This window comes from Aedes aegypti, chromosome 2, assembly GCF_002204515.2.
Source record: "Aedes aegypti strain LVP_AGWG chromosome 2, AaegL5.0 Primary Assembly, whole genome shotgun sequence".
Lineage (NCBI taxonomy): Eukaryota > Metazoa > Arthropoda > Insecta > Diptera > Culicidae > Aedes > Aedes aegypti.
The window spans coordinates 447,878,488-448,000,549 of record NC_035108.1 but is presented as its reverse complement, the minus strand read 5'-3'; the positions used below and the strand labels follow the sequence as shown (position 1 = coordinate 448,000,549).

The following is a 122,062-nucleotide window of genomic DNA, read 5'->3' as shown; positions in this document are numbered from 1 at the left end:
TTACTTACTTACTTATGGGTCCTGGGCACCCATTCTGGTGCATAGGGCCGAAGTGAAAGATTTCCATCCTGGGCGATTACCAGCTATCGCCTTGACCTGCAGCCAGGTCAAATTGCCGTCGACTTCTTTTATTTCTTTGTTGAGGCTGCGCCGCCATGATCCTCTGGGTCTGCCTCTGCTGCGATGTCCTGCTGGATTCCATTCAAGCGCTTGTTTGCAGATTTCGTTTCCGCCCCGACGTAGAGTGTGGCCGACCCACCCCCACTTTCGTTGTCGAATTTCGGTTTGTATCGGTTGCTGGTGGCACCGACGATGGAGGTCAGCATTAGAAATCCAGTTGTGTGGCCACCATGTCCGAATTATATACCGCAGGCATCTGTTGATGAACACCTGCAGCCGTTGAGTGTTCTCCGCTGATACACACCACGTTTCACAGGCGTATAGCAGCACAGATTTGACATTGGAATTGAATATTCGAATTTTGGTGCGTTGACTAATCTGACTGTTCTTCCAAATATTTCTTAAGCTCGCAAAAGCAGCCCTCGCCTTCTTGATCCGTGCACCTATGTCGATCTTGGTACCGCCGTCAGACGCCAGTTGGCTACCAAGATATTGGAAGTTTTCGACGTTCTCCACTGTTTGCCCGGCTACTGTGAAGCTGGAAGGGCCGGCCGTGTTTACATCCAACGATTTGGTCTTGTTGACATTGATGTTGAGACCTGCCGCTGAAGAGCGTTCGGCAAGATCGTCTAGCTTACTCTGCATATCAGAGCGCCGTTGAGCTAGTATAGCAATATCATCAGCCAAATCGAGATCATTTAAGTGCTCCATAGTAATAGGCTGCCACAGCAGCCCACGGTTTTGTTCACGGTCAATGGCGCCTATCAGGATCTCGTCAATTACGATGAGGAACAGTAGTGGTGATAGTATACATCCTTGCCTCACTCCAGCTACAACCCGGATGGGTTCAGACAAGACCCCGTTGTGCAATACTCTGCACGTAAAGGCCTCGTTCTGCGCTTCGATGAGGCCGATGATTTTCTCAGGAACACCCTTGCGTCTCAGGGCACCCCACATATTTTCGTGATTGAGTCGGTCGAAAGCTTTTTCGTAGTCAATGAATACCATATACAGGGACTCTTGGAATTCATTGACTTGCTCCAGGATGATACGGAGCGTGACAATATGGTCCACACAGGATCGTCCGGCACGGAATCCCGCTTGCTGTCAACGGAGAGTCGCATCGATCTTCTCCTGGATCCGGTTTAGGATCACTTTGCATAGAACTTTGAGAACAATACATAGCAACATGATGCCCCGCCAATTATCGCATACAGTGAGGTCACCCTTTTTGGGTACCTTCACTAACACGCCTTGCATCCAGTCGGCCGGAAAAGTCGCGGTGTCCCAGATATTGCGGAATAGTTGATGCAACAGTTGTGCTGATATTGCGGGGTCTGCTTTGAGCATCTCGGCTGATATGCGATCGACCCCAGGGGCTTTGTTGGATTTCATACTTTGGATGGCTGTTTCTATCTCATGCAGTGATGGAGCTTCGGTGTTAACGCGACTAATACGCCGAACCCTAGGCGGATCATGCTGAGGTGTTGGTGGCCGGGTTGACACTTGGAAAAGTTGTTCGAAGTGCTCAAACCAGCGTTTTAGCTGGTCAGTGGGGTCGGTTAACAGTCGTCGTATTCATCTTTGCCCCGCTAAGGCGTCGTGAGATATCGTAGAGAAGACGAATGTCGCCGGTTGCTGCGGCTTTCTCACCTTCGTCAGCAAGGGAGTCCGCCCACGCTCGTTTGTCCCGCCTACATGAGCGCTTAACTTCCCTTTCTAGAGCCGAATATCGTTGACGGGAAAGTGCCTTGGCTCCTCTGGTTTTCGCCCGCTCTATCGCGGCTTTGGCTTCTCTCCGCTCCTCTATCTTCCTCCAGGTTTCATCGGTAATCCACTGTTTTCTCCGAGTGCGTAGCTCACCCAGATTATTTTCGCTGGTAGTGATGAAGGCATTCTTGATGGCGGTCCATTGCTCTTCTACGCTGCCACCTTCCGAAATATTATCAGCAAGAGTCTCCAGTTCTTCGACGAAGGACCTTTTCACTGTGGCATCTTCCAGTCGGCGTGTGTTAAATCGACGTCCGACTCTTTCCTCCTGTCGACGAATCCGCGCAATGCGCAGACGCACCTCGCCGATGAGGAGGTGATGGTCGGATGCGATGTCAGCGCTACGTTTATTCCGCACATCAAGAAGGCTCCGTTTCCACTTTCGGCTGATACAGATGTGGTCAATTTGATTTTCGGTAAAGCCGTCACGGGAGACCCACGTGACCTTGTGAACCGGACGATGGGGGAAGAGCGATCTCCCGATCACCATGTCGTTATTGCCACAAAACTCTGCCAACAGTTCTCCGTTTTCGCTCATTTCTCCGAGACCATGGCGTCCCATGACAGGCTCATAGCTCGAGTTGTCGGATCCGATCTTCGCATTGAAGTCGCCCATGTAGATCTTGATATCACCCTTCGGAATCTTATCCACGACAGCATTGAGTTGACTGTAAAAGTTCTCTTTGTCCTGCAATTCGGCAGCATCGGTTGGCGCATAACATTGGACTATGGTAAGGTTTCGGACCCGTGTTCTAAATCTGGCGACGATTATTCTCTCATTTATAGGCTCCCACTTCATAAGCGCGGCGTAAGCTTGGGCGCTGAGCAAAAAGCCAACCCCACGGTGCCGAGGAGCGTGTTCACCTCGCAGGCCAGAATATAGCAGAATCTGTCCCGATGGTATTCTGTGTTCTCCAAAGTTTGGCCAACGGACTTCGCTCAGTCCTAGGATCTCCAGCTTCATGCGACACGCCTCGTTGGCGAGTTGTGCCAGTTTACCCTGCTGGGCTAGGGTTAGTACGTTCCATGTTCCAATTCGTGTCCGTTGTTTCGCGCTAAAAGTCGTTGCCGTTAAATCAGTTCGTAATCTTTCTCTATCGGTTTCTTGAACATTTTTTGATGTTTCGGGGACAGTAGGTTGTTAGCCTAAGGTTCCCTATCCGCCGTGATGGGGCTGCCATCTTAGGTGTAGCTTCCGGGGAAGAGCATTTCTTATTCAGCCGCTGGATGCCAGACAGACGCTGTTTGAGCCGCACCTCCTTGGTGAACAGACGCTCGGTGGACGTACCTCCTCAATCTAGCTGAAGTCAGAAGGACTACAGGACCCAGGCTGCACTACCAGCTAAGCACGCAACTCTTAGCTGGCGGTCATTTGTCATCCGTCGACCCGTGGAAGCATGAGGTAGGAACTTGTGAGGACTCCGTCGACTCACCATTTTGCAGCCCGGAGCTTACCACTATAAGAGCCGAATTCCAATACGCTGCGATCAGGTCCGTCACACTCGGGCTCAGATTGGGTACCACTTCTAGTACTGCATTTGGTCCCTCGGTAGAGCAAAAGGTACCCAAGTTTGACAGATCGCAGTACACTTTTCACAGCATTCTAGATTACCTTATGAGCCATAAAATTTTGGACAACTGCAAGGGACATGGAGGTCTTTAATTTGTCTTTGCTGCGATGGAACACCGAGATAAGGTATCCGGGAAGTGCTCTGTATAAGGTGATTATAAAACGAAGCCAAAGATTGAATTTTCAGAAGCACAAGACTGGCGAATCTGTCAACAATTCGCGTTGAAAGTCAATCAAATTGCTTGCTTGCTGGTGGTAACCAATGGGATAAATTTTTAACGCGAAGCGCTGTTTGGTTCTCAAGTCTTGTGCTCTTGAAAATTTGAGGTGTGGCTTCGTTTTATAATCACCATAATGGACTGATAGTGGTACCGTGATTACCCTCCAATGTTTGACATCCAGTGGTAAATTTATACAATTCGTTGGAGCATCTACGAACAGGATTTTAAAATTAAAAATAATATATGTAAACTGTGACGATAATTTATGACCCTAAGACTGAACATAAGAAATAACTATTGTTTCATTTATATCATTCTTTTTTTGCAACTTAGTTTTGTAAACGTCTCAATCTGAATCCAGAGCGAAATCTAGAAAAAAGCGAGGCTTTTTTACCCATTTTTTCCATACCAACCAAGAGTTAAAAATACCCATGCCAAATACTCTTTAATGAGTAAATCGGCTTGACCCATTTGATGAGTTAAGCCACTTTAGTTGGAAATGGGTACGAAAGTACCCATTAAAGGGTATTTCCGAGTTAGCGTGTGCAGCCCAGATTCCCCTCTCACGAAACGTCAAATGCAGCCCACCGTTTTTATGGCTGAATAAGTGAAAAGTATTGTGTTCAAAGTAAACTGTTATTAAAAACCTCAGTCGGCGGAGCAGTTTTTTTTCCCAAAGTTGCTGATAAATCTATGCAGAAGATTAATTATTTCTAATGTCTGCTACGTTTGCTGGCATGAAATTTCATTCAAACGGCTATTTATGATTCAATGTGATGCAAACTCAATCATTTTTTGCTGAGAGGTTCATGTGAGGATTTGAACAGCATGCGCTTAATTGGTACAAACCAGTGAATCAAATTATCATCAAAATAGACGAAAAACAAACAACAAAGCAAGCTCGCTCACAACCGTTTGTCACAACTGTTGCGGATAAGGACACAATTAAAAGCAGAATCGATTAATCAGTAATTTTAAACACAAAACCAAATTTGTTTATGGATGCTGTTTGATAATGTGTCAATGTGTACCAACACGGAGAAAGTTCTCGAAAATTGCAATGCGAAGCCCAGAAAATTGCCGCGCACGTGGTGATCGATCTTTGTCATATTCTGTTCAGGTAATGACAAACTCATGTTGCGGAATAAAATTGTTGCAACAAGAACAGGAGGTGACATGTCTTTGTTGCTGCGTGTTGGGTGACAATTTATTCACTGGTACAAACACAAAGTGGAATAAGAAAAAAACTCAGCAATCACAGAAAAAGACGACCGTCTTCGCGAGTCTCGTCTCAGGTCAAAAGCGCTCTCGAACCCTCTAGGTATATCTAGGTAAAGTTAATTGAATTTTTTTTCTGCTGATAGTGTTTTCTAACACACAGATATAAGAAATGAATGTAATGTTTAAAAAGATTAGAAAAAATAATTTTCTTCTGCTTGGGTATTCATGATCATGTGTCACATTACCACGCGCAATGTGTTAATTAATTTTAAAACCATGCGGAATGGATTGCCGACCAGCTCATTATAAGCATCAATGTAACAACTTTTGGCCAGCTACGTTAAACTACCCCACAGTGCGTCGCCGTTGTCGCCATCAGGCAGTAACTCGCGCATTCGCGCTTTGATGACTACTGCAAAAGCAGTTTAGCGCGGTGGCGGCGGCGTCGGCGCATATTCTTTGCTCGTATCTCTCGTATCATTGGTACGTGTGGAGAACGTTATCGGCAACCGGCAGCGACGGCGGCGTGTTCTGCGACAGTGGGCCCAAATCGAACTAAACGCACATCTAGACGCCTCAGCGAGAGTACGGGCTGGGCATCAATATAGCGAGGTGACGGCAGACGAGGCTGTCGATGATGGGTTTGTGTTGCTTGCGTTCGATCGCAACCGCGATTACGATAGGACATAGTTTCCCAAACTGTCGATGGCGAACCCCTAGTTTCAAATTGCGCTAGAAGCTAGTTAAACTTAAAGAAAAGAAGCATAAGTTTTGAGGTCCTGTCATAATTGTTTTTAGAAATTCTATTGTAGTCTTTTTACTGTAGAGCTAAATATGCTGTTCCGATCAAGAAAAGTATTTTTTGTTTCAAAAGAAATGGTCAAGAAATTTTCCAAAGCAAGTCTGTTGGACGGAAAAGTACCCCAAAATACAGTTGGAAACCGTTTGACAACCATAGATTTTTTTAGAAAACTCAATTACAAACTGATAAAAATTAAATCTTATCCCTTTGCATTAAGGCCCCTCAATTTAAATGGTGCTGTGGAAGATGTCTTCTATATAAATAAAAATGGAATGGTGTTTGTATGTCACGAAATAACTTACGAACGGGTCTACAGATTTGGATGATTCTTTCTCCGCTTCATTCGACAAGGGTTCCGACGTGTTTGTGTGTATTGTCTGTTTCATGGCCAACAAAACGCGCCGCCAACTTTCAAACAGATCGACAAAATCGTCGCCAGCAAACGAATCAAAGGAGGTGATTCGCCGTTGTGTTGGTAAGACTGGTGAAATGTCAAGTTTGCAGCGGCTGTTTGGCTGGCGACGATTTTGGCGACGGTTTCACCAGCGACGATTACAAATCATCGCGTTCGATAAGGTGCAAAATTTACAATATAAAAATCCAAGGATATTCACCAGGAAAGTCGCAAAACGAGAATGAACAGAACTGCCATTTTGTACGGGTTGATTCAAATCGTTTTCCAACAGCCTACTTGATGGCAAGACGAAGTTTGCTGGGACCACTAGTATATAATAAAAAATAAACTCGACAAAATTAAGACAAGTTCGAAGTTAATTGAAATATTCTGCGTATCCATCGCTGCTCCAAATAATATTTGAAAAATTTCCAACAAATTTTTTTTAATATTTTTGAAAATTGATATATTCACTAGCCTGGGAAACGGTTATATGAAAAATTTAGATTCTCGCTCCAGTCCACAAGTGTCGGATTGTTTCGCGGTCTTCGGCAATATTCTAAAAATACCTATCGAGGTCTTTGTTCAGAATTTTTATAGAGGATAATGGGCGACCTCTGGCGATTTTTCTTTTCAAAAGTAATTTTTCCCATAGTAAATCCTATACAAATTTTGAAGGGCTGGCGCTAAAATATAGTTTCACTGATCGAGCTGAAATTTTGCACAGTTGTTATGGGACCTAAATGCAATCCAAAAAGTGGACTGGAGCTAGAATCTAAATTTTTTCCCACACTTATACTCAGGCCCGGATTTGAGGGGGAGGGATAAAGGGGGAAATTCCCTCGGGCCCCCGATTAAAGAGGCCTCCGAGAATTGAAAAATATAATTTAAAAACAAATTCAAATATCTATAGTAGTTTTTTACTTAACAAATTATTTATTGATTGATTACTCTCTATTATGGGGAAATTTGACCTCTATTATGGAAGATTCTTCCTCACAAAAAAATATTGCTAATTTAAAAGACTATATATTAAGGTGCAACTTTATTTTTCGAAAGTTCTTAAAATCAAAAAATTTATGCACTATTCTGAACCCAAATCACATTTTATTTTTTTAAGTTAAGGTGAAGATGAATCGAAGTCACAGTTCAAATTTTCAAGAGCACGGATCTGGTGAACCAAACACCCGTTTAAGCTGAAAACTTAATCGATTGATCACTAGCTGGTGGTGACCAATCGATTAGGTTTTCAGCTTAAACGGATGTTTGGTTCTCCAGATCCGTGCTCTTGAAAATTTTAACTTTGGCTTCGATTCACCTTCACCTTAAAAGGAACCTTTGCGAACGTTGCGGGTGTTCTTGACATGTTATCAATTTTTAATTTGAACTTATTTTACTAAAAGTAATTTAAAGATGCATAATTGTTTTGAAAAATTCAAAATACTTAAGTTTTTGAGAAAAACTAAACAGAGTCATGGAATTTTTGTTCAAAATATTACAAAACCCTGTCAAAAACTCGTGAAACATCCTAAAATCTTAAAAATCTTTTTTATTTAAAAAAAATCTGTGATCTGTGATGTGTATGTGGCATCACTGTTCCAGACTCGACTGGACTGCTTCAGCCCGTATAGCGCCTCGTTAAGGCGACACATCTGGAATGGTTTTCGCTGATCGACGAACAGTGAAGGCTGCTCCATGAAAATTTCTTTCGTCAGTTTACTTTGGAGAAAACTGTTGAACCTCCAAATTGTGTTTCACCGCCATGGCGAACAGATACCGCAGCGAATTGTGACGGAAGGAAGTAAGTTTCATCATAGTCTACCAGCTTTCGCTGTGAAACCCCTTTGATCACAAGTCGCGCCTTGTGTCTATCAAGCTTTTCATCGGCATCCAACTTCGTTTTGTGCAACGGATCGCCTTCCTACCCTCAGGAAGTTCCGTCAAGGGACACGTTTCGTTCGCCACCAGACGGATGGTCTGAATCGTCTCGACTCATGCTGCTGAGAAGTTACACCAATGTATTGACTCGAGTATTCAGGACTCAGGGATGCATCGCTTGCTTCGCCACTTACCACGTCAGAACTCAATGGGCAGCAATCCAAGCAAGCCTTTGCTCGAAATAGCAATACAGTCGCCTCTCCACATCTCTATATCGAAGGGACCATCGAGATAGGGAGAGATCGAGACAAAGAACAAATTTTTAATGAAAACTAGATTGAAAAACTCTCCGTGACCAAGAAAAAAAAACAATCAGACATGAAGAGAAAAATTGTATGCAGAATGAAGGGACCTTAGAAATCATCGACATAGGGAGAGATATCGAGATGTAGAACATCGAGATGTGGAGAGTATCTCAATGCTTGCCTGGAAGTTTGTGCCCCGAGTACTGCGCCTCAACACCTGTGACGAAGGTGGATTTGAAGTTTGTCAGTCACGATATCTGTATAAGAACTACTGATATTGCTTGCTGCTTCTTTGAATTCTTCTACGTCCCAATCGCTTTCGTGGGTGTCGGATATACGCTGGTAGCTTCTTCTGATTTTGGAAACAATACTGCCTCTTCTACTTTCACTGTGACTCACTGTACGTCTAGCTTGATGATCAATGGTTTGCTGTTCTTGCTCGTTACCGCCGGGGTAATGGCGTCACTTTCATTGGTGAACGTTACATCTCGACTTCTTGATATAATCTTCGTCGCCGGGTCGTATAGCCTTTCGTGTCTTCATAATCTAACTAGACGACATTCATGGGCCTTCGCATCTCACATACGTAGATCTGAATGTTCGAAAAATCCGACTTCTCTCCACTCTTTGGGTGTCATCCCATGTCCGCGGGTCGGTGATCGATTGATAAGGTACACCGCCGTGTAAGCCCCTTCTGCCCAAAATGAGTTTTGCAGGTTTGCTTCAAATAGCATGCACCTAGCACGCTCGATGATTGTCCGGTTTGCCCTCTCAGCCATACCGTCATTCGTTCGATGGAACCGGATGCCAAACTTCTCCAAGTAACTCTGGAATTTCTTGTTGGTATACTCCAGCCCGTTGTCGATTCGGATAGTTTTGACTTTCAAACCAGTCTGCCGCTCAGCCATCACTTGAAACGCCCTCAAAACTTCATCTTCGCATTTCGTTCGTAGGAAGTATAGGGACATGCGGCGTGATTTGTCGTCCATTAACAAGATGTAGTACCTGCTACCCTCTAGCGGCGAGGGTATAATAATATCCGAGTGAATGACCACCAGCAATTCCTTTGCTCAGGAACCCTTTTTGCCAAAAGGTATTAGGGACTTTTTTGCACACACGCTGCAATCACTGAAGCTATTTCAATTTAATTTCATGCCACTCACCAGACCGCTCGCTAGATTTTTCAGATTCGCCTTGATGAGGTGCCCCATGTGCTGATGCCATACTACCATGGAATCATTCGACGGACAAGCCAACGCATTGCCAGCTTCGCTTCGCACGTGCTGTTTCAGCTTGAACAGTCCGTTTTCGTGGCACCCAGTAGCTACCAGCGATTTCGTTGACGGAGAGGACATTCACAGACAGCTTTTGAATGTAGTGGACATCGCTTACGGGAATTTCGCTTCCTTGATTCTTGCAGACAGGCTTTAATGCAGCGGTTCCTGCTCCCTCAATCTTCATAGCAGCCTTGTTCGCTGCCAGCACAATGCCAATGGACGGCCTTACATTCTGCAACAGAGCCTTGCTTCGTGTCATGTGAGTCGTGGTTCCAGAATCGCAGCTGACTGGTAGCATCACTGATGGCTTCGAACGTAGACGAACGGTGCAGAAAGCGTCTCCATTTTTTGTGCTTCTGCAGTCCTTCGCAATATGCCCGTAGTTTGTGACACTTCCTGGGTTTCGGCCCTTTCGATAATGAGGATTGTTTCGATTGATTTCCACGGTAGTGATTGCTGTCGTCGTCGAGGCTGGGGTTACTAAGGTTACGTTTACCTTTCGACAACAATGCCGCATTTGCGATGGAAATTGCACCTCTTGAAGCGACGTTTTTATCACATCGTCGGTGATTCTGATTCTAGAAATTTCCAGGGCCTTCCCTTTTCCAGGGATCATCGTCCTGTATTCCTTCAGTAGACCGCAAAGCAGCAGGACACCAATCCATTCCTCTGAAATGTTGAATCCGATTCCGTTGAGTTGACGGGAAATTATCCGATTCACGTATTCGGACATCAACGATCGTCTTTCACCAGCTTGTGAAGGAGACTGGCGGATCCAAATTGGGTTGGAATCGTCAAACGCCCGCTTCAGGTTTCCCCACACTTCCTGTGCCGTTTCTGCCTCCTCGACGTGAACATAATTTCCCGTTTCAAGGAGGAGAACAACCTTGGGTCTCGCTTTCCGGTACTTCGCTGGTTCCACGGCTTCATACGCTCCGTTACCTTTCAACGCCGGCTTGACGGCTCCCCAGAGATCTTCCAGCTCGAGGTGCGTTTGCACGGCAAACTTCCACTTAGCACAGTTCTCTCGTCCAGATAACCGCTCGAATCCTGGCAGACTTGAAATTGCTTGCACGGAACTGCCGTTTGATCCTGCTTGACTTCCGGAATTCATCTTGAATTTTCAGAGTTTCGGCTTGAAAACGATAGACCCATAACCTATTGTATCCCCAGATAAGAAAGAAAACGACTTGTTCGTTTAATGTGTAAACAGAAAGTGAAATAAATATTTAAACTTATATCTAACAATATATATTTTTTTAAATTTCAAATATATTTTTTTATTAGGGGAACCTGGTCCAATTCGGACCCTGTTCTAATTCGGACCATCAAGCATTTCTCAATGCTAGCGTAACTGTAGAGGTCGTGAGTACCGTTGTTCTACCCATCGTCTGGCTTGGATCTAACACAATAAATTTGACGCCTTTCAGTTAATTCGTTTGACTTTTATAATAGTTTGTTGTTATGAGGTGCTCTGGTGTGCTGTCGGTTAGCATTTTTCCCAAGCTACTGTAAGTGACAATAAATCTTCAATGGTTCTGTGTTATTTTATAATCGAATCCTCCAAGCCTAAATTTTCATCTGATCATATGGCTTTGATATATCTATGCACTGTTTGTGTTCAACTAGTTTGAAAATCAGAAAATGTGTGTTGGTCCAATCCGGACCTTTTGATATGGTCCAAAAGGGACCTCTTGGTTTTCAATGAGCACTCAGTCTATTCTAAGAGCTCCACCCCGTGAAAGTCTTCTCGGCTTGATAGAAAATCACAAAAGTTGTAATATTGATCGATGATGTCTTTGTTTCTGGTGCGGTCAAGAAAAAGTCTTCGAAAAAATCTAAGAAATACGGTAGACCACCAAAAAATAAAGGAATCAATAATCCAGCTACTTGAAAAGCATCTCCAGCCTATTTTGGATACGGCTTCCCAAAATAGCTTGACAATACGACACAAAAAGACGTTTACGATTGCTGAGAACCTTTATAGTTCACCTTTTTAACCCGATATTTTCATGCAAAGTTTAAATGTGTTGAAATTTTACTATATTCAAGACTTTTTTGAATGCATTTTGTCAAAATAACAAAAAGCTCCAATATAAAAAAAATGTTTGTTTTCTTTATCTCGATATCTGGTCCGTTTGAAATCAAGTTAGGGAGAGTAAACTGTACTTAGATTTGAACCAGTTTTGGATTTCACCCTCGTTTATTATATTTATTTTTTTTTTTTGAGAAATTCACATTTTACTTGAGCTGTCAGATTTAGCTCAAGTAAAATGTGAATTTCTCGAATTAAATCATTTTTTTTTTAGAAATCGGGTTTATTTTTTATGCTTGAGCTTACAGAAGAAGTTCAATAAGCTTTGATAGCAAACAAATCGGAGTTATATTTTATAACTACCATAGCAAAAACGATAAAACTTAGGGTGGTCCGAATTAGAACATGGCGGGTCCGAATTGGAACAGGGTTGGTCCAATTCGGACCTTCTGGAGCATTTTGTTCAAACATGTCTAGTCATGTCCCGGTAGGAGATATCCCAAAAATCTCTGAGAGAAAAATGTGCGCGCTGAATCAGGCGTTTACGTTAACATCATATTTTTCATATCGTTCATCATACTGAAAAGATATGACCAAAAAACTGTTACTAGGTCCGAATTGGACCATGTTCCCCTATATTTATGAGAAATTGTTGCTGGAGTAGTGTAAAAGCAGCCGTTAAAAATAGAGCGAAAGGTGCCATTGCGTTCGTGGAAGGAAATCTACGTAACGGTTGGTTCGACGAGGAGTGTCAGACAGCTTTGGACGAGAAGAATGCAGCGCGGGCAATTATGCTGCAGCAAGCACCCGTCAAAACCGTGGAACGATATAAACAGACGCAAAGACAGCAAAAAGTCGGAGTCGGATAAATTCTTGGCACTTTTGAATCACTTCGGCAGTGGGGATTTTTTTTAACATATCGAGCACATATTTGGCCCCAATATGCGTCGTACTGGAGCGCTTCTTATTGCAAAGTTTCAGACAATTCGGCCGAGAAAAAACCCCATGCCAAAGTGAATCATGAAAGTACTCAAGTGATTCTGCACCCTTTTCCGGGATAAAAAGTGCCGCCTGCAAATGTTGAAGTGCGAAGAGATGGAGCAGCTGCATCGTTTTCAAAAAACGCGTAAGTTCTACAAGAAACTTAATGCATCCCACAAAGGCCTTTTGCCGCGAGCCGAAATGTGCCGGAATAAGGATGGATGTATCTTGACGGATGAACGTGAGGTGATTGAAAGGTGGAAGCAGCACTATGATGAACATATGAAGGATGAAAACCAAGGAAGAGAAGGAATAGCTGCATCAGTACGGTGGGTGAGTTCGAGGTGGTGGTCGAATTTGTCTTCCTCGGATCATTGGTAACGTCGGATAACAACTGTAGCAGAGAAATTCTAAGACGTATCATTGCCGGGAGTCGTGCTTACTATGGACTCCACAAGACCTTGCGGTCTGGTAAACTTCACCTCCGTACTAAGTGTACCATGTACAAGACGCTGATAAGACCGGTAGCCCTCTATGGACATGGAACGTATACAATGCTGGAAGAGGACGTGCAAGAGCTATTAGTTTTTGAGCAACGTGTGCTTAGGATAATCTTTGGCCGATTATGTGGGGACGGCATAACGAGCTAGGTGGTTTGACCAAGTGGAGCAGGATCTTGGAAGTGCGGGCGATCGAGAAACGGGTGGCTAGCAGCCATGAACCGAGTTTGTTGACATGACATTGCACAGTGGTTCCATTTGTTCTACGATGCGGTCATATATCATTTTACTCAATATCCGGTGGCAAATACCATGAGAAATCGCCAAATTAATTATGTTTGACTGTTAAAACTCCGTCGAGGTTGATGTCGTAATTCATATCACTTCAAAAATTCTGATTAGGATGCGGAGATCATAATGCGAAGGCTCTGTTATATGAATGTGCATAAAACCGACTTTGCAATTATATCTCCTTCCGTGTCCAAAATTAACTAAAGTATTTAATATCTTGAAAAGGACCATGAAATCTCTACATTGAAAACAATATATCAGGACTATTTTTTCCCAATTTGAGAAGATTCCCTGCTCAGAGTTGCTTCACGAGCTCAAAAGCTTAGTTTGTAGTATGTGGATATAAAAAGCTATTGATCACTTTTCTTAGTGCCGGAGATGTATATACCAAATAAATACTTGAAATATTTGTTAATTGAAAAAGCCAATTTCACATCAAATCTCTACCAAAACCAAATAACAAACCTAATGTAATTAACCTTATGTTTAAAATACTTAAAACTAAGAAATAATTAATGAATTATTTGTTAATACATTGTTGCTTCTTAATATATTTTTTATTTTCACAGTTTTATTTTTTTAGCGTTGGATCTATAGATACTGGAATTTTGTTGAAGATCTTTTTTTTGATGTACAAAATAAGTAACGTTTTCATTTTGTTCCTCCCACACTTTGGGAAGTCGTGTCAAATATATTAGAATGGCTGTTGTACCATTACTAATATATAAGGATTTTATTGTCTCAGCGCTCACTAAAACTACTCATTAAATCAAAGTACAATGTTGCAAGTGTATTCATAGTGAACTGTAGTATAAGTAGTGAAAATTTTATTATTTTGTCCGTTCATTCCAGTTACTGGTATGTAATAAATTCTTGAATATTTATATCATTGCCATTATTGGTAAAATTAACAACTTTGAAGGCACGCTGCTAACATATTTGCAAATATTTGCAGCTAGAACATTCACAGGTTCATTTTCGTAATCAAACATGATCATGAGATGGCAGAAGTTTGATTAAATGTGATTAAGAACATATTCAAAAACGAACTTCAAAAAAAGTGATGTAGTTACCAAGTAAGTATATTTCTATCCTCATTACTCACATCAATACTGACTCCTAGATGTCACATAATACTCTAAAATGTATTGGAAGTGATAGATATACACCTTTACTCAGTTTCTGTGATCTAAACTGATTTAAAAATCGATTGATTTTGGTTTGCGAAGACAATGAATAAAGTGCTAAAATCGCTCAATTTTCAACGTATTTTTAACACATGAAAAATACACTCCATCATTTATAGCCCTACTATGAATATTATACAGGAACGCCATCAATGTAAATGTTTTTACAATCTTAAGATCATAAATGATCCATGAAAAGGTAGAGGAGTGACAAACAAGACATTTTGTTTTTTGATTTATGACCTATGAGCGGTATCACTGTGCATTGTTGCACTTGTCATGTTTTGAATAACGTAGCGCCATTATAAGTAAAGTAAATATGAGAAACTGTTGCTAAGATTTTTTAGATTCAACAAATGAGAAAAACCAGTTTCAGGTCAAGTCTTGAATTACTACTGGCAAACATTTGAAAATTTTTGTTGAAAATTCATGTTTTTGGATAGTTTTTATTAAATAACTAATCTAAACTGTTATTAATGAAATGTGTTTTATACACAGTTTGAAGCCCCAAAAGCATATAAAACTAGATGGAATTGATTAAGTATTCATGAAGTTATGGTCAAACAAATACGAAATATGTGGGCTTCGTCAGGAATGTTTCGCGGCTATGCCACTGGAGCATGCTTATTCGTTGTCTAGCCTAGTTAAGATGCAGACTGTACAGCTAAATGACTAAAGACGGTGTCCGGGTCTTTTAAAAAGACGAAAATAATTAAGAAAACTACTCTTAATAAGGTCAAGTTTTGATTTTAGACTAAATTGACGAACTACAAACTTTCTTTTGATGTAATTTGGAAGGGATTGATTATAAGAGCTTCAAAATTGATTAGAAAAAAACAAAGGTATGATACTTCACTTCAGGTCATATCTTATAACTTGAATATTAACCTTCAAGTCATTTACGCCACCTTTACATCTTTAACTATTTTTTTTTCAAATTTTGAGGTTTTCCATTTTATGTGATTCAAATTCAGAAGAGCATAAGATATTTTTGGTTTTGAGAGCTTTTGAAAAATATGTCGCATCCTACAACATATTATAGGGATGGAAAAATCAGTTGAGAAGTTTTTTTCTATTATTTTATCTTGGTATCTTATGATTGAAGTGGTATTACGTTATAGAACATAAAACTAGTGCAAATACGATCCAAGAGACCATCGAACTAGCCATGAAATCCTACTTTTACTATGGTTCTGTAACTCGATATCGAAATACCTAATAACGAGTACTGTACTTCTCTCTGGTGGGTCGCGAAAAACTAGCCTGACGCTTGAGTGGGTCGTGCATCACAAAAGTTTGGGAACCCGCGCGATAGGCGAAGGCGGGTACGCAACACGATTTAGAATGAGAATCCCGCGTCGCCTCGACAAGGGAACAACATTCTATAAAAGGCACCCGAGCGGGCGGCTTCGAAGACAGTCGGCTTCGGTTTTGCGCCAGTCAGAGAGTAGATCGTAGAGGAATTTCCTGGATTCGCAAGTTCCTATGGTAGTCCCACAGAAGAGGAACATAGGATCCTTTGTGTGTTAGTTTCGCTGTGATTCTTCGAGTTAAGCTTCCGGTGAAGAGTTCTGCTCAAGGATAACCAGTGAAAGTGAGAAAGAGAGATAGAGATTTCGTTCGCACAAGGAAGCACTAGGCGAGTGCTTGAATCGGTGCAACGAACAAAGGAGCAAGATCCCAAGTTCATGGACTCTAGACAAGTGCTGTGAAAGTGGTGACTGAATTGAAAACATAAAATAAATCGAAGAAGTTGGTGTGAATTTCATAACATAGGAAAATGAAAGCAGTCAGCGTGTTTTTACTAATCGGAGTCGTTCTGAGGATAGAATCCATTCATGGAGCCATACGTAAGTGTCATTTTGCATCGTCTGTGCTAAGTGTGATGGGATCGGTGATAAACTGCAATTTTCAGAGATTCGGCGAGCAGGCTTCAAACCAAATTGATGCAATCATGCAAAGCTGCTTAGTTCACATGAACATGCGAATCATTGCTAGCGGGACTATGATTGAATGCGGAAACTTGTAGATATTATTTAATTTGACATATTTTGGGACAATTTGCTATGAGATTGCAGTTAAAAATAAGTTGGTGGAATTTTCCTTCAGCATTTTGATCGAAGTTATATTATAAACGATGATTTGATATCTTAGTTGTGAGTTTTGGTTATAATTAATGATCATGGCAAGTAATGTTACAGGTTAACAAAGTTTTGGATCCAGGAGAAAAGTGAATGAGTTTTTCAGTACTTTTGCCAGTGTTGAGGTTTTTACTCTCTTCTTGATGTGTTGATCTAATTTAGAAAATATATTTTTTCTGGACCTAAACTTAATGTATACTGTCTTGCAGTTAGGACTGTTGTATGAGTCACAAGGATTCAATCGTCATTGAATTGGTAGTTATTTAAAAAATATAAAGTAGTTCAAAAGTTGATTCAAAAGTTTTTGAATATGTCAACGATCAAATGAAGTGCCAAAAATTCAAAAATGTAAATATAAACGATAATTCAAAATCTAAGGAAAGTATGTTTTTGTAGATAAATATTTTCTTATTTGAATGCAAATAAAAGTTGTTGCCGGTTGAAATATTTATACATTAATTGGAGAGGAAAACCCCTATGAGTGATTTCCAATATAAAACTTTCTCCAAGAGATACAATATCTCTTAGGCTTTTCAAAACCGTTACAATGTAAATATTAAATATAAAGACACTAACGGAAATTAACCATTATAAATCCGGGAACTTAAAATTGTATGGTAATGACAAAATAAGAACAAAGGAGGGTAATCAAAAAATTTTGGTTTAATCTGAAAATAAAATGTAAAAAAAACAATTGTCAAGCAATGAATGGAGTATCATTCAAAAAGTTTTATAATAATTTCAAAAAAGAGGGACATTTGCTACCAAGTATATGACGAACATGTCCAGTAATAAAACCGATAAATTTTTCTAAACTACTCATAAATTTCATTCTATGATACAATATGATTAATGTCTTCATTAAAATCCCCACAATCACATAAATTGGCAACTTTTAAATAAGGTATGAATAAAGAACTTCTTCTTTTTGGCATTACGTTCTCACTGGAACAGAGTCTGCTTCTCAGCTTAGTGCTTAATGAGCACTTCCACAGTTATTAACTGAGAGCTTTCTTTGCCAAACTTGCAATTTTCACATTCTTATATCATGTGATATGGACGAAGACACTCTATGTCCAGGGAAGTTAAAAAAAATCATTACGAAACGATCCTGGACCGACCGGGAATCGAACCCAGATACTCTCTGCATGGCTTTGTAATGTAGCCGCGAACTCTAACCACTCGACTAAGGTAGGTCTAAAAGAAGGTTATACGGTATAAATGACTGTTACAAAGATATTGCTATGAAATTAGTCTTGAAACATAACACATGGAATATCTACTGAAATTTATGTTCGTGAACAGTTTACTACAGCAAGAATATGAAATATGACCCCTATGAACTTTGTTACTTAAATTCGAAGAGTTTTTACATTCATCCTAACAACATTTTAATTGTTAATAGAATTCTGAAGCAAAAATAACAATTTTATGTTATCCCAAGTAGCACCTAAAACATAAATCTAGATTCAAAACTATACAGTTTGTCCTACAAAAGTTGCTACAAAGTTTTAAGAACATGTCATGCATCAAGTAAGTCGTTTTCTTGTTTTGTTAAACTTCCTAATATTGAACCTGAATGAAGATGTTCTAATGATGCTTATTATTTGTTTTGCAATACAAATCTACCATTTTCCTGGAAATATTTCAATTATGTTTACTATGTTACAAAATGTTTCCCGTGTTAATCCAAACATATGAAAACATATATTTGATTATGTGCCATATTTCGGTTGTTTCATGTCATATTCACGTCCCTTATATATAACAATACATACTCTTTTCAAACATGTTTCAAACACAATTTGTTTCACTATGTTTATTTCCAGTCAAATATTAGTTTTTTTTAGCATTCTATAAAACAAATGCAACAAAATTGAAATTTAATACTTTCGATAGCATGGATGATACATTACCGACCAAGAAATTTTAGATATTTAATACTTTTAAGCAATATTTCAAGAAAATTATCATTTTAAAACTACCCACATATAAGTGTATATTAATGAATATAGAATGGTGATTTTGAAAGAGTATCAACTGAGTTATGTTATTCTTCCACAGATGTATTCGTGCGTTTTTTAGCTTAGCTTAGACTGACTACACATATCAATGGTTGCTATTCCGTGATTGACCGAAGTCAGTGAAAATGCACAAAGAATCAACTAGAAGTTCGGCTGGGATTGGCCAAAATCTTCTTCAGTGTGCATAATTCAGTGCCTCTATTTAAATAGGGTCAATAACGGCGCCGGCCACGTCCTTGCAGTCAGGTGGGATTGGGGGAAGGAATGCTTTTTGGAGACCGTGTTACCCTCTGCATCTCCACAAAGGTTACTGGGAGGGATGTTTGTTAAAGGGAAGGATCTTTGGGTCACAGGATTCATTGATAAGCGATTAGACTATGATTAATAATCATTTGTGAGATAAAAACATGCTTATATGTAAATTTAATATTTTCATTTGATATGAACAATTTCTATGTAGAGGAAAATTATGCCGACACTTGAGGAGACGAACCATTCAAATGTAACATTCCTACAGCTATCAGGACGAAAGCATGTGTTATTATATTTTACTCATTTGAAAAGAAACAAAAAACTCGATTGGTTGGGACATCATAGAACACTCTTATTCTTATGCCGACACTTACAGTGGCGAACCATCCAAAGTTTGTTGAATAAAGTGAACCTTTCGCAAGTCTACACTTGTAGTGTCGAACCATTGAAAATGTTAAACATAAATAAATCATGAATCAGAGTTTGTGTCGACACTTACAGTGACGAACCATCCATAGTTTGTTGAAAAATCATATTTACATCCCACCATTGTAACGATTAAATGTGCAGTCATATATATTTTATAGATTAGAAATAGTAGCATGAAACGAGCTCACCAATTGATCCGTTATCCTTGACTGAGCAGCCACAATCCACTTTCGGCTTCACTCGTTTGCTCGGCTATAAAAAAGCACTCAGGAAAAAAAATAAGCGCGCGACCCAAAAAGAATAAAAAAAAACTGTTCGGGCTTTCTTGACGCACTGCCCAGGAGCAAGCGTCAAGGTCGAAGGATCAAACAGAACTCACCGATCACGCCACTTTTTCACTAACGCGCGACATGTTTGATCCTGCCCTCGTCGCTCGCCCCGGCAAAAGCAAGTGTCAAGGTCGAAAGATCAAACAGAACACTGTATTCGTGCGTTTTTTTGTGAAAAAAGTAGTGAAATATTTCAAATTTTTGAAAAACACTTTGTATTTACTTAGTAAAGGAGTTTTTCGTTAACATAATGTAACACAAAGTTTTCCGGAAAAGTTTTGAACAATCATCTTGTTTTTTTTTTACTTTTTTGGTACTCTCAATATCTGATTAAAATGAACAACGATTCTTTAGATTTAAGAAGCTTCATCCATGCATTGAAAATGTTTCCACATAATATTTATTTAAACTCTTGACGGGAAGTATTGTACCGATCAATGATACCGTAATTTCGGGTGAAATTGATCATTTCTCACGGTTTTTATAGTCTGTTTTCTATAATGTTAACAATGCCAAACAACTATATGCAGGAAAACAAGTACGAAGCTGAGCCTCATCGACTTATGTACCGAAATTTTCTAACAAATGTCATTTTAGTGTTAACAAATTCCTCTAAAATAAAAAATCAGAAAATCTCATTTTGGGGTGAAATTGATCACTGGTCAATGCCATTATTGTTAGTTTCCAAAACAACTCTATATGATAAATTTGAGCTCCCTGAATCCGAATATGCTTGTAAAATTCTTAACAATGCAATATTTATTTAAATAACGAATACAGGTATGTTCCGTTTTTATCACGTTCCGATTTTGTCACGCTCCGATTTTGTCACGTTCCGATTCCGTCAACAAATTATTCCGTTTTTATCAACAAACAAAAATTGATTTTTTTTTATTTCAAAAAGTTTAGAATATAAACTAGATACTAATTTTCAAGCAATTCAAATGCTTTTCAATAGCCTCAAAGTTGAATTTTTGGCATTATGTTAATGTTGAGCACCTACAATACATGGTAGGTGCCAAGACATGTATGACTCAATAAAGTTTGACTCCTTCTTATCCACTAATCAATTGAAGTTTCCATACTGAACATGGTCTGTTGGACAAGATTGACCCATCCTTCAACAATTGAGAGTTGCTCTGGCCACGTCCAAGACACAACTGGATTTTTTGTTTAGTTGAATACGTACTTTAGAGAGTTGCAGAGACTTCTGCTTTTTCTTATATAACATGTCATCAAAGATTTTTTTATGTTAATCTGATTGACATAGGAACTGTCCATTAATTACGTAAGACAATTTTGGTGTTTTATGACCCCCTGTTCCTAAGGTATGATTTTTTGTATGAAAATAATAAATAATTTGTATGGCCCGTAAGATATCTCAAGAGACGATCCCATATGAGTTCGGTTCTTTTTTATAAGGGATGCACTCAAGAATGTTGGGCAATGGCAAGAAACATGATCGAGTTTATTTTATTTTTGATAAGACTGTCGACCCCGTCATATTTTGGACATTATCTTCTATGGCTCAAACTAGATAACATTGCACAAATTATAGCAAACAGCCATTGATTAGATCCTGTTCCAAGGGGTAGGGGAACAGGTCCAGCAAAACTAAGCAATCTATAGAAAATTTTGGAATATCCATACAATACGTTTGCATCGAGGAAGAGAGTAAAGTGCTGAAATGGCTGACAATGCGAGAAACTGTTACTGGGCGTTTCCACGTCACGCACTTTGTAATCCCAAATTTGCTGGGATCTTGATCTAGAGCAGACATGAACCCCTTCCCCACATGAAGACTAAAAGGTTAATTAGGAGTCTTATACCAACAGCCATACGGTTATTCATAAAACTTTACAAAATAATTTCTTAACAAAAAGTTCTAATTTTGTGATGCTTGTTCTTGAATTTGTACACTTTTGTGTTCTTGATGATCTTCTATATCAATAAAAATGAAATAATGTATGTATGTCACGAAATGGCTTAAGAATGGGCTAATAGACTTATATAATTATTTCACTGTTGCATTGGTCAAGTGTTCCGACATGGCTAAGTGAAAGAAACGATTTGGAAAATTCACTGGAAATCAACTGCACACTAATCTGTCGTTTTGTATGGGAGATTACATGCAGCCTACTTGATGACAAAACAAAGTTTGACGGGGCTGGGATATTAACTTAACAAAAAACTAGAACTTTAGGTGAGTTTATTGTCAGTCTATTCGTGATCTAACGTAAAGTTAAAGGTGATAGTACCACTGTTCTAGGTTGGCGATTAGTGCATCCCTGTCTAAGTTTGTAGTAATAACTTTAGAAGAAAGATCACCATAATCATTTTACTGTAAACATTTTGGTAATTGAAAGCACAGGAGACCGTAAATATTAATTTCAATTTGCAAAACTTCCGCAGCATAACTCTACATTTTATCGCCAATCGGGTGTGGTCAAAAATGCAAAAAGTGTACCTTGGCAAAAAAAGCTCTCAGTTGCTAACTGCGGAAGTGTTTAAGCTGAGAAGAAGGCTCTTTCTCAGTTGGGATGTAATGCTATAAAGAAGAAGACGCAGAAGGATGAGAAAGAACACTAGAAAAAAATTTGTTTCTTGTTTAATCTTCCTTAAAAAAAAACAAAGCTCAGCTGATCCCCTTCCTTGTTGTTATTTTTACAAATATGACGCACGTTATGGTGCAAATGATATTTATGTGATTATCGTTTTAATATTCTATATAACATTTATTGAAATGTTTTCTACGAAAACTAAAACTATTAATGATTTTTTTACCAAATCATATTGATTAATAGGAGTCTGTAAACAACTTTTATTACGAACCTATAAGAATGAACAATCTTAATGCTCCTCACAGCTCCTAAACATCAATACTGTGCATTTAAATGATGAAAATGTGTTTTATTGCAATTTTCTTTTAAAACTTGTAAAATATTTTGTCTAAGAAAATTATTCCGTTTTTGTCACGGTTCCGTTTTTGTCAACTGAAAATTAACGATCGTGTTGATAAAAACGGAACATACCTGTAGTTAAATTTCAAGAATTATGCCGAAAACGCCTAAATGTATGCAATTTCCTAAGGAATTCAATGATATCTAACAGAAATTCAATTATTTCAACCATATGAGCTAAGTATTCAAACCGAAGGTTTTAAAAGCAATCGAATTATCTAAGCAAAATGTATTGTATTCTTGACAATATGTCTGTAGGTGTACGTAAGTCGTCCCGCAAGCAAAAAAAAAATATATTTGTTAAATTGCATTGAACTAACGCGTAAGTCTCCTTTGAATTTAATCTTCACTATCTTTACTCACTGCGATGGCACGTCATACCATGATTCTTATAAATATTGCTTTCAATACCTTTATTGCTACCACAGTCAATATTCTTATATGCTGTCATAGTCAAGCGGTTCAACAAACTATATATTTATAGAACACACAAGTTGTCCAGGAAAACTTTGCACTCTCTTCAATAAAACTATGACAAATGATTAGCAACGCAATTTTTGTCTTATCCCAAAACATTCTTCATGCAGTGTTTCTAAATAAGTGACCATCTTTATTTTTTGAATTTTATTATGGATATTCACTGAAACGATAAGTTTCATGTATTCTAGATTTGAAAATATTAATAATAGTTCAATAAAATGGATTTGTTCAGGCACAAAACGAAATAAATTAATTTATTTGTATGATGTAATTTTCGCTACTCCAAAATGTTAACTTACTTTGATGTCACACAATAAATCAAACGATTCATGAAGGCGAGCTTATTTTCACAAAGCAAAATTGCGTGTTTCACCATAACTTTTGATTCGCACAAGAATTTACTGTTAAACAACAGTTCACTTCAGTCGTAATACTGCATTTAAAAATGAAGGTTTGTCAATATTTGCACTTTAACATTTTTCTTGCTGACATTCCAATTCATCAGCATTATGTTGCGTTTATGGTTTGTTGAACAAAGTATAATACATATGTATGTATACCTAAACTCATATGATGCATAATTTTGACATCAAAATTATGTTGCACAAGCTCCACCTTCTGCGCTTTTCCGATCATATATAAATATAAATTGCAGTTTATTCGCCATGAAACAGAACATTTAAACAAGTCATATTGGAGTCATTGTGATTTGTATGAGACAAGTTGTGTTACTTGGGATCCCTCGTGCCAAATTAATCAACTCAAACATAGATTTAGTATTTTAAAAAAAATGACTTAACGGGGTAGTAAGCTGTTTTGCCTCCAATTCCAAACGTGACTCATATTCCGAACTCTTCAAAAAATTATAGCGATTTTTCAAGAAATCTACCCGTATTTCTTCACAGGATGATCCATTGTTCTATAATTCATGTCATCTACGGCTAAAAATTTTAAAAGTTATAATAATCACCATTGAAATCGCCACTGTTCGGAATATGAGCCATTTTTGGCTTTTGAGATAAAACGAAATCTGAAACATTTTGAATAACAGAACCATCTGTTAATTAAAATTGACTATGATCAATGCCTTCAAATTTCCTTTCAAATAACAAATAATCAAAACGAGAATATTATTGTTTAAGACTTTGTTTCAACTCTAAAATTTGCAATTTAATTTGTTTAAACAGATTTTAAGAGGTTGAACTCAGTTTTGAAAAATTCATTAGCAGCAAAATCGAAATTTTTCAAGTTTAAAAAAATGATGTTGAATAGCACTGCTAAGTATAATAGTTGCATTAGTGGAATGAACGAATAATTGTTTTATAAATGGCTTTCTTTCCAGAAGTATGAGCTCCCGGCCAAGTGTCAGTAAAAGCACAGAGAAAATTTATTTTTTCGAAGTATGTCCGAAATCTGAATTTATGATATTTGATTCTAATATTTAATTTTGAATTAAAACATTCCCTAGTGAATCAATTCCCAGACACTTAAGCATGCACAAATGTTCAAACCATGTTTTTAACGAGTATTCATAAAAGTCTTTTTAGCAATTGACTTGTTTTATGTCAAACCTTACTAAAGATGATGAACTGTTCTGATAATTGGGATTATACCATTAAAGTTGTCAAAACAATGGGTATTGTCTTTTTTTTTTTTAAATTCGTTGTACCGATGAAAATTTTGTCTATAATCCCGGACTCTTTCGAATCAAAATCCGGACAGCTACATTTTACTTAAAATTATGAAAAGCTATTACTTATAAGATTTGAAATTGACTGAATCTAATACATCTTCAATAGCTTGTGGAATGCATATTTGCTGTTATAGTTTAAACATTGAAATGTTATAAAATATTATGATTTGGTTAACTGAACTGGCTTGAACTGCAACCATTAGTGATTGTTTGTTCAATTTTACTACACTAAACGATGCGTTGAATTGTTTTTAACATTCATGTATGGTATATTTTGATTTTTATTGCAAAAAGCCATAAAAATATAAGATTTCTCTTCCATGGCCAGATTTAAAACCACTTGGATCCAAAAATGGACAGACACTTCTCTGAACTTAAAAAAATATATTTACTGCTTATTTCTAGAACATGATACCCGTTAACTCCTAAACTACCGCCTCGTGAACAATTAGTAAGTAAACACTACATCAAAAGTAATATTTTGATACATTATATTCAACTTAAGCAAAGTATGCTATTTCGTTCAAAAAAGTAGAAACATTTCTTGTCCGAATAGGTCAAGAAATTTTCTACAGAGTGCTCCCTTTGAAATGACTTTTTTTTTCAACTGTGTACTTCAATCAAAGAAACATGTTTTTCTTGAGCACTTCTGATAAGTATTGAATATTTCATGTACAACAGAACGCACCGTCAACCTTTAAACAGATCGACAAAATCGTTGCCAGCCAACGAATCAAAACAGGTATTTGCCGTATACACAGCGAATTGGACTATCGAAATTCATACATTTTGTTTCATCGTGGCGTCGGTTGGCATGTAGTGTACGCTCGAGCCTATCGATTATAATGTTTTTGGTTTGATTCCAGGTTTGCACGGTAAACATTTTATATTTTCTAATTCTGGTTCCATAAGGCAAATTTTTAAAGTCGAGTCTAGTACACGACACTGAAGACGGCCTTACAGTTGAGGTCGAAATACGCGTATCTGTCAAAGGATACAAACTCTAGCGGAATTAAATGGTATAGTACTAAATTCGATTTTTTCATCTACTTAAATTTTTAAATTTCAACCCGATTTATTGTGACGAATTTTCATAAGGGATTGCTATGTAGTCCATTTGTCTCATTGTTGATTTGGTAAGACTATTCATACGTCAAATACACAGCACCTGCTAGGTTTGCTTTTCCCTCTGCAAACCTGGAGCGACTGTACTCCATGTTAGGAGCGGCTCACAACAGCGTCTGTTCCCCATGTCAGGGGATCATCGTCCGAGTGCCAGAGAAGGACTCTAAGCTAAACTGCGCACTATGGCCCTCCGAACATTTGGGGGGAATGGTCCTCCGGAAATCTAGGGGGTTGGTGTCAGGCCCTGCAAGCCAACCGTGAAAACACATCAGCACAGAAACGTCAACGAGAGAATACGGACCGGAACAATCGGCAAAGAACACAGCCACGAAAAAGGACTAGCGATTGGAAACTCGGTACGTGGAACTGCAAATCTCTCAACTTCATTGGAAGTACAAGCATACTCTCCGATGTACTGAAGACCCGCGGTTTCGACATCGTAGCGCTGCAGGAGGTGTGTTGGACAAGAGCATTGGTGCGAACGTTTAGAGGTAATCATACCATCTACCAGAGCTGCGTCAACACACGCGAGCTGGAAACAGCTTTCATAGTGATGGGTGATATGCAAAGGCGCGTGATCGGGTGGTGGCCGATCAATGAACGAATGTGCAAGTTAAGAATCAAAGGCCGATTCTTTAACTTCAGCATAATCAACGTGCATAGCCCACACTCCGGAAGCACTGATGATGACAAGGACGCATTTTACGCGCAGCTCGAACGCGAGTACGACCGCTGCCCAAGCCACGACGTCAAGATCATCATAGGAGACTTAAACGCTCAGGTTGGCCAGGAGGAGGAGTTCAGACCGACGATTGGAAAGTTCAGCGCCCACCGGCTGACGAACGAGAACGGCCTGCGACTGATAGATTTTGCCACCTCCAAGAATATGGCCATTCGTAGCACCTATTTCCAGCACAGCCTCCCGTATCGGTACACCTGGAGATCACCTCAGCAGACAGAATCGCAAATCGACCACGTTTTGATCGATGGACGGCACTTCTCCGACATAACCGACGTCAGAACCTATCGTGGCGCTAACATTGACTCCGACCACTACCTGGTGATGGTGAAACTGCGCCCAAAACTATCCGTCATCAATGATGTACGGTACCGACGCCCGCCCCGGTACAATCTCGAGCGGCTGAAACAACCGGATGTCGCCAATGCGTACGCGCAGCATCTTGAGGCAGCGTTGCCGGATGAGGGCGAGCTAGATAGGGACTAGCTAGATGAGGACTGCTGGAGGACAGTCAAAGCAGCCATTAACGACGCTGCCAAAAGCATTGTCGGATATGTGGAACGGAGCTCAAGAAACGATTGGTTCGACGAGGAGTGCTAGGAGGTTTTAGAGGAGAATAATGCAGCGCGGGCTGCAATGCGGCAGCATGGTACGCGGCAAAACGTGGAACGATACAGACTGAAGCGGAAACAGCAAACCCGCCTATTCCGGGACAAAAAGCGCCGCCTTGAAGAGGTGGAATGCCAAGAGATGGAGTTGCTGTACCGTTCTCAAGAAACGCGGAAGTTCTATCAGAAGCTCAACACATCCCGCAAAGGCTTCGTGCCACGAGCTGAGATGTGCCGGGATAAGGGTGGGAGCATCTTGACGGACGGACGCGAGGTGATCAAAAGGTGGAAGCAGCACTACGATGAACACATGAATGGCGCAGAGAACAGAGGCATAGAAGGTCAGAACAGCGAAGGCGATGGTTACGCTAGCACAGCGGACAGTGGACACCAACCAGCTCCCACGATGGGGGAAGTTAAGGATGCCATTCAACAGCTCAAGAACAAAGAACAACAAGGCCGCTGGCAAGGATGGTATCGAAGCCGAACTAATCAAGATGGGCCCGGACAGGTTGACCGCCCTTCTGCATCGGCTGATAGTCAGAATCTGGGAAACGGAACAACTACCGGAGGAGTTGAAGCAAGGCGTTATATGCCCTATCTACAAAAAGGGCGACAAACTGGAGTGTGAAAATTATCGTGCAACCACCATCCTAAACGCCGCCTACAAAGTGCTATCCCAGATTCTCTTCCGTCGTCTATCACCTATAGCAAACGAGTTCGTGGGAAGTTACCAAGCAGGTTTCATCGACGGCTGCTCGAACACGGAACAGATCGTTTCCGTTGGGCAAATCCTCCAGAAATGCCATGAGTACCAGGTCCCTACGCACCATTTGTTCATCGATTTCAAGGCGGCATACGATAGTATCAACCGCGTAGAGCTATGGAAAATCATGGACGAGAACAGCTTTCCCGGGAAGCTCACAAGATTGATCAGAGCAACGATGGACGGTGTGCAAAACTGCGTGAAGATCTCGGGCGAACACTCCAGTTCGTTCGAGTCTCGGCGGGGACTACGACAGGGCGACGGACTTTCGTGCCTGTTGTTGAATATTGCGCTTGAAGGTGTCATGCGGAGAGCCGGACTTAACAGTCGAGGCACGATTTTCACGAGATCCGGACAATTTGTTTGCTTCGCGGACGACATGGATATTATTGGGAGAAAATTTGAAACGGTGGCAGATTTGTTCACCCGCCTGAAACGCGAAGCAACAAGAGTCGGGCTAATGGTGAATGCGTCGAAAACAAAGTACATGCTGGTTGGCGGAACTGAGCGCGACAGGGCCCGCCTAGGAAGCAGTGTTACGATAGACGGGGATACCTTCGAGGTGGTGGACGAGTTCGTCTACCTCGGATCCTTGTTGACGGCTGACAACAATGTTAGTCGGGAAATACGAAGGCGCATCATCAGTGGAAGTCGTGCCTACTATGGGCTCCAGAAGAAACTGCGGTCAAGAAAGATTCAACCCCGCACCGAATGCACGATGTACAAAACGCTCATAAGACCAGTAGTCCTCTATGGACATGAGACGTGGACTATGCTCGAAGAGGACTTGCAAGCTCTTGGGGTTTTCGAACGCCGAGTGCTAAGGACGATCTTCGGCGGCGTACATGAAAACGGCGTGTGGCGGCGAAGGATGAACCACGAGCTCGCTCAACTCTACAGCGAGCCCAGTATCGTGAAGGTAGCTAAAGTTTGAAGGATACGCTGGGCAGGGCATGTGGCAAGAATGCCGGACAACAACCCTGTAAAGATGGTGTTCGCTACGAATCCGGTCGGTACAAGAAGGCGTGGGGCGCAGCGAGCTAGGTGGATTGACCAGGTGCATCAGGACCTGGAGAGCGTGGGTCACAGTCGAGGATGGAGAGAAGCGGCCATGAACCGAGGGAATTGGCGAATTATTGTTGGCGAGGCTTTATCAAGATAATTGATGTAAAGCCAAATGAGTAAGTACACAGTAGACTGGCCCTTAAACAAAAAAGTTTGAAAACTCAACGGGGCACCCCCTAGATATATGCTTCAGGGTAAGAAAAAAGCTCTCTCAAAATTTCAACTCATCTGGTTGCTCCCCCAGCTGGCGCATTCATTTCGAAGTTTGTACGGAATATTCGTTTCAATTATACTGAAAATTGACCCTATGTCACTGTTTCGTGCCGTATACTAGTTAATCGCGTTCAATTGAGCCCAGAATGACAAATTCACTAGTTGATACCCTAATGAACATGGTTGCAGAAGGTTGTGTCTGGATTTAAGCCCAATTTCATTCACCTTCCAGTTGTGTAGAAGAAATACAAAGCAGTATTGCAAATCTACTTCAAATAGTAAAAACACCACCTTTCTCAATTTTAATCATGATACAACCTTCTACACATTGTTCGCTATGGTACCAAGTAGTGTTTTTGACATTCTGGGTTCAATTGAACGCGATCAACAATTTCCTGACCCAAGCAGAAGATGGTGTGCTGTTTCCCATATGTTTGAGCTGAAAATCCCATATTAACTTCAATTCAGTAGCGCCAGCTCATAGAACGACCAAATGAGCTGAAATTTTCAGGAAGTCCTTCTCTAACCCTAAGGAGTAATCCTGGGGGGTGCCCCGTGGAATTATTCAACTTTATTTTTCTCCCATACTGAACTGGGCCAGTCTAGTACACAGCACCTGAAGGAACTGAAAATCGACAGAGAGTCGACTGTAGTATTCTTATCAACTGTGTACTACACAATTTTTTTCCAAAAATTTATGAAAAATAAAAAACTGGAAATTTGTTTCTACAGCATTCCCAGCTACATGAACATTTATATATCATTATGCTGTAAAGCATGCAACACCAACTACACCCGATTCTGTTTTTGCACGGATTTTTTTACACGGCCGTGCAAAAAAAGTTTTCATACACAATTTTATGCCAAAACCTTATTTTTACATGAAACGTCGAGAAATGGTGTTACTTTTTTTACACGGTTTTTGAATTTTTGAACTGAAAACTTTTTTGCACGGTACGCATCCCCCAAAAACAAAATCGGGTGTATACGTTTGATGACACTTATTGTTAAACAGTTTCCTGATGTAACTCCCTCATATGATTGGTTGTATTGACAACAATCGGACATTAAGTAACAGAATTTAGCTTCTAGAATGTCATCGTTCCCGTATCACTAACATTATCATAATTTGAATATTCTTTGGATTAAGAGAATACATTAACCCAGTGTTGCTCATTCACCACTCAATCCATTTTCTTTATGTTTTGGAAATCCCATCCCAACCACCACACGGTGTGCTGGAACACACATATTATCGGACTTGCATGAACCTCCGATCTTTTTTCACTAATTGTTAGCCTTGGTAGTCAAAAAAAGCGTGCTGAATATTAAAAAATCTTTCATCGGCAAAAAATTGAAAAAAGACGATTTTTGTATTTTTACCCTTTTTCCATAAATGAGTTCATAGGAGAATATTAGAGATACACTAATATGATGACTTTTAACGACCTAATGACCAATTTGACATGACATATCTTTAACATGAATGAATTCTTAGATTTAAGCATCATTTCCTACATACACTGACATAATATGACCAGCCCATGGTGGTATGCCGTATTTTATATAATGGAAATTTCACTTTTCACTTCAGAAAAGCTCATACGAACGCTTTGTATTCTTCTTTCTGAATCAAATCAGTAATATTTTACGTATGTGGTATAGTTTTCTAATCAGAATAGGAATTCCCAGAAATTGATACACATGGCAGTATAAGCTGTATTCATGTGCTTATACGCGCAAACTTCTTGAAAGCGGGTTCACTATAACATGATTAACAGTGAATGGCTTATATGGTCTCAAGCTCATCGTGATTCAAGTTTTGTGCAGTCACTAATCTACTCATATGCAATGCGCACATTATATTTGGGGTTTGAAGAGCCTGATTTTGAGTAAAAGGGCTGGATTACTTTGGATAAATGTGGCAACGGTAACAAATCGATCCAACGTAATCCAGCCATTTTATTCACGACTTCGCACTTATGGAGGGCACATTTTGCGAAATAGACACAACAATTTCAATAACCAACGTACACTAAACAAAATAACCAAAATTATGTTATTCAGTTAAGCAAAACGAATACGAAACTAAGGAGTATCAGAGTGACACTTCACCTCTGAGCTGTTTTCGTGCCAATCAAGAGTATGTGAGGCTTTATATTCGAATATTAAAAAATGATGAGATTTTGGTACTTTCAAAACGCTTACAAACGATCTGTTTTACTAGCACTATTTCATGAAACTATAATGAATTCGGTTTTATATCCTGCAAATAAAGAATAAAATGATATGTTAATAAATCCACAGTCCGGGAAGTCTCTCCCTTCTGCGCATACAGCAGTCAGTATTTATAGCTCAGAAATCCACAAGGTACGAACAAGCAAAAGGTACCATAGTCATAGGGTAGTATAATGACTATCACTTGATGTAGGTAGACATGACATTCGGTACGTATGCTAGATGGCCTAGGTATAGTAGAACATGAATCCGGTATCAAACCTCATAGCGAAAAACAGTTTTACAATTTGGAATCTTTTTGTAATCAAAGTCACAAATTCCCATATAACATTAAAAACCTAGAGGTATGCAACGCCTCATGTACTTTACGGGATTCAGTCGATTTATACTCATTCATGTTCCAAAAACGATTGATTTATGGTGAATTCAATGTCGAAACATGATTATCGATCAACTTATAATGGTGTTTATTATGTTTGTTTTGACTGAAAACCCTTTTAAAGATGTTTTTTATTCAATAAATTCTGTACTTTAGTTGATAAAATCTAATCCAGTTTCTCTATTAACATTCTTCAATCCAATTCAAACTGTGATGATGTCAAACAATAGTTTGTTTTGGATTTTCATGTGCTTATCTACTCATTATCAATGTTACCCCATTACCAAAAACTGACTTTCGATTATATGAAAAACTATAGATTCATTAAGATCGAACCGTTATGCAATCTTTCATGTACAATCGATAACTAACAAACCAGTGTTTGTTTTACAAATAAAAAAAAATCGATTTTCTCTCAAAAAACTATCAAAGTTACCCCGTTTTATGGTATGTATTTAGTTATTGAGGTTTTAGCAAACGCACCCAACCAGCGGCTGCAAGATTTCAATATAAATCGGCATGACAACTTTTCAAATATATATTATATAATATTTGAAAAGTTACTCATACAAGGAATATCTTTCAATCAAAACAAATGTGAATAACAAGATCAGCTAGAGTGAACATACCATACAAAATTGAAACAGTACATTGCCCTATATAATTGTATGGCGGTTTATTTAATGGTTGCATGTAATTATACAATTGTCTGTTATCTTAAAAAAGCTTCATGTTCAATAACGAACTCCAATAATTTCAATTATTCAGTAGAATAGGAAACATTGATTGAAACTTGATAAGTTGTAGTATGTTTACCTTAATAAATTTATGTAAAAATGCGATGTCGTTAATAAACGGCATACCACAATGGGCTGGTCACATTGTGTGAATGTAGGTAGAAATTATGCTCAATTTGAAACGTCTTGTAATCGATTCGTGATCTAGGTATATCAAATAAGTCTGCAATGCATCAAAATTATTATAACTCTAATATTCTCCTATGAACTCATATATGGGAGAAGGGTAAAAATACAAAAATCGACTTTTTTCAATTTTTTGCCGATGAAAGATTTTTTAATATTCCGCAAGCTTTTCTTGACTATCAAGGCTAACTTTTAGTGAAAAAAGATCGGAGGTTCATGCAAGTTCGATAATATGTGTGTTCCAGCACACCGTGCACCAGTAATGATCAATCAGTCCAGAATTCCTTCGACCCACACCGGTTAGAACACTTCGTAGAACATGATCAAGATGGCATATCACAGCCCATTACGAACACCACGTTTCGCACGGCTATGACATTCACAGCAGTGTCGACGCATTGGGCGGAGGAAACCGTTCTGACTCAATTTGCCAAGTTATACGATCGAACCGACTGCGTCCTGCATATTGATTCGGGCCGCTAATGGTTCAAAGACGAGCCTGAGCCCGGTGTTCAATGGACGGCACGTGGCTAAAATAATCGATCAGCGCCATTTGTAACGTACCTCAGTCACATCAAGGAAATCGATCGCGAGCTCTTATGTCACATTCTAGATATGAAGGTCCCCGGCACCTTACTTGGGCTTGTGCTACGGAAGCATTTGCTGGAAGAGGCGTTCTCCTGGGCTGGTGCTAGTTCCACAAACAATAATTAGAGCTCACTAGTTTTATTGAATGCCATCAAGAATAACGGCTGCCAGGTACACCTATAGGTGAGATCTCCAGGTTAGAATCTAACGATAATGGCTTATCGGTGGCATCCAATTTAGTGGGACAAAGATCGTGAATATTCATTTGCGATCAAATGAAATAACAACCCAATAGTACCCATGACGATATTATTTCATTAACCCGATCAGTCTTACACCTGTATGTGCCATAAAATCATTCGAAGATGTAATTATAAATTCATCGCATGTGAAGATACATGTGACCGGGACACTTTTTATCATTCTGCGAAAGAATAACCTAAATTTTTGGTCTAGTGTACTAGGCAGGAAACAACTATCTCATGCTTGAGGTCGCATTCCATCCTCGAGACATTCACTCATAAATTGAAAGGAAACTTTAAGGATAACTTAGAAAGAAGCCAGATCTTGTTTGTTTTTTGGACGCACAAGAGCACTTCCACACATATTAACTGAGAGTTTTCCCAGTTTTCAAAGTTTCCTTTTTTGCATTCGTATATCGTGTGTCAGGCACAGTGATACAGGGAAGGAGAGAAGAATTCCATTACGAATCGAGCCCGGTCAAGCATAGCTTTGCTTTGAAGCCATGGAATTTATCACTAGGCTAAGCAAGGACTCGATTCATCATTACCTTAAAGCAGAGCTGACTGAAGTGTAACCCAATAGGAGTTTAAAGCCTTTTCTTCAATATTTGGCTTGTTAACTGTTTCTATAAACATTAAGTAAGAACAATTCAAAACTTATTTAAACAACTTTCGATTGCTTCCAGCTTTAGCTTGAGCTTGAGCTTGATTGGCCGCCCGTGGTTGCTACTCTAGTATCGCCAGACCAGCTGCACTTTACACAAGGAACCAATCAGATGACTGTTTGGGATTAACAGACACCCTCAGTATATACACACTTAAATTATTTTACGGATTCCTGTGAAATCTCAAAAGCTGAACAGTTCGGAAAAATAAATTAACGGAGTACGGTAAATTTGTTCAGTATTCGGTAAAAAATCACCGGAATCCGTTAAATTCCGACAAAGTTACGGTGTTTTTTTTTTCACCGAACTGTTCAGCTGTTGAGATTACGGTGAAATTCACCGTAAGAGCTTAGTGTGTAAGTGTTGATGATCTTCTATTCTTAGGCAACAATTTCAGAATCCAGGCCAATGATGATGCATTAAACTGGCTCCCACTGTAGACCGTATATACCACTGCGTCTATACCAGTCCATACGGGAAGGTATAATTTTTATGGCAGAGAGGCTTGTTGGTTCAGACCGCCTATGTATCAGTCGTAAAGAATGGCGTGCTTTAATGATGGAAGCAGGGAATGTCTGAAAACTCAGTGCAGTGCCAAAAACAAGCATGCCACTCAGAAATTGATTATGCGTCTCCCATTCTTTGCGAGTAAACTCAAAGCAAGGCGCATGAGACAATTTGTTTTTGTGCGAAACAAAGCAAAGCACAATCTCTACTTTTTCAGTCTCTTTCGTGAAAGCACAAAATCCACTCTAGAATATTTTCAGCAAAGTATGCTTTGAAAGCGGACAAGCTTAATAAGTGCTTTGCAAAATCGTATTGTTGTGGATCTTGACATATTTGGTAAAGTCAGCAACATAAAGTGGTGACGAATTATGTTCAACGTGTTTAAGAATTTTGACAGTCACATATTAATAAAATGAATTCAAGTGAATTTGTTTGCGCGTGTACGAAACGCAAAGAGTGAAAATGAGATACCATGCATCCCATTGCGAGACAGCACAGCCAGGGTGCAGTCCAGAGACAAATACCGTAAAACGGGGTAACTTTGATAATGCGGGTAACTTTGATAGTGCGTAACCCACCACATACTAAACGAAATATCATGATTTCTGTTTTTCAGTTAAGCAAAACGAATGCAAAACTAAAGAATATTAGTATGACACTTCATGTAAGAGCGATTTTCATTTGAATCAAGAACATATTAGGCTTTTTATACAAATTTAAAAAAAAATCACAATTTTAGCATACCCGAAACGCTTACAAACAATCTGTTCTACGATCACTATTTGATGTAGTTTTGAATAAATGGTCACTTATCTTTGACAGCCTAATTATCATAGAACTTGAATATGGGCTCAAATCTCTTAGCGAAAAGCAATTTCACAAACTGGGACCATTTTTGTAATTTAAGTCAAAAATTTCCATATAACATTAAACGCCTAGCGGTATGCAATGCCCTACAAATGTTCGTTATTCATTCAATTTTGTTCGAATCATACTCCATTATCAAAGTTACCCCAAATCAGAATACCAACTTTCGATTATATGAAAAATTATACATCAATTCATACTAAATCTTTTGCCAATCTATCGACTGCAATCGATAGCTAGGATGCCAGTACTTGTTTTAAAAATATAAATTGTACATCTTTGTAACAGCATGCATAAATATTCAAGTTTTCTTCGAAAAAACTATCAAAGTTACCCCGTTTTACGGTACTCCTGCACGTCTCTTTCGAATTTTGGGTGCTATCTCGCAGCAGCGCGTGTAGCACCGAAAGAGATTTGAGTCACACCCCATTCCTGGTCTCGGGTTCTATCAAATGCTATGAACTGTGATATATTAAGAGGGGAAGATAGAAGCAAGTGAAAGATACAACTATAAAGTACGAGGAAAGGGACGGGCCTGGGATTGACCGCATGACCTTCTGTTTATCTTTGCGGTAGTCATTGTACCACCAATCCCGTCTATTAAAACAACTTTTGATTGATTTCAAGCTAAAATTTCAAAGCAGATGGAGTACCGTGTATTTTTTAATTCCGCTCCTACATGCTTATCTTTGACAGATACGCGTATTTTGACTACCACTTGCAGTTTTCTTCAGTGTCAGTTACTCGTATCCACTGAAGAAATCGTCGCATCTCTCTACCTTAAATACTAACACCAGATAAGTACCTACACAATCAATCTACCTAGGAAAAATATTGACAGGAGTATACCTGTCATGTCTTGGACAAAAATTGAAAAGGGGGATAATAATAACTATACAAATCCCTAACTATCTACCTATGTATTCAAGCTCGTTTATATTTCTTAGGTACAAACTTAAACAGCCTTGACTGTCAGTTTCCTTGATCCCTATTAAGAAGTAGTGAAGGCTCTTGTTTGTAAATTTCTAAACTTTCAGCGAAACTTTATATACTCTTGCTCTATTCAGTTTATTAATTTTATCCTTTGTTGATCCTAATCTAGATTTAAGCTGACTACTTGGAAACTAGACGTCGCTGAAAGTTTAGAAGTTTACAAACAAGAGCCTTCACTACTTCTTAATAGGGATCAAGGAAACGGACAGTCAAGGCTGTTTAAGTTTGTACCTAAGAAATATAAACGAGCTTGAATACATAGGTAGATAGTTAGGGATTTGTATAGTTATTATTATCCCCCTTTTCAATTTTTGACCAAGACATGACAGGCATACTCGTGTGAAAATTTTTCCTAGATAGATTGATTGTGTAGGTACTTATCTGGTGTTAGTATTTAAGGTAGAGAGATGCGACGATTTCTTCAGTGGATACGAGTAACTGACACTGAAGAAAACTGCAAGTGGTAGTCGAAATACGCGTATCTGTCAAAGATAAGCATGTAGGAGTGGAATTAAAAGGTACACGGTACTCCATCTACTTTTAAGTTTCTCTTTTTGAGATTCTGCTCAGAGGTTTCGAACATTCTTTAAAGAGCTAAAATTTCAGTTTGCCATTCAACAATTGTATATATGGAAAATGCAAACGAACCGAACATTTTATTCAATTTTTGTATAATTTAGTCTGTTTAGGCTCTGTTTTAAGATTTGGACATGACTTATATATGTTATTTGTTGACTGCAACACTGTTGGCTTTTAGAACAAACGGCTAATTCTGGAGAGCCGTGGTTGAACCTTCATATGAGTGTGAAAAGCGGCTCTGTTTTGCTAAAAAAAACTATAAACTAGTAGGTATTGATCTGATTTGATTGTTACTAACCAAATGATCGAACTTTTTCCTCAAAAAACCTTTTAAAGACATCTAAATCCCATAATTTTAGGTCTGTGCTATCGTAAGGAATAACATACATTCATAATACACGACCCGAGACTGGACACAACACTTCCCAACAAACATTTTTACTGAATAAGAGCTGAATAAAACACTCTTAAGCTCATTTCAGCTTAATAAACGATTGTTCAGCTACTAATGTTACTTGGGTTATTGTTCTTACAGGCATAAAAAGGATTTGAAATTTATCTTTTTTGTCCACCGGTATCGGGGTCGATGTTGCCCATCTGGAGCACGATGTCCAACTGCCCGAGCAGAGGCGGATAACTGGATGATATCAAAATGATAACATCTTTCATTATCACTGTTATCAATTTGACATTCTGTTATCAATGATAACCGAATGATAACAAAATTGGTTATTATTGATAACATCATATGTTATCACACATCGTTTCCATAACATTTTTACAAAGTGTGTGTTGATAAACAAAATTGACTTTTCGTCTTACAAAATTTCGTAAAATTATTTGATGCGTAAATTTAATCCAAAACACCCATTTCTACAATTTTCTGTAGTACACGTCAAAAAGAGAAAGCATCAACGAATTTTTATCTCGTTAAGTGGGATAGTGGCGAAATTTTTGGAGCATCGTCATCACTCAGCGTTTCACGCTATGTCCAAACTACAGTGATCCCTCCATGAGTCGATGTTCCATGACTCGATATCGACTCATGGAACCATACTGGAAACAAAATTTCATGGTTACTATGATGATCCCTTCAAACAGCTTTCCAAAGGATTGCTGTTCCATGACTCGATGTTTCCATGAGTCGATGGTCCCTTCAATATCGACTCATGGAGGTTTCACTGTAGCAGATAATGAAGATCGAATGTATCTCGGATTTTTTTTCCGCTAGAGATCAGTATTTGGTCTATAATTTCATAATCGATAGGTTTTAAAATGTTCTATCGATGAAATTTTTTCCATACATTTAGTATGGGATGAAATGCGTAAGAAAACGTGATTTTCATGGGCTGTGTATGGAAAAATTGCCAAAAAGTGGAAAAGAATAAAAATTCGTCTACTGAAAACTTATCTTTGAGGGCACATATATATTCCTTCAACGTGTTGTTTGAGAACATCTTGAATTGAGTTTGTAATTTTCGGATAGAACGATTAGCTTATCCGAACAGTATTCTCTTTTTGTGGTTGCGTTTTGGCGATGCTTTTTCGGTTCATGTTTTCAGAGGATTCTTCTTACGAATTCTACACTGTAACCATTCAACGTCGCGGCTTCGTGAATTTTTTGCCACTACGGTGTATTATATTGAGTAGGTGATATATTCCGAAAACTGACAGCTACTTGACGACGTCATTACTATCCATCTCGAACAAATTTGTGAAAAAAAAAATGATCTAGTGATCGGGATGGTATATGGTACGATCTCAGACAAGACGCGACAGGTCAAAGTTCAAAAACGAAATCAATTGCCTGTCAAAAAAGACCACTTCTCATTTGGCAAAGGCATACTTTCACATAGTTAAATTGGATTGCAACAGGGCACTTTGTTTCTAGCCCGGCCGTGTTGCTAGATCTTAAATTAGAGTGTTTATCAAAAGTTTGATGAATTTCAAGTCAGTCTCATCTGTAAAAAGAAGGCATTGAGAAAATGGGGTGTGAAGTTTCCATACGAATATTAAAAAAAATCCAGAGGATAAGAACATGTAGGGAGACTTACGGCTTCGGCACCATTCGACTATTATCGGCCACCAAATTTCAAACGCCAAATACTCAGTATTTTTCTATCAAAACACACCAATGAAAACATTCAGATGATTCTTTGTTTTGCCCGCTTCCCGCTGACGAGATTTCCGAGGCTGAACAAACAATATCGCCAGAGATGTCATCAATTCAAATGAACACGGCTCAAAATGCGACTGATTTGGAGCTGCCGAAGAGATTCACCAGCAGTTCTTATGGGAAAGTTGCCGAAGAGATTGAGGCTGCCGACAATAGTCCCACTGTCAAGAGATGTTCGCAGCGTTGTAAAAACATTTGCAAAAGCATGTTGACAAGTCTGTCCGGCTGTGAATCGATAGAGGATCGAGCAACGCATAGGTGTAAACATATAAACATAGAATTTGTCTGCGGATGGCCGAGAAAATTACAAAAGAAGCGCGGCATCGGCTTAGACTGCCGAGAATACGTATGTTCCCCTAGTAGTTATTTGGCTTTACATCCATTATCTTGATAAAGCCTCGCCAACAATATTTCGCCAATTCACTCGTTTCATGGCCGCTTCTCTCCATCCACGACTGTGACCCACGCTCTCCAGGTCCTGGTGTACCTGGTCAATCCACCTAGCTCGCTGCGCCCCACGCCTTCTATTTTTTCTTGGGCAGCCAATGTTGTACTTTTAAACACTTCAAACTTTATGTTCATATGTCTTATGTGAATTTTCGGGGTTACTTTTTTCATGGCATTAAATTTCACCTAATTTTCCCTAACATCCGAATTTCTCGTCTTGCATTGGTTTTAGATCGAATCGATGTAAACTCCAACTTACCTAAATAATACAGCGAACTATCTAATAAGCTTTTGCTTTATAGGTATGACTTTTAGTGAAGTGTAAGAACTTGAAAAATATCGCCGTTTTCGTTGAATCTGTAAAACACTGTTCAATCCTGATTATGATTTTAGTGATACACCATATCTAATCTATAATCATTCTTTTTCCATTCAGCCCCGACCATCCAAGTGTGTAGACGAAGCAATCCCGACATTAGCAAATGTATCACGGACTCGGTAAATGCCCTGAGGCCACGATTGGCTACAGGGAAAATTTCCGATGAATTCTCGATCCCACCGCTGGAACCGCTGGCCCTGGCCTCGGTCAACATGGACCGAGGGGCGGAGTTCAAGGCGACGTTCAGCAATTTGCTGGTCAATGGGCCCAGCAAGTTCCAAGTCGATAATCTTAAGTGAGTCAGCTAGTTTGAATTAACTCTCAATCATTCCTTAAACATCTTCTCGATTTTTCAGAGTGAACCTCGACAAATTGACATTCGATTTCAACATATATCTGCCGAAGCTTTCCTTCCGTGGAAGGTACGATCTCAAGATCAAACTGTTGCTGCTCAACATCGCCGGTACCGGTGACCTGAAGGGTGTTCTAGGTAAGATCGAGGATCATCTAGGTTTTGTAATTCATACTCACAGATCTCCCTCTTAATCACTCACACAGAAAACTCTCGAGCACGTGTCAAGCTGTTCTGCGAGCGCTACGATAAGGACGGCAAAGCGTTCATGCGGGCCAAGCGGCTAGCCGTCAAGATCCAGATCGAGAAGGGTCAGTTCGACATGAAGGACCTGTTCAACGGTGACGCGACGCTGAGCCAAGTGGGCAATCAATTCATCAACGACAACTCGCGCCTCTTCCTGGACGAACTGACGCCCGGATTGGAGCGAAGCCTTTCGGAAACCTTCAAAAACACCGCCAACGAAATCCTCAAGCTGGCCACCATGGATGACATCTTCCCAGCGTAGGGCATTCGTTTCTGCGCCTTATTCCGTTCACCAAAAATCGCCCTCATTCTAATCATAACCTTATTAATTTAATACGATGATTTTGGTTAAGGCGTATGGTTCCGTAATTACTATTGTTACTAGAAATCTTTCCAATCATCCTCCTCTCTACTATCTCACCAAATTTCCTGCAAACGGTGTTACTTACTGGAATTATGTTGTCTGTGATGAGTTATGAGTTAATTGTGTGTGAGTGTTTTTATAACGAGTCCTAATTAAGAATTGGATAAACTTAGTTTTTAAGAGAGTAAGCCTGCGACGGAGTATACAAGGAATAGAATCGCAACCGGAATTCGAGAAGAGGCATCATCTTCCCTCGGGTTGCGAATGAATCGAATAAAATTGAAACTTAAACTCCTGAGTCATCGTGAGGTAGAGTTTGTTTTATTTCGAACATCCGAAAGCGATATTGGTACTGACCTTGAAGAATGATAATACGCGTCGGGATGATCCCCCTCGAAGAAGGTATCCCGCCAATCCAGCTGTTTGTTCTGTTGTTACTGGTTCGACGTTAATGTAAATTGGTGTTTACAAACATGCAATCGCCAAAATGCATTTGAGTTGGCGCGAAAAAAAAAGACCGAGCATTCGAGAGGATGATCCGAAACTTGATTGAATTAGCACCACGCGATTCTTAGGTGTAATACGTGAACGGAAAGTGAACGCTATTCTGCTGACATCAGAAGGCATGACTATTAAATTAGATAACACTTATAGCGTATATGTTCATCAACACGAAGAAAAAATGTTTAAAGCCTTGCTGAAACGTGAATGTTCAACTTCCTTAAACATTTAACGTTATATTTGAAATAATTCGGATCGAACTGGATTCTTTCTCTTCAGCGCTTGGTTTTATCTGTCGCTTTGGATTGATTTGATCATTTTAAATCGACCAGAAAAAAACATAGGAAGCCGGACCCCATTCTTAGCGCGTTGGATTCACTTCGGCAGTGGGGTTTTTTGAAAGCTAGAATGCTCATATTGGCCACAACATATTATTGCAAAGTTTCAGACTATTCGGCCGAGAAAAACCTCCCATGCCAAAGTGAATCATGGAAGTGGTCAAGTAGTTCTGCACCCTAGGTATTGAAACATTAGTAAAATAATTATCTGGCAATTTCCAATTGTAATAAAAAAAAGACTAAAAAAAAAATGAGCAACCCAACCTACATTTAGCGCAATAGTAAAGATTATTGAAGCTTTGATGCTGAGTAAAGGCGCTGTACATACGAACGATAGCTTCTATACTGTTCTTTTACCAATAAATCTGGCGAATTTACTCAGCTGTTTATCTGTGTTGGTTGCTATTATGCATATCGATCTTTGCGTTGCATCAACTGTTATTGGATAACATAATCGAAAAGCGCTTTTTAAACAATTTCGCTTCGCTGTATTATGGATTGAATATTATTTTCAAGCTGTTTCACAGCTTCCAGAAATCATTCATAAGTAGGCGTTGCAGAATTTTTTCTCAATTGAATTCAAAGCACGATCAAAGCAAGCGAAGATAAACATCGCATTTGTATCGATAATCGGCAATGTTTCGCAATTTGTAACAAGCTTGATAAATAGCAGCAGAGAAGGAGAGCCCCAATGAAAGAGCGATGATAAAACCCATTTTTCTCGCTTATTTACGATTGAGGGTAGATATTTTACTCTACTAGCATGATAAACAACCCCTGAATATCTGATAGCAATAGTGTCTTCCAAGTTTGAAACTTGTTCAGATTGGTTCCAATATACACTGTTATCCCCCATATATAATGAGAGCTGTAGCAGGAGATGATAAACAGACTCTGATGATTTATAGTGGATCATGATTGTTACAGAGAACGATAATTGAGAGGGTTTAGGGACAAAATGTTGGAAGACAAACAATTAATAACGGGCAACTTATTTTTTAGCTATGTATCAAGCTCGGGTGTAATGGGTTTTCATTACATCCATTTTACAACAATATTCCACTTAAAACGTAATCGGATTCGATCGACGAAAATCTAAAAGAAATCATTTCGAGTGGCAGCATAACATTTGTATCAAGTTTAACTCTCTTCCTTTAGCGTGGTGAGATGACCAAGAAGTATCGGACTCGCTCAGGTTTAAATCTCAGTCAGAATTTTGCATATTTTGCATTGCTAAACCTCAACTTACGGCAGTAGCTGTCTGGTTTTATACGTCCAAATGATGTGATTGAACATGATATTTGCGACGAAACTGATGAGCAGCTGTAATGGCGTGATATTAAAATTTATTTTTTGCTGCGTACAAACCAACTATCAATAGATAGTTGTTAGCAAACCCATAAGTTGGAAACCTGCTTTTATTGTGTTGTCTCAATAGCGTATTTGCTACGAGATTCCACAAAAGTGGTGATAACACTCCCTCTTGGGGGCATCTGCTAAGAAAAGAGGTCAGACTGATTGGTCTAATACTCTTCGCTTCTTCATACGACGCACGACCTCCTTTCGGGATAAACTTTACAGTAATATCACGCCAGGATCCAGGAATATACCAGGTAGCAATACTGCTAACAAGTAGCTTTCTCAAAACGTGTTTGATAAACTCAAATTCCTTCTGGTGTAGAATAGGATTAATCCCATCTGCTTATATCTGGAGATTTGAAAGGAGCATCCGGAAAATTTTCAAAAAACATAAAAATTAATTTCAATTTGTTGGAGTTTTTTATATTATTCATATATTCACCCCTATTCTTGTTTACGTTCGAATGCGCTTTCGATCGAAAACCGTTTTGCATTCTCGTTTACGCCAGCAAAATCAAATGGGCCATGGATTCGATCGAAAGTTAGATCCGCCGTAAACAAGAATGAGGGTGATTATGTATATTACTTAAACTTGAATTTGTACTGTTATTACTCTTTTTGTGAAAAATTTATTTATATTTCTCCGTAAATTCTGTTGCCTTCATTTGTTATACCCTGTAAAACAAAAAAGTTTAAAAAAATTAGCGAAAGTCCCAGTGGAGACTAGACAAATCGTATGAACTTTAAATAATATTTGCCAACATTTGATCAATCGCCTCGAACACTAGTATAAAGAGCTAAAAGAGTGACTGTTACAGTGAATAGAAACCATGAAAACTATATAACCCGACTCGAATCTTGGAATAGTTTCACAAAAGTTCCCTTATATTGTATTGCATAGCATATAATCTCTCCTGAAAAATCGTATGATCAAACAGATATAAATTTTTTAATAATTATTCGATTACGAAAAAAACAACCAACAAACATTAAAATGTAATCAATGATCTAGTAAGGACATTATTTGATATGATATGAAAAGTAAATTACGCGATTGTTTTTATTTTAATACATATAGATATTATTTATTGAAATAAAGCTTACCGAGAAATCACGGGAAATAGGGGAATCCCGGGAAACAGAAAATTATTTCCCGGGAAACCTCATTTCCCGGGAAATGTTCCCTGTATTGGAACCTCTAGACGAGGTGATGATGAAAATCTATGTCTGACGCCATTTTGGAATCCAAGATGACGACCTTTGGTTGGAGAATATCGTTAGAAACCCATGAAATATGTCGTCCACCATTTTGAAATTCCAATTCATTTATAACCTCTATTAACGAAGTCTGTTTTTACGCAAATTCAATTGACGTAATTTTTTTACGAAATAAATTCAAGAACATCAGTGCAAATCAGTACATTGCTCCATTCGATTATATGAAGAGTTAAGATTTTATGTTATAATTAAGTGTCATCAATATGCAACTTCTTTCGTTTGTAGATACTCAGGCTTGTATTTCGTGGAGTCATTGGAAGTCCAAAAACATCGACAGAACTCAATATAATACTTCATTAACCAAATAGTTTGTTGGGGGCCTTTGCAATATTAAAAAAAAACTATTTATTGATGATTGGTTACGCTTGTAGATCCTTAGGCATTCATTTAATTCCATTTTTTCATTAATTTAATTAACATCTAAACAGATAACAATGAATAAACAATATCACGCCACAATACTCGGTTCGTGGTCGCATCTCTACAACCTCGGTTCTGCCCCACGCTCGCCAAATCCATATGCATTTGATCCACCCACCTAGCTCGCTGCGCTCCACGCCTTCTTGTACCAACCGGATCCGAAGCGAACACCATCTTTGCAGGGTTGCTGTTCGGCATTCTTGTCACATGCCCTGCCCATCGTATCCTTCCAGCTTCAACCACCTTCTGGATACTGGGTTCGCTGTAGAGTTGGGCGAGCTCGTGGTTCACCTTCGCCGCCACATACCGTTTTCCTGCGCACAGCCAAAGATCGTCCTAAGCACCCGACGTTCGAAGACTCCAAGTGCTTGCAGGTCCTCCTCGAGCATTGTCCACGTTTCATGCCCGTAGAGGACTCCGGTAGCTGTTCTGTTTCCCAGATTGTGCCTATCAGCCGGTGCAGACAAATGACCAGCCTCTCCGGACCCATCTTTATGAGTTCAGCTCCGATACCATCCTTACCAGCAACTTAATAGTTATTGAGCTGGTGAATGGCATCCTTAACCTCTCTCAAAGTGAATGCTGGTTGGTTTCCATCTTCCGCAGTACCGACGAAGGCATTTCTCCCGTTGTCCCGACCTTCATTGCCTGAACTCTCAGCGCCATTCAGATGTTCGTCGATGTGCTGCTTCCACCTTTCGATCACCTCACGCTCGACTTCGTTCCAAGTACCCGACGTTGCTCTCAGCTCCACCGGGGCGGCCGTCGGTACCTACGTTGTTGACGGGAGAGTTTTGGGCGCAGTTCAACCATCACCAAATAGTGGTCAAAGTCGATGTTAGCGCCACGATAGGTCCTGACGTCGATAATGTCGGAGAAGTGCCGCCCATCAATCAGAACGTGGTCGATTTGTGATTCTGTCTGGTAAGGTAATCTCCAGGTGTATCGGTATGGAAGGCTGTGCTGGAAGTTCGTTACTCGTACTACGAATGGCCATATTCTTGGAGGCGGCGAAAGCAATTAGTTGTAAGCCGTTTTCGTTCGTCAGCCGGTGGGCGCTGAAATTTCCAATCGTTGGTTTGAACTCCTCCTCATGGCCAACCTGAGCGTTTAGATCTCCTATGATGATTTTGACGTCATGGTTTGGGCAGCTCGCGTTCGAGCTGTGCGTAAAAAGCGTCATTATCATCATCAGTGCTTCCGGAGTGAAGGCTGTGCACATTTATTATGCTGAAGTTGAAGAACCGGCCATTGAGCCTCAACTTGCACATTCGTTCATTGATCGGCCACTACCCGATCACGCGCCTCTGCATATCACGCATCACTATTAAAGCTGTTCCCAGCTCGTGTGTGTTGCCGCAGCTCTGGTAATTGGGTCCTAAAATTTTTAATGAAATCTTGTTTTTATTGAATAACACGAAAAAGCATGTTACTGTAACTACTTTAGCAATTTTTCCCGCTCAAATAATGGCTATATCATGTTTAAACTTTAATTTAAAAATTTGGTCCACAAATGAACCTTGACACTTTTGATCATGTTTGACGTTCGCTTATTCGACAAAAACACCACAGGGGTTTTAGATCGACCACTGGGGTTGTTCCTATCTGACATTTCGTAAGGGACACGGAAAACAAAATACACCCAAAATTTGAGTTTAAGACAAAGGATGTGACAAAATCTAAAAAAATGTTTTTTGGGCTTACATTAGAAAATTGAGTAAACATGTGTTTTTGGCCTAAATTTAAGCGTTTGGCACTAAAATTGGGACAGGGCTTTAGGACCCTATTGTTATCTCAAAACGTTCCCACCATTGATCCCTTCTAACACACTTCCTGCAACGCTACGATGCCGAATCCACGGTTCTTCAGCACGTCGGCGAGCATGCGTGTGCTCCCGATGAAGTTGAGAGATTTACAGTTCCACATGCCGAGCTTCCAATCGCTAGTCCCTTTACATTCTCTCGTTGATTATTCGTTGCTTGATTTTTTTTACGGCTGGCTTGCAGGGCCTGACTCCAACCCCCTAGATTTTCGAAAAACCATTCCCCCTAAATGTTCGGAGGACCATAGTGCGCAGTTAAGACTAGATCAGTACATGGAGACGGAATTCAACTCATTTTTAGGTTGGTTCAACGCAATTCCGTAGTTGAGCCCAATTACTCAATTTTGGCTTAATTTCCAAGGTCCCCCTAATTTGCCTAGTTGAGTTGATACAACGTGATAATGAGTTCTTTCAACCCAAATATAAGAGAAGTTGCATTTACCCAAACTTGGCTTATTGGTCAAAGTACTCCCATTGGATAGAGGGTGAACTCCGAGAGATTTTGGGTTGAATGCATAATCGATATACTTACTTTTGGCCAAAGCAAAATCAAAATTTAGGTAAAAAAAATTCTCCGTGTACACGACAATGAAGACGTGTAAGAACGAGTGAGGTCTAGATACGCGTATCTGTCAAAGCATACAAACTCTAGTAGAATTGAATGGTCGCTGTTCAGACTGGACTGGATGATATTTTGGCTTCGTAAAGATTTGTCTAAGACTTCATCAATTCTGATTTTCCGATGATACTTTGATATAGACGTTTCACGAAATAGGTAAGTTCCAATATAACAGCAAATAATTAAAAATTATTGTTATTACGATGATTGGGATACGTTTATCTGAAATTTCAAGTGGTCTTCTACGAAATTGCAAAAAAAAAATGTTGTACGTAACTCGTTGCAGAACTCGATTTTTACAGCACTCGTTGCTGGATGGAGGAGGAAAATGTGATGGTCTGGGGGTGTTTTTCGTGGAGTGGAGTAGGAAGCCTCATGAAAATCGACGGAATAATGACGGCAGATTCCTACATCAACATCTTGCGGGAAAATCTGGAGATTTCGCTGATCCAGACGGGCCTTGAAGAGAAATTCATGTTTCTCTAGAACAACGACCCGTAGCATACTGCCAAGAAGACCAATTCTTTCTTCCGATCTTGTCGGATTAAACCGCTGGAATGGCCTCCTCAAAGCCCAGACCTCAACCCCATCGAGAATTTGTGGGCGATTCTCGATGCCAGGGTTGACAAAACTGGTGTTACCAACAAAAATAATTATTTTGAAGCCTTGGAGCGCGCCTGGAAAGGACAAGAACCACAACACCTACAAAACCTGGTGAAAAACATGCCGAAGCGCCTCCAGCAAGTCCTTAAGGCCAAAGGAGGACACATTAGCTATTAAATTGCTCTTTATTTTTCTTAAATCATCTTTTCTGGGGCCAAGAAGGAAGTGGGCACTTTATTTTGTCACTATTTTTTTTTTCAACACAAATTGATTTTCTTTTTCTTTGAGTAAAATTCTTTTTTTTATCAAAATTTCGTAAGTGCAACTTTAAAAGAATATCAAAAATAAAATATCAAAAAAGATTTAAGTGTGTTAACTTTAATTTGAACCAAATCAACGACAGAAATTTGAAAACTTGTAAGGTGGGCACTTTATTTTGCCTCTCAGTGTAATTATTCAACTCGGCAAGCCTCGTTGGACAAATTTACGACTCATGCTGTAAAAATCATCATACTGCAACTTGTTACGTAATTGTCGTTTACGGAACAAGTTGCAGAATAACGTTTTTTAACAGAACGAGTTGTAAATTTATAGGATAATTACGACGAGTGCTGTAAAAATCGAGTTCTGCAACGAGTAACGTACAACATTTTTTGTAATTTCGTAGAAGACCACGGAACGAAACGGAACCATCATCAGAAGACCACGGAATGCATTCACCATCATTTAACAATTTCTGATTTTTTTTTGTAATGATTCATTACGCGACTCAAAACAGTTGCGTAACTAGAAAGCGTTGCGTAATGAATCATTACAGCACTGGTTTCAGTTGTGTAGTAATTATTCCCGCACTGCATGCTTCAGTGCAGGAAAGTAGGCCGTTTCATGACAGTTTGACGTGATGAAAATCAGCCTATTACGATAAGAAATTGCAAAAACTTACTATTATAGTACTGCTGAATTTAATGCCCATGTACCTATGAAATCTTTTATTAGGACGGGTAATTATGAATTCATGATCATTTTTATTCAGATCAAGATTTTTTCGTTCCTATTTGAGGTTCCAGATGTACTAGTGGTTTGTAAACTAGAATGAAATACATATTTTCGATGAAAACATCATATATGTCATACCTGTTGTGAGGTTGATTTACCAAATTTCAGCATTTCATAAACTACAGCGCCACCAGTGTGATTCGAACAGTCTTGGATCAATATTCTCCACACAAGCTTCAAGAACGTTAAGCCTCTTCCTTGGGAAACGTGATAGAGTTTCCTTAAACTTTCATAATAACCTCTTCAGGTCCACATGAACATATTTGGATGTCGTAAAATGAAGTTGTTGCTGTTTTTTTATTCCGTCATTATCTACCTTCTGTCTTCTATTTATATGTGTAAAAAATTGAATCCGAGTTGACTTGAAATTGAGTCAATGAATTTGCATAATTCTGTCACATTTGCATTCGTCCAGGACTCCGACGCACAGTGCTTCGAACGTATGGCACTTGGGGACAAAAGTCAGAACTGGATGTTTAATGCGGTTTTGCCCTACGAAGTTGAGGAGAAAGTCGTTATACACAAAACATCTCATTATTGGCATGAATGACATGGTACTTTGAGGTACTTTTTTGTATGGGCTAGAAGAAGATAGGAGTCTTATTTTTCTTCTGTATTAAAGAGCTTATTGTTCAGAAGTATCTTTTTCTATAATTTTCAAAATATATCACAGAAAATTAAACGGAATGACTCCTTCTTACTTGTTTCAACACGATCCTTAACGACTTTCACTTTGAAAATGTGATTAGTATGGGAATAAAGCAAATTAAAAAGGGATTGGATTGACACAAAAACAATAAATTATATATAATTTGATTTTTTTTGTCATTTAATTCTAACTAGTCTTTCTTCGTTTTTTTCTAATTACTCTAATTATTGAAAATTGAGTTGACATAATATTGTTTATAGAGGGATTCCACGGAGGCATGCAAGTCGATTCTGATCGACCATTTCAAAAATATCTGAAACTTTGCACAGTTTTTCAGTTCCATCTAAATCGTCATTTTCCGATATCAAATCTTCAAGTTGAGTCACGACTAACTTTTCAAAAGGGTGTATGTGAAAATGGTTCAAAAATATTCAAAAAGCTGCACAGCAAAAACGGTTCGTTCGATTGTTAGACAACTAAAGAAACAAAGTTAGACAACTAAATAAAGATTCCAAAAAAAATACACACAGTAAAAAAAATTTTTTTTTGCATTAAAAAACATCATTTTTGCCACAAAAACTCAAATATCTCAAAACCCTATCGGAATACCAACGTCCATTATATTAGCTATCTACCATAAAAATTTGGTGATGGTAAGCCAATAAACAAAAAAGTTATTTCAAATATTTCACAAATTTGACACTTAGTGAAATTTTTTTTTTCATTGTTAATTTTTTTTAGGACCGCAGTTTGTTGCTGAATTTTTTGTTAAGGGTACCACATAAGGTTAACAAGTTGTTTTCATGATATTTTATTTAATTATTCATAACTATAATAGCATCTATTAGAGAGTTAGACGCGAGCCAGTGTTGTGATCTAAAGTCTTGATAGTGTCATATTTTTTATTGTACGTAACTGAAGAAAAATTCTCTCAATAGTGTTGAAACCTTTTGATAAAAGAATCCTATAAGAAATCTAATATTGAAGACAAAATCTTCAAAAAAAGTTTTCTATACAGGTATACAACTCGTTTACCTGCAAAAAGTTTACCTCGTAGATAACAAGGCGGGTCTATACCCAGGTGATCTAGTATACGCAAAGCAGGTCGGTTTTCTCGGCGCTGGTTTTCTCCACAAAGTTAAAATCTGATTACACCTGGGTATAGACCCGCCTTAGTAGAGAATAGACTTTGTTAATCATATTTGGGAGAAAGCGAGTAACTTCAACAACATCAAAAACATGATAGGTACATACCATGAACATACTCACGAAAAAGCTAAAAATATACTACCACTATGGTTATAAAAGATTTAATTGTAAAATTTTTCTTCAGTCAAGCAAACGACACCAAACTAGTCAGTAAAAACTTAAAAGTGATTTTGTTTATTAAAATCCAACGAGCAACATGAGTAGTCGCTTTCTCAACTGTTGCAGGCCGTTTGCAGAAAAAAAAGTGTTCGAAAGAGCTACGAAATCTCACCGAAAGCACCATAGATAAACTGAAAGCGGCTGGTTATGCTCCAATGTCTACATTGAATACAAATTTACGCATTTGTACGTCCTGCCGTTTAAACGTTGACAAACGGGCAATCTGTACATCAGTGGTGGATCAGGTTGCAGGAAGTTCGAAAACAACAACAACTGAGGAATTACTAGATGCACCGACAACAACTGAAGAGTTACCAGAAGTACCAAGTGCAGATAGTCTTGCCACGGTACCATCAGCGACATCTGTTTCAACAAATCAATCAGAAGATGAGTGCATCCAGAAGGTCAACATCGAACGCTTCAACGAAGGGATAGCTGGAATAAAAGTGACTCCGATTAAATGGACGAAGATGGGTTACGTCAATTATCCCGAGAAAAAATACCGTGAAATCAACGAAGCTGTACGAAGAAACCTCTTCAAATTAGGACCTGAGGATGTGGAAAATACAGACTACGATGAGGTAATTATGAATATGAAGGAAAGGTTCTCGAATCTAGCCACGACAAGGAAAGAAAAATTATTGATTTTTTCGATGCTGCCAAGCTCGTGGTCTATTCAAGACGCCATTGATGAGTTCAAAACCAATAGAAATACAGCAAAAGAGGCAAAACAATTCAAAAATAACTGTCTTGCAACCAAAAATGCTAGGTCGAGTACTTCATTAACAGATGAGACAAAAGAAAAAATAATTCAATGTTTTGAAGACGATGAAGTAAGTAGAGCTATGCCTGGCCAAAAAGATTATGTATCTGTAAAAAAAGATGGAAAGCGTCAAGCAATCCAAAAACGATTAATGATGACTACTTTATCATTTTGTTTTACTACTACTGAAGAGTACGAATTAACGGCATCAGAGCTCAGCGAGCAATATAATAACGCGAAAACGATCCAAGGAACCCAAAAATTTCAGTGTTTCATTCCATTGTCAGAAAATAAAATTAAAGCAAAACTATACTCGAACTGTACTGATAATGATGCAAAAGTGTTCGATGTTGTAAAAAAATTGAATAACAATAAATAAATAAATAAGTATTAATAAAATGTTTTCATGATCTCATAACGCATACCCAAATCCAAAACTTTTAAAGTTTATATATAACATTTAGAAACTCATCGATCATACTCTTAAAAAAAATATCCTGGTAAAAAAAAATTATTTTCGTGTAATCTGTTAATTCATTTTAATTTATACATATATACATATACATATAATATTTATACATATACATAATATTTATACATATAATATACATAATACTAATGAATACATGAAAACGACTTGTTTAATTCGCGCAAGGCCCTTAACAATAAAATCAGCAACAAACTGCGGTTCCCGTAATAATTTACACCGAAAAAAAAATTTTTTTCTACTAAATGTGAAAATTGTGACATGTTTGAAATGTCATAACTTTTTTGTTTATTGGTTTACCATCACCAAATTTTTATGGTAGATAGCTAATATAATGGACTGTTTTCGCTCAAAAAATTACGTTGGTATTCCGATAGGGTTTTGAGATATTTGAGTTTTTGTGTCAAAAATTATGTTTTTTAATGCAAAAAAATTTTTTTTTTTTACTGTGTCTATTTTTTTTGGAATCTTTATTTAGTTGTCTAACTTTGTTTCTTTAGTTGTCTAACAATCGAACGAACCGTTTTTGCTGTGGAGCTTTTTGAATATTTTTGAACCATTTTCACATACACCCTTTGAAAAGTTAGTCGTGACTCAACTTGAAGATATGATATCTGAAAATGACGATTTAGATGGAACTGGAAAACTGTGCAAAGTTTCAGCTCAATAGAAAAAAATGAATTAAAAAATTTACCAAATTTTGGTGCTGTTACTTATAATCACTGTATATATATATATATATATATATATATATATATATATATATATATATATATATATATATATATATATATATATATATATATATATATATATATATATATATATATATATATATATATATATATATATATATATATATATATATATATATATATATATATATATATAACGATGAAATATAAATAAATAAATTACTATATATATATAACGATGAAACAACTTGTCAACACCTGGTGTTTTGGTTTGTTTTGATAAGCGCACGGACTTTCTAGTATCTATATTACACGCTCAAAATATATGTCAACATCATGGCCTACTTGATTCTTTCGAATATGAAAGTTGATTTTTTGACTTTTGTCCAAGGGACGAAGCACTGTGCGACGTGCTCGTGCGTAGAAAAAGTTTAGGAAAGTCTCCAGAATAAACGGAAAACCGAGAGGAAACTTATCTGTCATTTTGTATCGATACTGCATGGCATTTTCCATAGTTTATTATAAGTTATTAGTTTAAAATTTAGCTCAAAACTCAATTCTATTAGTATATGAAAAATGTTTAGGATCCGATTCTCAGGTGCCCCATGCTAACCCTATATGACAAATCTTTGCTTATTCTGATAAGCAGCAAGAGAAGTCAAAATTACTTTTTCTTCCTTTTTTATATTCATATAATGAAAACAATTCTTTATGTAGGTGGCAGCACTGCTCAAATGAAATATAGAACAACAAAATATCTCAAATCTTTAAAAAGATAGCCATCACGAATGCTGAAGAACTGGAGTGGAGTACAACTGCCATTCGTTAATTCATGTAGGGTTCAACATTGATTTGTTAATTTCCAGCACTGCTAATGTAGCATATTCTTCTTAAATCTCAACTGATCAAACCTTTCAGCTCAGGATTCTCATAGTTATTAACTGAGAACTTCGATCTTTCATGCTTATCGTATGGCGAGTACGAGATACGCTTTGCCCAGGAAAGCCGAATTTCTCAAAGAGATTTTCGATCGCTGAAATCCGAACCCTCAGCGTGGTCTTGCTGAATAGCTGCGCGTTTGAAACTACGGATATCTGGGCCCCCAAATGGATAGTTTAGAGTCTGATACGTAGCCCACCAACAACTTTTGATCAAGACACTCGGAGACGCCGGCCAATATTACGTCGAGTTTCGGAAAGAAGATCGACAGCAAACGTTAACCATAACCAATCAACTCCCTATCCCATTTTCTTGAGGACTGAGAAAGCGCTACAACAAGTTCAATTAGCGACGAAAACATACGTTTCGTTTTGCCGATATTCAGAATGTTAAATAGAGTAGAGTAGAGTAAAGAAGAGTAGAGTTAAGTAGAGTAGAGTAGAGTAGAGTAGGGTAGAGAAAAGCATTGAAAATCAACTACACAAATCTTGATTGAACCACACCTAACAAGTCGCAAATATACGCTGTTTTGTGTGAGGTGTCAGTTATACTTGGATGCACTTGATCAAATAATTCCAATTTGTACGTCAATTTCAATCAAGCAAAAGATGACAGTACGGCAGAAACTGCTGCGTCGCAATGCACCCCAGTGTTAATATTCCGATAAAATATTCCCTCCCAGATCAAAAGTGCAGCATATTAGAACACTCACAAAACTCACGTTTCCTTATCGTTCGGTAGCAGTGGCCTTGCGTGACTCACAGACGACCACTGACTGTCAACAACAGGTTCCTGAGTGAAATGATCGTCACTCCTCGTACGTCGGCTGTCCACTTCACCGGTTACATTGGTATGCTTCATCAGTGTTCTCACTTTTCTCCTTTGTCTCTCGCCCGCTTGTACGGACGGCGGTTGGATGCTCGAGAAAGCCATTAAATCCTCATACTCACGGAGTGATCGAAGCAGGCGCACTCGTGCGCTTAGACGGGATCTCGTGGATGGGCAAAAGTCAGCGCTTGCTTTATGCATTTCATCTTGTTCTTTCAGCGGCTTCGTACAGTTAGGACTCAGTGGTTGCTGTTTAAGGTCGGAGTCGGATATCGATAATTGTATAGTTCATTCTAACAATTTCTACCTTGCCCGACAGTCGCCAGATTTCTTCATTCCAGTGATTTCAATGGCCTGTTATGTCAGACCGAACAATTCGAGATTCGACTGTAACTTACTTAGAAGCTATGCGAAGAAGAAAGAGCGAATGGAAAAGTATGTAGCTATGAACATTCTTTCTCGTTGCGATTATCATGACCATCATCGGCAGTCATGACCGGCAGTTCGTCCGTCAGTGAGAATGGCAGATGACGGGGGCTTGATGGGTTTGCTACATATCACAGTCAGAGAACCGTATTCCGGCACGATGTTGATTTTTGTTTTGTATGGGTTTAAATCATTCATCAATCGATATTTTGATCACCGGTTTGTTGAAATTTTCACTCGAAAAGAAATCGCTGATAGCACCGGTGACGGTTATCGCCGTTCCCGAGCATTTGATGATGGTTCTTCACAGGAAGGATCGCGCAAAAAGCCGATGATGGTTCTGGAAATTGCCGGCCGCTCTCACGCCGCCGCTGACCGTAGATAATGACCATCGGAGCGCTCTCTTTCTTTCTGTACCTTTTTCCTGGTCAAGTTCGACGCTGGCGGTCCGCTTTGTTAGAGAAGAATTTCATTCGTGAATTTACTTTCGCAGTCGAAGGGAGTGAGTGATCTTTCGTGTGTGATTCGAGTCGACTGATAAGCGTGATCGGTTAAACGGTAGTGTCGAGCGAGTGACAGCGACAGGTGGTCGATTGGAGGAGGTTGAAGCAAAAACATGAAGCAGACAAGGAGGCCTTGGATCGTGGTCGTCATGGTGACCGCTTTACTACTGGGGGAGTTTTCTACGATCGTTAAAGGATTCCCGCCTCGTAAGTTATGGCCCGTGTAATCGAGAGGATCATAAATCACACGGTGAAAACCGATAGGGCTGCCACGACTTCAGCCACAAAGGTTGATGAGTTCAATTTATTTGCGTTCCGGAAAAGGAGAACTGTTCCGCGTTTCCAAGAACGAGCGAGTGCAAAAATAGACGCCCGAGAAGAGCAAGAACTGTGCGTAATTTGTGCTCCCTCCCGCTGTGCGATAAGAAACCATGAGCTTGGGATCGCCCGGGCAATTACTGTCGAGTTATGACCTGCTGCTGGACTGTACGGACATGTGTAGATAGAGTGTTTCAGTGTGTATATATGCGCATATGTATGCTCTGTACCGAGGGATGGATCGAAACAAGTTATTCATTGTCGGCATTGGCCTTGAAACATTATACAGGCTCAGGACGTAGGGGAGGCTGGGGTAGGATGCACTGCCGGGGCAAAATGTATCTTTGTCATCTTCTCTGTGATAAATAAATTTTGAGTGAAAAATAGTACGCAGATTGATGAAACGTTGTAGATGGTTGGAACCTGAGAATTTCACACATTTTAATAACTAAACATGGAGATAGAACATTAAATTCTATCTACAAGACTCGACTTCACTACACGACACTGTAGACGGCCTTACAGTTGAGGTCAAAATATGCATATCTGTCAAAAGAATACAAAGTCTAGTATAATTGATTTGTAAAGTATGTACAAAATTTAGTTTTCATTTATTTATAGGTATTCCACTAAACATCTCGAAGATGCATTATCATTTTTGAATGTTTTTTTGAGGAGGTGACTACAAACTTAAGCACGAGATTGTACATGTTGTTTAGTCTTCATTCCGGCACATCTTTCTTAACTGGTTCATTTTACCCCAGGCCCCTCTTCGTGTATGAAATAACTTGTACGGATTGATGCAAGAACGCGTTCACGTTTTACGGGAGACGACCTGATCCATCTGGTATATCGAAATCAGAATCAGCAACAACGGTAGAGTTCCGCACCAAACTTTGGGCTGAGCTTCTACTTTCAACAGCTGTTTGCAAATTCGCCATAATCATCAAAACTGTACTTCCTCTGCTTTGACCATGAAATCTTTTTTTTTTCTCTCCACCAGGCAATTATGACTTTGTTGTTCGTCTTGAACGCCATTCTACCTCTCCACCCCTTCGGTAATGCGTATGCACCAACAGGAATTATGTGCATCTTGCTTGACCGGTGACAACGCCTCCTTTAGTGCCCATGTTCGCATAGGCGACGTAAGCGCCAATAAGACCAAAATGCATTTTTTGAATGCTGTGAACACGGATTGACATGAGAACATATACCAATTTATCCGTTTTGTCTAGTGTTTGTTTGGGTAGTTCAGTGGATAAACCAAATTGTTATGACAGTAATCAGGTGATTACGTCATTTCATGCGTATAATCGTTCGTCACACTTATTGTTTGGTCGGATAAAATGATGTATGCGTTTTTAGTTAACGAAGGTATGGCATGCAACAAAATTTATGCCAGTCAACTTTTGAATTTAAATCTTCATGGGCAGGGCAATGATAGTGCATGTGTTTACGTCAACCATGCAAGCATGGGCAGTTTCGGCCCGCGTGCTCTGAGTTGACCCCACGCCACGACAGTAGTAAATATAGTGACGTGTTGATCACCTTGCTCTGACGAAAGGAGACTGATAGGTGTTATTGTCGCTGGCGGCTGTTGACGAGCTGCTTACTATGCTATATTATAGAACTTGAATGGTTGGAGATGAAAGATATGTGGAAACATAAAACGGGAAGAAATGCGCAAGTCTCGTGAGGCTTGCAAAAGTTGAATGATCTCGTTCGCTATCCATGATCGAAACGATAAGTGATCATGGGTGGTGAGGGGCGATGTGCTCTGCTGAGGTTGGTAATCGGAGTAGTAGGCTGCATATGCATGGAGTATAAGCTTGGATATCATGAATGAGGAGAAAGGAATAACTTGGGAGGTGTTCCAGGTGCTGATTGCAGTGAGGCTAGGTATTTTTACAATCAAGATCTGCAATCTAATAGGTGCGCTGTGGAGATCTGTGTTTAAAGCTGTCCCAAGTAACCACCAAGTACTAAACGCTCCAAATTGGTGATATAGTGCTAAAACATGGGTAATAAGTCATTAATTTGATCTACATTAACACTATATGCTCGATTTGGCGAAACATAGGACTTTGATTGCTGATCCATTACCTGGCGTGTATCATCGATTATATCCTAATATATCATGGTAAAAGAACTCCGCTATGGGCGATCAGATGGACAATAATCGAAAAAATGACTTTTTCAGACAGGTCTGTCTTGTACCATAGTAAACACTTCAATTAGGATATTCCTGGAATATCACATCAAGAGCTTTTGTAGTTTCAGTGGTGTAGCTAAAGTTTTGGGAGCCCGGTGCGGAGTTCGATTGAGGGGCCTGAGGTAAATAGAAAAGAAAAATACGATGAACGCCGTCTAAATGTATGGCGCTAATGTAAAATCGGCTGCTGCAATAAACGATGAACAAATAGCTTTTAAAGAATTATGACTAAAGTGATGGAACTTAGGTTAAAATGTTGATATGTTGTTGTATTAGCTTAATGGCAAAAATGTCAACTAATAAGCCTACAAATCTTTTTTCTCAATTCTATTTCAGAAATACATTATTATACTGAAAATTATCGAGAGGACTTTCAGTGAATTTCCATGAATGTAGAAATATTAGCTTGCAAAGTAGCTCTGGAAAGCAATGATTCATATAATTAATTAACTCATTACGCGTGGTAAAGATGGACAAATTATGGGTGAAATTATGAAAAAAAATCCACGTGCTCGGCTGGCATTTAAACCCAGGACTCTTGTATGCTAGACGAGCACTTTTACCAACTAAGCTACCGAGCCACTTGGTGACCCAATAACTGAGTTAATTACTAGTTTAGAATTCAAATCCCTACAGACCACGCGGACCCCTTACATACAAGCATAATGGATTATAGCGCGAAATCAACACAGATGTAGTTATGTCGATTATTGTAATGGAGCTGCTACCAAGTAGGTACAGTCCAACTCATTGGTCCCGATTTACGCGTTTACGATTTTACAGGGGGTTTTCAGCAATTACCTATCGATTAAATAGTTTCTTACGGAAAACCTGAACCATGTATTGTGAGTGATATCACAAATGATTTTTGTGGGCTGAGGGCTCACTGATTTAGATTTAACGATCAAAACTTGACAAAAGTTTGAAAAGAACATTCGATTCTAGCTTAAACAAATATTTAGTTATAATTAATGCTAATTTCGTGATCGCATGAATCGTTCTTACTTGAAATGTTCAATTACTTGAAATTCATTATCGAAGAAATACAAGAAAGAGAAAAGAATTTCATTCCCATTTGCTTAAAACCAACACGTATTCTTCTTGACCATGAACCATCACCATTTATAGATGTTGAAAGAAGCTGTGGCCCGTCTTCACACAATTGTCGAAAGTAAAGTCGATATATTAGAATTTTTTATCCGGGGAAACACTGGTATGATATTTTGTTATTCAAAAATATTTTATTTATTAATACTAACATTGCGAGTCTAATATTGTTCAACCAAGTACTTAGCTACAATAATTGTGATTGCCAAGGATTGAATCCTGAGAAAATTGAGAGAATCTCTCTGTAACTATCATAACATGCTGCACATTATGAGAGACTGTTTATCGTATACTGCTACAACTTTGATCAGATTGGGGGGATAGTAGTGCATGATGAAACCCCTCTAAACATGCCCCAAGCCTGGAGGATACTATTGCTAGGGAAAGGGGTGGTAAAATGAACACCTTAAGGAAATCATCTTGTTTCTGATATAAAAACGAGGAATTTGTGTGGTTGTATCGCACAATATCAAAAATAGGGATGTAATCTATAGCAGCGACATGTATTCGGACTAAAATAGCTAAATTTTCACATATTTTCATTGCTATCAAAAAGCGATGCAAATGTTCATTTTACCTGCACTATGTGGGTAAAATTAACAGCGGTTGGTGGTAAAATGAACACCACGCAAAAATTGTGAGCAAAACAAATATTTCTGAAAATTTTCATTACCTCACCGAAAATACACCCATTATTGATTGTAACCCATTCGAAACGAATTCCAAAGGTATCAGATTTGACATCGTATCATAACAATATTCACCTCATTGAAAATCCTCCAGTCTTCCGAGCTAAGAATTACATCAGTTCTAATTTTCAAACGTGGTTTTCTAAAATCTTAGTTTTCGTTAATATTTTCATTTCAATTGACCTAAGTATCAACCCGAACACTCAGATTTATGCTCTAAATCGTCCGTGCGTGATAAAAAATCATCGAAATTAGTTTTTTATCGGTAAAAGGCACGGTGTTCATTTTACCACCACTTCCCCTATTTGAAGTTCGTGGATTGTTTATCGTGCCAGTAAAGAAAAACACCTAGCCCCAACGGTAAACAAGCGCGAAAAATGGATTTTATCATCGCTCTCTCTTTGGGGGTCTCGCTCGCTGCTTCCATTTATCAGACTTGTTACACCTTGCGATACAATGACGATACAATGGACCAGATGGGATGTTTTTTCTTTGCTTGCTTTGATCGTGCTTCATTCTCAAATGAGAGCGAATTCTGCAATACCTGGTTATTGCACAAAGGAAACATTGAAAGTCAGAAACATGATTAATAATATTTTGATAAAAATTTCAATTTTGCTGATATTTTTTTTTTTGCTTTCGTTACCAAAATGAAGACTATTTGTTAATTTTTAGAATATTGTTCCAAACTAAATTGATTGTCTCAATACGGATATAAAGGGAAAAATTCGTGCAACTCATTTATTATTTTAGTACTAGATTTTTTTGTAAGTAATTATTTAAAGAAATTCTACACTCTAGGCAGTTATTGTAGTGTAGACCTCAAAAAAGTACCTATGACTAAAGTGTCTTGGGCGATCAAGTGCTGCGGAAGGCCCAAGCAAGACGCTTCGTTTTCGGGACGCCGGGAGTTTGGTTTCGTTTCACGTGTTTTGCTGGGCAGTGCTTTGAAAAGCCCAAGCAAGACGGTTCGTTTTCGTGGCACCGAGAAGTTATGCTGTTCGCGCTGTGTGCGTGCGAAAAAATATTTGTGTTCAATCGAGGATGGATTACCAACTGGTGAGCTCGTTTCATGCTTATGATAACACATTTTTTCATGAAAGCGTTAGTTCTATGACATATTCAATAAAACTTTGTATGGTTCGTCACTACAAGTGTCGGCATTATGCTTGTTTTATACAATTCTAATATACATATAAAATTTTTGATATTACTTAAGATATTTTTTGAATTGTTCGACATTATGAATGTTGACGTATTTTTTAAAACTTCTTCCAAAGACTTTTCTTCAAAAATGCACAGCAATACACTTATGTAATTTTCAAACAAACTATGTATGGTTCGTCACTACAAGTGTCGGCATTATTCCTGTTTCATATAATTTATAATTTATGCTTATATTTTTCTCTTTTCGCCATTAATAAATAATTCTTTTGAATGGTTCGACATTATAGATGTTGACGTTTGATTTGAATCTTTTACCAAAAACTTTTCGAGACAAAATACAAAACTGGCTTTAAGTATAAGCCGTATTTTTCCTCCTTATCCATGGATCGCATCACCGACCAAAGGTGACTCCCAGATCTTTTCCTGTTCCACTAATAAACACCCTCCCAGTGATGATTGTGGAGATGCAGAGGTATTCTCGGTCTCTAGAAGCAACAATCATTACACCCTAACATTCCTTCCCCATCCCAACTGACTGTAAGGACTTGGCCGGCGTCGTTATTGATCAATAATATTAGATCTGCTAAAATTACACTCCGAGAGTAAGCGGAAACTCCCATCCCTTATTCATTTGGATCGCAGTGCAATTATTACCAGTTCCGATCAATCACGGAGTAGCAACCATTGACATGTACAGTCAGTCTATGCTATGCTATGCTATGCTATATCATTCACAAAATTCATATAAAGTACAAATGTTTGATCAAGTTACTATAGATTTAGAGTATGTTTGTCCAACGTACGGCCTGGGAAGAATTTTAAGTGTTGAATTATATCCCGTAGATTATTTTACCTTCAAGTTGGTTCAAATAATCAACTTAAAGATCAATTAAAACACACATTCCAAACTTTGAAAATAATCAAATACTTAGGTGTTGGATTCTATGGTTTTTATAATAATCCAGCTAAAACAACATATTGAGATTCGTAATGTCAAAACCCAGTTTTTATTTGTTAGTTATCTAAACTTTAACTGTACCTAACTCATTTCACCCCCTCATGTGTTTTTAATGTCAGGAATCTTTACTTTTTCAGATTTTAGTACAATTCCTGTACAACTAATGCACAGGATAATCCAGCCTATAATTTAATGAGAATTTTGTTGACCAATTTGGCTCAGGAATTAAAAAAAAACATAGGGAAATTGCTGTTGTATTCCAAATAAGTTGGAACTAACTGATTAATAAAAACAGGACAAATTGAAAACTTAATCACAAAATCATGGGCACATTCACATGAATTTTATGAAAGCCACATAATCACATAACCTTAGGTAGAATTTTTGAAGAATTCTGACCAAGATTTACTTTTAATCCTAAACAGTTACCGCGCAGATTCCAGAATAGGATCACACAATAAATTTTAGTCTATATTCTGATAAAATGCTATGCAAAATTCTCAAAAAACCTTGCATATGGCCAGTCAATCTTAGACAAGATTAATAAATAATTTGAGCACCATTCTCGCAGTATCCAGGACATCGTTTTGTTAGAATTCTTAAAGGACTTTTAGGAACAAAATGAAGAATTTTACAAACATTTAAGTAGGATTTTTATAAAATCTTGAACTCTATGCCCGTAAAGTTCAGGACTAGATTCTTATAAAAATGCTAGACTTTATGTATGACACAATCATGTACAAAAATCGTACAAAAATCGTACAAAATCCTCAGTGTGATGTTCAGCAGAAAAGCATCATTTGATGTTTTTTTTTTTATTGACTGACATTTGTTAGATTTAACGAAAGTTGATTTCATTGTGCACTTTAAAAAAATTGGCACTCCAACAAATGCTGTTTCTGAGAATTGGCCAGCAATTCAAAAAGTCAGGACTGATTTATAGTGCTCAGTGCTACCTTACTAATCGATTTGACTTCATTTCACAGTCATATGAATCAACTCGAAAAAACAATCGATTTTCATGAGACAATCATTTTTGTAAATACTCCGGATCTTTTAAAGAGTGTTAAAGTTAATAACAATTAAAAGCATACGGTATATTCTATCATTATGGTTTGTGATGTATTTGAAATAAACCGTCAATGTTGAGGATGATTTTCAAAATCTTACCGGCTGTTCCGGTTTTTTTTCTGCCCATGAACAATCAGAATCATTCATTCTATTAAATATTTTTTAATTCTTATATACAGATACCGTTTTGACTCATATTCCGAACACTTAAGGCCAAGCGTGACTTCAAATGCATCTCATGGTCATGAATTAGATGATATCTTTGAAAATTTCGATTCATTCGTAAAGTCTGATTGTTAGCTGTTGGGTGTGCCAGTAAAAATGTTTATTTTAACGTGTTGTGTATTGTTTTTATGTAAAAGTATGGAACAACATTTTGATTCAAATGCCGAACACTGTGTTCATTCTGTCTCATATTCCGAACACTTTGATTCAAATTCCGAACAGCACGATTAAATCGTATTCAGATGAATAATTACGCATATAAATTTATCTGAGCTGGTTTTACTAGCCTAGAACTAGAGAATCACCACTATTCCCGAGGTCTGAAACAGATTGGAATATGTTTAAAATGAATTGCAATTGACTGCCATTTCCTAGTAGTTTGATGACATATTTCAGTGAAACATTTCAACCAAATCGCCATACAAAAAGCAGGTGTTCGGAATATGAGTCTGTTCGGAATTTGAGACAAAACGGTATCTCTCCCTTGCTCGGAAATACCTATCTCGATATCGAGTTAGAGTACCATAGTAAAAGTTGGTTGTCATGGCTAACTGGATTGTCCCTTGGATCGCAGTAGCACTGGTTTTGTGTTCAATAACACGATACCTCTCTAACCCGATGGTTCCTTTATTATCGAGTTATGGAGAATTGACTGTACAGTCGCCTTTCCACATCTCGATATCGACCCGACCATCGAGATAGAGAGAGATCGCGACAAAGAACACAATTTTGGTGAATACTAGATTGAAAAACACTGCGTTGCCAAGAAAATAATATACAAACAGACGTCATTTTGCGCTCCTAATTTGTTTGGAATCCCATAACTTTGGTTTAGTAACCTTCGATATTGGTCATATCGACATACGCAGAGAAAACTGAGAACAAAAAATCAACAGAAACGCATCGATATATGGAGATATCGAGATAAGGAGAGTGAAAAAGTATGCAGACTGAAGGGACTTATGAAATTACCAACATAGGGAGAGATATCGAGATGTAGAACATCGAGATGTGGAGAATCTACTGTATTTGGAAATATGGGTAAATCTGCTTGTGATAGTCGGCTCATGAAATAAGAATTTATTCTGATGTTTCAGATCTTCTAGAAATCATCGATTATATGTTAGAATAATGAATTCTCACAAGGGTGATGAACACTTTTTGAATGTGCCGGATTTTCTTGTTCGAAAAATGGCCACATGTGTCCATGAACAGTCAAATCCATCCCTTTGTGCTACAATAAAACCTACATGAGTCAATGTTTCATGGCTCAATGGACCGATGTACGAGTTCACTAATTTGACGTTTGAGCGGTGCCGAATTCACTGGTTACTATGGTCACATAAATAAAACGACACCGCTAAAACGTCAAATAGTGAACACGTGCATAGGTCCATAGTGACTCAAACAAAGTTTCATGGCTACTATGATGGTCCCCTCAATCAGCTTTCCAGAGCATTTGTGTCTCATGACTTGATATTTCCATGAGTCCTTGATCTCTTCAGATATCAACTCATGGAGGTTTGACTGTATAATCCTGATTTCTGATTCGTTTCGAAAAAATCAAGGTGGTTCTGGATGATTTTCACAAGGTTACCATTTTTACGGATGTTTTGAATCCTTCGATGCGTATCATTGAGACCAACTAAGTATGCTCATGTAAATTTGATGATTATATAATTATATGGTCGTTATATTATTCAATTATAATTTCTGATATTACTGAAAAAAATCACGGATGTCTAGAACAATTTCCGGAACTGATGGTGGTATAGGAAAATTTTAATTAATAATCATATTTACGAATGTTCCGGATCTTGTGAAGGCCATTATAGTAGCTGGTCTTTGAACAATTCAAATAATCCGTTTGAACAGATAATTTACATTGCATTAATAATTTGGATATCTTTAAAAAATGAATCGATTTTCACGAAATGACCATATGTACGCATGTTCCGGAGGCCATTATAGCGGTTACATATTTCAAGGCACGATTCAAATTATCATCTATCATATGATACTCTGGATTTATCATTTTAGGTAGGTTTAGACAAAAAACTTAGTATTCTAGGAAAACATTTCGAGATGTTCATATTTACGGATGTTCCGAATTTTCTGGAGGGTATTATAGTGGTCACCTATTTCCAAGAACAATTCAAATCATCAAATCTTCTACAATTATGACCTAATATCTTTGATAAAACTCTCGCTTTACTAGGATGGCCATTTTTACGAATGTTCCGGATCTATTGGAGATAATCTTAGTGGCCACTTATGCCCATTAGGGCGGTTCAAAATTTAAAAATGTTTAAAAATCCAATCTCCCATATGTTCCTTACCATCCTTACCATAAAAATAGTGTTCTGTGAAATTTTCAGCTTTCTAGGTGGTGATTTAAAGGTGGCCCAAAGACAATGGTAATTACTATGGAGAAATTTTGAGATATGTACCAATCACACTAGTACTGTAATGTAAGTAGAAACTTATTATCCCATAGTGAAAACTAATTCTTCAAACCATAATAAAGAAATTTGCTGAAGAGAGCAATTCAATCCGAAGAGATATTCATGAGTTTGTTTGCTATTATTTGGCTCAATATGGGATTATAGCCCCGCAAACAAGTACAAAAATCCAAAACAAAATTAGCTCAAAAGGGATTTGTTTCTTCAGCAACATTCTTCATAAAGGTTTGAAGAATGAGTTTCCAATATGCCAATCACCACCTAGAAAGCTGAAAATTTCACAGAACACTATTTTTATGGTAAGGATGGTAAGAAGCGTATGGGAGATTGGATTTTCAAACATTTTTAAATTCTGAATCGCTCTAATGCCCATGTATAATCCAAATCATCTGCTATGTTCGATTATTTTCAATTCTGATATCATTGGAAAAAATCTCAGTGGCCTAGAATGATTTTCACGAAATGACCATTTTGACAGATTTTCTGGAGGTGATTTCAGTGGCAATTTAAATCTAAATTATCCGTTATTTTTTGATAATACCAATTTCTGAATTGGAAAAAATCGCGGTGGTCTAGGATAATTAACCCTCTAATACCACAACCCGCCTTTAGACGGGGTACACTTTGCAGTTTTGTCTATATTTTCGTAGCTCGGAAATCAAAATTAAACATTGGCTCATAACACGCATATAAGGGAAGTTTTTTATTAATGTAAATCTTCGAGTTGAATACCTATAAGTAGATGAAAAACCGAATTACACTACCCGTCATAAATACGGACTCACTAAAATAAGTATTACAACACTCAGCTGAATATTGAATCACCCTGAAAAGTTTAGCATCACCTCAAAACAGGTAATTTCACATTGCTATATCTCGAGATCCATACGACTTGCAAAGAAGCGATCTTCAGCAAAGTTGTTCAGGGGATTAAGGACATCCGGAAAGCGAACAGTTTAGTTCGCGATTTTGCCGCTAGGTGGCGCTAGTGAGCATGTAAAATTGAGCATTTTGAACTAGTTCTAGCTTGTGATCCATAAGAGATAGATCGATTTTATCACGGCACAATATTTGTATGAAATTCATACATTTCACATTGAATAATAACCCTAAACAATTATCATATATCTATTCGGCCCATCTCTTACGTGCTTTTCATTTCATTCGCTCTATTTGTGCAACAAAAATCTCAAATTTTGACGTAAATTATATAGCAGAAAAATACATTTTCATTTTACCACGCTTCGCTATATCACGCCAACAATTTTAGAATTCGTGGTATAATCAAGAAATTACTGTTATATAAAAAATCGTATCTTTTATATTTTTCTACAATCAAACTATCACTGAAGAAGAACCTGATGGTATTGAAATTATTTCAAACATGTTTTTCCGTTCGTTACACGGAAAATAAAATATGCTCTAGAAAAAAAAAAACGACTCTAGGATACTACGGAAGTACTTGTAGATTGCCCTATGTTACATACGATTACTCAACATGCATTGTTTTATACTGCTGTTGTAAAATCTTGAAGATTGATGTGTCGCATGATATGGTTTGTGCTGATACAATTGTAGTCCCCAATTGACTGGTCCTCTTTTATTTTCATTTCTTGAACGGGGGAGCCTTACAAGAGCTGATTGCCGCCTTCAGCATAACTAGGCTTGTGCGGTGTACAAGCAGTGTGCTTCTCCCATGAGCCGTGTATGCAATACACGATCCAACCGCTCTTGGGTTAACAGATTGAACTAGAAAAAACCGCCTAAAAAGAAGGCAACGCTCTTTTATTTGTTCACATCAGTGTAATGATAATACAAAACAAGTGTCTCCAAAGTACATTTTAAAATCCAAACAAAGTACCTCGCGTGATTCACTTCCCAAACCAGCTCCTGTTTACATTCTAATTTTAACGAACCAAACTTGTTTCTACGCTCCACCAAAGCTGGGTACAATGTAACCGAACCAGATTCGATGGTAAAGATGTTACATCCTTGATAGACCGTTGACACCTATGTCAATCCGGTAAATGTTGACTATCGTTTCTGACTGGATGGGATTTTACCGACTGTTGAATGCTCGTACAAAATAACCGGACTGAATGTTTTATTAGATTATATTGCAGGCAGAAGTGATAGCAAAATGATTCATCAAAAACCATTATCAATATCGTACTTTTCCATTGCAGGCCACGAAACCGTTGGATGCGTTCGGCACTCATCATCCCTGAACAAGTGCATCCAAAATGCAATCCAACACTACGTTACGTATATGTCCAATGGGAAGATTTCCGACCGGATATACGTGATGTCGATCGACCCATTGGCCTTCCCGAACGCTACACTAGTGCGCAACCGTAACATCCATACGTACTTCCAGAGCCGGGAGATGCGAGGGTTCAAGAACTCCTTCGTTACCGATGTGAAGTAACCAACGAAACAGATTCCAACAACGGAAGCTTTCACTAACAGTTACCGTCTTTTGCAGGGCAGATTTGAACAAGCTAGAGTTCTTGCTGCAGTTCCACATGCCGGCCTTGGACGTTCACGGATCGTATAGGGCAGAGTTGGCCTCTGACAAGCAGATTGCAGAATGGGCGAAAATGTTCTCTTCGATTCGTAAGTTACACTTAGATCACTAACAATGACCAACACGGTGCTTTTCTGACCGTTATTATCGGGATAAAATCTCTATAAAATTTGCGCTCACCAGTCGTTTGAATGACTAAGAAGCATGTCTGGGTAAAATTTGAAACAAAAAATATCGTGAGGTCCGTCCTAAAGATATACCCTTTCAATGGTATAAGTACACACATTCAAAAGAAATTAGAGATATTTAAACGGGTTTTATTAATTGTGATTGTCAGAAAAAATATTTTCAAAATTTGGATCAAAGTTAGTTTGTTTACTGATAAGTAATCATTGAGCGGAGTTTTGATTGAGAAAATTGATAAGATTTTTACAGTTGAGGTCGAAATACGCGTATCTGTCCAAGGATACAAACTCTTGTGCAATTAAATGGTATAGTACTAAATTCGGGTTTTTCATCTACTTATAGGTATTCTAAAAACAGCTCGTAGATTTATTATGATCTAGATCAGTTTTAATTTATCTAGATCAAATCCGAAGTAGTCAAAATGTAGCACAAATTATTCCTGAATATTTTGTCGAAGACACTGAACCTCTAAGACGCATATCTAAAGAATTAAAGAAAACAGCGATCCGCCCCAGTTTGAGACGCTTGTGAGCATTATAAGAAAGTTTTATCTTGTGATCGAGTCTTCGGTAGAATTGTTCATGACATCAAGAACATTTGGAAGGTAAACCTTTTAATTAAAATTAAAAAACGCTCTGTGCCGCTAGTAAGTATGCAAATTACATTAAGCATTCCAAGTTAGTTATATTTGTTGATCCAGATAATATAGAATATTCGAGTCCAATGGATGTCCAATGATTTATATCAGTCAGACCTGAATCACTAATCATTAACTTACTACATGGACATTAAGACAACCAGACGTGGATCACTGCACAATGGACCGAATCGACAATTTAGCAAGAAAAAAGTGTTTTCTCTGTTCTCGTCGATTTTAGACGTTCGATGTCTTGAGCGAAGCTATTCTTAATTATGATAAGGATCACGAATGTTCCGGTTCACTTTTCAGGTTGATAGATTTTTTTATCTATATTTACGAGATTTTTAGTCGTCGGTTAGTTCATCTCGAAATCAACGGCTTAACTTCCCTTTCGAAGAAAATCTTCACCTTTGCGTCGTAAGTGACTATCTCTGGGATGGTATTCGATCCCAAGTCTTCGGCGTGACAGGTGATACTTCTAACCACTACACCTGGCCGTTTTAGGTTTGTTCAATATTCAGTTGAGTGTTGCAATACTTCTCTCAAGCGAGTCCGTATTTGTGACGGGTAGTGTATATGCTATGTTTGTAAAATAGATTGAATCCTGAATGCTTGTGTTCACTAAACTATCCAGAATATAGTTGTACAAAAATTAATTTGGTAACGCAATGAAATTGACTCCGTATTGCCCTATAGCGCTTGAGCATATGAAAAAATAGCCAAACCTCCACCTTGGACGAAACAACTTCTTCTGATGATCGCGGTAAATGAAAACTAGTTTAAGAGCCAGTTCGCGAGAATAGCAACCCCGTTTCCAAGGGACGTTCTATGTTCTCTGATCGGGTTGAAATTCCCAGGGTTATTTCTTCTGTATAAAGGAATAGAGTAATGAAAAATTTCAGTTTTTTTTATATTAGGGTGGAATATCTCGCAATATTAAGGTGAAATATCACGAATATATTGCAAAACATAAGCTTCATAAAATGTGCTAAAATTGTAGTAAAAATGTATGGGTTCAACTGAAATTTAGCATGATTGCTCTATCTATGCTATATGAACTTTCATATGAGCATGACATTGGGATTTAAAAAATACTTCAAAACGAGAAAACTGTTTTTCATGAAACATTCAATGATTTTTAGATCAACTTGTTTATTCTCAATGGAACTAGGTTAGAAAACTAAATATGGCTATATGAAAACCGAATTTAATACTAAGCAATTTAATTCCACTAGAAGATTTACTAACCAAATTTGAGGATTTGTAGGACAACTCAAGGGACCTTATTTCAGACGTAGTCTAGGAACATCTTTTAAAAAATTTCCTAATAAAAAGTTTTTTCTGGGGTATTATCTGACCAGCAGGTAAATTCCGGCGCACATTTTCTTCGAAGAGAAGAAATTTTCTTCCATAATCCACCAGCAAGAAAATTTTCTTTTCTTCGAAGAAAATACGCGCCGGAATTCGCCTACAGGTCTGTGCATTTTCGAAAGCATTACATGAAACACGAAGGATCGGTTGTGTCGTCTCGATGGTGACGTACAACTGCGGCACTTCGTTCTATGTTCTACACTCATTCGTTTCGTTGGCCGATTGAAGGCCCTTCAAATCAAAGCGATATTTTATAGCGACAGCGACAAACAATCGCCGCAATTTCGTTGATGTTTCGCTGCATACCCAGTTCAATGAGCATATCTAAGAGTTCTATAAGAGAGCTTGTAGCGACAAAACAACGAAATCGCTGTCCCTGAAAAAATCGCGTTGATTTGGAGGAGCCTTGAAAGCAACGAACAAGAAAGGTGAAATGAAAGAGTAAGAATTTTGTTCCATTTTATTGCACTGAAATCCATCAAAATGTTTTAAATTGAACTAAATTTTGCACTGGTTATGTATGTCTTTGTTTAGGTAATAAATTAGGAAAGAAAAACTATACCGGGTCCCACGTCATTCGTTTGAATTGATCAGCTCCCAAAGCAAGAGACTATCGATAGAAAGACCAGCTCGCTGCGGTGAGGCTCCGATTTATGACGCGCGATGCATAAGCAGCACGAAAGAAAGGAGAGACTATGCTTGATGTGATGAATAGAAAGGTTAGTCGGTTTGAAACGAAGCAGGGAGCTAATTTGAATAACGACAGCATCTCATGGTGATCTTCAGTTTTAAAGTTTGAGCTTAAAAAAAAGTAATTTTCAACGTTACGAATTCGTTAATGTTGGGTAAAATAACCCCTAATGATACAAAAATAGAAAACATACGATTTTACTCGATTTGGTCAGAGTGAATTCATGACACTTGAAAAGTTAAAGGTTTCTGTATTATTTTTCTTCCTATCATTATGTTTCACTTGTAGCCACTATGAGAACGATGTGTTTTCCGAATGATATACGAATGCAAAATCATATATCTCTGTCAGCTTCTACACAGAAAAAAAAAATTCTCGATTACTTTTTCAAATCGACGTAAGTAACTATCTTACGGTTTTGAGAAATTTAATTAAGAAGAATCACAACCTGTCTATGAAACAAAACTGTTTTGAAATGAATCACTTTTTTAATTATTTTACCGTGTACATTGTTTAAATTTTGCATGCAATCAGCTCGCGTTAAAACACTAGGTAGTTCCTATCTTTTCCTTGCAAAAATTGTATGACAAAATGATAAGCCCTCTCATTCAGTTACTTAAGACGTTTTTGTGCCAGGGTAAAATCAACTCAATTAGTGTTTTGTTTTGATTCGTTGTTAAGCCACTTATACTCTCCATACAACGGACCGGCAAAAGTAATGATTAGGTTGTTGAAAATGCTTTTCAGAAGCCTCCCTGTTTTGTCTGGTTTAGGGACTGAATGTCGACAGACAAAACATCAAGTCCCAAAACTACGAAGGCTGTGAATTGTCTACATTGTTTGGCAGACTACTTGTTTTCACATTGGGATCGGTTAACCTCTCTACCGACAGCTTAATTTTTTATAGCCATTAAAATATTCAAACCTTGATAACTTTTTTGTTTCACGATATTTTTGTACCCACAAGTTCTCAAAAAACTCTTCTCGTTTAATGATCCATGTCGATATCTGTCATTTATGATCTGGTTTTAAAGAAATTGCGATGTTTCTTGGGGAACCTACATTCTTCTTTGGCCAATTTGTTTTACGTCAGTTTATCAAAATAAAAATGCGGTCTATGCAGAGCTAGGTGATAAGGAACTACTCTGAGAATTACGATATGATGTTTTTTGAAGTTTTCAAGCTCTTTGGCCAGTGTGGTACCAGACACAGGAATGCTCATTACTAAGAGACGGCTGCATAAATTGCTTCATTTTTTTTCACAACGTACTCGTATTGATGTATTGTTCCAAAGAGTGAATATCCGAATACGATATAAATTCTTTAGCCTGAGATATTTCCGTGAGGCATAGCTACGCGTCGGAATTTCGGAATATCTCAGGATCCAGTTGACCAATGATCAACATCGACACAGATTCTGAAACTTGAAGAGTTTTTTGACAACTTGTGAAGTAATAGTGCAAAAATATCTAGAAACAAAAACGTTATTGAGGTTTGATTATTTTTATTGCGGTAAAAAATGAAGCTGCTGATAGAGGGGTTAAATATGCTATGAATAAAGTTTGGTACATAATGGATTATTTATTCATTCGGAAGAGAACCATTCAGTCAAGAAATTTTGTTTCCTTCATGTTCTCTCTTTTCGACGCTTTGTCTTTCGTCGTTTTGTCTCCCAACCGTTTTCTTGGATAATTTGACTCATTTTTAGCTTAATCTAAGAATCTGAAATTTTGCTGAATAATTTCTTTTATATAGAAGAACTTGCTATGAAAGTTTCATCCTGGTCGGAGATCATGGAGAGATGGGGTAACGGCTCTCTCAAGCTAACTTCTAAATACCAAAATACAAATCTTTGATTATACTTGATGTGGGACGGACCTGGTGTAGTGGTTAGAACTCACGCCTCTCACGCCGAGGACCTGGGATCGAATCCCATCCCCGAAATAGTCACTGACAAAAAAGTTGTAGTGACGACTTCCTTCGGAAGGGAAGTAAAGCCGTTGGTCCCGAGATGAACTAGCCCAGGGCTAAAAATCTCGTTAATAAAGATAGAAAAAAAATACACTTGATGTTTTGGACTTATAGGGGGATTAAGGGTATAATGGACACATAAAGTGAGCCCTTATTTTAGAGCCATAAAATTATTATACTTTCCAGTACAATACTTAATAGTACTATGTGCGATGAAATTCATATCAAATGTCAGAAAACGAAGTAGAAAATTGAGTCGAAAACAAAGCCGGTAAAAAGGTAAATATCGGAGCAAAATGAGCACTATCAGAGAAATATGTGAACACAATCATTAACCATTCAGATATATACATCTGCTCCTCTTCAACCACACTAAGAAAAAAAAGGTTTGATTGTTGCTAAAAAAATACTCAAAAATTATAACACCTGTAAGAGAAAAAAACACACACCTCTTATTCTTACATTTTTATGTTAATCTAGCTTGGCTTTCCAAATAAGCAAAAACATCTAAATCAGCGGTTGAAAGTTATTCACAGTATGAAAATTCATGTTTTCCGACATAAAGGGCGAACACGAAATTATTGCGACACATTCAACTCAGAGTCTATGAATGGAGAGTTGCGCGAAGAGACTTCTTTGAATGGTTGTTCTTCTTCGTCTTCGAAAACAGCCCCTATCTGTTTTGCTGGTCTGCTCGATAGGTAGACGGTTTGACAGTTCGATAGGTAGATTTGGTATCACTCTTCGCGCAACTCTCCATTCATAAACTCTGATTCAACTATGCCCCTTTTCTACTATTGGGTAAAAATCAACCAATTTTTGTACACTTTCTCATTGATGTGTATTGTTTACATGCTGTCAAATTCGAATTCGTGTTTTTCGATTCAACGAAAATGAAGGTGAACCAACGCGAGTCGAGAGAACAAATTCTTTCCAAACACCTGGAATTTCCTGACCTGTCGCACCGGCAGTTGGAAAAAATGTTGAACATTCACCATTCAACGGTCTCAAGAGTGTTGAAGCGGTTCTAGGAGCGGTTTACGTTGGACCACGGCAGAGGAGCTGGAAGAAAACCGGGACCGAAGAACAAAAAGACGGAGGGAAGGTGCAGCCTATGATTAAAGCCAACGTCCTAAGCCGTGATTTGGCTAAAATGATCGGAATGTCGCAGAGCTACGACCAGAATGCAAAGAAGAGAGCTGGACTACATACATACAAGGCACAGAACTTCCCAAACCGCGATAAGCGGCAACAATCGACGGCTAAAACGCGGGCAGAGAAGCTCTGCGAGAAGATTCTGACAAAATATGGCTGCTGTGTGATGGACGACGAAACGTATATAAAAGCCGATTTTAAGCAAATTCTGGGGTTGGAGTTTTTCACCGGCATGAGCAAGTTCGATGTGAACGACAAATTTAAGAAGAAGAAAACGTCGAAGTTCGCCTCCAAATATCTCATTTGGCAGGCCATCTGCTCTTGCGGACTGAGGAGTGAGCCTTTCGTGACAAAGGGCACAGTAAATGGCGAGATCTACAAATCTGAGTGCCTCGAGAAGCGCCTTTTGCCGTTCTTGCAGCAGCACGACGAAGCTCTGCTATTTTGGCCAGATTTGGCATCATGCCACTATTCTAAAAGTGTCCTGGAGGGGTATGAGGCCAATTCTGTCCATTTTGTTCCAAAGGACATGAATCCGCCAAACTGTCCGGAGCTGCGCCCGGTGGAGCAGTGCTGGGCAATAATGAAGCGGGAACTTCGGAAGAGAAAGAAGACAGTCAAAGACATGTCAAGAAAATGAAAAAAAAAACAGAGAAACTGGTACCGGATGACACTGTAAAGACTTTGATGGAGGGCATCAAGCAAAAATGCCTTCAATTTTACACTCAAGGCTCCATCGATTAACTTTTCTTTCGATTTTTGAAGTAACTATTTGTATAAAACTACCCTTAAATTTTGGTTTGATTCTAAACATTATTAGAAAGCTTGACATTTTCGGTGTCGCAATAATTTCGTGTTCGCCCTTTAATCCAATATGACGGCCAAATTTAAAATGGCCGCATTTTTTTTTTATTTCTGCAAAAGGAGATCCTATGTTTTCCCTCTCCAAAAACATATTAGTTTCAGTGAGCCAAGTATCGTCAAAATGGCGGGTTGCTCAAAGACGATTTTAATCATATCTACCATGGGTTCCATCGATTTGACCATCCGAATGCAGTTTTTTTTTATTTTTTTGACAAGAGCTTTCGAACGAGCATAAATTTGAATATTTTGAAATGGTTTTAGTAAATTGCGGGTCGATCCCAGCGAGAATTACTCAATACATATTTCATACATTTTGCAGCCATTCCATAAAAACCCGATCTAGTGGGTCACCGAATTACGTGATAATTTTCTGTTTTGTTCCTTCCTGTATCCAAAATATGGATACACGTGTTTTTGGATTTTTGATTAGGGTGACCATTTCCAAAATAGAGTGACCAAAAATATTGCGACTTCGCAAAATTTTTATTTTTTTAAACATCATAACTTTTGAACCGCTTGACCGATTTTCAATTTCCTTCGACAAAATTAAAGCTAAAGATTTTGATTTGCCAAGAAAAATATAAAATTTCCAATTGCAGAGCTTATTTTTTTTCTAATTTGAAATCTTTAGCTTTCATTTTATAAAAAAGATTGGAAATCGGTTGAGCTGTTCAAAAGTTATGATTTTTTAAATAAGAATCTAATGCGCTGAGACCTACAGTGTGTGCTAATAAAAATACCTGATTTTTTATTTTCAAAAAAAAAAAATATCTCATAAGCTAAAAGACATACATTGCTGAAAATTTGAAAGTAAACGTAATTTATTTTGAACTTTCAAGAAAAAATGAGAACAGCAATAGCCCCTTTGGTCTCGAGGTCTCAAAACACAAAAAAACGGAAATTTATGATTATTTTCATTTAAAACAATTTATGTGAAATTTCATGTTTATCTTGAAAAATCGTCAAAACTTTTAGCTTTCATTTCGTCCAAGAAAATTGAAAATCAGTCCAGCGGTTCAAAAGATATGATTTTATGAAGAATAAAAAATTTGCAAAGTCGCGATTTTTTTTGGTTATCCTATTTCGGATAAGGTCACCCAATTCAAAACATCCAAAAACACGTGTTTCCTTATTTCGGATAAGGATCAAAATAGTAATTTTTCCTGGAATTCGGTGACCCACTAGATCGGTCTTTCATGGAATGGCTGTTTGATAATATACCGTTTTGCCTCAAATTCCGAACAGACTCATATTCCGAACACTCGGTTTTTGTATGGCGATGATGTTGAAATGTTTCGCTGAAATATATCATCAAATTACCAGGAAACGGCAGTCAAGTGCAATTCAATTTAGGGGCCTATTTTGTAAATCGAGCAGATTCATGTGACTCGTCTGTAATCACTGTCGATTAAAGTATGCATGCATATTTCAGATGTCACCCGTCGACTCCCATAGTAATCCAGTCACATAGAGTGACAACTGTCGAGAAACTCGAGTGACAGAGCCGAGTCGAGCGATTTTTTTGGTCGACAGTGACTCCAGTCGAGTCATTTCAATCGACTCGACTTATAAAATAGAACCCTTAATCATTTTCCTATCTATTTTAAACCTCGGGAGCAGTGATGAAGATGATTCTCTAGTTCGAGACCAGTAAAACTAGCTCAGATAAATTTATTTGCGAAATTATTCATTTGACTACGATTTATTCGTGCTGTTCGGAATTTGAATCAAGGTGTTCGGAATATGAGACAGAATGAACACAGTGTTCGGCATTTGAATCAAAATGTTGTTCCGTACTTTTACGTAAAAACAATACTAAACAATTTTAAATAAATAGTTTTATCGGTACACTCAACAGCTAACAGTAAGACATTGCGAAGAAACTAAGGGGTCTATTTTATAAGTCGAGTCGATCAAAATGACTCGACTGGAGTCACTGTCGACCGAAAAATTCGCTTGACTCAGCTCTGTCACTCGAGTTTTTCGACTGTTGTCACTCTATGTGACTGGATTACTATGGGAGTCGACGGGTGACGTCTGAAATATGCATGTTTGCTTTGATCGACAATGAATACTGACGAGTCACATGAATCTGCTCGATTTACAAAATAGGCCCCTAAAACTTTCATAAAGATCAGCTAAATTATGCTCACCAGGTGCCTTTGAAGTCACTGTTGACCTTAAGTGTTCGGAATATGAGTCAGCGAAAAAGGTGTTCATGTGTTCATTATGTCCATAATTCCCCTACCATCAAAGGCGCCTTCAAAATGGACACTATTTTTTTTCTTAAATTTTGTTAAGACATGCATCTTAGCCATAAAAAACGACTGGTGAGCATAGATTTTATGGGGATTTGCTTCTGATAATAACGCTCTGGGGACCACCGTAATAGTCTTAACTCATTCTAACGCATTTCCGCAGGAAACTCGACGCTTCGCATCCACCTGAAGGGAATGACCTACGAGAACGACGACCGGATATACGTACGAGTTAACATCACAGACTTCGACATCTCCATCGGCGATCACACGGTGGGCTTCGGTTGGTTCACCATGAGTGGAAACTACACGGAGCACAGTCAAATGTTCGACCTGGAACGGGGACGAAACATCCTGTCGATTGTGGAGTCGGAATTTACGGAAAGCTTCCGGGCAAACTTCCAGCAGCTGCTCAATGACATACTGCGGTTGGCGCCGTTTGAAAGATTTTTCCCAAGCCAGTGAGAGTGATGACGATGAGTGGGCAATCGGAGCAGCGAGATGAAACCGGAGTGACGCAGCAGGCCGTGTCACAGAGGAGGTTATCAGTCGACGAATGTAAATAGCACTTTATTTGTAATAATAAATGAATATTTATTTTTGTACAAAACGATGAAGCGATTAATTCAATAATGAGAAAGAAATTCCCCGAAATAGCTTCAATTGAGCTTCGGGGCCTTCCTTAGCCGACTGGGTAGAGTCCGCGGCTACAAAGCAAAGCCATGCTGAAGGTGTCTGGACTCGATTCCCGGTCGGTCTAGGATCTTTTCGCAATGGAAATATCCTTGACTTCCCTGGGTATAAAGTATCGTCGTACCTGTCACACGATATACGAATGAGAAAATGGCAATTTTGGCAAAGAAAGCTCTCAGTTAATAACTGTGAAAGTGCTAATTATCAAAGCTGAGCAAGCAGATGATGTAATGCCAAGAAGAAGAACAATTTTGTTATTTTAAAATCTCAAAAATCGAAATATTTCAAACTTATCATGTGTTTTAAATAGAGAGCGGTTCCGCGCCAAATCGGTAAACGATGAAACTCGACTACCTTGGATTCAAATGGAATTTTGCACATAGTTTCGATATAATAGAATAAGTTTATTCCACTGGTGGAGAGACCATTTAAAATCATGAGTAACTTCTGATAAGGGCGTATGTATTTTTAGCATTTAAAAAAAATGTTCCTCGGAAACCGTTTGTTATAGAGAAAAAGTGTCTGAGGAGGGATGGTAGACAATCAAATAGGCTTTGTAAAAAAATACACTGAAAAAAATACTTTTATTTTCATGATTAAATCGAAATTAAACCTTAAAACACAAATTGCAAAAAAAAAAGTATCTTCGATTTTTTTCAAATTTTTTCTGTAAAATTTCAATGTAAAACCAGATGTTTTAAGCACAGTTTCAACATGATGCAATCTAAAATAAAAAAGTTTTTCTAAGAGCAACTTTTGGTGCATTTCTGAAAATTCAATTTCTGGCCATAGAAAAGACGCTTTGATGCTGTAATATGATTCTTCACCCAAAAACATTTCAAAATGCTTATAACAATGATCTTCCTAAAACTAGCCGCTTTCTAGATATTTAGGATTCAATTATATTAATATCATAAAACTTAAGAAAATACTCCCGTTTCATAAGTTACTCCAGATGCTCCACCAACAATGTTACGTTTATCTCTTTCCACATTAATATCCCATGTTTTAAGGGCAGTTTCAACATGGTGCAATTTAAAATAAAAAAGTTTTTCTTAGGGCAACTTTTGGTGTATTTCTGAAAATTCAATTTCTGGTTATAGAAAAGGCGTTTTGATGCTGCAATATGATTCTTTATCCAAAAACAATTCAAAATTCTAATAACAATGATCTTCCTATAAGTAACCGCTTCAAGATATTTGGGATTGAATTATATTAATATCATAAAACTTAAGAAAATACGCCCGTTTCTTGCATTATTCCAGATGCTCCATCAACAATGTTACGTTAATCTCTTCCCACATTATTGGGTATTTCGTTCACCACTGGACTGTGCAGTCAGTTTTCATAAGCGCGAGAATGTAAATAAAAGTGCGGTCCTGCATCAAATCTTGTTGGTGTCTTCAGCGCACTTATTCTACGATTTATAATGAATGAGTGCGCTGAAGACATCAACAAGATTGGATGCAGAATCGCACTTTTATTTTCCTTCCCTCACTTATAAAAACTAACTGCGGAGTCCAGTGGTGAATGAAATGCACAATAATATCCCATCAACTTTATCTTTGACACTTACACAAATAAACGAATTGTTGAGAAGTAACAATAACAATATGTAACAATATTATTAGCCGCCACCAATCCCTCCAAAATGATCCGTCAAACAAACCAAGACAAATACGGAGTCAAGGCCCAGAGCCTGATCGTTCCCTGCCTTTTATAGCGGATTCTATCGAACTTTTCTATCTATCCACTCTCAATTTTCTCTTACTCGAAGTAACTCCCATTTTGCTTACCCGTACAAGCGTATACCTGGCCATGCTGGCAAATCATGACCGTACAAATTTACAAATAGCGATTAACAGTTAAACAGATAAACAGTTAACGTTCAATATTAGATCAAAATGGATTTCACAAAAAGGTACAAGTGCTGTAGACCGTTCCCGAAGAGTAACAAAAATGTTCATCATCGAAACGTTTTTTAACCGAAGAAATGATTCAAAAACTAGTTGCCATGCAATGTGAAGTTCCTCTTAACCCTCTAATACCCAACCCCGCCTTCAGACGGGGTACACTTTGGAATTTTGTGTATTTTTTCGTAGCTCGGAAATTAAAATGATTTTATTTTTGGCCTAAACCTTGACTCATAACACGCATATAAGAAAAGTTTTTATGATTTTTGAAACTTTTTTGTGTTATTGAAAATTGTTTGAAAAATTGTATTCTTACATAACCTACAAATGCCTGGGATTCATTTAACGTGTATTATAAAAAATTGTACCTTTTATATTTTTCTACGATCAACCTATCACAGAAGAAGAGCCTGATGGTATTGAAATGATTTCAAATCTGTTTTTCCGTTAGTTACACGGAAAATAAAAAATGTTCCAGAAAAAAAATAAAAAAATCATATTTTCAAAAGTATAGTAAAAACTCAAATTTTTATTATTGTCTAAAATCAGTAACCAGAAGAGGCTTCAAGAAAAAATTGAAAAGGATAGGGATGTTCAAAAATAAAATTAATAAAAATCAAAAACCAAAATTCATAAATTTGCGAAGAAAAATAAATCATTGCCCAAACCGTGTTTAGAATGATTTTAGATAACGAAAAATAATATTTAGATCGAAAACAAAAATTTGGGTATTAGAGGGTTAATACGTCGTTGAAGATTTGCGGCTCATGCCGTGTGTCTGTGTATCGTTTTAATCCGCAAATCAACAATCGTGAGGACCAACCTGCAACGTCGAGTGCGAATCAACCGTTATCATCACAGGATCGTTTTAATCCGAAAGTCAACAATCGTGAGGACCAACCTGCAACGTCGAATGTTAATCAACCATTACCATCACAGGATGGTTTAGAGGAGATACCATCAGCAAGCTCGATAGTGTCAGCATCATCTAAAAACAGTGATGTACTAGACTACTCCAGAATTCATAACATCGAGCTCTTCAACATGGGAATTTCTGGTATCAGCGTGTCACCGGTTTCGTTGAGAAAACTCGAACAGAACAGTTACCCCCAACAAAAATTCAAGGAAATCACAAACGGTATGCGAAGAAGCATTTTCAACTTTCCTGAGGAAGAAGATGAGGCAGCAGTCCGCGAACAAAAATTCAAGGATTATGACGAGATGATCAACCAACTGAAGGAAAAATTTTCCGACGCTGAGACAACAAGGCCCGAGAAGTTCCGTATTTTGACAGTTTTGCCGAAGTCGTGGTCTGTCCAGAAAATGGTTACAGAGTTTGGCATCAACAAGACATGGCGATGGAAGCCAAAAAATTGGCTGAACAAAAAGGAGTATTGTCTACACCAGATAGCAAATGTGGACAAAGTTTGAATAATGAAGTCGAACATAAAGTTCTTCAATACTTTAACGACGATGATGTCAGCCGATCATTACACGACGAAAGAGACTTTGTTTCCATGGTAAAGAATGGTAAGCGTCAGCGTGTCCAAAAAAGATTATTAATGATGACACTGCGAGAAACTTACTTCAGATTTATTGAAATCAATCCTAATTCAAAAATTGGATTTAGTTCGTTTGCATCCCTCAGACCCAAAAATTGTAAATTATTGTGTACCTCTGGTTCACAAACGTGTGCGTTTGCACATTTCACGAAAATGTGAATTTAATGCTTCACAGCCTGAAGAAATATTCGTTGGACTTTGAATACGTTAATTACATGGAAAAAATTGTATGTAGCTTATCAACCAGAACAAAATATTGCTTTCTTCGTGAATGCAATAACTGTCCAAAATTAGATGATTTTGAAAAATGGTTTTTAGAGGAACTAGAAAAACGCAATTTGATTGAAATTAGTTTTGAACAGTGGATTTCTACCGATAGATGCGATTTGGAAGCATTAGTAAAACCAGAGGATGAATTTGTGTCATATTTTAGTTAATAATTAGAGAAATTAGTAACTCACGATTACATTAAAAAGCAACAATCTTCATTTCTTAAAGATAGAAAAGCAACATTGCAAGAAAACGAAGTTGTCGTCATATGTGACTTTTCTGAAAATTACACATTTGTTCTTCAGGATGAGGCTCAAAGCCATTACTGGAACAACGATCAAGCAACAATACATCCATTTGTTGTTTATTTTAATGATGGAGGAATAGTAAAGAATTTGAGCTTTGTTGTTGTGTCTGAAGTCATGAGTCACGATACAGTAGCAGTGCATGTTTTTATATCTAAACTAATAACATTTTTGAAACAACGAATGCATATCAAACGAATGATATTTATGTCAGATGGGGCTGCATCCCAATATATAAAAAAAAAAAATTGCGACCTTATGTCAATTTAGATCAAAGTACGACGTAGAATGGCATTTTTTGCCACTGCACATGGTAAAGGGCCATGTGATGCCATTGGTGGCACATTGAAAAGGATGGCTACTAGAGCTAGTCTGGCAAGACAGCATGAGCATCCAATCACTAATGCAAAAGCTTATGAGTGGGCTAGTAAGCGGAGAGAAGAATACCTGACAAAATTGTCATTTTGTTTTGTGTCACAGGAAGATTACGAACAAGGATCAGAAAAACTAAGTAATATAGGGGAACTTACGTATTGTCGGCAGCCTAAGCAGTTGAACTTTTAGGAAGGCAATTATACACAACAACAAAGCACAACAATTAACAGGAGACACCTGAACTACACTTGAGCACACTTAATTTATTAAATATTATGCATAACACACTATTTTGTTCTCTAAATCGTCTACTTTTCCTCACCAAAGTCACGAGGCACTTGTTCTTTTATCGGCAATGCAATTACTATTGTCGGCAACAAAATTGTTCTCTTCGGCAATCCAAAAATGTACAAAAACTAGGTTATGTATTGGTAACACTTCGTATTTGTTGACAATGCCTGAAATTGAACGTCATTAATTATGTTCTACTCGTTGAAAGGGCCAATGCAGAAAAATACAGACTACACTGAGAACAGCATTGCAGTTTTAAATAGAATAGCTGAGAGTCGTATTGAATACACAACGCCACTAAATCTGGCAGACTAAGGCGCCGTCCACAAGTTACGTAACGCTCTAGGGGGAGGGGGAGTAGGCTCAAACGTTGCGGCTCAAACACAAAATTTACTTTTTCACCGTTGCGGAGGGGGGAATGGCCAAACACGGTTCTCTTGATTTGTTCTTATTGCCTATCAATTCTACATGCGGCGATCTGGACTATAGAAATTCATACATTTTGCCTTAAAAATCTATAACAAAAGGTCGAAAAACAAAAGGTTGAAAGGACAGAAGATCTAAAGACAAAAGGTCGAAAGGACAAAAAGTCGAAGAACAAAAAAGGGGAGACAAAAGCTCGAAAATCTTTTTTCAAAGAAGGAAAAAATTCCCACCAAGCAAATCATTTTCGACCTTTTGTCTTTCGACCTTTTGTCCATAAACCCGATAGACGAGGGGAGTGCGCACGAGCCTATTGATCACAAGGTTCTTGGTTCGATTCCAGGTAACAGGCTTCAAATTTATCCCTCTCCTTTACCATTATAACGTCTATCTTTTGATACTATCAAATGATACTATCACTATGGGTAGTGATAGGGATACTATCACTTCTTGAAAAATGATGAATAGAAGATAGACTATATTATCTCTATCAATTGATAGACGGATGGAGATACTATCAGCATTTTTATCACTGTTTTTTTTTTATCATCTATCTTTGGGGAAAAATATACTATTTGCAAAATTCTATAGCTATCCCTATCTATCCTATCATTGATACAAATACTGAAACCAAAATCTTGCGCATAATGGGAAAAAGCCAATAAAAATAAATCAAGGTATGTTCTCATGGATATTATCGAAACGGGCGCGACGAGGGGATGACGGAAATCGATGTGCGACGCCATCTTGAAATCCAAGATGGCGGCCTCCGGTTAAGGAAAATCGTTGAAAACCAATGCAATATGGGTATTTTCGGAACAGTTGCGACGAGAAGATGACGGATATCGATGTCCGACGCCATTTTGAAATCCAAGATGGCAACCTCCGGTTTAGTTAAATCATTGAAACCCATTCAATATGGGTATTTTTGGAACGGGCACGATGAGGGCATGACGGATATCATGAATCATTCATAAATCAGGTTTTTGTTCATGTTATTTTGAGTTACGCTATAAAGAGGTTACGTTATATCGAGGAATGATTTTTCTAATCCGGAAGCCGTTATCTTGGATTTCAAAATGGCGTCGAACATCGATTTTCATCATCCCCTCGTCGCGCCCGTCCCAAAAATACTCATATTGCATAGGTTTTCAATAATTTTACCAAACCGGAGGTCGCCATCTTGGATTTCAAAATGGCATCGGATATCGATTTTCGTCATCCTCTCGTCGCGCCCGTTCCGAAAATACCCATATTGCATGGGGTTCAACAAATTTCCTTAACCAGATGCCGCCATCTTGGATTTCAAAATGGCATCGAGCATCTATTTTCGTCATCCCCTCGTCGCGCTCGTTCCAAAAATGCCCATATTGCATGGGTTTTCAATGATTTTACTAATCCGGAGGCCGCCATATTGGATTTCAAAATGGCGTCAGATATCGATTTTCGTCATATCCTCATCGTGCCCATTCCGAAATTACCCATATTGCATGGGTTTCCAACAATTTTTACACTCCTGAAGCCGCCACATTGGATTGCTAAATATGGAATTTAGTTAATTTTCTATACCCATCGTCCAACAATTTTTATTCTATTTTTATCAATTGATCATTGTTATTTGAGAGATGTTGTACTGATAGTATCATCATAAGAATTTTTGGGATAGCGATACTATCACTCTATCCTCTATCTCTGAAAGGAACCATTCTCTCAGTGACACTATCAGGATGGACAAGAAGTGATAGTATCATCTGGCTGAACTGGTAGTATCAGTTGTCTATCAGATAGATGATAGTATCATCGTATATCTGATAATTTTGATGCCTGCCTGAGGCTACCGTGAAATATATTTTTGCAATGAGAATACATATTTTTTTAAACGTACACATCAAGTCAAATTGCGAAATTTGTTCAAAAATAAATGAGGATTTACGCATTTTTGGCCCAATCTCACCCCCAACGACGGTACTTGCACATTTGTTTTCAATATTCCACGATTTTTTTCTGGTTTATGAACAATACCGATCCATTCGGATCAAAATCCAAACTTAGTCAGTAAAATTGATTTGCGTTCCTATTATTCTCAGTGTATGAGAAAATCAGAATAGGCCCTTTGCAAATCAATTCACTTATGACTTGACACAAAAACATCATCCTCTGATTGCCTGTAGAACAACAGGAGTGTTGCCAAAATAGTTCAACTATTAACAGACGTATATTTTATATGTTTATCAGTATATTGAAGATTATGCCCTACAATCTACTAATAAGAAAGTATTAAAAGGTTCAATTGTTACCAATCCATGCTTTGTTGGCTAATTCCAATAAATTAATTAGTTGTGTTCTATTTTTGCGGTGAATTTAAATCGTGAATAATTAATACAGCGCAATTGAATATGGTTTTCTGGCAACCTAGTCCAGTAATAAAAATTGATTGCCGAGGAAATCAAAGTGCATCAATTTCAGTTTGTGATTTAAAGCATAAAAATTAAGTATTTTCGAGTGCTTTACTTACAAATCAAAAGTTCATCAGTGCATAAGTGATCGGTGCGTAGCCTGTGTGAAAAAATTGGCATTGGAGCTGAGAATTGGACCTTTTAAAGGGGTGAGTTTTTGTAAGCTGTTCTTGTGTTGTTTTATTCGGCAGCTCACGAATGACGATAATTTCGTAAGCATTTATTTGATTTAATGATAAAACCCATGTTATATAATATTTTTGTGAAAGATGTGATTTACATGGAAGATTATAGTTCAAGGAATATGTTGAGTACATTGAAGTTAACTCTTGTTCCATAGATAAATTTAAACAAGGACGATAAGTTAGTGCTGCCGAAAATACCCTCAGGGTGCCGAAGCCATCATTTACCCTACATCAACAAGCAAAGCTAATTTCAGGAACACAGAAATTCCATTGCTTTGTACCCATTTCCGAAAACAAAATCGCAGCAAAACTGTATTCAAGTGATGAGGAAGTAAGCTATTATAATGTTTATAGAAAAGTAAAAACATAATCAAATAAGTTGACATTTAAAATCTGTTCTATACCAATATATATTAAAACAAATAAAAATATTAAAATTATGTACAATAATCGTGACAATAAATAAATAAGGTTAAGAAGTTTAAAGGCGTTTTTCCTTCTTCCCCTCCTTAACGTCATTCATATTATCATCTTCCATCGTAATACCACAGACAAACAGAAGTAACACCTAGAACATTTTTCACAAAATTCTCTCGACGACAAGCACTACCACCATCTAGTGAGCTTATTGAACGAAATAACTTTTTGTGCCACATGTCCAACAGGTGGCGGTAGTGTGAAATGTCAAACACGAAGGAAAGCGACGCGCGCGCCTCTGGTTGTGAACTTGACAACTGTTGTATTTTAAACTGATCGTTAAATTCGTGGGCGATGGAAATTTATCCAGTGTTACGTCTGTTTGTCTCTCGTAATACTTATATTAATTCTCAACAATATTCCAACAATCATCCTGTATCTTTCGAACAGTTCATCCAACCGTCTAAATGTCAAAAAAAAAAGTAGATGGGATATTAATGTGGGAAGAGATTAACGTAACATTGTTGATGGAGCATCTGGAATAAGTTTTGGATAAAAAATCATATTGCAGCATCAAAACGCCTTTTCTATAACCAGAAATTGAAAACACACCAAAAGTTGTTCTTAGAAATTTTTTAACACACCAAAAGTTGTTCTTAGAATTTTTTTTTTTATTTTAAATTGCATCATGTTGAAACTGACCTTAAAACATGGGATATTAATGTGGAAAGAGATAAACGTAACATTGTTGGTGGAGCATCTGGAGTAACTTATGAAACGGGCGTATTTTCTTAAGTTTTATGATATTAATATAATTGAATCCTAAATATCTAGAAAACGGCTAGTTTTAGGAAGATCATTGTTATAAGCATTTTGAAATGTTTTTGGATGAAGAATCATATTACAGCATCAAAACGTCTGTTCTACTGCCAGAAATTGAATTTTCAGAAATGCACCAAAAGTTGCTCTTAGAAAAACTTTTTTATTTTAGATTGCACCATGTTGAAACTGTGCTTAAGACATCTGGTTTTACATTGAAATTTTACAGAAAAAATTTGAAAAAAATCGAAGATACCTATTTTTTGCAATTTGTGTTTTAAGGTTTAATTTCGATTCTTTCATGAAAATAAGAGTATTTTTTGTCAGTGTATATTTTTTTACAAAGCCTATTTAATTGTCTACCATCCCTCCTCAGACACTATTTCTCTATAACAAACGGTTTCCGAGGTACAATTTTTTTTGAAATGGTGGTGCCAAAAATACATACGCCCTTATCAGAAGTTACACTCGATTCTAAACGATCCCCAATTATATGAGATAATTTTCGTTTAATATACTTAATACATCTGCGCAGTTTCATCCTAATCGGAATGGTACATGTCAGATTTCAGCATTTTATGGACGATTTCGCGTGGAACCGCTCTAGATCGACTGAAAACTGGTCCTTCACCCTATTTTTATCAATAATGTTCTTCTATCGTAAGAGCTTTTCTTGCAGTTTCGATCAGCACCACGCAAGCTTGCACTTCTACACAATATTGCTTTCAAGTCAACACTTCCATCACCGCCAAACCCACTTCGTGCGATTCCTAACTTGCACACAACAGCCTCCACCGGCCCCTGACCTTACCCAACACGATCCGTATTAATCTTCACTCACGCAACGCACAGCGGCTATTTTTGCCCCTTTGCTTTATGGTCGCGTTCATCGCCGTTGGCGCCCGCTAGTTGATCGACCGGCCAATCGAACTCTCAATCCGTGGAAAAAGCCATGAATGAAACTATCGAAGCATAGCCCCACGATATGTTCTACAAATTGATTCCGTGCTTCATACGCAACGGGCAGATAGTCGGAAGGTTGGTCTGTCTGATCATCATTGTCATCGAACCAGATACGTATTCATCATGGAGGAGGTCCATTGAGTCAATTTTTGGCCGCCTTCAATGAATTTCTTGTTCGGTTGCGCTAGCCGAAAATAACGATGAAGCTTCTCAATCAATTACGCGAGTAGACGACGTTGGCGAGCAGTTTCAGAGGCAGTGTCATATAGTCTAAGCGCTAGTCGCAGTAGTCGGGGAAGCGTCGCCGGGGTAACCAATTGATCAGCAGTTGGCATGGAAATAGAGCGCTTATGAAAATGTGCAATTCTTCGTTGAGCCGTTGAGGGTTCAACGCTGCAAAGATCGGTCAATCAACAGGCGTGGAGGATTGGGGAATGCAATGACGAGGTATGATTGGTCCATTTCTGCTGCACCGAGAACTCCGCAGTTGCAATCCGGGACAGTTGCCTACTGGGAGATGGAAAGAGATGGCAAATGGGCCGCCGAAGCGCCACCATTTAATTGAATCAACGCGAATTTCAATTGATCAATGCCTACTCGGATCGCTCGATGTTCAAACCCAAGAGTGACTTTCCCTGGTTCGGATCGATCTGGAGTCTGGAGATACTCGTCGGAGATAGGTCGAATTTTGGCAAACGATAATTTTTGCAACATATTAGAGCCCGTACAATCTGGACCGAAGCGATTGATTGACCGAGTCGCAGTAGCGAGCGATCGTTGGTGTCGTGCGGAGTTCTAGTCTCGGGCAGTGCGCTGAATCTGTGATTTTCTTGTCAAGGAACAAAATGGTCTCATCCGGCATGTGCTTGATGCTGCTGTTAGCTGGCATCCACGTAGCTTTGACTGCACCAACTCGTAAGATCTACGAAGAGTTTGATTGAATGTGGATTAATGAGTTTTGATCAATTACAGGACGACGCCAAGAATCGGAAGGATGTTCGAGGAGTTCACTCGACTTGAGTGACTGCGTCGGAAACTCGATTCAGCATTTCGTCAACTTCATGGCTAGCGGAAAACTCTCCCCGAAAGTTTCCGTTACACCATTCGATCCTCTTCTGCTCCCAAATATGACTATCACCCATCAGAGCAAAGAGTTCAAGGCGGTATTCGTCAATCGGTATCTAGTTGGACTGAAAAACAGCTTCGTTCATGACACGAGGTAAATACGGCCGTTTGCCGTCGGTGATCGCATCACTCCTAAAATGGTCCTTTTCTCTTCACAGCGTTGATCTCAAAAAGAAAGAACTGAGCCTCACCTTGCTGATGCCTGCTTTGGAGTTGCTTGGAATGTACACCACCGAGTCCATCGACAACCACGAGGCGACGGAGAATACAATCCTGACCATTTCAATCAGTAAGTTCCTTCTCAATCCCACCCGCGATCACCCATCGCCTAATCTCGAAATTTCCTCCAACAGGGAGTTCGGCGGCCAAATTCCGGGCACGAGGTGACCTGTACAAAGCATCCACCGGCTTCGATCACATCCGGCTGAACGTGACGGACATCGAGCTGGTGATGGGCCACTACATGATCAACGATCTGGACCACAGCACCCACATTCCCCGGACGAATCGGCACTTTGACAGTGTGTCCCGGCCGGAATTTGTCAAACTCATCGAAAAGGACCTGCGGGTGCAGCTGGGAGCCCGACTGCAGCACATCGCCAACGAAGTGTTAGCATTGGCACCGTATCAAAAGCTCTTTCCCGTATGATCTCGCACAAAGTCGGCCTCAATAAAACACTGAGAAAATAACAAGCCAACGATCAATTGCCAATAAAAACAATGTATCACAGTTCCAACCCTTCTCCTGACCCGTCGTCAAGCCGGGAGGCGAATGCAGCGATCGGTTGTCTCTTTCTGTTCCCCTTTTGTCTCTTCTGGTCGCCGCCGTCGTCGCTGCTGTTGATTGATTTCAATCAAAATGGCATTGATGCAGTTCAAAAGCCTTCAAGCCGTACGGACAATAAGAACCATCGGAACGTTGTCGACAAGGGGTTGAAGATAAAAGTGCATCGCTTTCATGGAAGAATAGGGGTGCGTTATAAATAAACTTGCGTCGTAAAAAAATAAAGAGAAGCTATGCACAAGATCACTTGCAGACTGCAGCAGTCCAACGACCCTGAACTTTAGTGGTGAGTGCCCCTGGGGATGTCGCACACGAGGAGTGCAAGTTTTTTTTTAGTTTCGGCGCGTCACTTGATTTGGGTCGGTCGGTTGTTGAACTGGCTCGCCACCTTTTGGCTGATCGTGGAGAAATGGTGCTGCCAGAAGAGTAGCTATAGAACCGTCTGATATCAATGGGACCTACCTCGTAATTAGATTGTTTGGCTGCGACGAATTTGGGCAATGATCGCGGCTTCGTCTCTGTAATTGGCAATTGGGCGGGATGAGGTTTCGCGGTGCGTGGTGTTCGAAAGATATGTGTATTCGATGTTCATTGACGATGCTTGGTAGTGATGATGATCTTTGCGTAGTAGATAAGAGTAGATCATTCATCATAGGGAGAAGTTCATTTTCAATTATCTTCTTGGTCTACGATAGTCAATGAACGCATTGCCATAATCTGACTATGTGACGTAAGCACATTCTGGGTTGTTAAACATGGACCATCGAGCAGTTGTTGGAAATAATCTTGAGAATCAATGAACACTGGTTTTTTCAAATCCATGGCACAGAGTTATTAAACGTTTTTTGCAGATAAGGACTGTTTATTTAAGAAAGTGGACACCTAAATATTAGCATTTTGGTGTAAAAATTCCATAAAAACAAATAAAATTTTGTTTCAGTGTGATCTCAAGTGTTTATTCTGACAGCAGACAAAAGTTGACATAAAAAAATTATAAATTCGAATTGACATGGCGACTCTCAATTTTTTTCTGCACAAATGGTGTACAGAAAAACTGCCGTTCCGAGATTTGGCTTAAATCGCGAAGTGTCCAAATTGAATTTTTTCAACGCTGTGGCCAAAACAGATATGCCTGACGACGTACGATACATCCCAACAGAAAAATTTGGGAAAAATGATTTGGTATGGCAAGCAATTTGCTCCTGCGGTATGAAAGTACTACATATTTCACGACGGGTTCAATCTACGGCGAAAATTACAGAACTGAATACATTAAAAAATGGCTTCTGCCCATCTACTGAAAGCATACCATGCCTCCATTGTTTTTGCCAGACCTAGCATCGGCTCACTATGCTTCAGTTACTTTGGAGATGCTCAAGAAGGAATAAGTCGAATTTGTAGAAAAATGATCGAATCCATCAAATTGCTCAAAACTACGCCTCATTGAAACATATTGGGCAATAATCAAACGGCATCTTAAAAAGGATGGAAGAGAAGCAAGCTCCATCGATTTTTTCAAGAAAATGTGGTCAGCAGTTCAAAAAGCAGTTCGAAAAGTTCCGAAAAAAGTTGTGCAGAATTTTATGGGAGGTATCAAAAGAAAAGTTAGAGCATTCTCCAGCAATGCTCAATAAATGTTCAAATTTATGTGAATTTGATCGAAATTACGTTGATTTCCATGTATTTTAGGTCAGTTGACAGCCGCTTTTCGTGCGCGATAGACGTGTTTTCACAGAGCTCTTTATAACTCTCGTTGTTCTAGTACCCCACGATCACTGCTACGAAACACAAGATGTCTTCGCATCGAAAAAACACTCTTGTTGTTGATTTCAGTGTTCTGCCGCATCGTATTTTAACGGATCAGGTGGAGGAGTTCCTCAAGGATGTCGTTAAGCTCGACATGACCGATGTAAGGAACATCCAGCTGCACAACCTTGACAACTGCCTGTACATCGAAATGCGGGACGCAGGCGTACCCCCACGCCTGGCAAAAAAGCATCATTTGCGACACTACCTTGAGTATCAGGGAATACTCTACTACATACCGATGTACGTGGATGGTCCCACTACCACTGTTAGAATCCACGATTTACCACCACAGATGTCTAACAACACCATATCCGACTACATGCACCAGTATGGCAAAGTCATCTCTAGCCACAACGAGTTGTGGAGAAAGTATTTCGCGGGAATTCCGAACGGTGTGCGAGTTGTACGCATGAGGATGGAGAAGCCGGTGCCATCGCGAATAACAATAGACAAACAGCATACACTCTTCACCTATTCGAAAGACGACAAATCGAAACCAGTCCGTCACGAGAAAGGGGACAGTACAACAACACATCAAGAACAAGCGTCCAGCTCTACTGTTGCAGATGGAACGAACCATACGAACAACGACGACGAACACTCGCCAACACCGCATGACGACGACGACGACGACGACGACAACGACGATAGTGAACGAGGCTGCGAACTGGAAACATCCACGAAACGGCGGCTGTCGGCTAGACCATCGAGCGAAGAGAAAGAAGAAATGCAAACACTCGGTGCGGTCGAAGATTCTGAACTGGACAGAAAACAGTCTCCTGATTTAGGCTGGAGAGTTACTAGATCGAGAAAGCTTAGGAAAATTAATAATTAAATTTGATTTGAACTCATGAATTAGGCGCTTAGAATGATTAATTAACGAATTTGTATAAATATCCGACACGAATGCACGGATGAAGTGTAAAGTGTCGTTAATAAAAAACAAACAAAACAAACAATGTATTTTAGGTAAACTCATGAATTCGATCGAAAATAAACAGTTTACTGTAAAAAACACGTGTCCACTTTCTTAAATGAAGAGTCCTTATATTACAAAACGAATTTTCGGTTTTAATGGCGCTAACATCACTCCGTTACCCAAGTAACCAGTGAGCAGTTAAAAATGCATTCATGTTGCATTCTATGCGCCTACAGAGCAAGACACTTAATGCATATAGTGCAGGTTTTAGCAAAATATCGGGCCGTCTCGATGCAACAACTTCTGAAAATTTTTATTTTCATGTCAAAATGAGCGTAACGCCTCGGCGGAGAGCAAAACAAACACAAAAATGTTTTCTTTTTCGCTCACTCCGTTACGAACCCACCCACTGCTACTTCTCATATTATATTTTGCTGCATTGCCTATGATATGGATTCGAACTCATAACCCAGTGATTGATTTAATGATGTTCCCCCGCGCTACTGTATTGTTTCTACTGTCCGACGTTTCTGAACAGTTGCCGAAACGTCGGACAGTAGAAAAAATACGTGTTTAATTAAGGATTAAAGACTGCAAGCCAGGAAATTCCTTCAACATATCGTTCTTAACAAATAATAGCGGGGATTTTGCATTTTACATATAATGAGATTGCAATATTCTGATATCGACTAAAACAACAGCCTTCGTAGTTTATTCAAAATTCGAACGCTATCACTCTATCTACATAATAAATGTTCAGAGGTTTCACAACTCTCTTTACAAAAACGACAAATATCATCTTCAACCTTTCCCATCAGTCTTAGGTGATATTTGGCTGAACAATGCCCTGTAATCAGTCCTGTGTATGTGCACAGGTATTTTTAGACTAAAATAATAACTTTTGTGTATTCGAAGCATGCGGCGTTTTGAACTGTTTTGACTGTCGAGCCACAGCAGTTTTATTCCAGTTTGTAATCACCATCGACTGTTTCCAGTTCCTTAGTTCCATTTTTATGGAGCATGTTGAAACTCCACAAAATGGCTCTGGACCTAGAAATTTTTCGGTTGATCCAATCCTGGCTAATTCATCAGCCTTTTCATTGCCATCGATTCCACAATGTCCAGGAACCCGGTAAAGATTTACCGTATTATTAATACAAAGTTGTTAGAGCTAGAGGAAGCTTTCCCATACAAGTTTTGACGTGCACGTATACGATTTAATAGCAGACAAAGCTGCCTGACTATCAGAGAACATACATACGTTAGAGTGTTTATATTTCCTTTTTAAGCAAATAGAAGCACATTCCAAAATCGCTTGTATTTCTGCCTGGAAGACGGTTGGCCATCTACCCATTGAAACTGAAAGGTTAACACCAGGGCCTGTTACACCAGCTCCTACTTGACCATTTTGTTTTGAACCATCGGTGTAAAAAATGATGGATCCTGATCGAATTTGTGGTCCTCCCATGGTCCAAACAGTACGATCTGATTCTACCACATTGAACATACGGTTGAAATTGAACTGTATTTCCATCCAGTCTGTGTTGACTGTAACTAATGGATTAATTTTGATATCATTTAAGATGCTTAAATGTCCTTTGATATCACCACTAAGAAGAGGTTTCCATTGTTGAAATCGAAAAGCACTTTTTTCGGCTTCTAATTGAATGAACTGATGTAGTTGAAGAAGATTTAAAATCGCATCGAAAGCTTTTGTGGGTGCGCTGCGCATGGCGCCTGTTGTACACATTGTTGCTAGTCTTTGAAGTTTTGCTAACTTCTGTATGGCGCATTTTTCCTTAGTTTTGGTCCACCACACTAAAGAAGCATATGTTATTCTGGGTCTAATGATGGTCGTATATATCCAGTGAATCATGATCGGCCTCAGACCCCATTTATTACCAAAAGTACGTAGATGAAAAAACCGAATTTAGTACTATACCATTTAATTCCACTAGAGTTTGTATCCTTTGACAGATACGCGTATTTCGACCTCAACTGTAAGGCCGTCTTCAGTGTCGTGTACTAGTCGTCTTCAGTGTCGTGTACTAGTCGAGTCTAGTACACGACACTGAAGACGGCCTTACAGTTGAGGTCGAAATACGCGTATCTGTCAAAGGATACAAACTCTAGTGGAATTAAATGGTATAGTACTAAATTCGGTTTTTTCATCTACTTATAGGTATTCTACTAAACAGCTCGAAGATTTATTACCAAAAGTACGTTTACTTAACCATAGCGCATTTGTTGCTTTATCTATGATTTGTTTCAGGTGTGAATTCCAGTTTAATTTACAATCTAAAATAATTCCTAGGTACTTAACTTCTGTAGAAAGTGTCATCAAAGTTCCTTTCATATGAAGTCCAGAAATTACCAATTTTCTTCTTTTGGTAAATGGAATAATATGCGTTTTTCGAGGATTTATGTCTAATCCTTCTGTAATACACCATTGAATCGTGTAGTCTAAGCCTCGCTGCATTTTGTTGGTGATGACAGAATCGTATTTACCTCGGACTATTATAAAAAATATCATCAGCATATCCTTTTATTTCGAATCCTTGTGATTCTAGGTTTGTCAGTAGTTCATCTATCACTAACGACCATAGAAGAGGCGATAATACGCCTCCTTGTGGACACCTCTTTACAGCTTTTACGGATATAGATACGCTACCGAGAGCGGCTGTAATTTCGCGTTTTGATAACATTTCACTAATCCATTTTACGATGCTGTAGTATATATAACAAAGTTAGTAATAAATATTTTATTGAGTAAAAATAAGTTTGATAGATTTATGACGGTTTAATTCAACCTATTTGGCATCACTGAAAGTCGATTAAACAGAAGACAGATGTGGAGAAATGAGAAAGGCTGACGTTAGAGTGCGTAGAACGAAGACAAACATATATGATTCTCGAGTTGAAGAGAGAGAAAGCACGGGGTCAGATGGCTGTTACGAGCGCGTTGCTGATCTGGGTGATTCGGTGGTTAGATTTCGAGACGAACGGACGTATTTGCACCAACTCTTCGAAATTGAGTTTTGTTTTAGAGATAGGCGGAAGATAAAATTTAAAAGTGGAATTACGACAGATGTATGTGTCAAAACCATGTTTTAACATTGCCCTCGCCATGGATTTATGTGATGCATTATCAAAAGCTCCTTCTATATCAAGAAAAGTTGCAAGCCAAACTTCCTTTGCTTCAAATGTTTTTTTTCTATTTTTGAAACCAGTGCGTGTAACGCAGTTGAAGTAGATTTTCCAGATTGATAAGCAAACTGATGAATGCTTTTAGGATTTTGTTTTCAGTAAGCTGTTTTAATGTAGTGATCAATAAGCTTTTCCATAATTTTCAGCATTATTGATGATAGACTTATAGGTCTGAACGATTTTGGAGAAGTTTTATCTTTTTTGTTAGCCTTCGGAATAAACACAACACGCACTTGACGCCATGACTTTGGAATACAGGGCTGGTAGCAGTCAGACAGTAAAATAATAGTGACTTTAGTGACCAAAATGATCAAAAAAGTGACTAAATAGTGACCAAAAAGTGACCTAAAAGTGACTTGAAAACTACAAGTATAAGTCACAAAAATGACTTGAAATGGAAATACGTTCTATGTGTAAATTAACCTTCTCTCTGTGCGAAAAAAGCTACGTTGTTTGTGTTTTGGGATCCCCAGAATGTTCAACAAAGCAAACATACAGTGTATAGCCTTTAGACTAATGAGCAACTTTGCCAAATACATCAATATTACAAATCTCGCGTTCAGTATCATAAGGGCGTAACTGCAGTGATCGATTTCTCTTCATCGATTTTCTCTTTAGCTAATTACTTGGCCGGGCGATTGTTTTTGACTCCTATTTTTGACTCAGTAGAAAGTATTCATCATCCTTCATCATACTGAATCGTAAAATGCTTCAAAAATCTTTTGAATTTCGTGCGATAATGCGAAGAGAAAATCGACGAAGAGAAATCGATCACTGCAGATACGCCTGTATGATACTCAACGCGAGAAATCATCAGAATTTAGAACCATCGTATGATCTATAGAACGTCATAGTCGCTTAGGGGAATCAGAAAACCATGTTTTTTAGCTAGCGCCATCATGTGGTGAAATTCCCAACTGACCAATGCATAATATAATAGCCCACTCCCTATTGCAAATCTTCACCGAAGAATGTATAATTTTATATAGAACTTCTTCTGAGATATTAGCGTCCAAAGTTTCAAAAATTCGTTGTTTTTATACAATTTTTCACAATTTCACAAAATTTCCCCGCAATGAACGCAATGAAGCCCCCTTTTGAATTTTCTTAATTTTTTTATTAAAATTCAATTAAATTTGCTTTCCAAAACACAGACAACGTACTATTTTCATGAAAATATTCGATGAACTATTTTTTAAGATAATTGATAAAAAATCCTATCACGGAAATTCACCAACGTATGTAAAAATTTCACAAATCGGTTCATTGACAAAAAAGTTACAGCCCCGTCAATGATTCTTAAAAGATGACGCATTTGAGATTTCACTTGACTTATCATTTTTTACGAAACGAACATTAGTTTAATATTGGTGAAAAAAAACATAAACTCTGGTATAATTTTAGCAAACTTCATGTTCATAAGGAACTTACTGGCAAAAATTAATTGAAGATTTTGAAGTACCGATGCAAAACGAATTACTTGAAGCATTTCTCAACAAATCTGGTGAATAAATCGAGAGAAAATTTTTGGTTGTTGACGAAACTGCTAATCTATGGCAGAATTTCTGTTAAATTAAACCGTTTCTTGCAAATAAACAATAACTCCAGAACACAATTGATTATTGACGAATACGAGACCAATCAAATAAGATGACTGTTATTGAAAATAATCATATTACCGTAAGGACGCCATTCACCGCTCATTTAAGGTGAAACATCTCGGAATCCAAAGATGACCGGCACAATGGCCGGCTTGTGCCCCTACTCACGTTTTCAAAGGCACTAAACTGGAGAAATAGTTGGCAAACGGTTCTGATCTTTTTATTTTAAGCTTTCTGCTTGTGCACAAAGCCAAAATAAAAAGTGCACTGTTGTTGGATGCTTCCTTAGCGAGATTTGTGCCTTTGAAGTTTGAGTGCAATCTCAGAAGTTGATTCCAAACTGTGTCACCTTAACAGCATTTCAACACATTAAATTCTGTCAAAAATTGGTTTTTCGATATTTATCGCAACTTTTTGCGCTAGACGCAAGATAAAACATTTGTTTTTGTAGGAAAGAAGTTGACATGTGAACAACGTATAATGGTACCGAATAACACGTGTGCCAATGATACATGTGTAGGGCGCCATTCACCGCTCATCCTAAGTATTAGACTCTATATACACAACTAGTTGGAATTAATTTGCTTTCATTAGCTGGTTGTTATCTTTGTACTATAGTACAACAACATATTAAAGCGTGGCAGCTAAGAAGCATTTTTCAATCTGCCATAATAAATTCATTGTTTAATTCATGTTTACCGCCTTTAACAGCCTAAAATTATTTTTTTAAATAGTATATAATATTAAATCATATGAATTTCATTCTGATACAATCCATTTTGGTATACTAATACATGTTGATGACTTTTATTGCGAAAATTTGTTCAGCTTTTTCAAAATAATTCAATGAGCGATGAATGGAGCATGAGCGGTGAATGGCGTCCTTACGGTACTCAGTGGCGACTCGCAACTTCACGTTTTATCTGATCTACGACCCTGAAATGACTAATTTTGCTTACTTAGATTATATAGCAAACAGTAAACGATAGAAATCGCTTAAATTTATAAACAGGTAGATTTGACGTTAGGGAATAGTCACTGATATCACTATTAATAATTAACTATCGTCAAACAATGTACAAACACTCATTAAAGAAACGTGTTTTTTCTACATAAATAGTTGATGAAAGTCTTGTAATAAAACACGTTCAAGGGTTAATCAATTGTTTATTTGTTGGAATTTCTAATGTAATTTCTGAAATGATTTCCAGTAAAATTAGTACTCGCTTTTGAAGTCCTGGACGAGTTTCTGACCAATTATTTGATTTTTTTTATTCCTAGCCTCTGGCTTTTCTTCCGGAGGAGTTTTGATGATGTTATTTGAGAAAGCGGGTTCAAGATTTCTTCTATACAGGGTGTCCGCAAATTATCCGAACAGCAAAATATAGGGAAAGATGATCTCGCATTGAAAACAATGAAGAATTAATGTCCATGTACCTTTCATAATACATCTATGCTCTTACACAACATACAACTTTAAATAATTTTGAATTGATTGCTTGTTACTGAGATAATCAAATTTATTTTTTTCGGAGACGTTTTTCCTGAGCGCCGCTAGTCATACTGGAGATGTGTTATCCCTAAAATCTAAAAGCGATAAATCCAAATGTCCAATTATTATTTGAAGTAACCTACAGTTTAGTGGCTTCAAGTTAGACTGGAAATAGAAAACACAGCGGAAAAAAAATTACATTTTTGCGTGTCTCAAGGATCAAATCATGTGTCTCTAGTAGATTTGGGGCTGCTGAATCTGATGCCGTTCTCAGAAATGTTCCAGCACGTCACAATTTTTAGCTACAGGTCGCCAAAGTTGCATAAAACATTGGTTTCATTGATGTTCACATAAAATTTAAACAAAGATTTATCGAACAATTTTATCATGCAAAATAAGACTATAACTTTCATTTCATATTTAATTTGGTTGAAATTACACGGTTAAAGTTAGATTATATCGATTTTTTCAACATGCCTATAGTCTCCATACAAAGTTCTTCGTTTCTCTTATATGGAAAAATACAATACTTTTCTAAACCAACAAAAAATAACTTTTGAGCATCGGAATTCTGATGAACTTTGTAAATAAGTCAAGCGTGTGCTAGAATAAGGGCGTAAGTCGCATGATCGATTTCTCTTCATCGATCATCACTTCTGGGAATAAAGGTGACAAGATACAAGTTTCTCAGCATTTTTTCACCTCAGGACGCAAGATTGCATCACTGCCAATCGGTCTGAAGTGAAAAAAATCCAACAAACCCGCATCTTGTCACCTTTATTCACAGAAGAGAGGATCGATTAAGAGATATCGATCATGCGACTTACGCCCTTATTCTAGCACACGATTGAAGTATTGTTATACACATGATGTTTGAGTTCTGAGGCAAATTAAGTAAATAAATTGCCATACAAGCTGGCAAACTTGCATGCAAGTTGGCTGAAATAGTCGAATTTAGCATTTTCAACTGCCAACACCTCAAAAACTAGACGTGCTAGGATATTTCTGAAAATGGTAATGGATTCAGCAACCCTTAATTAAGTAAATAGCGGTATTTTGGTGCTTGAGACAAAATCGTGTTTCGCAGTGAAATTATACGGTTCAAAGTCAGTTCTACGGACATTTCTCTTCCGTCATGAAGCTCGAAAAACAGCTCCGTTTGAGATACCTCAACATATTTGGCTCGGTTTTACAAATATTTGAAATCGGAAATGTGTCAAACCTACTTCTTAAGAATATAATAAGCCAATGTATAAAACCATGCAAGAATATTGAATTTAATATGCTTGGTTGTATAGAGCCATGTCTTCAAAGTTTGTACGGATAATTTGCGGACACCCTGTAGCTGTAGATTATTCAAAACAGATATTGGTCCTGGTTTTTGCCAAAATTTAATAAAATATTTCGGACAAAAAATCATCCCAAAGATGCTTTCTAAGTTTTGCCAGAATCTTCTCTAAAAATTATTATAGGAAATGTTGACATTTTTCATAGGAAATGTCTACAGAATATTTACTTGAATTCTTCCAGAAACTTAGTCGGGAGTCTTTATTTTTCTTGAATCAATAATCTTGTTTCTGTTTGATTTTGAAAAGCTATTAAAGCCTAACTTGTCATTGGCATCATATCAAGAAAAAAGTGACTTTAGTGACCATTTTTCTGAAAAAAGTGACTTTAGTGACTTTTTGATGGAAATAGTGACTTTTTAGTGACCAGGTCGAAAAAAGTGACCAAGTCACTAAAAAGTGACTTGCTACCAGCTCTGGGAATATAACCGAAAACTAGACTTGCTTTAAACATATTCGAAAGAGCTGAAGTCAGTACTCCATTGCTTTTTTGTAAAAATGCAGGATATATTCCATCCTTGCCAGGAGATTTGAATGGATCGAATGAGTTAATGGCCCATTCTACTTTGTTTTTTGTAAAAATTTCATCAGCTTTTTGAGCAGCCATATTTAAGATTGGTAGTAAGTCTAAGTTATCCTTACCATCATGTATTTCGCCCATCCTAGATAATTCGTCACTAGTATTGTCTTCTGTAGCTTTTTCATCGTAATTCATAACTGACGGAATTCACGCCAACTCGACACGCGATTGGCAGCACCCCTTCAGAATTCAATGAAACTTTCTGGATGTCAAAATTATGTGAAACTAAGATACTTTGCATACTTTGTTTTTTCAAAATCGATCTAGACTAACATTTGGAAAGGGTCAATTTTTTTTTATAAACCCGTATAACTCAAAAACGGTAAGACCTACAAAAAATTGTTGTATGGGGGACTGTCGTGAAATTTCCTGACGTATTAGAGAAAAATATTAAAAAAATAAAAACACATTTTCTACACTGAAAAAAAAAATATTCAAAACTTTAAAGTCAATTTAAAAAAAAAACGGCCACTTCAGATTTTGATCATCCTTAAGCAAAAAGTTTCGCAATTAAATTTACTAAAAGTCGCCCATACATTGCAAATTGGGCATATATTAGAGAAAAAAGTTTTTCTAACATCGAATTTTTTAAGTCCCAAAGTTTTTTTTTTACTTTTTTTATAAACTCGTATAACTCGAAAATGGCAAGACCTACAAAAAAGTGTTGTATGAGGGACTGTCGTGAAATTTCCTGAAGTTTGAGAAAAAAATATTGAAAAAATAAAAACACATTTTCTACACTGAAAAAAAAATATTCAAAACTTTAAAGTCGATATAAAAAAAACTGCCATTTCAGATTTTGATTATCCTTAAGCAAAAAGTTTCGTAAATAAATTTACTAAAAGTCGTCCATACATTGCAAATTGGACAAATTTTAGGGAAAAAAGTTTTTCTTACTTCGAATTTTTTAAGTCCAAAACTGATTTTTTTTTTTCAAAGGTTTTGTTTTAAACCGTCAAATATGATCGTGTTTTCAAGTGATTAATGAGTTTGAATCAGAAAATAGATTGTATTTTTTATTGAGAATAGTTAAAAAACGGAATTAAACAGTGATTATGTTTTTTAAATGAAGGCAATCAATGGACTTCGCCTCTGCCTATGAGGAAATCAACTCCGTCTAACAATCCGACGGATTTTTATGGTTCTAAAGGTATCACAACAGTATTGCAAACATTGAAAAGTTACAACCTTATCCATATCCCATTGAATTCTCTTCTAGAAAAAGTTTTGTGAAAAATAACTTACTAAACGCACCTGCGTTAAACGCCAGATGAATAAGAAATAATGAATATGTTTGTATTGTTATCTACCTAAAAAAAGCTCATAACTCATGATTTTATTTGCAAATAACAGTCTTATTTTTCACGAAACAAAAAAGACTCCTTAAAACAAGGTTAAATACTGGTAATTAGCGACTTTTCTGAAAATTATAACGCTGCTCAAGGATATCACTGGAATAATTCCCAATTCTAAATTTATCATAAAAAAGATAATTGATTGGAAAATGTTAGTTTTATTTTAATATCAGACCCATGACACAGTAGCAGTTCAGTTATTTATTTCAAAATTGATAAATTTTGTTAAACAAACAAAAGTTATTTTTAAGTCAGATGGAGCTGCAGCTCATTATAAAAATAGAAAAAAAATTGCCAGTTTATGTAATTTCAAGAAAATACATGGATTGGAAGCAGAGTCGCACTTTTTTGCCACATCCCACGGCAAAGGCCCCTGTGACGCTATTGGTGGCACTCTCAAGCGAATGGCAAAAAAGCAAGTCTTGCAAAATACTATGGAAACACAATCGCAACTCCGCGAGAACTATTCGACTGGGCAGTGAAACAAACTGATACATGTATCCCAAATTAAATTTCTGTTATATATCTAATGAACAATATGTTAAAATGTCAGAGGAATTGGTGGAATTGTTTGATAAGGTTAAAACTGTTCCTGGTACCCAAAAATATCATTGTTTTATGCCTACTAGTGATACACAAATTGCAGCCAAACGGTATACCAATTCAGAGGATGAACCAAAAATATTCAATTTATTCAGTAAAGCCCAAAAATAATGTAAATATTCATGTGCAGATACTACGTTTTAGGATATATCGCAACAATAAAAATAAAAACAAACCACGACTTTTTTCATAAGCATAATATTGACCCTTTCTAGACACCTGTTAAGATTGGCTTTGACCAAATAAGAAATTAAATATTATTGTGATATCTTTCCAACCATAAAAAAACCCATCGGATTGTTAGAAGTAGTTGATTTTCTCATACCATACCATACCGCTATGGTGCGAGATCAATTGAATTTAATTAAAAAAAAACTGTATAATTCCGTTTTTATTCCTTTTAACTACTTCCAATAAAACAAATATAATCTATTTTGTGATTAAAACTCATTTATCACTTGAAAATATGATCATACTAGACGGTTTGAAGCGAAATAAAAATTAAATAAAAAGTTCATTTTGGACTTAAAAAAATCGATGTTAGAAAAACTTTTTTCTCTAAAATATGCCCAATTTGCAATGTATGGACGACTTTTAGTAAATTTAATTACGAAACTTTTTGCTTAAGAATGATCACTATCAGAAGTGGCCGTTTTTTTTAAATCGGCTTTAAAGTTTTGAATATTTTTTTTTTCAGTGTAGAAAATGTGTTTTTATTTTTTCAATATTTTTTTCTCAAACTTCAGGAACTTTCACGACAGTCCCCCATACAACACTTTTTTGTCGGTCTTACCGCTTTCGAGTTATACGGGTTTATAAAAAAAAGTAAAAAAAAAACTTTGAGACTTAAAAAATTCGATGTTAGAAAAACTTTTTTCCCTAAAATATGCCCAATTTGCAATGTATGGACGACTTTAAGTAAATTTAATTACGTAACTTTTTGCTTAAGGATGATCAAAATCTGAAATCGCCGTTTTTTTTAATCGACTTTAAAGTTTTGAATATTTTTTTTTTCAGTGTAGAAAATGTGTTTTTATTTTTTCAATATTTTTCTCTAAAACGTCAGAAAATTTCACGACAGTTCCCCATACAACACTTTTTTGTAGGTCTTGCCATTTTCAAGTTATACGGATTTATAAAAAAAAGTAAAAAAAAAATCTTGGGGACTTGAAAATTTCGATGTTAGAAAAACTTTTTTCTCTAAAATATGCCCAATTTGCAATGTATGGACGACTTTTAGTAAATTTAATTACGAAACTTTTTGCTTAAGGATGATCAAAATCTGAAGTGGCCGTTTTTTTTAAATCGACTTTGAAGTTTTGAATATTTTTTTTTTTCAGTGTAGAAAATGTGTTTTTATTTTTTCAATATTTTTTACTAAAACGTCAGGAAATTTCACGACAGTCCCCCATACAACACTTTTTTGTAGGTCTTAACGTTTTCGAGTTATACGGGTTTAAAAAAAAAGTTAAAAAAAACTTTGACCCTTTCCAAATGTTAGTCTAGATCTATTTTGAAAAAACAAAGTATGCAAAGTATCTTAGTTTCACATAGTCTTCACACCCAGAAAGTTTCATTGAATTCTGAAGGGGTGCTGCCAATCCCTTTGTCGAGTTGGCGTGAAATCCGTCAACTGTAGAACAAGGAAAGTGCGTCTGCATCATTACTTCTAAAGCTTCAAGTCCATTAGAAGTAAGGCAGTCGTTACTTTTTCTAACCGTTCCCAAGCCACAACTTAGAAGAACATTAATGTTAATACAACCTACTACTCCTGTGTTTGTGGATAGCAACGTTGAATTTCAAAAATGTTGTTGGTAATTCTTTTCAATTTGTTTGCTCTGAGGAGGGGGGGGGGGATTTGACCCCCAACCCCCCCCCCCCTTGGTTGCGCCACTGTCTTCTATATATGCGTGTAAAATGAGTACCAATGGAGTTATTTTATGTGTAATCTAGACGATTTTCATTATGTTTTCCCATTCTGCATTGCGTTCACCAATTATGAATAAAATGAATAATGAAATAAACAAATATTACGTTTAAAACATTTTACTGAATATGATTCATGTTCACAGTTTAACAAAATACGGACACAGATTCTTCCAAAACAGTCAACTAGATTTGTCGGACCTTGAGAAATTATCTGGCCCAAAAAACGTGAATTCAACTAAAACAGTGAATAACAGAGCTATTGTAACTTAATTTGAATTGAATATGGTAGTACACCTACGTAGAAATCCGAATATGTACAACACTCTGAATCTCTCGTCGCTTTAGTCGTCCATCTAGCAGTTTACCCAAGAAGGTGTAACATAAGGACTGTTCATTTTATAAAGTGGACACCTTGTTCATCCTGAACCTTTTTTTTCATTGATAGAATGCTGATCGGTTTTCTGCGCATCATTCAACTATTATTCTTCGATGTTATGAAAATATAAAATTTTACAAAATGCTTTTGGTTGAAGAGCTAAAAAGTTTTTTTCAAAAATTCATCAAAAAAATATTCGTCAAAGTTAAGCATTATTTTTCGCATAACAAAAATCCTCATTCTTATGAAAAAATTGTATGTTGGTGTTTCTTACTATTTTAGCTCTACCTATAAGCTTATGAAAAATCAATAATATTGCACCATTCTCTGACACTAGGTCACTCTAGCGATGAATACTTTATGGCCAAATTTGCTGATACACTATCCTTTTACTGCTGGCAAAAATGATAAGTAAAAAGCGTGTTCAAATTAAGTTTAGATTACTAACAAAACTATATTTGTATGAAAGAGAGCTAAATCGTGAGATTTAACCGAATTTTTAGGCATACATTTTACTCTTTATGGCCATTTTATGAAAAAATCTCATGCTTTTAAAATCATGTACGCATATTTATCGATCTATAACAAATTGTAAGCGTTTTTATTTGAATATTTTGATAGGGAATCTCAGAATAACACATACTGAAAATAATGCATGGACTATAATTTCGATTTCATTACAGCAGAGTTCCCAATTTTCATGATTGTCATTATGCTTTGAGAGATCTTCTTTATATCAGTTCCATTCGAATTTCGAAAATATTTCTAAAAAAAATCATTCAATAATTATTTTATAATATCTGGAACATTGTTGCTACAAAAATAACTAGATATTTTTTCGCCAGGCTTCTGATTGGTGATGCTTTCGATAAACATGTCTTTTTTGATAATAAAAAATATACATAGCTTATTGAATTTTCCAGTCAGTTTCTAATAATCATTGATATTGATAAACTTGAACAATCGACTGTTCTGAACGTTGCGCATTATTAGTATGAAATTTGATTATTTTGGTGGCTTTTTTATTATCACAACATTGTGCAACATAAGTCGAGCGATGTACAGAAAACCGATTGCGATTTCGTTGATAAACTAAAAAGGTATTGCATATCCAAGGTGTCCACTTTATAAAATGAACAGTCCTTAGATGGCCTAATTGGTTTCGTCGGGGGTTCTGTTGCATGGTCACTGAAATTTATTAAGAAAAAAAATTTTAGCGTGACCTCACGTCTTATATTTTTAATTGAAAGCAGTTGATTTCGAACAAGAATACGAATAACAAGTATCGATATGCATATATGACGTCTGAGCCAAACGACGAGTTCGACTTATATGAAATTTCTGATGAAATATCCTCCCATATTTATTTCAGTGTGGGTAGCCACAGCCATATTCTCACCTGTTTTGGTTTATTGGATCCTACACACTTAAATTATTTTACGGATTCCTGTGAAATCTCAACAGCTGAACAGTTCGGTGAAATAAATTAACGGAGTATGGTAAATTTTTACAGTATTCGGTAAAAAAATCACCGTAATCCGTCGAATTTCGACGAAATACGGTTTTTTATTTCATCGAACTGTTCAGCTGTTGAGATTACGGTGAAATTCACCGTAGTGTGTTTAGTGTGTAGAGAAAGGAACAAGCATGCTTAAATTACACACATGACTTCGAGATGGCTGATGTATTTTTGGGCATAGTGTGGGAAAAATAGAGAAATATTTCCTTTCTTGTGCATGCGCATATTGTCATTTCTATACGATATTTATTTATGAGTGCGAATGAATTTAAAATCTCATAGCACTATGGGCCAGGACGCAATATGGCGGGACAAAATTAATAACTCGGTAACAAAGCACTTCCGGCATTTGATGCCTTCGGAAAAGTTTTTTGTAACAACGAGGACCATTTTTTGTTTGGATGAATGGCAAAATTCTTGGAATTCAAGGGATAAAGGTCGTTGGTGTCATTCTATTTGTCCTGCAGTAGATTATTCTCCCTGGTAAAAAAATATAAGTTCTAGTAGAAATTTCATTTGTTGTTCTTCAAGATTGATTTAAAATAATTTTATTTGTAACAGTTATTTATATCATATAAATTTGAAGGATTCAAATTTATGTGATTGCGGTGATTTTTGATCAAATTGTATTTGTATGTTCGAAATATGTCTTACCCAGAGTTAAATTTGAGAGCCGCTTAAAAAATATTATGAATTGTATTCGTATTAGTATACAATTGCAATTGTATATTATGAATTGTTTGTGATATATTGGTAGCAAATGTCCTTCAATTTTGAAATTATTATTTGACTTTTTGAATGAAATTTCATATATTGTTTGATACTCGTGCGTTTTTTTTTTTTCGTTTAATTTCAGATTAGTACACTCCAACCTTTTTTTACCGACGGTTCTTTTTCCGACCACTTTTTTACGACCGAAATTCAGATTAACGACCGTTTTTATAAATGATCATTATCTTAAAAAGTATTCAAAATAGAGGATCATGATGTTCAGTAAAATTGTTCAGTAGTTCAAGGGCTAACATATGGTGGTCATTGAATTGCGGAATTCTGCCACTAGGTGGCGTTAGTGAGCATAGAAATTTTGTGTTGCGGATATCTCAGGATCCTGACCACTTAGAAAGATGGCGTCTTCGACAAAGTTGTTCAGTAGCTCAAGGACCATCATTATAAACGCTATGAGGTTCAAAATTTTGCCACTAGGCGGCGCTAGTGAGCATAAAACTTTTGTTTTGAGGATATCTCAGGATCCTGACCACTTAGAAAGATGGCGCCTTCGGCAAAGTTGTTCAGTAGCTCAAGCGCTATCATTATAAAAGTTATGAGATTCAAAATTTGGCCACCAAGCAGCGCTAGTGAGCATAGAATTTTTGTTTTGCGGATAGCTCAGGATCCTGCCCACTAAGAAAGATGGCGTCTTGGGCAAAGTTGTTCAGTACCTCAAGGACTATCATTATAAAAGCTATGAGATTCAAAATTTTGCCACCAGGCAGCGCTAGTGAGCATGAAACTTTTGTTTTGCGGTTATTTTATGATCCTGGCCACTTTAAAGATTGCGCTTTCGGCAAAGTTGTTCAGTATCTCAAGCGCTTTCATTCTTTCAGAGTTCCTTCAGAAATTCCTTGGAGTTCCTCCAGAAATTTCTCCAGAGTTCATCCTTGATGTCATCCATAGTTGCTTCAGGATTTTCTCCGAAGTTCCCTTATGACTCTCTTTTATCCATATGATTTTGTTACCATAGAAATTCAAGCGATTGCCCTGTTATGGTTTATGTCCGTTGGAGCTCATATTATAACGTTTTGGAAAAGATAAAAAGGTTTTGTGCCTCTTTGAGAGGTAAATCTATAGAAATCACTCAAAGCGTGTTTTGCCTCTTTCAAATTTTTGTTAAATAAATAAATAAATAACTAGGACCATTTACTGATATAAATGGATAGTTAATAAATCGTCCGCATAAGTGGTACCACAATCTTACTTTTTATTGTGACGTTCTAGAGACGTGGCATGTCATATAATATTTTTTGTTGACAAAAATATAACAAACACAAACTCTGGTGGAAAAATTTTAATAATACGATGCATAAACATTGAGAATTATTAAAAAAAAACTTTAAAAATAGAGCAATTTCTGAACCTTACCGCAAGCTCAATTTTTTAGGCAACATAGATGCAACGGATGTCGAAATTTCAGAGAGATGATTTTGTACGGTTTTCTTTTCATTACGCGATTAATATTTTCGTGGCAAATATTTCAGTGTTATTAACAATTAACGGGAAACATTATATATTATTATTTTATGAAATTATTATATCTGCCTACAGTACAAGCTGGCTTTGGATTTCATCTGGAATTTGTTTGTCACAGTTTTTGGAAGCTTTCCATTCAAGCAAATCACCGACACATATTTAAGTTAAAACAACCAAACAATCCTTAAAGTCGAAGGAATATCCAAATTGATACCTTTGATCTGAATCCTATGCTCAAAACATCAAAGGATCAACGTTCTTCCCGCTTAAAACAATTCTACATGCTTATGACAAGAGATCGTGCGCAATGAAATTTAAGAATAAAATACAATTCACATTGAATACTCATTAGAGTAGCTAGGATTATTTTTCCGGAGGAGTCCTAGGAGAGTCCTAGCAAATTATTGTTTTAAGAAGAAATGTCGTTCACGATTCAAGATTTTGACAAATTTCGTAGTTTGCATATATCGCTTTGTCTAAAATTTCGAGCACTCGGCTTTTGTATGGCGATTTGGTTGAATTGTTTTGCTGAAATATGTCATCAAATAACCAGAAAATGACAGTCAATTGCAAATTAATTTTATCGTTATCTAATATCAAAACGGTATTTGTATTACACAACTGAAAATGGTGGTAGGTCATTTGGCATAAAGTCGTTTGGCATAAAGCCGTTTGGCATAAGCTCGTTTGGCATAATGGTCATTTGGCATAAAGTCGTTTGGCATAATGGTCGTTTGGCATAATAGTCGTTTGGCATAATGAGTCTGAAACCAAGAATTTCTCAATTTTCGTTTTTACGTTTCTATTGAATCTTTCTGATGACACCAGGCTTGTTTTGGAGTCAATTGATACAAAATGGCACTTTATTCAACAATAATTCGCTTTTGACTAAATTTAAGCATATTAAGAAAGTTACTGCCAATAGTATTTTATTATTTATCCAGAAATTACCCTTCTTTCATATATTAATTCTTCTTTTGAGTTTCGCTATTGGAACAAATTTTTGAACTGAAGATTTTTATATATTTAGCACAAATTTACCCTTCTTTTAATTGTTCTATTTTTTTTCCTAAATATGATGTAACCATAATTATAAGTATGAAAACTGTTGATTTAAAATTTCAATAAATTGCCCCTTCTTTTATGCATAGGCTGTTCTTTGGAGCTATATTTTTAAAGTATTTTTGATTCCAACGGAAAAAATAGCGGCAATCGGTAACATTGATCTGCTCAAATTATCAGCGAAAAGAGAAATCGATTACTGCTGTTACTTTGAAGGGTTGTGCTACTTTTTCTCGAATGTCGTTTCCCCGAACGCCAGTTCCCCGAATATCCCATTTCCTCGACTAGCCCACTTCCCTGAAAAGTTTTTAGCCGTAACTGTAATTGTCGTAACTTTATACATTTCAGGGTGGTTAACGAACTGACCATCTGATATGCACCCTTCTTTATTTAATTGGCGGTTCTTTCGTGTTTTACCGTCCTCAGCATTTTTTCCAACACGTGTATAGCCGAGAATGACAGACTACTTCCTTCTTTTGACTGTTTATCGTTCTTTTTCGTCACCACTTTTCGGGGAACCAGTCATTGCCGCAATAATATTTGGCGTCCATTCTTCTGTTGGTTTAATTGTAAATTTTGCCTTCTTTTAAAAATAGGCTGTTCTTTATAATTATCGTTTTTTAAATAGTTTTATTTAGTAAAGCTAATTGTTAACCATTTTTATATTCTGCTGTTTTATCAATTCTTGCCAGATGTGTTGTTAGAATGATAATTACTTTAGAACCTGCCAATATTCAACATACACTTTTTTTTGGGGCAAACGCGTGATCTCCTTCCGAGATATACTGGAAAAAATATTATTCCGATCACAAATTTTCCCTTCTCTCGATAATAGACGGTGTTTTTGATGTACATTTCCAAAATTAGAATTTGAATTGAAAAGTTTTGCCACAAATATTTTCTTTTAAAAATGTGTTGCTCATTTGAGCTAAGCTGTGAAAAAAAAATTTGCGTTAGAGTCTGAAACATTTTAAACGAAAAATAATCTACTCTTGAAAAAAGGCTATTTTCGCATTAAGTCACATTGATAGATCTTTGGATTAGAGCTTTTGATAATTTGCGAACCAAATTTCTTTCTTTTATCAAGTAATTTTCATCGAGTGTTACGTCCAAACTGGGACAGAGCTTGATTTACAGCGAAATATTCTATGAGCGTTCCCTTGATGAATAACTGCGAACTTTCCTTGCCAATTTACTGTTTTCAAATATGTATATCGCAACAAGCTCAAGGATACTCTATGTTCTGAGAAGTAGAGACCCGTCACGAGTTTTATTTAATAATGCTCTATTGTGTCACAACTATTTTTGAAATTCTAAGCTTGGATAATCTCTGAACGAGCACCACGCTTGTTAAGAACCTACCAAAAACTGTTGCTAAGGGCTCGGTGGTGTTGATCTCGGTAAAAGCTTAAAAAATGCCGATATTTATTTTAAGTCAATCATTATGCTAAACGACCATTATGCCAAACGACTTAATGCCAAACGGCTTTATGCCAAACGACCTTATGCCAAACGACTTTATGCCAAACGGGGTACAATCACTGAAAATATTAATTCATTGTCTAGTCTAAACAAATTGTCTCCGAAGGTACAAATGAAATCAGACAGAAATGGCCAGATTGGGGATGTGTATCCAAACTTCCTTTAGCTCAAATTGGATGAAATTCAAATAACGATGTATATGAATCCTGAATTTTTGTCTGCAACGAATTTATTTCATGGCTGCCATATATTATAATGTTTCAGAAGGTATGAAAGTAACTTACCAGCTTACTAACTTCTGAAAATAAATAACTTTGTTGACAATAAAAATTTAAAAAATAAAAACATCTGTCGGTTACTTACTTTTTCCTTTCAGCAAAAATGGGAACCTTTGAAAAAAAATCAGAAGCGAATTTTCTGCAGACAACACTTTAGGTTTAAGATAATTAGGACCATCAGAGAATTGAATACAGTCCTCCAAACTCTTGCATTTGCATTTGAAAAGATTATTTTTTATGACTTCTATTTAAATACTTTTTAACAGGTAAAACTTCAAAAGTTTGGATTGAACCCTCTCAAAAAAAAAAAAAAAATAAAAAAAAATATTGTGACGAAAAACTTCTTAATTATGGCAATTTTGGTGAGCCAATTATCAGAAATCGTCAAAAACGGTTTTGATTATAAATACCCATTTGATTATCCAATTACAGTTTCTTTACTTAACTGGGCATGAGCATTCGAACGAGCACACGTTTGAACATTTTGAAAGACCAAGTGTTTGTGGGCCGGTCTCAGCGAGAATTACTTAAGTGCAAGTGGATGGCTATTTCCAACATACATATTAATAAATCGATGCCCAAAACGATCTTAGACCAATTTTTGATAGAGAACCATTATAATGAGTTCTAAAATAAAAATGTGGGTATCAGAGGGATAAATCGTTAGGAGTTAACGAGTGGAGCATAGAACATATAGCCAAGATTGGTTAGAAATAGCCATTTAACTTATGATGTAAAATGTATACCCTGATATAACAATAACATGGAAAGCTACAGTTTCCTCAAGTAAACCGGCGCAATGATAAGCTCCGAAAACAAATCAAATCGAACACTTGAACTTCGTGCTCGAAGAGCTAAGCAAGCATGCACTTAAGAAGCAAACACAAAGCGTTCGGGGAGATATAGTGTGTCTCGCGCTTCTCAGGTCAAATGTGCAATATAATCTATTTAACTGTTGTTTGATATACTATAAAAAAAAATGTTTAGTGAATGAAAACGTTGATATACTGCCCATAAAAGCATAACTGTCCCATATGGAAAAAGTAGGCATTGATAAAGTAGCACTCAAAGCTTGAAGTTTGTCATCTCATACAAATGTTCATAAGTTTCTAGTACATTTCTGCAAGCCGAATTCATTTCGCAACATCACACAAATAACTTATTTTGCTTCTATTCATCAACAAAAAATATAAACATCGACACAATTCTCAATTTTCAATTTTCATATGCATAGTGAAGTATACATTAAAACATGATTATTGCAATGGAAAAAGGTGTTGGTCCAAAAATGCATATGAGACAGTTATGCTCGTATGGGCAGTATAGTCGAATCTAGTACACGACAATGAAGACGGCCTTATAGTTGAGGTCGAAATACGCGTATCTGTCAAAGGATACAAACTCTAGTGGAATTAAACGGTATAGTACTAAATTCGGTTTTCATATACTTATAGGTGATTCAAATTAATCGATTTTCAATTGTTGGAGAATGTTCATTTAGTACCATTTCCACCAAAAACGAGCAGCAAACTCCAAGCTGGCCCATCACTGCTTGCGTAATCGGGATGTTTTCATTCAAGCGTAATAGAGTGCGACATACAGCTTGAACTGCAAAGTGATGAAACGGTAATGCAAAAGTGGTCCCGTGGAGCGTAAATGCATACAGAATTGCAGAACTCAGAGATTACAAAAGGAAAGAGCATTCGTTGTTGATGGCGCTTTAAGTGAAGCACAAAAATCGTGACGCCTTGTCATAAACAGATCGATCGCAGAATGGTGATTCTTTTGTGTTGCAGCAAATCTCCTACAGAATCCGATCAACTGCTAAGAGTAGAGTTTATCTGGTGAGATCCGATTAGTCACCAGCTGGACTAATGAACTGCAACAATGGCACTTTGAATTCGTTGGTAGGAAATGATTTCTTAGCAGTCTCGTGAGCGTAGCCAGTTTGTGTCAGGGAGCACTTCAACGCTACTACCTCGAGTATTTTCTCATAAATTACATATTTTTTCAATAATTCTTTCACCATTTTCTTCAATTGATCACAAAGGTTTATTCCAGAGTTAAAAATGTTGTTCGACATTTTTCAAAAAAAACCCTTTAATAATTCTCCATTTATTCCAAGCTTTTTCATAAGTATTATTTTAGAAAATCGTCCACGGTTTCCCTCACAGATTGCTAAAAAATTCCTGTTTATTATTCGATTAAATCTATTAAAAACTGTTCCAAGAATTCCTCTGGGATTCGACAGCAAGTTCCTCCAGAAATTTCTCTCGCCTTTTCTCCAGCATTTTATTAAAATATTGCTGCGGTTCAAACATTTCTTTAAAAAAAATCAAACAAAATTTCCAAACCTCCATGGGTTTTTCAAAACCTTCAAGGTTCCACACCAGATAATACCACCTGGTTTATATTACAGTTATTGTTCCGATTATTCAAGGATAAATTACTAAAGGGATTCTGTCCGATTTTCTTTAAGAAATTTCTTAAATATTGAAATTTGAATGTTATTTTCTCACTAAGGCCGATACACATATTTTATGGACTTTTGGACCCATCGACATTCGGACGGTTGAGATGGAGGGATGGTAAAATATAAGCAGTAAAATTGAAAAATTCAATTTTATATCGGTCTAATATTAGAAATTCATTTAGAAAATCATAGGAATGATTTCAACTAGAATCTAGGAGTTGAAGTCACACAAAAGTTCCTCAGAATTTTCTCCAAAGAACTGAAAAATTTCCTTGATATATCCCTGAATGAATAACTGCAACAATTTTCGAAGACACCCTTGGGAAACATTTCAAAGAGTGCTTTGCGAAGGCCCAAGCTGCCGATTCAGTTTTCGCGCGCTCGGAGTGATTTTTTTTTTCAGTTAGCACTTCATTCGTGCGCCATCGGAGTGATTTTGTTTCTCTGCTTAAGCGTGTTGACGTTGAGATTGTGACTGTTCAGTCGAGGATGGAGTAACAACTGGTGAGCTCGTTTCATGCTTTTAATAACACATTTGTACCATGACATGTATGTTTTTTATGTATTTGTTGGACAAACTATGGATGGTTCGAAACTTAGTGTTGACACAAGCGCTTTTTCATGTTTTAAAAAAAATTCGAGATTCAAACGTTTGAATAGATCGATGTTTGAGATGACAACTCATTGATAAATAACTTTTTAAACAGAGGTTACATAAATCGCATCACTTACCAAGGTGAATCCTGATAAAGTAGCTCTTAAGCTCCTTCCCTGATAACCATGAAGATGCAGAGGTTTACTCGGTCTTTAGTGGCAATGGATGTCACACTAGAGTGATGCAAATTTTGAAATTTTGTCTTCCCTATGCTTAAACGGTTTTAATTATGGTAAATAACATCCTCCCAAAGTTTGAAGTGATTCGGAAGAAATATGACTGAGCACACGCCATTTGAAGTTTATATGAAGATTACTATGGAAAACGCCAATCATATGTGTTCAGCTTCCTATCTCTTCGTCATAATATTGTATGCAAAAGTGAACAAACTCCACCAATGTGAAATCCTCCTAGCTACAACTTTGCCGATGACCACTTTTTGATTGGACCTCAGGATAAATTGTTATTCATCATCATAAAGTTGGTTTGCATGTAGCATGCTTAACCAACTGTTCGGCAGGCAACAGTGGTACTCCTGGCGGGAAGAATAGATCAAAGTAATCCAGGCTACTATGTGCTACATCAAAAGAGCAGTGTTGCTCTGAAAGTAATTGAATGATCATCTCAGCATGATATAGACTTTGTTCTCAATAATAACAAATTATCCGTACGTCCCATCAAAATGTGGTCTACGGCAAAGATGTAGCTGGGAAGATTTCACATGATATTAGTGTGTTCACTTTTCCATAGATTATTATGACGAGCAGTTATATGACTGAACACAAAATGTTTGTCTTTTCCATAGTAATTTCATATAAACTTCAAATAGCGCGTGCACAACCAAATTTCTTCCGAATCACTTCAAATTTTGGGAGGATCATTTTCATCTTAATTGACATCGTTTAAGGATAGGGGAGCAAAAACTTCAAAATTTACATCAGTCTAATGTCACACTAACATTCCTTCCCTTCCCCGATGATCGTGAAGACGTGGCCAGCGCCGTTATTGACGTTAGTAATCTCAGAATCCTTGAAAATGTACATTGAAGATGGTATGCCACTCCCAAGCTGCATCTGTTGGTTCCCTGAACAATTTCGATTATTCTGGCATATCACGGAGTAGAAACTACGAACACCCTTGGGAACATTTTAAACAAATTTGGATGAATTACTGAAGGATGTTTTTATTCTTGAAGTAGGGAAATGTTGAAGGAAACATAGGAAAATCAATGGACAAATATTTGGAGAACTTGTTACTTAAAAAGGTTGTGAAAAATCACTAAACAAACCCCTAAAGAGATTTTCGAAGTTTAAAAGAAAAATGCAGTAAAAGGAATAGTAATAAGGTACCCCGGGGTAAGTGAGAATCCGGGGAAAGTGGGACATTCCGTCATAGCTTGTATAGGAAAATTTTTCAAGGGGATATCCTTCTAGAAAGTTGAAGAAACAATGATAAGGAAAGTATTTAGTACAAACATTATTGTTATTTATAACACCTTGTGCTACATGTAAAAGTTTTCAGCTCAGCACCATTTTCAACTTGCATGATAAATTGTGGCACGTTTCACGTTCTGCATTGGCTCGCAAAAAATAATTGTGGTATAAATCGAATTACCATCGGTAAGTTACAACTTTAAGTATTGTTACAAGCTGCTTACGATAAACAGGTATTTTGTTTTCATTTCATATGAAAATTTCTATAGTCTAACTTACCTCAAAATATCTTTGTACCCGGGGTAGGTGGGACCTATCGAAACAAAAACCAGAATCAAAACTTTTCCTACACGCTTCAAACATTTTCTTAGAGAGTAGCTCTAAAACATTCAAACAAATGATTTTTATCAAAAAAAAAATTAATCTTATTTTATGTAATTGTTGAATAGGGAGAAAAAATGACAAATCTGTCTAAATATTTGTTTCTTTTAGTATTTTTGAAATTTAAATTTAAATTAGATGCAAATTGGTGTCAGGGACAAAAGCCAAATTTTAAGAAAATCTACTTTGAGCTTTTTCAGCAATTTTCTTATTCTATGAATTATGTTTTTTCTATTGCTCGAAAAAATTACCTGAGAATATTGTTTAAAAACAACTTGGAAAAAGTAATTTTTTTTAGTATTCTCAACTTAACCGAAATGTCACTTACACTTCTTTGCGTTTTGGCCCCTCAAATATAGTGACTTTCCATTTCCAGCCTGAGATATAGATTCATAGGGTTAAAACTTTTCATTCATTCATAGTTGAATCTAATCACTGCCATCATGTGACGCCAGTGACCATGAAACATTTGTTTTGCTAATATCGCAGGAGCCCTACCTCTTTAAAAGATGGCCAAATGTTTTCCTTTTTTGATCCTTGAAATTCGATATTGTGTAAAGTAATAATAGCCTCTGAGCTTCTAAACAACTTTGTCGAAGATACCATCTTCCTAAAAGGTCAGGATCCTGAAGTATTCGTAAAAAAAGTTTCATGCCCACTGGCGCCACCTAGTGGAAAAAAATTTGAACCAACTAGCTCAGGGTTTCTCAACCGGTCGTCCTCGGACCCCCAGGGGGCCACGATGACTTTCCAGGGGGTCCACGAAGCCATTGTAGATGTGTGCCGTACTCGTTGATTGATGAATAGATGTGAGTAGTCTCTAATTTAACTTGCTTTACTAGAGTTCATTATTACCGAATTGCAGGTTTTTGTGCGTCCTTTGACGCCATTGATAGCCAGGTGTTTCCTTACCTGCGTTGCTTAAATATTATATCAGCTTCAAAATGAAACTCATAAACTTAGTATCTATGTAAGATTCCTGGCATTTTTTGTTTTTTCTTGCAAGATTTAACCAAAAGTCTTTATCACTAACTTTGTGGCCAGAAATTATTCACTCTTTCCACTCAAAACATGGGTAATCATAAATCTATCAGCAGAATTTTTTATTAGATTTTCCAATGACATCTACAGTTGTTGCAAAGTTATGTATTAGTGTCTGGTGAAATTTCTAATTATCGATGGTTTACTCATAAAAAATAAGGTTCTTTCCTATAATACGAATAGCAACTTCCGAAACTGAGTTTTAGGGCCACCTAATATTTTTTTAACTCTCAGAGAGGCTTTCTAATGAGGGGCCTTCCATAGCCGAGTGGTTAGAGTCCGCGGCTACAAAGCAAAGCCATGCTGAAGGTGTCTGGGTACAAATCCCGGTCGGTCCAGGATCTTTTCGTAATGGAAATTTCCTTGACTTCCCTGGGCATAGAGTATAATCGTACCTGCCACACGATATACGAATGCGCAAATGGCAACTTTGGCAAAAAAAAAGCTCTCAGTTAATAACTGTGGAAGTGCTCATAAAAACACTAAGCTGAGAAGCAGGCTCTGTCCCAGTGAGGACGTTAATGCCAAGAAGAAGATGCCTTTTTGGATTACTGGAAAAACCTTGGAAAATTTCCAAGGAAATATTCAAATCTTTTCGAAAAGCTTCTAAGAAGATTCCTAAAGAATACTTCAAAAAGCTCCTTCAAATGCCATTGATATGCTGGTGGCGGGATTTTTGTTCGAAATATACGATTATATTTATCTGGTAAAATACGTTTTAGAGGTTAATTATTGGCCGTTTTTCATGCATCAATAGTAGAAATGAGAGATTTATGATTACTTAAAACTTCGTATTTATACTGAGATCCAGGTCTCCAATTCGTATTTTGATCAGTCCAGAATTGTACTTGGTAGACTTCTGGATAAATTTTTAGTGAAGCTTTCCACAGGACATAGCCGAATTCTTGAATTTCGGCGCAATGTTTGGGTTTGTCTGCCAAGTGTATCAATTGATTCACTTTGAGGTCTTTGGCAGTTTTCCACTAATACAGTCGACTCTCCATATCACGATATCGAAGGGACCATCGAGATAGGAAAAGATGGAGAAAAAGAACATATTTTTAATGAACACTAGATTGAAAATCTCTCCGTTACCAGGAAAACTTAAAAAAAACAGACGTCATTTCGTGTTCGCAAATTATTTGGAATCCCTAAAATTTAGTCTAGTAACCATTGATAATGAGCATATCGACATACGGATAGAAAATCGGAAACGATAATCACATCGAGATAGGGAGATATCGAGATATGAAGAGCAAAAATGTATGCAGATTGAAGGGACCGAAAAAATCATCGACAAAGGGAGGAGATATCGAGAAATAGAACATCGTGATGTGGAGAGTCGACTGTATTGTGAACAGGATCCAATTGATATTTTTGGTGCTTAACAGGATCATTCGCGAAAGATACAGCAATTTCAGTCATTCAGTTTAATTGTTCGAGCTTTGTTCATTTGATATACATTATGGGCAAATCTTTCGTTTAGATACGTTTTCCACGTCTTACAATAGAACGGTTCACACATCCTGCTTGTGTTCCAGTTCCACTTTCTACCTCTACAGAATAAAGAACTGTCTCTTAGTAATGAGAATTAAGATTAAAAATTAAAAAAGATTAGAATTTTGTGAGCTCAGGAACGACCTACCACATCAATTGATGTTTTAAAGAACATTTTGCATACAAAACTAAGCGTGCTCCTGCTAGAGATATGTCATTCTTGAAGGCAATCATTACGGTTTGAAATGAATTTTTATTCATCTTCTGTGACTATGTCTACCCTGGGTAAAAGTCCGCTAGCCAAAGAATAATTCGGCACGTTTTTTTTTTTCATAAAAATACTGACGCAAAAGCTGGAACGATTACAAACTCCATGTTATTTGTTAACCTCTGTCAAACATAAACTGAGCAGTTCCATTTGAATTCGAATGTCGGTTTCTTCTTCTTTCTGGCGTTACATCCCCACTGAGACAGAGCCTGCTTCTCAGCTTAGTGTTCTTATGAGCACTTCCACAGTTATTAACTGAGAGCTTTATACTTTATGCCCTGGGAAGTCGAGAAAATTTCCAACCCGAAAAGATCCTCGACCGGTGGGATTTGAACCCACGACCCTCAGCTTGGTCTTGCTGAATAGCTGCGCGTTTACCGCTTCGGCTATCTGGGCCCCGAATGTCGGTTTACTTTTGTATTTTTTTGATTTGGCTGAAATTTGGCATATGCTTTCTTTATACCTAAAAATGCCTATTTGCATCATCGGTTCGCCATTTTTACCCTAGCGTTACTTTTAAAAAGGGCCTAAGAAAACAAGCCCTAACAATTTTCAAAAAAATAAAACTCAGAAACTGTTTGTCTGATCGTTTTGGTGTCTTCCGCAAAGTTTTAGGTTATTGTTGGAACAATCTGGAAAAAAATATACACTGTAAAAAAATTGTTGAATTTTTTTTATTTCGAAAATAAATCCATTTTCTCAAAAATCGTTTTTTTGATTTTTATTATTTTTTTTATATTTTGAAGTAGACAAAAAATTGAGTCTTTTGCACAGTGAGTCAAGATGGAGAAATCATGGAAAAAAAAGTTATGATTTTTTAAAAAAAAGTTTGGTTTTTCAATATGGTCTAAATAAACTTTTTGAATGCTTTTCGACCCGATTTTATGAAAGAACGCAAAATTTGCAACAAAAAAATTTTAAATTGTTTATTAAGCTGATTTTCATCTGCAAATCCTAGTTCAACTAATTTGGCAATATTACTTTCCGTGAGATTTCGGTAATTTTTTGAACACTTTTTTGAAAACACATTTACACAACCTGTGTTCATTTTATACTTCATTGTTCTAAGCTATCTTTTACTTTTCACTTGATTATCACTTGCTTGTTTATCACTTGCTTGTGTCTTTGCTGCATCAGCTCTTTTTTATACCAACATGGGTACTTGAATCAAATATTAGGTTCATTTCTGTCCGACCTATACCAACGTGCTGTACTTTAAGATAACATCAGGTATATTTGTGTGAGACAACTGGGCACGTTACTCCTCTACTCATAAAGCTTTTGTTTTCGAATGGAAATATTTCATTATCTTAAATCGATATAAATGCATTTCACGTATTAATTGCTTTATAATCGTTTTTTTGTTATTTTTTAACCTTTAACATTTTGTTCCATATTTTCTTGATAATTACAAATCAAAATATCACAATGTTGAATGTTAAAGTTGTGTTTCGTTAAAAAAATAAATGAATCATTTTTACAGGGTACATTTTTTATTTCGCCTCATACCATGAAAAATAACCAAATCAATATTTTTTCAAACATTTTAGTCAAAAATTATCTGCTCTTTTAGACAATGAACAAATTTCTAGGCTTATGAGCATCGTAAAACATTCGAAAATGACCGAAAATTGAAAATTATATCATAAATCATAGTCTGATTTTCCCGTATACCTTTTTTGTTGTAAATTTTGCGTACTTTCATAAAATCGAGTTGAAACACATTTAAAAAGTTTATTATGACCATTTTCAAAAATTCACCTTCTTATAAAAAATCATTAATTAAAATTGGAGAAATCATGGACAAAAACATGAATTCTCCATCTTGACCCACTGTGCAAGAGACTTTATTTTTTGTCTACTTTAACATATAAAAAATAAAAAAAAATCAAAAATACGATTTTTGAGAAAATTGATTTTTAAGCTTTATTTTCGAAATATAAAAAATTACAACATTTTTTTACAGTGTATATTTTTTTCAGATAGTCCCAACAATAACCTAAAACTTTGCGGAAGACACAAAACTGATCGGACAAACCGTTTCTAAGTTATATTTTTTTGAAAATTATTAAGGAATTTTT

At 37.3% G+C, this 122,062-nt stretch overlaps 3 protein-coding genes across 3 annotated transcripts; all 3 read left to right on the top strand.

Annotated features, from left to right (window-relative positions):
- The first annotated feature begins 15,956 nt into the window (after window positions 1–15,956).
- LOC5569811 (protein takeout) lies at window positions 15,957–41,629 on the top strand. Its single transcript, XM_001652979.2, has 4 exons — window positions 15,957–16,402; window positions 40,417–40,654; window positions 40,716–40,849; window positions 40,918–41,629. The coding sequence occupies exons 1-4, from the start codon at window positions 16,333–16,335 to the stop codon at window positions 41,217–41,219; spliced, it is 744 nt and encodes a 247-aa protein (XP_001653029.1). The 5' UTR covers window positions 15,957–16,332; the 3' UTR covers window positions 41,220–41,629.
- Window positions 41,630–55,849: 14,220 nt separating this feature from the next.
- LOC5569813 lies at window positions 55,850–78,359 on the top strand. The gene is made up of 4 exons (XM_001652980.2): window positions 55,850–56,182; window positions 68,371–68,608; window positions 68,670–68,800; window positions 78,011–78,359. The coding sequence occupies exons 1-4, from the start codon at window positions 56,089–56,091 to the stop codon at window positions 78,310–78,312; spliced, it is 765 nt and encodes a 254-aa protein (XP_001653030.2). The 5' UTR covers window positions 55,850–56,088; the 3' UTR covers window positions 78,313–78,359.
- Window positions 78,360–89,142: 10,783 nt separating this feature from the next.
- LOC5569814 lies at window positions 89,143–90,337 on the top strand. The gene is made up of 4 exons (XM_001652981.2): window positions 89,143–89,434; window positions 89,492–89,738; window positions 89,803–89,933; window positions 89,998–90,337. Exons 1-4 carry the CDS (start codon window positions 89,365–89,367, stop codon window positions 90,291–90,293), a joined length of 744 nt encoding a protein of 247 aa, XP_001653031.2. The 5' UTR covers window positions 89,143–89,364; the 3' UTR covers window positions 90,294–90,337.
- The last annotated feature ends 31,725 nt before the right edge of the window (window positions 90,338–122,062 follow it).

Excerpts from the sequence above, each read along its gene's own strand:
- LOC5569814 (XM_001652981.2), top strand. The coding sequence starts at position 89,365 with ATGGTCTCATCCGGCATGTGCTTGATGCTGCTGTTAGCTGGCATCCAC. Across the intron at positions 89,435-89,491 it reads AGCTTTGACTGCACCAACTC|GACGACGCCAAGAATCGGAA; the intron begins GTAAGATCTACG and ends GATCAATTACAG. Across the intron at positions 89,934-89,997 it reads AATCCTGACCATTTCAATCA|GGAGTTCGGCGGCCAAATTC; the intron begins GTAAGTTCCTTC and ends TTCCTCCAACAG.
- LOC5569813 (XM_001652980.2), top strand. The coding sequence starts at position 56,089 with ATGAAGCAGACAAGGAGGCCTTGGATCGTGGTCGTCATGGTGACCGCT. Across the intron at positions 56,183-68,370 it reads CGTTAAAGGATTCCCGCCTC|GCCACGAAACCGTTGGATGC; the intron begins GTAAGTTATGGC and ends TTTCCATTGCAG. Across the intron at positions 68,609-68,669 it reads TCCTTCGTTACCGATGTGAA|GGCAGATTTGAACAAGCTAG; the intron begins GTAACCAACGAA and ends CGTCTTTTGCAG.
- LOC5569811 (XM_001652979.2), top strand. The coding sequence starts at position 16,333 with ATGAAAGCAGTCAGCGTGTTTTTACTAATCGGAGTCGTTCTGAGGATA. Across the intron at positions 16,403-40,416 it reads ATCCATTCATGGAGCCATAC|CCCCGACCATCCAAGTGTGT; the intron begins GTAAGTGTCATT and ends TTTTCCATTCAG. Across the intron at positions 40,850-40,917 it reads TGACCTGAAGGGTGTTCTAG|AAAACTCTCGAGCACGTGTC; the intron begins GTAAGATCGAGG and ends TCACTCACACAG.